Raw genomic sequence first — 144179 nt, forward strand, 5'->3', positions numbered from 1 at the left:
AAAGCCAAGCAAAATGACACCTTTTATTGGCTAACTAAAAAGATTACAATATGCAAGCTTTCGAGGCAACTCAGGCCCTCCTTGCCTGAAGAAGGGGCCTGAGTTGCCTCGAAAGCTTGCATATGTAATCTTTTTAGTTAGCCAATAAAAGGTGTCATTTTGCTTGGCTTTTCTCTTTGTTGATATTGAAACTGGAGATTGAGTTTATAAATTATGTAAAATTGAACTTACTGTCAAGAGGCAAAAGAACAGTCTGACAAATTTAAAAACAAAAAATGCAAAGGAGATTTATGTAATATGAGATGAGCACTGCACTCAGTATTAAGTAACAACAGCCAGAATCAAATTCCCTTAATCTCTATTGGTAACTACACGAGCAGTTATGAAGGCAAATGTAAACAAGCGAAAATCACATAACATTTTACCCATTTGACAGGCATGTTCCTTATTCTGTATTTAACTAGTAATGGCATAGTTAAGAGGGAAGACTTACTGTGTAAGTAATGTGAATAATACTAATAATTATTTTAATTGGGAATATCCGTATAAAAAAGATTATGACAGTCATACTAGTTTAAAAGCTAATTGGAGGTGACACTCGCCATGATTTAGTTACCTGGAATAAGTAAAAAATAACAATAAAACAATACAATTATAACTTTATGGTCATTGAAGCACTGATTTTATTGAGAGTGCCAGAAGTTAAGTAACCAGGTACCGATTTAAAATCCATCCATCCATCCATCCATCCCACTGAATCCGAACACAGGGTCACGGGGGTCTGCTGGAGCCAATCCCAGCCAACACTGGGCACAAGGCAGGGACCAATCCTGGGCAGGGTGCCAACCCACCACAGGACACACACAAACACACCCAGCGGCCAATTTAGAATCGCCAATCCACCTAACCTGCATGTCTTTGGATTGTGGGAGGAAACCCACGCAGACATGGGAAGAACATGCAAACTTCACGCAGGGAGGACCCAGGAAGCGAACCCGGGTCTCCTAACTGTGAGGCAGCAGCGCCACCGTGCCGCCCACCGATTTAAAATGTTAACGAAAATTCTATGGGACAGTTTGTTACTAGAAAGTCAACACAAATTTTGTCCTTTTGCACCTCACGGATCTCTGATCAGTTTCCCAGTGGTTAAATATCCACTGTTATACTTTGCAATACTTTATCTTTTTTCCAAAAAGTCAGACAAGTGTTTCCAAACTTCAGCAGAGGTCTTCCAATGCAAAAGGCAATATCCAACATACCTGATGTATTACCCAACTTCCTTACAAAAGAAGAAAAAATATGTAAAAATTATAATATGTATAATACATATGCTGGTCAAAATTCCCTACCTAAACTACATTTAGTGAGTTACAAATAGTTCAAAATAAATTGGAATTATTGGGAAGGCTGTATTTAGCTTTTTCTAGTAAGGCATGAAGGATCCAAATAACATCTCATTTAATCTCATCTTACTTTCTGAAACTGCTTGTCCTGCTCTCTGTTATAGCGGCAGCAAGCCAATAGGTCAGCCCACACTTCCCTGTTCCCAACTACAGATTCCAGCACTTCTTGGGGAATTCCCTGGTGTTCCCAAGCTTGCTGAGCAATACTGACCCACAGTAAGGATGATATCCTTATTATTCCTCTTTTATCTTAGGCTTAACCATCGAATTGAGTCTCCCCTCCAGCACCGTGGCATAGGCCTTACCTGGGAGGCAGAGAAATGTGATCCCTCTGTAATTGCAACACACCCTTTCATCACCTTTCTTAAATATAGGGACCGCCACACCAGTCTGCCATAGCATGGATACTTTACCTATGTTCCACATGATGTTGAAATGACATTGAAAAAAAGTGATTTTAATGTCTTCAGTCAGATCTCTTCTATCCCAGCTGCCTTACCGCTACAGAGTCCCCAGACCACCATAGTGACTTCTGCACAAGTGATGGAATCCCCCAAGCCAAATCCACTGCCCCCCACAACCAAACCACAATACGAACATATCCACTGGATTGAGCAGTTTCCCAGAACAGTCTTGAGGCCATCTTATAGTCTTTTTTCATGGCCTCTCAAAAATCCTCTGATGCTTGAGCTTTTCCTTCCACAACCACTTTTGATCCAGTCCACTTAGCCTGTTGAAACCTCTCAATGAAGTCAGGAGATCTCACAGAGAGCATTTCCCCGAAGGCCACCTTCTACAGTCTGACAGTCTCCCTTTTCTTTGGTGTCCACAACTGGTTCCTAAAGTTGTCGCCATGAGATGCTCAGGCCACAAGGTCCATTTGGAGTCAGTGTCTCTGACCTCACTCTCCACTTGGGAGAAGTTCTGTCAGGGCTAGTAGATGAACTCATCACAAATGGAAGCCTCGATCAAACTTTCCAAAGGCATCCTAACTGCATGTCTAAACTTCCCTTAGTTTTTCCAGCCTATGCTCCTTGTTTTTATTCCATCTCACTACCAAGTGGCGATCAGTTGACAGCACTTCCATCCATCCATTTTCTAACCCGCTGAATCCGAATACAGGGTCACGGGGGTCTGCTGGAGCCAATCCCAGCCAACACAGGGCACAAGGCAGGAACCAATCCTGGGCAGGGTGCCAACCCACCGCAGGACACACACAAACACACCAAGCACACACTAGGGCCAATTTAGAATTTGACAGCACTTTCTCTTTTTTAAAACAAATGGCCTTAGGTCAGATGACACAACTATAAATTCTATTATCAACTGTCAGCCAAAGGTGTTCTAGTAGCAGATACACTTATAGGCTTCCTTGTGTGTGAACATGATGTTTTTGACAATCCATGGCTAGCACAAAAATCTAATAACAACTCATTGTTCTAGTTCAGATCCAGAGAGTAACTATCCCTGATGAAGAAGTTTTGTTCCAGCACCAATGCTATGTGTGGAGATAATACTGACTATATCTGACTATATTTTCCACCTCCTGCACCTGGTCAGTGTCCATTCCCATTAAAGAGGTAATGTTCTAAGTTCCCAAAGCCAGGGCTTAGACCATGTATGTGTTCCTGCCCAACATAACACCCTGAGCTTAAACCATCACCTTACAGCAGCATACAAGATGGCTCCACATTACAGTTTTGGGCTGAACTGTGATGGGGTTCATTCAATAAATATTTAATGACAAAGGAAAATAAGGCATTAACAATCTATATTTTGTCTGTACATGCAGTCTATATAAAATATGATAACTTGAATTATAGTTTTCCATCCATCCATTCTCCAACCCGCTGAATCCGAACACAGGGTCACGGGGGTCTGCTGGAGCCAATTCCAGCCAACACAGGGCACAAGGCAGGAACCAATCCCGGGCAGGGTGCCAACCCACTCCAGATTATTGTTATCATTACAATTCATTTAATCAATTCAAAAACGTGTATAGTATATTATAAGATGTCCCGTAATTATCTCTTAGTTTGCATTTGTTCATCAAGACAATTGAATATAAAAATAACGAATAGGAGTGGAAGCTATAACTTCTTCCAAGAATGGGTAAAAGAGATAGCTGTAAAACTCTGTTCTTGATGAAGACAATAAGAAGGGTCAGCCTGAAACGGCTCACCTTGAATATTAGGGATGGCTTTTCATATCATACTACATCAGTGAGAAGAGCTCAAAAGTTTCAGAGGGTTTCTCTAAACCTGATATGCATGCAGAATTAAGTGTAGACAATTTTCAGTGGAACTTAGTGACAGAAAATGCCTGAAGCATCCAGCTACAAAAGATAATATTACAAAGACATGACAAATCATGAAAAACATTCCAAGCGTATTTTTGAGATTGAGTGACAAGGTATTGTTCAGAAAGTCATAAAAAGCTTCAAATTGCATTCTCTTACGCAACTTTCAAGTCTAAATAAAGTAAATGGACAAAATAAAATAGAACTTTGCACACTACAGAGAAGTGTCAATGCAAAATGCACCCCAGCTCTTTCCAAGGTATTCGTTTCAGAGTTTTTTTTTACCACTAGAATATCAGAATATACCAAAATGTAAAGTATACAATAAATGGCATATACAAAAATAATGTTATTAACAACACAAACCTTAAGATAATATGTTGTAGGGCATTTCATTTAAATTTGTACAGTTTATGGGTGTGTTAGTAGTAGTATTTTTTTTTTTAAATTCCTTAACTTCATTAATGGTTACTGTTTACATATGACGATAAATTACTGAACTAATACCTTCAATAAATGATGGTAACAATTTGTGAATACACAAAAATGCTCAACATGTTTCAGTGAATTAGGTGTTTCAATTATAAATTGGCACATACCTTTCCTTTAATATATTACTTTTTCTAAGGTGAAGAAGAATTTCACTGTCATATTGATTGGGCATCTATTGAAAAAATTCAAATGTTATCAATGCAGACCAATACAAAAATTCACAGAATACCCATAAAAATATCATTAAAGCATTACTGAAAAACTACTGGTGCATTTGCTAAGCCATGGGACCTATGATCGATAATTTCAAGTAGTAGTACTGAAGACTGTCTTTCACTCATATTATAACATATTGCAAGATAACATAGTCCTATGCACATGAGTTTCTACATTGTACCTGACTCTGCCATGATATATTATTGGTCTCTGAAACCTTGTAATGAAAAGGCAAGATTAGTAAAGCAGTTATGCATGAACAGCAACAGATTATACAGCAAATATTTGTTACAAGCACACATTTAATTAATTATTGAATTTATAGTCAATTAAATTAATTTTAGCAAAACAAATTAAATTGGTTGGCATGCTCAGAACCATGGGTATCTTTATTACTTTAGGAAAATAAATATTTATGTTATAGACTGATTGTAAAAAGCTGAACAAAAGTCAGAGATTTAGTTAAATACAAAAATATGTGTTTGAATAGACTGAAATAAATGTCAACAGAAACTGAGACTCTTAGGGGATTCTTGTAATAAAGTATTCTTGTGATTCGATGGGGTTTTGTCTTTTTTATATCAATACTTCACACATTGTAGTTTATATACACTGCTTGTAGTGTAGGCAGTATAAAATGACATTAGGATATCTCATTCTGTTATTCTGCCAATCCGTGGCTTTAATTATCATAAACAATTTACCAACTTGAAATATCTGTGACAGAGTTATGAGCTGATGCAGCACTTTATCAGGCTGTGTAATTTTTAGATTCCTCCAAGTCAATACTCAGAGAATTAACCTAAAGAGCACACTTGCCAGTTGTATTAATCTGAAGAATTTCATGACTCAGCTGCTTTTGAGTTAATGCTTGGCCTATGCATACTGTACATATGCTGTTTATTATATAATGACGAAAATATATTAAAATGCTATATAAACCAAGCAAGTAATACATTAACAAGGGAGAATAAATAAGAAAATAAAGAGAATCTTGAAGTTTATTATCATATAAAGAGGCACAGAGCTGTCACATTATACAGTATATGTAATTTATATACTGTAAATATAGATAACACTTCATCATACTTTTATATTATTTAAATCATTTTAGATTTTGTCACAATTTATCACTGTTTGATTTGGATGAGTACTGGGAAGGAAATTAAGATCTAGATGTCTCAGAGTGTGTTCATCTAAGGAAGGAGCCAACAGGAAACTCCACACAGACATGGGAGGAATGTGCAAACTGCTCACAGACTCTGACCAAAGACATTATAATAGTAAGAAGGTAGTGCTAGCCAATGTTCCACTCTAACATAAAATAAATTAGTCATATCAGAATGAGTCAAAAATATCTGTATTAAAAATTTACAACTGAGCCATTAAAAATAATAATGCCTTTTCCCATCAAAGCTTTTTCAGTATGATACATTGTAACTGTACTGGTACAGCTTGGGCTTTTGAGCTTTCAATTGATTTTCGAAGCATATAAAAAATAATTAATTGCTTTATTGCTTGCATTACATAATATAATTTCCTGACAAAGATGCTGTATTTTGGAAATTACAAGAATAAATAAATAAATAATATTTTTAAAGTTGTTTTACATACTGGACTAGCATAGCAAAATTGCCATTTTGATACAAGGGTAAGTCTATTGGTTTCGATCACAATGCGTGTTTAGGAACCTCTGTTCACTGTTACATCCCTGTTTCTTTGTGTGTTTTGTTGCCATTGTTCCTTGAACATTCTATCCCTTATGTCCTTGTTTCTTCGGCTTCTTGTAGCCTTTGTTCATTGTTAACCCCCTTGTGGACGCCAGACATTTTGTTGTTTTATACAAATAGTCTAGTTTTGCTACCCGTTTAAGGTGGAATGAAACTAAATAATCAACGTATACCTTAACCTATTAGAATGTGTTTTGTAATACATGCAGTGGCAAAATGTATTGCATTTGACATATATATAGCATTTGAATATATTATTACAAATGTTTGTGATGTGCCATTTGTAGGAATGACAAATGCAATGCATATATGTCACTGTTATATGCCATTTGGTATTGGATTCATGAAAGTTGCATTAATATTTGAGATGTGCTATCTATAGGAATGACAAATGCAATGCATTTTTTAATAATAAATAATAATACATTTTATTTATTTGTAGGCGCCTTTCTAAATGATCAAGGACACTGAACAATAGATAAAACACAGATTATAAACAAAACTAAAATACAAAAATTTAAATCAGACAGAGCAAATTGTATTCAAAGAGAAAAAGCAGTTTTAAACAAATGAGTTTTAAGTTTAGATTTGTAAAGAGAAAATGATTCAATATTTCTAAGCTCAGATGGTAGTGAGTTCCAGATTGGTAAGGCGGATGAAAGGGACAGTCAAGTGGATGGAGGAAGAGGACCTAAGGGTACGGTTGGGAATGGCAACATGGAGGAGATCAGACAGATATGGAGGGGCAAGGTTGTGGATAGCCTTAAAAGTTAGTAGGAGAATTCTGAATTGAATTCGGAACTGAACTGAAAGCCAATGAAGCTGCTGCAAAACGGGAGTGATATGGTGAATAGAGGGGGTTCTAGTAATGATGCGGGCAGCTGAATTCTGGACCAGATGAAGCTTATAAAGAGATTTGTGAGAAAGACCAAAGAAAAGAGAATTGCAATAATCCAGACGAGAAGTGACAAAGCTATGAACAAGGATAGCAGTGGTGTGAGGAGTGAGGGAGGGGTGAATACGATTAATGTTAGCAAGTGGAAATATGCAGACCGGGAGATGTTATTGATGTGGGACTGAAAGGATAAAGTACTGTCAAGGATGACACCCAGACTCTTAACCTGTGGGGAAGGGGAGACAGAGGAGTTATCAATAGCAAATGAAAACTGATCAGTTTTGGATAATGCTGATTTTGTACCAATGAGGAGAACCTCAGTTTTGTCAATATTTAATTTAAGAAAATTTGAGGAAAACCAGGATTTGATTTTTGCTATGCAATCAGTAAGTGAGGAGGGTGGAAAGGAAGCAGTAGGTTTGCTAGTGAGATAGAGCTGGGTGTCATCAGCATAACAGTGGAAGCTAATGTTATATTTACGAAAGATATTGCCAAGGGGAAGGAGGTAAATAATGAAAAGGAGGGGCACCAGGACAGACCCCTGATGCACACCTGAAGTAACAGTGGTGGGTTGGGATGTGAAAGTTTTAAGCTGAACAGACTGAGTGCAGCCTGAGAGGTTGGATCTGAACCAATCTAGTGGAGTGTGGGTAATGCCAATCGAAGATAATCTATTGAGAAGAGTAGTGTGACAAATAGTATCAAAGGCTGCACTCAAATCAAGGAGGATGAGAATAGTAATTAAACCAGAATCAGCTGCCATAAGGAGGTCATTAGTAATTTTTATAAGTGCCGTTTCTTTACAGTGGAGGGGACAAAAACCAGACTGGAACTGTTCATACAGATAATTTTGAGAGAAATGAGAATGAAATTGAATAGCCACTATTTTTTCATGGATTTTGGAAATGAAGGATAGATTAGAAATGAGATGAAAATTACTGAAATTAGTCGGATCGGCACCAGGTTTTTCCAGTATTGGGGTTATTGCAGAAGTTTTAAAAGATGAAGGAACAGTACCAGTAGTGAGAGAAGTGTGGATTATAGCAGAGATAAGGGGGACCAGACAGGGGAGGCAGGCTTTGACCAGAACTGTAGGGAGTGTGTCCAGTTGACAGGTGGATGGCTTAGACTTACAGACAAGATCTGAGATTTCTGAGAAAGTAGGAAGCTGAAAAGAGGAAAATGAATGAGTTGGTGGGTGAAATTCAAATGAAGTACTGGAGGAATCCGTACAGGGAGACTGATGAATCTTCTGGATTTTTTCATTAATAAAGGACATAAGGGAATTGCAAAAATCAGTTGAGTAAAGGTGAGAAGGTAAAGAATCTGGGGGTTATGTGATATTATTAAACAAGAAAACAATGACTTGGTGTTGCCTTCATTGGAAGAAATAATGTGAGTATAATAGTTAGATTTAGTTTGGGCAATACAGTCCTTGTAATAAAGTATATGGTTTTTGTACATCTCTTTGTGAACAAAGAGTCCGTTTTTTTATGCAACTGTTCAAGTTGCCGGCTTTTGGCTTTCAAAAGCCGAAGTTCAGGCATGAACCAGGTAGCAGAAGAGGAGAAAAAAACAGATCTAGTTTTTAATGGAGCAACAGAGTTAAGAATACCATTAAGTCCAGTGTTATAGTGTGAGACCAGTTCTTCAGGAGTGGATAAATTATCAATTTCTATTAGGGAATCAATACTAGAGGAAAGAGAGTCTAAGTTAATATTCTTAATATTACGGAAAGACATGAGATGAGAAAGCTTAGTATTGGAAAGTGCAAGTTTAACATTGAATGAAATAAGAAAATGATCAGTTATGGGGAATTCGTCCGCAGTACAATCAAGTGGGTGTCCTTTGGAATGAGTGGGAACATCAGTGAGCTTCTGGAATCCAAAACTCTCAAGGCAGGATGTAAAGTCTCTAGTAATAGGGACATTGATAGTATCCATATGTATATTGTAATCCCCCAGAAGTATTATGTTTGATGAAACAGTAGATATGTGTATAAGAAAAACAGCAAAGTCGTTCAGAAAGTCATTATTTGATTTAGAGGGCCAGTAAACAGTTGCAATAATAGCAGGAATAGGTCCAGTTAATTGACACACAAGAGATTCAAATGAACTGAAGGCAGGAACAGACAACGGCAGGACTTTCCACTTCTCATGATACATTAACGCAAGACCTCCTCCCCGGCCAAAGCCACGGGGATGAGAGATGTAAACAAACCCCGGAGGAGTGGATTCGTTAAGTTGGGAAAAGTCATGAGGTTGTTGCCATGTCTCGATAGAAAAAGTCAAACTTATGATCAGTTAAGAGATCGTGGATGCTCCTTGCTCGTAAGTGAGCAGATGTTTAACAGACTGAAGTTGTCAATGGCGTTATCGCATTTAGCAACGGTGTTAACCGACCGGGCTAGGCTGACTAACACATTGTGGTCAGCAACTCTGCCTAAGTTAAGTGTAGGACATCGAGAACTGGACCAGATAGAGTTTATTATTCTCGAACTGTCAGCTTAGATCCTCCGGTGGGACCCGTGGTGGATGTATCTCTGATGGGGGAGGAATACAATGTCCGGGTGGAGTTACAGCCCAGTCAGCGGAGTCTTGGACAGGTGGAAGCACAGTCGGAGGAGCTCGGCATTGGAGTACTGAAGCAGGCCTGTCACAGGTAGGATAGCGAGGTACCAAACAAACACGAACCAAATAAATATCCTACCGGTCCATATGCTAAGCGAAGACGCAGACAACTCAGATGTCCAGAGAACAAAGCCAGGTAGGTTTCGAAGAAGGGATAGGCTGAAAAATAGTCCATACACAGCCAAATCACCAGTCAAACTAGAAATCAGTCTAGCTTTAAATGACTGAAAAATAAAACTCAACGAATAAATCTGCCCAGAATGAAAATGAAAACAGTTGATTGGTCCATGTAAGTTAATCATAAAAAAGTTAAAAAGTTACCAGCGAGCAATCACACCAGCGTTCACTTAACCAGAAGTAAGGATCTTTTTACTGTAAATGTTTGTGGTGTGCCGTTTGTTGGACAGAGACATCGCACAAAGAGGTTTGTCCTTTTATTAAGGTGAATACCGTACTATAGAAAAATGATTTCATTGCTTTCCACATTGGATTAAAGCAAAAAAGATAGATAGCCTCACACAATATTTGAGACAATAATAATGTAGGTTTTTCATGCAGCCTTCCTCTGTTTTTTTTGTACATTTATTTAAAAAGACTGACATCACAATTTCTATTAGTGTGGGGTTTATCTTTATAAACAACATGAAAGAATGTTCATAGTTTATTTTCAATATCCATCCAGACAGTCAGCTATCTGTCCTTCATTCCATTTACCCTAATTTTAAGCTAAAGTGGAGCAAGAGCTTATCCCAACATGCAGGAAGTAACCCTGGATGGACCTCCAGTACAATTGCACTTATCCACACTCCCTCTCACCATCATCATTGTCATCAATTAGCTTTATGCATGTATCTTGGGGAGATGGGGACATCCCAATTGACACTAGGAGAATGTCTAAATTCAACCCAGACAATGACCACTGTCAAAATATTGTAACAGGGGGATTCCTCAAGACATCTGGCTGCATCAAAAACATCATCAATGAGACCAAGTAAACAAAAATTAAACTAATTAACAGAGAGAACATACAGCACAGCAGCACAACAAGAAGACCTTCTGTCTTCCTGGGCCTTGCCCAATGTCTTTCAAATGGGCGAGCTTGCTTTGTTATATCATCGTTGGTGGAAAGTGGAAGGCAACAGGAGAACTTGAGATTAACAACAGGTCAAAAAGCTGGGCCCTTAAAGTTATTTTGCAATTTGTTGTAAATCCATGTATGGATTATTAAGATAAATACAAACTTTTTTTTATCCTCCCATTTATTCCTGGACCCTCTGTACCCCAGTACATTTAATTTATTTTTATTTTGTATTGACAAAATTACATTTTTACATGGATATTGATTGGAAAGATCAGCATTGAAATGTCAGTAACATTTCCATAAATAGATAGTGTCAACAGAACGGGGCGCCACTGAGCCCGAGACTTCAAACACAATTCCACAAACACAGTCCTGGGTTCAAAGACAAACATTTATTTTATAACTAATTTTGACATGTTTCTCTCTCTCTCTCTCTCTGCATAATACAACACAATACCAGAATGCATCTTCTCTCTTCTCTCTCTTCTGCCTGATGAGTGTTATTCATCTCCTCTCCCAACTCCATAGTACTGCAGGAGAGCTGCTTGCTTTATTCAAGACCCCAGAGTACTTCCAGTGCAATGACACTGTCCCTCAAAAGCACTTCTGGGTTATGCCAAAGTCCCATAAAGTAGGGTCTATTAATCTCTTCATCACCCCTTGGCAGAACCCATGGAACCCAACCGGGCTGCCCCATGCTACTACAGTTCCTAACATATCCTGTGGGTATCCATAGAGGTATCATAACCCAGGGATGCTGCCATCCAGGATTTCAGGGGTGGGGGTAAATAACCTAAGTAAGTTGCCTCTCCATGTTCATCCATTGATCTTCTATCAGGTCCCTGTAGAATGCCAGCATACCCATTCCTGTCCAACTCCTAGCTATGACAAGGACCACCCTACATATATGGTGGGCTGGCCTTCCGTCCAGGTAAGGTATCATGAACCAGCCCATGCCTGTCACCCAATACAATATTTATTAATATGTCATAATAACATGATAAAGCCTATGTAATAACAACATAATAATAAGATTTAAAATTGAAGAATGGTACTTTTTAGGAAACCCAAGTTGATAAATCATTTTAGAATTTTATACTCAAATTAAGTCAGTTTCATGAGATTATTAATACATATATTATAAGCCAAGGTGAAAAAATGAAAGTGTTGTCCTAAAAAGGACAGATGAAAAGTTCCATAAAACTGAAGAGAGTAAAACTAACCAGCAAGCGTTACCAGAAAATCAAAGTACGTACTGTATTAAAGTAACCAAACCAGAATGTGAAACTGTCTATGGGTGCTGTATTGACAAATGACCACCAGATGGCAGATGATTTTTTTTTAGTATGCAAATTCTATCTATCTATCTACAGTATCTATGAGACACCAACTTTTAAAAAATATATATTTTGTCTAAGCATTTTGATTTTTTTTTCCTTTTATTTAGAGAAGTGGAGACACCGCAAAAAGACACTAATGATCTAAACTGCAAAAAGAATAATACATTCTGCCTGAGGAAAACCACAGTATCTGTAAAGTTGATCCGTATGACTCAGACAAAATTCTGCTTCAGAAGAAATAACATTTTGTCTGACCTAATCAAAGTGGCTCAGCCAGCCTGTTTTTTGAGGCTATCCTGGCTACATGTGTCGAAATTGTATTCAGAGCACGTATATATATGTACTGTACTTTGCTGACATATGTATTAATTGTTAATAAAAAGTGTTACAAGAGAGCAGGCTATGAGGCTAAAAGCCCAAAGCAACCATAAACATTTATCCCAGTCTCAAACCACACATTATCCAGATGCTTATTATTAAAATATGGGACCTCAACAATGTAAAATATGAAGAAATGTGTTTCCAAAAAATGCACCCTCAACTTTTAATTTTATTTAAAATGCAATAAAAGATCATTTTCAAGGTGTTTGAAGTCCTATTTAGTGTCAGAAATGAAAAGTGCAGGACTTGGGCTGCTGACAGTTATGTGGGGTGTTGTCCTCTAACAACTCCCAGGGATTCATGACATAAAATTGCATTCTTCCAGTGCACATCCAAGCTCCGCGCTCATTTCCTTTGGGCCTCCTGGTTCTCATTAACCTGATAACCTTTTGCTTGAGGAAACATAGCCATTCTGCTACTGCCAGGCACTCTCCGCTTGTACAGACACCTGTCTTATTTCCTAATGCTATAGGCATGGTAGTGTATAATCTCTTATCTCTCCTTTCTCTTTTATATAATGTTTTAATATATATGCATAACAATAAAAGAGTTATAACTAACCAGTCATATGAACAATGTCCACATTACTATACATCAAATATGGTCCAATCAGAAGTATAATTAAGACAATATTTCAGTGTTAAAGTACATTGAATCATAAACCTACCTTTACCTGATTCAGAGAGTTGTTTGAAAAAAAAATGTTGCTTCAATCTCATATAGATTGAAACATTGACGATAAAACAGAAACAAAGGCAGAAGCAAAACCAATTTATTTAAGAATAGCATTAATAGGTTATTGTCAGGTTCTCAAAAGACTGCACTGTTCCAAAAACTGAAGAGGTCACTTTCACATTGAATTATAGAGGGTGCATTAGAATTTTTCTTATGTAGTATAGGAAATGACTTTGAGTTTATTGCTACATAATCTAGTCCAATCTGATGTTACTCCAAACAATGTTGTTAGGGGATCAGGAATAGATAGATAGATAGATAGATAGATAGATAGATAGATAGATAGATAGATAGATAGATAGATAGATAGATAGATAGAACTTTATTAATTGTAAATACAACAGTATCTGATAGATAAGCAGGTATCATTGCTCACAGTGGCCTTAATTAAGAAGAATCATAAACCATATGTAGTATTTTAAGCCACTGCCAAATTATATATTTCATACTGTAATTCTCAACAGGTATGACAACTCCATGTAACTGGGATTGAAGGAATTTCCCCAGTTCAGAGTATTCCTCCATTAGCCTCACAAATGCTTCTACACCCTACTTTCCATTTTCATCACAAAGGTTCTGTGCATGTGATCCATTCTTTTTAGAATGACTCATGCCCTATAAATTTCTTTAGGTTTTGGCAGTCACGTAATAAGCCATTATAATAGGTTCAGCAAATGAAAGGCTGTGAGGTTCTTATTAAAAACTACCCTGCATGTAAAACAAAGTTACAGAATATATCCTGTAAGAGGTGATGGAGCAGGAAGACAACTAGAAAAAGGCAGGAAGGGTTGGGGTACCAACCTGGTGACCTTGTTTATTTACTCAAAAGAGAGCCAATAACAGCTCAAACAAAAATAAATTTGTTTGAAGGCAAATGTTGTGGTTGGCATTAGAAGTCCTCTTGTGTAGTCAACTTAGCATCTGACTCCATTTTCCAGGAATGAGCTGATTTTATATGCTGAAGGGGTAGAGTTTTCTTAGGGGGTGCTTCTGGGTCAGTTCTCTGTCTTGGGCATTTTTTCTTGGCTGCAAAGGAGGAAGGAGAGGATAATGTTAGTAGTGTGGTATTACTTACCTCATTAGAGCCAAGAAGGTGTTTCTCAGACACACATAAATGACAACACATTTAGAAAATAAATGAACAGACATAAATAAACAGGATAAATATGCAATTGGAAATCCTGAATAGCTCTGTGCAACAATGTGTTCCTTTCTGTTAGTTGGTGTCTAGGAGTAATTGACATGCTCATCACCATAGTAATTCAGCTCTATTGCTTTGTAAAGCACCTTAAAATACTGTCTTCATTGAACAAGAGTAGTAATAAAACTAAGACTGAGTGATTGTCAAAATGTAGGAGGGGTATATGCACAGATTTCACAAATCAAAACTGAACTTTATTTGTTCCAAGGGGCAAATATATAATATACACAGCTCACAAAAATTAAAGGAACACTTTAAAGAAACACATTAGATACATCAGATCTCAATATGAAGTTGGATATCTATACAAATAACGACAGGGCAATGTCTTAGGAACAAAAGGATGCCAAGTCTTTTAATGGAAATAAAAGTTTTCTGCCTACAGAGGGCTCAATTGTGTAGACACCCTAAAATCAGAGTGAAATGAAGATGTGGCAGGCTAGTCCATTTTTTCAAAAACTTAATTTCTGCTACTCAAAATGCTTTTCAGTATCTTGTGTGGCCCCCACGAGCTTGTATGCATGCTTGACAACATCGGGGCATGCTCCTTATGAGACGACGGATGGTGTCTTGTGGCATTTCCTCCCAGATCTGTATGAGGGCATCCCTGAGCTGTTGTACAGTCTGAGGAGCAACCTGGCGGCGCCTAATGGACCGAAACATAATGTCCCACAGATGTTCTATTGGGTTTAAGTCAGGGGATCGTGAAGGCCATTCAATTGTTTCAATTCCTTCATCCTCCAGGTACTGCCTGCATACTCTTGCCACATGAGGCCGGGCATTGTCGTGCATTAGGAGGAAACCAGGACCTACTGCACCAGCGTAGGGTCTGACAATGGGTTCAAGGATTTCATCTTGATACCTTATGGCAGTCAGAGCCATTTCCTACGCAGCAGATGTCTGTGCATCCCTCCATGGATATGCCTCCCCAGACCATCACTGACCCACCACCAAACCTGTCATGTTGAACGATGTTGCAGGCAGCATATCGTTCTCCTTGTCTTCTCCAGACTCTTTCACGTCTATCACAGCTGCTCAGGGTGAACCTGCTCTCGTCTGTAAAAAGTACAGGGCCAGTGGCGGACTTGCCAATTCTGGTGTTCTTGAGCAAATGCCAGTCGAGCTCCACGGTGCTGGGCAGTGAGCACAGGGCCCACTACAGAATGTCGGGCCCTCAGGCCATCTTCATGAAGTCTGTTCCTGATTGTTTGGGTTGAGACATTCACACCAGTGGCCCTCTGGAGGTCATTCTGTAGGGCACGAGCAGTGCTCAGCCTGTTCCGCCTTGCACAAAGGAGCAGGTATCGGTCCTGCTGATGGGTTGAGGACCTTCTACGGCCCTGTCCAGCTCTCCGAGAATAACAGCCAGTCTCCTGAAATCTCCTCCATGTTCTGGAGATTGTGCTGGGAGACACATTACACCTTCTTGCGGCAGCATGTATGGATGTGCCATCCTGGAGAAGTTGGACAACCTGTGCAACTTCTGTAGGGTTAAGGAATCGCCTCATACTACCAGTAGAGATAATTACTCAAGTCAAAACTAGCACGAGTGGAAAACCAGCCAAAAAAGATCAAGAGGGAGAAACTTGAAATGACCTCCACATGTAAAACCAGTCCTGTTTTGAGGGTTTTCTAATTGTTGCCACTTTAGTGCACCTGTCGTTAAGTCCATGAACACCAATACAGCTGAAAGTGATTAACAATGACCTCAGCTGCTTAACCAACCAGAAAATTATCAGACAGATTTAATTGATTTCATGCCAGGCCCAATAAAAAAAGTGTTTGTTTAATTTTTGTGTGAGCAGTATATATATATATATATATATATATATATATATATATATATATATATATATATATATATATATATATATATATATATATATATATATATATATACACAAACCTGTATATACATCTCTCTGTCTGTCCACTTTTCACGAGAGAACTACTTAACAGATTTAGAATGTTTTTTTTTTCTATAATTTGTGTGAACATTCCAACTGATTTTGCGACTTCTCTCATCACACTAAGTATCATAGTTCGCTTGCTGTACCGATTTATTTGTGCAAATCTGAGAGAGAGGTTGTGAGCCAACCTCACTCATATGCCAGTCTCCGTTCGATTCAGTCTACCTCTCACCACATGTTGCAGCATACCTTGCCTCTGCTTAGCTAGCTGTACCTGTTTGTTCAACAGACATTATCATCTACTGATTGTTAAGGAGTAACATTTTACATTTTTGAGAGAGAGATCAGAGCTTACATGTGTTTTAGATGGTAGCTGCTGATTGGCAGAGATATCATGGCCACATGCTTTTCTCCCCACATTGGAGGTTCTCTCCCATCAGAGCTGAACACGATCAGATACAGTGCCAAGGTTTGATGTTGGAGCGTACCTATCTTATGCTTGGCCAGAATAAAAAATTTTTACACATTTTTTTTTACTGATTTTTACAGTTTGTCCTGTTTCACTACTATATACACACACACCCAAACTATGATCTGAATACATCGACTACTGTAAGCACTACCACTCCAGGGCCAGAGGGACCACTGTTGCTAACAATATCCTTTCCTTTTTCCACAGCCCAGAGAAGATGCCCGGTACGTTCACATATATCCAGCTGTGACGTCTGGAACAGCTCACATCTCTTCCGGTCATTTTGCCATAAAAAGCAACAATTGTCTAGTAATGGTGCCATCTCAAAACTAACCAAGAGCCTAGTATGATACAACTGACAGAGTGAAAGACAGAGAGCTTGCATTTGAATGACTTGACATCAGTATCTTTTCTGCCTAACCTCAGGGCCGTCTTAACATATGGATGCTCTGGGAAGTTGCCCGGGGCATGGGGCTCCATGCTAATCTATGTTTGTTGTGACTAGCTGTCAATAAATAAATAAATACTATACTAAATTATAAATCTTTGGTATTGTGTTACAAGTGGACATTGTCATTTGCCTCTGATTTAGTACCGCGGTCACCTGTGCAACCTCACATGCATGTATGTGTACAGATCTCACACACTACATAACGTAAAAGCGTCACTTCAACTCAATTGTCTGCAAAGAAATTTCACAAACGTTTATGTTGAACACTTGATTAATAATAAATAATTCATAGTAATTTCATACTATGCCTTCTGTCTGTATGGTTTACCAATTGAGTATCATTTATATGTTGAAAGTTTTGTGTTTTTCAAGGTTCATGTTATATTTTTCAAACGATTTTGTTGATTAATCTTTGCTGTACAGAATGTTTTTTAATGTTTAAACACTGATTTTGTTGGAAGTACTAATACAATAAATATATGTTTAATTTTATTGACCATTTACAATTTTATTTCTGTGAGAGGTTGTGTAGGTAGTGGTCCCAGTGCACTGCTTTGCCCGGGGGCCTATAATGCTGTTAAGACAGCCCTGCTTAACCTCACCTCATTTTTACTTTATTTTTGATCATTACCCATGTTTTAATTAAATGAGATTTACCAAGGTGGTATCGCATTTCTCTCTGCTCCCAACTGCCTCCTTGCAGCAGGTCACACTGTAATAGTGCACAGAGCTCTGTTTAATGTGACAACATACATCCAGCACATTTAAAAGACATTTTAATTTCTATTAATACCTTTCAGTTTATTTTTAAGTTTTAAGTGAAATCATGATGTCATTGTTTCTGTCTTTGACTCAAATTCTACAGCTTTAAACAATAAATACGCTGCAGTCATCTCTCTGACGCCTCATGCAAAGACTGAGTTATTTATAGCCAGCAGTTTTATTTTTATCATTTGTGGAATGAAACACCAACACTGTGACAGATTGTCTTCCAACACTCTAGAAAAAATTAGACAAAGATTAAGAGGTCACGACTTTGAATGGCAGGTAGTATTTTCTTTTTTCCACAAAATGAGCTAATCTACAATACTCTTTGCTGATGCACTTCTTTACACATTTGGAGGTCAGTGAGATGCAGATTTTACATAATTCAAAAAGCTGACCACTGCATTTGTGATTAAAGTGAATAAACAGTTTTCGTTCTCGTGAAAGTCCAGTTAAGGAAATGGAAGATGAGTGAAATCTTTATGGCAAAAAATAAATATCAAATGGACATCTAAAATGGTTATGAAAGCTCTGCACACTCTTTAATGAAATCATTTTCTTAAAAGGTGAAATCAGAAAAAGTCATGTTAGAACTTTTTTTCACCTTTCTTTTAATCGAACGTTTAATAATATTACAAAAGACAAAAAAGAATCCAAGAAATGAGAAGAAGTTGTGCAAAACAAAACTTTCAACATGTGTATGCGGAACTAAAATTAACAACTCAAAAAACTATAAAAGACCCTCCACATCACTCCAACCATTCCTGTGGTTGGTCTTGAAAGATATATATTATATATACACTAGGGGACTTCGCCCCCTACTCGCTTTGGTTTAATGGATACACACTTTAAAGATTTTTTTTTTCTTTGAATTGTTGCTATTTCATTAGTTTCACTTTTATTTCAGAACTTCTGTAAAAACAATATTTGGAATCTTTCGAGCCCCAACATGCTGAATCTTTTAAATGAAGTCTGTGAGACTTGTGTTTAATGACTTTGTACCATAATTCAGGAAAGGTTTCTCTGTTTGGAATTTCAGCACAGACAAAACGATCTACATCATCAGCAGTTAATCATTTTTTTTACAAAGTAACCAATAAATACATATGAAGTAAACTCTGTTTTTGAAATTCTCTGACTTAAACTTCAAAGCCTTATAATATTTACATACTTCTGACATATCACCTACAGTATGTCCATATATTCAACCTCTATTCGCCTTTTCATTATTTCTCCAAGTAATAATTTCTATTTTTTTTGCGCTGATGTGATGTTTACTTTCTTTGTTTTGACACTGTCATTTTTTTCTGCTTTCATATTTTGTATTTTGCTCTGCATGTGTTTTGCACCTACATTTTTTTTTGAGTCTTTTGAATTCCAGTTTTCATTATCTCTAAACTGTTCTGCATGTGTTTGGCCCCCTTGTTTTTTAACGTGTTTATAACGTTTTACTTTGTTTTCTACTCTGTCTTTTATTTCTAACCTCACTTTGTTCTTTTTTTTTTCAATGACACCTGGTCCGTGGTGATTATTTTCCCTTTTTCGAGCAATAATTTGTTTGTTTGCGCTACTGCGATTTTTAATTTCTTTTTTTATACTTTCTAATTTTCCTACTTTCATATTCTTTAACTTTCTCCACATGTGTATCATGCCAATGTTTTTTTTGAGCCTTTCAAATTCCACTGCTTTCATAATCTCTAACCTGCTCTGCATATGTATAGCGCCAACGTCTGGATTGGATGTGCTTTTTTTTCAATTCCACTTGTTTCGGGTTGATAAATACTTTCCTTATTTTCTTAATTTGCACCTAGATTCTTTTTTTACTTTTTTTTCTCTCCAATGTTTTTGAGTCCCTTTTCTCTGTGCTGCTTTCTTCTTTTCTTAGTCATCTACGTTTCATTTATAATGTATTGTCCTTATACGCTTTATATGCGCTGAGAGCCCTGGATCTGTGTGTGTTCAAAGCCTCCTTTACATGACTGAGTGTTTTGCTGCCTCTGGGCTTATTTGATATTGATTGTAAGTAGGGCGTGTCTTGCAAGAATTTCATGTTCCACGTCTTCGTGAGACGGTTCTAGGTCAATCTCTTGGCACAAAGTGTCATGTTTAAGGTCCTCGCGAGACGCTCCATGGCCAATCTCTTTCATCTCGCAGTTTCTTTTAAGTGTCTTCCATGATCGTCACGGAGTGTTTCTCTCCAGGATTTTATTTTACAATATATATATATATATATATATTGTGGCGGAAGGCTGGAGGTGGTGCCTCCTCCAGACCACGAGGGGGCGACCGCCCTGGTTGCATTGGGGGCCATGGGAGCAAAGCTTGGAAGCTCAACCCTGTAGGGGCCCGTGGTCACCGCCAGGGGGCGCCCCGGTGCCTGAAGAGCCCTGGACCTCAGCACTTCCGCCACACCAGGAAGTGCTGGGGGGAAGAAGACTGGGGACACCCAGAGGGCTTCCGGGTGCACAGCCGGCACTTCCGCCACATGGGGGTGTCCACGGAGGACTGCCGGGAAGCAGCTGGAGCCCATCCGGGCTGGTATATAAGGGGCCGCCTCCCTTCATTCGAGAACAAGAGTCGGGTGGAAAAGGACTGGAGTCTGGAGAGAGGAGTGGAGGCGGCCAGAAGGAAGGCACTGAACTGTGAGGCCTGGACTTTGGGGGATCGGTGCTGGAGGCACTGGGTTGTGCACTAAATAATTGTAAATATTTTGTATAATAAATGTGTTTGTTGGTTGACATAACGATGTCCGTCTGTCTATGTCCGGGCCACGTTCCACAATATATATATATATATATGTAAAGATATCAGTTTTGGTAAGTTCAAGTCCTTTGAGTATCTCGCCGTTGTTATTCATGGAGATTCTCAAGTTCTAGTACTATCCGTGTATAGACCTCCTAAATATAACGCATCGTTTTTGAGGAATTCTCTGACTTAATGTCAATTTTAATTACTAACTATGACACACTCCTAATAGTTGGCGACTTTAATTTTCATATAGATAATCAGTGTGATCTAAAAGTAAAAGAATTTATGAACCTCCTGGATTCTTTTGATTTGAGACAACTCATAAATCAGCCTACACATAAAGCAGGTCATACATTAGACTTAGTGATTACTAAAGGACTGAAAGTTGATATAAAACAGATCATTGATATTGGTCTATCAGACCATTTTCTTCTACTTTTAATATAGAAATAATGATAAAAAACACTCATGAGAAGCATATTGTTAAAAAACGCTTCTTTGACTCGGCAGCAGCTTTAAAACTTACAAACATTTTAAGCAATCAGTCCGTTTATAGTGCCAGCTATAATAGCGAGGATAATGTAAATAGTAAGGTGGAAAGATTTAATTCTAAAGTGAGAGCTGCTGTTGACATAGTTGCACCTGAAAAGACAGTGAAAAAATCTTCTAGCATTGTTATACCATGGAAGACCCAAAGAGTGTCTGATTTAAAGAGAACATGCCGTAGAGCTGAGCGTCAATGGAGGAAGACTAAACTTACTATCCACCACGAAATATTAAAAGTCAAAATAACAGAATACAATAACACTGTCCGTCTTGAGAGACGCTGCTATTTCTCAAGATTATAAATAACAATGCTAGTAATCCCAGAGTCTTATTTTCTACAATTGATCGCCTACTAAACCCAGGTAGCTCAAAGGAATGCCTCCTAAGTGCTTCCAGTGAAACCTGTGAGGCTGTCGCTGTATTTTCAATCAAAAATTAATGATATTAGAAATAACATAGTATATCTCCCCAACACTAAGGATCCTCCTAAACCCCAGCATCCTGTTATAAACAAATTAAACTCTTTCACTAGGATAGATTTACCTGATTTAAAAAAATAATCTCTCAATTAAAACCCTCCACCTCGTCCTTGACCCGATACCAACAAGGTTTTTCAAAGAAGTATCAGGCGTGCTAATTGATAATGTTCTTGACATAGTAAATTCGTCACTAGATACTGGGGTCTTCCCAGACTGTCTTAAGACTGCTGTAGTTAAACCCCTACTTAAGAAACATAATCTTGACCCTCAGCTCTTGAAAATTTTAGACCCATCTCTAACCTGCCTTCTTAAGTAAAGTTCTGGAGAAGGCAGTCATTATGCAGTTAAATGACCACCTAAATAAACATGCTATTCTTGATAAATTTCAGTCGGGTTTTAGAACAAATCACAGCACAGAAACTGCACTCGTTAAAGTAGTAAATGACTTGCGGGTAAATGCAGACAGAGGCCATTTATCTGTTCTCATCCTCTTAGATCTGAGTGCTGCATTTGACACCATTGATCACAACATTCTTAGAAATCGCCTTAGTCAATGGGTGGGCCTCTCTGGCAGTGTCTTAAATTGGTTTGAATCCTACCTGACAGGGAGAAAATTTTTGTTAGTTGTGGGAATTACAACTCAAGACACATGATATCCAATATGGTGTTCCACAAGGCTCTATCCTGGGTCCGCTGTTATTCTCAATCTACATGCTTCCGTTAGGTCAGATTATCTCAGGGCACAACGTGAGCTACCACAGCTATGCTGATGACACACAGCTGTACTTATCAATAGCACCTGATGACCCTGATTCTATTGATTCACTAACACAATGTCTGACTAGTATCTCAGAATGGATGAATAGTAATTTTCTCAAGTTAAATAAAGAAAACTGAAATTTTAGTGATCAGCAATAATGGATACAATGAGGCTATTAGAAATAAACTGGATACATTAGGATTAAAAGTCAAGACGGAGGTAAAAAGCTTAGGGGTGATTGTTGACTGTAATCTGAATTTTAAATCACATATTAATCAGATCATTAGGACAGCATTTTTCACTTAAGAAACATAAGTAAAGTTAGACCTCTTATATCACTGAAAGATGCTGAGAAATTAGTTCACGTTTGTTTTCAGTCGACTAGATTACTGTAACGCACTCCTCTCAGGACTACCCAAAAAGATATAAATCGTTTGCAACTAGTGCAGAATGCAGCTGCTAGAATCCTAACTAGGAAAAGAAAATCAACACATTTCTCCAGTTTTAATGTCACTACACTGGTTACCTGTGTCATTCAGAATTGACTTTAAAATTCTGCTTATGGTTTATAAAGCCTTAAATAATCTCGCCCCATCTTATATATCGGAATGTCTGACACCTTATATTCCAAATCGTAACCTCAGATCCTCAAATGAGTGTCTCCTTAGAATTCCAAGAACAAAACTTAAAAGAAGTGGTGCTGCTTTGCACCTAAAATCTGGAATAGCCTGCCAATAGGAATTCGCCAGGCTGATACAGTAGAGCACTTTAAAACACTGCTGAAAACACATTACTTTAACATGGCCTTTTTATAACTTCATTTTAATCTTAATTTAACTTAATCCTGATACTCTATATGTTCAATTCATCAAAATAACTATTCATGGTGGCTCTAAAATCGGTACTGACCCCTACTCTCTTTTCTGTTTCTTTTTCCGGTTTCTTTGTGGTGGTGGCCTGCGCCACCACCACCTACTCAAAGCTTCATGATGCTCCAACAATGATGGACGGATTAAAAGGAAGAAGTCTACGTGACCATCATCATCATCAAGCCCTTCCGTGAGAATCCTAAATCCAAAGAGGACTGTTTCATTTATGTTAGGTAGAATGCCCAGAGGGGACTGGGCGGTCTCATGATCTGGAATCCCTACAGATTTTATTTTTCTCCAGCCGTCTGGAGTTTTTGTTTTTCTGTCCCCTGGCCATTGAACCTTACTCTTATTCGATGTTAATTAATGTTGATTTATTTTGTTTTATAATTGTGTCTTTTATTTTTCTATTCTTTATTATGTAAAGCACTTTGAGCTACTGTTTGTATGAAAATGTGCTATATAAATAAATAAATGTTGTTGTTGTTATATATATATATATATATATATATATATATATATATATATATATATATATATATATATATATATATATATATATATATATATATATATATATACTGTATATTACATGTCTTTAATAGAAGGATTAAGGGAAGTGCCAACCAGCTGCCATTTTAGAGTAAGATGAGGGAGACTTTGTTAATTTTAGATAGATAGATAGATAGATAGATTTAAAATGTAGCTTTTATATGAAACTCAATAAGTAACTAAATAATTAAATGTTATAGCAAACAACAACAACCCCTGTCAATAACCTGACGGAAGTGCTAAAATTAACAAAAAATCTCTGACTTAAGATAAAATGAGCAGTCAAGCTGAAGCATTGTAGAATTGTATTGCTGTAGGTATAATGGAGCCCCAGTAGCATTTCTTGATGCACATCTACTGAATAATTCATTGTACAAAAAGCACTGAATTTTAGTGTGTCAGAGAGAAGATATGAGCACTGTTCCTAACAGCCATCAGTTTTGTCTTTGTTCTATCCTTCGCTATTAATTCCAGTCGGAGTGCATCCCAGCAAAGAGATCCAGTAATCCATATAATATTTTTCTGTCTGAAAATGTTACGGGAACAAACATCATTCATCCTTGCAGCAGATGTTGTATAGGCTTGTGTGGAAATTCCCGAACAAATTGGCTGAAAAAGCATAAAAGAAAACATTTATACAAATTTTGTTAACGAAATTCAAAAGAAAGGTGACACCATGAAAAAACAAAAGTTTTAAAAAGAAATTAAGTACAAAACAAGCCCCAAATATAGACTGATGGGTCACTAACCAATTGCGGATCCATTATCATTTGCCCATCTTTTAGAACATTCCCAAATCCTTGCTGCACTACCTCTTAGTTAGAAGCCTTGATGCCAGTTTGGATCCTGACTTCAGACTGGCATGGAGTAATTATTTAATATCTTAGATAAACTGGGAATCCCTTCTGCAGTAAGTATCCCATGTAATAATAATAATAATAATAATAATAATAATAATAATAATAATAATAATAATAATAATAATAATAATAATAATAATAATAATTATACATTTTAATTATATATTATCCTACAGCCAACTCAAATAAAAAATCCTCTTACTGCTTCAGTATTTCAGCAATGACTAAATAAATGCATATGCATTAAACTTGCAATATACTTGATGGGTTTAATAGCTGTTAAAATTTTTAATGACAATAGAGAAAGAAAACATTAATTTGCATGAAAATATTCAAAAGGCTATGATAAATGGAACTGAAACAAAATATTACTGGAATAGTTTCAGTGTAAAAATCAATTTTATTTTGACTTTTTACACATTAAGAGGCTCTGCTTTCCAAATATATTCACAGAAGCACACCAGTCTCATTAATGGTCATTGAAGGAAGCTGTTAAACATTGGCAAAGCATCCTTCAGCCTTAATTATTAACAATTCAGAAGGTTTTTCATTTGTGTTGTACTGCTATACGTGTAGAAGCAGATATTTTTTCATAGATATTTCAATTTTTTTATAGAAAATTTTGTCTTAATTTTATCAATCATTTCTAAAAAATAAAAAAAGTAATCTGACATTCTCAAGACTGTTCAATCCTTTCTGAATTTGAGTAAGCTTGTTTGAGAATGTTATATGATGCAAATAAGTCCTTTTTACTCTTTTTCCTATAAGGGGCTACTTACTGCCATCTTCGACTATATGCTCAGTTTTTCAGGTTCCATTTCTGACTTTTAGTCCTCTTTCTATATTTCCAGGAGAAGGGTTTTCTGCCAAAATGCAGTGGCGTCTCAAAAATATCACCTTCTGACCACCCCTGTGTTTCCAAGTATATTCTCTGTATTAATTACATTAACTATATTATCTTTCAATGTACCAAAGAGCCCAGTTACTATTTAGGATGTAGAGCTGGTGCACAGTATTTGGGGGTCCACATTAATGACAGGCTGGACTGGTCTTTATAAGACACAGAAACTATAGAAGGAAGGTTTAAGAGATTGGGTAGAGATGTCCTTTACATTTTCTATAACTTTGTGATGACCACTTTGATTTTTTACAATGTAGTCTGCTGGGCCAGTAATATAACTTCAAGAGAGGTCCACTGAAACAACAAGCTGATTAAGAAATCAGGCTCAGTAATGGGGAAAATTTGACCCACTGGAGGAAAAGAATGAAGACAAAACTGATGAACATTACGATCAATGCTGCAGATCCTCAAGAGTTTTTAAGATGCCCACTCTATACAATAAATGTTGCTTGTCTTCTCCTCCACATTCTAAAATAATCTTCTTTTGTTGAACTCTACAGAAATCTTGGTGAACAAGCCAAACCTGCTATTCAAATGGTGGCTTTATAGGCAGAAGATAATTTCTCCTGAGTCATCAACACCTAATTGGAATGCTGGCATCACATTTTGCTCATGAACTCAAGCTATTTAATCCCAGAAAATTCCCAGTGGAATAACTTAATGAAACAGAAAAAACAAAACTGTACTGATCTTCATCTTAACTAAAGACAACATTTTGTACACCTTCATTGAAATGTTGGAAAGACTGCCTTGACCTCTTGTGACCCAGTAATTGAATAAAGGAGGTTTGAAATTGAATGGTGGACAATTACTCCTGGAAAAATTGTAAATTATGGTCAAAGCTGTCTTATGTAATAATGTACTGTCTTAAATGAAGATTACAAAATGTCAACAAAAATTTTGAAGCAATGTCTCCATGACCAAACAGTTAAATTTGAAAGCTGGAATGTTAAAATTACAATTCACAAATTAAAGAGAAAGAAAGTGTTCTCTCAACTAACAGTTCTAAATGCTAAAATAGTAGTTTGACAGGAGACCCACTCATTAATCTTTGATCAGTTTAGGCTGCACAGAGACTGAACTGGCCAAATATTCCATTCCAGCTTTACAAAGAAAACTAGAGGTATGGGAATTATTATGACTAGAACACTATGATTTGTAGTTGCAGACGTAGTATATGATCCTGAAGGGTGATATGTGATCGTCATGGGTAATTTATTTAAATCCAGACTTAGATATGTCTCCTACCACAGGGGTGATGACATCTAACACTGCAAAAACAATTACACAACTTATCAGACCTCTGGAGTTTTCTAAACCCAAACTAAAGAGCATATTCCTTCTACTCACCAGTGCGTCACTGTCACTCAAGAATTGATTATTTCTTTATCCATCCATCCATCTATCCATCCATCCTCTTCCGCTTGTCCGAGGTCGGGTCGCGGGGGCAGCAGCTTAAGCAGAGAGGCCCAGACTTCCCTCTCCCCGGCCACTTCTTCCAGCTCTTCCGGGAGAATCCCAAGGCGTTCCCAGGCCAGCCGGGAGACATAGTCCCTCCAGCGTGTCCTGGGTCTTCCCCGGGGCCTCCTCCCAGTTGGACTTGCCCGGAACACCTCACCAGGGAGGCGTCCAGGAGGCATCCTGATCAGATGCCCGAGCCACCTCATCTGACTCCTCTCGATGCGGAGGAGCAGCGGCTCTACTCTGAGCCCCTCCCGGATGACTGAGCTTCTCACCCTATCTTTAAGGGAAAGCCCAGACACCCCTGCGGAGGAAACTCATTTCAGCCACTTGTATTCGCGATCTCGTTCTTTCGGTCACTACCCATAGCTCATGACCATAGGTGAGGGTAGGAGCGTAGATCGACTGGTAAATTGAGAGCTTTGCCTTACGGCTCAGCTCCTTTTTCACCACGACAGACCGATGCAGAGCCTGCATCAATGAGGATGCCGCACCGATCCGCCTGTCAATCTCACGCTTCATTCTTCCCTCACTCGTGAACAAGACCCCGAGATACTTGAACTCCTCCACTTGGGGCAGGATCTCTCCCCCAACCCTGAGAGGGTAATCCACCCTTTTCCAGCTGAGGACCATGCTCTCGGAGTTTCTGTAGCCGAGGATTAGACCGCCAAGGTCCCCGCCTTCGGCCACCACCCAACTCACACTGCACCCAACCTCCTTGGCCCCTCCCATAGGTGGTGAGCCCATGGGGAGGAGGACCCATGTTACCTCTTCGGGCTGTGCCCGGCCGAGCCCCGTGGGTGCAGGCCCGGCCACCAGGTGCTCGCCATCGAGGCCCACCTCCAGGCCTGGCTCCAGAGGGGGACCCCGGTGACCCGCGTCCGGACAAGGGAAAACGTCGTCCAAGGTTTTTATTCTTCATCAGAGGTTTGTTGAACCGCTCTTTGTCTCATCCCTCACCTAGGACCAGTTTGCCTTGAGTAGCCCTACCAGGGGCATAAAGCCCCGGACAACATAGCTCCTAGGATCATTGGGACACGCAAACCCCTCCACCACGATAAGGTGACGGTTCAAGGAGGGGGATTATTTCTTTATAGATAACAATTTCTTGCCTATGATTAAATCTTGTAAGTATGACGCTATTATTATCTCCGACCACTATAAGTGCTATAAACTCACTTCAAAGTGGGAAAGCAGCAGGCCCTGATGGCTGCCCTGCTGTATTTTATAAAAAAATTGTCAATGAAGTTAGCTCCCCTTTTATTAGCAACATTTACAGAAGCTACAGACAATAAAATTGTTCCTCAAACTTTTCTCCAAGCATTAATTACCATCTTTCCTAAGCAAAATAAGGAATTATTAGAATGTGCATCATACAGAACAATCTCACTTCTGAATAATGATAAGAAACTCTCCAAGGTCCTAGCTAGAAGGATTGAGAAAGTGCTTCCTTCAGTAGTATCACAAAACCAATCTGGATTTATTAAAGGCAGACATTTATCTTCCAATCTTCGATGCCTGTTTAATGTAATATATTCACCCACAAAGTCTAACACCTTGGAGATATTATTATCATTGAATGAAGAAAAAGGATTTCATATGGTTAAATGGAACTACCTTTTAAGTACATTGGAGAAATTTGGGTTTGGCCCGAACATATGTGTATGGATCAAACTACTGTGTACAATACAATACAATACAATACAATACAATCTATTTTTGTATAGCCCAAAATCACACAAGAAGTGCCGCAATAGGTTTTAACAGGCTCTGCCTCTTGACAGCCCCTCAGCCTTGACTCTTTAAGAAGACAAGAAAAACTCCCAAAAAAAAAACCCTTGTATAGAAAAAATAGAAGAAACCTTAGGAAAGGCAGTTCAAAGAGAGACCCCTTTCCAGGTATGTTGGACATGCAGTGGGTGTCAAAAACAAGGGGGTCAATACAATACAATACAATACACAGAACAGAACAAATTCTCAATATAGTATAAAAATAAAAATTTTAGAAGTACGGAGTAGAATTTAACAGTAGATGATATCACATAATATGATTTGGATTTGTTTAGAGTCCTGGAGACCTTATTCATCAAGCTGCTTCCCCCATTTGGCCATTCCACAGCTTAAATAGCGCTAATCCGATGAAAGGACCCCTCTTTCCCCTGATACCTGCGATCCTCCATCAGGGATGATTTTGCCAATTTGAGTACCGAGAAGAGAAACAGAATAGGTGAGGGTTAGTATCAAATTATTACTATCATGTTACTTATGTTTTAGTGCTAATGACTAACAACAGAGATGCAGTCTGTACAGTTAATCAGCAGCTCTAGTCAGGATATACTAAACTGAAGTAGTGAGTCTTCAGCCGGGATTTAAAAGCTGAGACTGATGGGGAACCTCTTATAGTAGCAGGCAGACCATTCCACAGTTTAGGGGCCCTGTAACTAAAAGCTTGACCTCCCACTGTTATTTTATTAATTCTTGGAATCAGTCCAGAAGCTTCAGTTTGTATTAACATTATTTCAGACTACTTCAAACTAGAATGTGGATAAGGATGCCCCTTTGTCACCACTGCTTCTTGCAATTGCCATTGAGCCACTGGCAGTTCACTGTCAAAATACATTGAGCCACTGGCAGTTCACTGTCAAAATACTTATGAGATGAAGGGGATTATCACAGAAGGACTTGAACAGAAAATTTCACTATATACAGATGATATGGTACTATATATATTAGATCTACAAAATACTGTTTTTGCAGTCCTAAAAGCACTAACAGAATTTTAAGAGATTTCTGGTCTAAGAATTTGAATAAAAGTGTGCTCTTTCCAGTGAACTCTCTTGCATACAATATTAGATTTCCAGTAACACATTTCTTTCACTATCTCCAAATTAAAAACTTTGCTACACCTTCCCTTTGCTTCTATCATTGCAGATCAGTTTAAATACCTAGGGGAAAATAAACATCACAAGTAAACATAAAGCTATTTATCAACAGAATGTTGCCTCTTGGGCCATATGTTTTGGGCCTGCACCAAATTAACATGGAAAAATCTTTAACTGCCTTTCAGACAGCCTTGGGGTCACAATCCCTCCTAATCCACTAACAGCTGTGTTTGGTGGACTCCCAGATGGGCTTAAAGTGGAGAAGGACATACAAATTGTAATTGCCTTACTTCACTATTAGCACGTAGACTTATCTTGCTCAACTGGAAGAATCCTAACTCACCTCCTTTAAGTCAATGGGTAACTGATGTTATATATTATGTATATTATATTATTATATTATATTATACATTATATATATATTATTATAGATTTTGTTTTTTATTTTCTCCAGCCCATTGTAGTTTTTCTTTCTTTCCTCTTCACCATTGGACTTTAATTTATTCTTTGTTACTTAGTAATGCCTAATTTTATTTTATATTTTTCTTTTTTCTTTCTTCATCTTGTAAAGAAGTTTTAGCTACATAATTTGTATGAAAACATGCTATATAAATACAAGTTGTTGTTGTTATTTGAAATTGGACAAAATCTAATTCTCATGTATAGCATCTGTGTAAAACTTAACCAATAACCAACTTAATCAATAACATTTTAGAATAAGCATTTAAAATGAGGAAGCAGATTCTGTTCCCTTTTTTATTCTGTATATTTATTTATTTATTTACTTATTTTTCCTACTATTAAAGTTCTACTCTGTTGGCCTAGCTCTCTTTCTCATTGGTGGGGGTTAATTTGATTTGAAACCTAGTTTTTTAAAATTTTACTTGCTTGTATGGAATGTTATTTGATTTTATGAAATTCAAAAAAATGTTACAAAAAAGAAATTCAATGGTGGATACAGCAAACTAAAGAATGGTTAGGTACAGCTAGAGATGAATAGTGCATATAGTGGCAAATAGCATAGCTTAACATTTCAATCTCAAGCCCAACCCAATTCTAAGTCGTGGAGAGTATAGAAAGAAGACAGCAACAGATCGTAAAGATCAGGTGACCCTGTATAACTGGTGGAAAAGACCAAAAAAAAAAATAGCACACCAGTTTGTGGAGCGTCTTTGCAGTCAGATACCTGATGGTAGTGGTGCTGGGTATGAGGCTGGGCAGGTGGATGCCGTGTATCCAGGAAGATTTTTCCTGTCAATCTGCAGTTAGGAGTATAATTACCATCCTTTGAACCTGAAGTTATCCCCCCAAGATCATATGTGTGACAAGAGCAAGACCCTATTCCAGCTATACAAAGGGTAAAATGCTGGAAACAGCCAAGGGCAGGTAACCAGTCCATCACAGAGCAAATCTGGTGCTACCATTAAATCTAACATATATGTGTTTGCAGATAAAGTCAATGTGAAACCTCCACACAGACATGATGAAGTGTGACATTTACAGGTAAATCCAGAATGCCAGATCTGTGAAGCAGAGCAACAGTTAGTGTGACGCTACACACAATAAACAGAGGCAAGCGGTTAAAAAATGCCACATCAAGAGTGCTATTTTTCACTATTTGTTTCATTTTCTAATTATTGCTTTTTAGTGCCTATTGATTTTCTTCTGTTTGGTTTGCCTAGTGAAGCACAATTTTGAAGTCAGATAATTTGTGGATGCCATTTGTTACATCATGCAGTTTCATCATTCAGGAAGTCTGAAAAATGTGTGCAAAACTGCATGAATGTAATTAAGTAATTATACATGTTATGATACTAATGTATGTATAATGTATACCCTTCCATATAAACCTTTGCTAGGCTACTTTTGTAGATATGTATTTCACAAAATTGTTCACTAATGTAAAAACATTAAAAAAGTAAATTGTGCTCCTGAAATCATCATATAAAACTAGGAAAAACAATATTTAAAGAAAGAAATTCTGGATATTATTTAGTACAGAAAAGATATAAAGTATTGAATATTTTCATCTCCAGTTTGGCAGAAACCTTTCACTTGAACAAACAGATGAAGGGAACAATATGATGATAAGTCGGCTGTCCTGATTCCCCGCTCTGTGAGGAGAATGTTCCTACAAAGGGCTTAAAGGGAGGGATATGTGTGTCTGTATGCTTGTGTGTGTGCGTGTGCAGGTTTGTGTGTTTCAAAAACTTAAACTAAACACACAGAGTATGACCTGGCTTTAAATAGCTATTTGTTTGGATAAGCTTAAATGATTGATTGAATGAATGAAGAAGAGTTGTCCTCCACTTGAACCTTCTGTTAAGAAAGACCAATATATCTCAGAGCAATTTAAATGTTATTTGTCAGCCATCAGCATTTTTCCAGTGAAATGAATGTGATCTCATTTATTACCAAATATTACCCCCAAAGAGTAGCCTTTAAAAAGAATGCTTTGCTTTGTGTTCTCATTTTGAAGAGGTTATCTAATAGGTTTTGTGTCACAATGAAAGAGAATGCTTACAGTTAGAAAATCTGCATAATTTTGCCAGTAATTCAATTTAATTCCATGATATGCTTACAATTCCAATATTTCTTAATTAGCTTGGTTAATAACATTTTTCAGAAAATATGCTGCAAATTAGAAACATTTTTATGATTTATTTACATATAGTCATAAATATATTTCGCAGGCATAATGTAAACAGTGGTCCATAGTGAAATAAAAAAAAATTATACTATAGCTCAGAATATCTCTTGTAAAAAGTATTTAATGATAATAAAATACTATAGCTCATCATATGTCTAGTAAAAAGCATTTAATGATAATAAAATGTCAAAAAAAGATAAACTGTGGCACAACCTCAGTGTATATGGTCTACCCCATTAAACTCAAATGAGACACTTTATATTCCTAGGTAATTTCCTAAGTTCAGGTAAGTTTGCTGGGAGGCACAATGTTGACACACAGCTCTAGAAGAATGTCACCAGCAGTGACATATTTCTGTGAATCTTCCATAGATTCTGTAGTTTTCTTCATACATTCCCAAAATGTGCATGATAATCTGACTGACAGATTTAAATTAATCCTTTATCAGTGAATATGAATGTACTGTATTTAATCCGCAGTCAATTGATGTCCCCAGTTCATGGTTAGTTCATAATAACCACTCAGTGCTTTTTGGATAGGCTCGTTTCCCCACCGCCTAACATTTGTAATCAGCAAGTTCTGAAAAAGGATAGGTGGAGACAGTTGTACCTTGGTATACACGGTACAGTCATGCGATGCAATAGGGCATGTCATTCTATGGTCCTATTTATGAAACATAATTTCCTGTGGTACATACAACAGTGATATTGTATTATAATGCACTGTTTACCAAGGTACAGCACAAAATGCTATTGTATTTGACCCTATGAATCTATCTCTGATGAAAACTTTACTGAAATAATGCTGCACATTACTTGCTTCAAAATCTAGTGGTACCATGGGATGTGTAAGGGATGTAATTGCAGATACATATGTCTCTCTATTATAAAAAGAAATCCTGTCCTGGAAAGCAAAAGCAAGGCTACGATACGTGATCTTCTCGGAAGACATTTAAAAGACTCGTGAGACCAAAGAGACTTGCCACGGTGTGTCTCGCGGGACTGTAAACATGAGACATTGTGCCAAGAGATTGACTCAGGACCGTCTCGCAATGACGTAGAACATGAGATTCTTGCAAGACACGCCCTACTTACAATTTATCAAATAGGACAATGGGGCAGCAAAACATTCAGTCTTGTGAAGGATCTGAGCACATACAGATCCAGGGTCTCAGCGCATATAAAGCGTATAAGGACATACGTTATAAATGAAACATCGACGAATAAGCGAAGAAGAAATCAGTGCAGAGAAAAGAGACTCAAAAGCGTTGGAAAGGAAAAAGAAAAAATAATCTAAGTGTAAATTAAGAAAATAAGGCAAGTAATTATCAGCCCGTAACAAGTGGAAATTAAACAAAGGACGTCCAATCGGGCTCAGAATTAAAAGACAGAGTTAAAGACAAAATAGAACTTCATAAGACATTCACAAACGTTTGCGCTATACAAATGCAGAGCAGATTATGAAAGCAGAGCATTCGAAAGGCTCAAAAAAAAAAAAGTATGCATGATTCAAATGTGGAGAAAGTTAAAGAATATAAAAGTAGGAAAATTAGAAAGTATAAAAAAAGAAAGTAAAGATCGCAGTAGCGCAAACAAATGGAAATTAATACTCGAGAAAGGGAAGATAATCACCACAGACCAGGTGTCATTGAAAAAAAAGCAGGACAAAGCGAGGTCAGAGATAAAAGACAGAGTAGAAAACAAAATGAAAAGTCAGAGGTTAAAAAACAAAAGTGCCAAACACCAGCAGAGCAGGTTATAGATAATTCAGGATAGGTTTCTCTGTTTGGAATTTCAGCACAGACAAAGCGATCTACATCATCAGCAGTTAATCATTTTTTTTGCAAAGTAACCAAAAAATGCATGTGAGGTAAAACACGTTTTTGAAATTCTCTGACTTAAACTTCAAAGCCTTACAATATTTACATACTTCTGACATATCACCTATGTCCATATATTCGATCTCTATTCGCCTTTTCATTATTTCTCTGAGTAATAATTTCTGTTTTTTTGCGCTAATGTGAAGTTTAGTTTTTTTTTGGACACTTTTTACTTTACACTGTTTACTTTCTTTGTTTTGACACTGTCATTTTTTTCTTCTTTCATATTTTGTATCTTGCTCTTCATGTGTTTCACGCCTACGTTTTTTTGGGTTCTTTTGAATTCCCGTTTTCATTATCTCTAACTTGACAAATTCACTGACCTCATTTAAAAAATTCAGCATATTTGGACTCGAAAGATTCCAAATATTGTTTTTACAGAAGTTCTGAAATAAAAGTGAAACTAATGAAATAGCAATAATTCAAAGAAAAAAAAATCTTAAAAGTGTGTCCAGAAAACCAAACACGGGGGTTGGCGAGCAAAGTGAGCAGGGGACGAAGCACCCTAGTATAGTAAAATGTAATTATTTAAAATGCATGTTAACCTGGGCATATTATAGCCACTTTCCTTCTTCCCATTTTTAATGGTAACTGACAGTTTAAGATCTTAGTGTGTCATTGAACATAGGTTCCATGTAGTAAATATTTTTCCTAGTACAGTATACATGTGTAAAATTTTATTTCATAAAAGATTCTATTTTGTGCCTTTTTTTCAAAATAAACATTCTGAGTTACTATTATGTGGTGCATCTGTAATGTAGCTGAAATGGATATCAAAAATGACAGAATAGCTAATTTTAAGAATGATTTCTAAATCTGACCCTCACAAACCTATAATAATTAGCCTTGCTGTTGTTTTACATTTCAATTGCACTAACAGTAATTCATTACATTTAGTTCTTTTTTACACAAGTCAACGTAGTGGTCAGAGATGTCTAGCACAGTTGATCACTTGTGCAAGCATTTGGAGCTCTGGCAAATTAATCAACTTGTTGAAGGTCATTGGTGTCGATTGAACCAAAAGCCTTCTGGATTAAGAGGTGATGATTAAGGCAAGTTTGGCAGGAGCTTCAATGTCAAAAACTGCCTACTTAATTGATGTGTCATGAGGAAGAATGTCTAAGGTGATATTGGTATTGGACCCAAAGGGAAGGACATCATTAAAGGTCAACTGTAGGCAGAAGTGCATTATCCTCAATTGTGATGTCTATATATTTATTTAAGGTGCGAAGTTAGATACACTAACAGTACAAAATCAACTGACTACACATTTTAATCCCGAACTTGAGCATGTAGTTTAATGAAGAACTTTACACAATTGGATATGGATGCCTTAATTTTCCTACTGTTTGCTTTAAATTATTACAGATATTTATTATAAAAACACAAAGATCCCAATTGGTATTTTACTGCCTCATTAAAACTGATTAGCATTGTTTTCTATTTCTGCTTAAGAATTCTCATCTTATACTCACCAGTCTTCATTCTTCAAAATAATATTGTAATAATTAGATACACTAGATACACATTCTTTATTAAAAGCTTTTCAAATGTCGAAGATAACAATGTCATATACTCTACATTTATCAAATATGTATCTGCTTCACAAATACCTTACTAACTGGATTTTGCTCTTCTTAAGTAAGGGTGACTGTTCTCTCAGACGCCACTATCTGTCATACATTTTGTAGCATGTCTTTTACAATTGGTTATCTAATTTTGTACACTGGATTGTATTTAGTAATCTGCCTAATTTGGTCTGTAAATGTCAGAATTTAAAATATTATTATTAAGACTAAAAATGATTTACTTCAAATGACAAAATAGTTATTTAAAATATATTTTTAACATCGGTGGCTCACTTCCTGGGAATAAAGCGTATATAACATTACTAGCCAACCCGCGGCATACCATAAGCCGCATAATTAGGCCAGTTTTTTAGTGATTTTTAAGCACAGGGAGAAAATTAACATTTGAAAAATCGGTAATGTAATAAATCAGCAAGAAAAGCAACATTGTAACAATGCACAGAACGAACCAATACACAATCGTCCGTGACTGAAAACTGGCGGACCGTCATTGCGCCTTCTCCTGCCAGACGGAGGGATAGTGGTGCACGACGCTCAGTGTGGAACGGGAGGAGAGGACAACGACATCCATTCAGCTCCTCCGTCATACTAGTCTTCTGATTTCTCGTTCAGTATGCACTGCCCGCTCATGTGCCCACCTCCAACTCGTCACTTGAGTCGTTGTCGTCTTTGCACAGTCCAGATGCACCTGTGACTCACGTAGACTTTTCATTGCTCTGTGCGGTTTTGGCTGCTTTTCTATATATAATCTACCAAGACACCCAACCACGGTAGTAGCGAGGTGGGAGGGGATGTGCACAAAGGGTAGGGACGCAACCAGTGGGAGCATATGAGTCGCACTTAGTGGGAATTCCACGGTTTGCAGCCCGAATGGGGTTCAACGGCTTACCCACGAAGCTCTGCGCCGGGTAGACACACGCTCAATCTCATGCATAATTACTTATTGAATGCTAAACACTTCTGGAAAGACACGGTTGTCTAAAATGGGTTGGTGTGAGAATACAACAGTAAGTGAATGAAAAGATGGAACTCTGTAGAGAGCAAAATACAACACAATAGTGAACCCACGGCATAACAAACGGCGCATAATTTTTTATTGATGGTTGAACACTTCTGGAAAGACACAGTTGTCTAAAAAGGGAGGATCTAAGGATACAACAGAAAGTGAATGAAAAGATGGAACTCTGGAGAGAGCAACATATAATTGTCCGTGAGTGAAGAAGACGCATGTTTGTCGCGGATGCGATTTGCTGTATGTAGCGTGTAAAACAGTTTGCTATGGTGCACTCGGTCGTGCATCGTAACCGAAAACTCGGTTTTTAAAGACTGCTTACTTCATTATGTTTTAACCTCAGTTGTAAAGGATTGTTTTAAGGATCCCATGGGATACCCCTCGCAAACCATTTTACACGATGCATATGGCGACTCACCTCCGCGAGAAACATGCCTCTATGAACAGTCACGGTGGCTCGGAGGAAAATGAGGCCTCTACGACAAACGAATATAAATGACGGCGTTCTTTCTGAGTCGTCGCATCCGAGTTGGTGGGCGTGGCTCTGCGAGTTGTCATCGTATCCAATGGTCTTGGAGTTGGTGGGCGTGGCTCCCCGCGCGCCATAGGTGTCTTACTTGTCGGCGGCTTAGTGAATCCACGCCCCTTCCGGCGTGCTTTACATGGGTAGCTTGCCTTAGTATATATATAGATTCTGAAGTACTTGAATTAGCAACATTCTTAAGGATGTTACAGCTACCGAATTATAAAATGCCTGAAATTAAAAGTAAAATAAGAGAGATCTAGGTGCTAATTCCATCAAATAAATATAGTAAAACAAGTTACTGTTTGAGCAAGATGGGGAACTTCTCCTAAACAGAGCACACTTTTAATAAAATGATTTTTGGTCCAGTTTTACTGTGAACTTAATTTATTGTGAAATATTCTCATCAATTATGTCTCTAATCTTCAAAACATTTTTTTCACACTTTCTCCATTGATTTTCTTTAGTGTTTCATTGTTCTTCAGAGACACGGATAAACTGCCTCACTAGTGCTGGTCAGACAGACCTAACCTACAATACTTGACACACAAAATGCACATTATTACTTTCATACTTCAGAAAAAAAACTAAATGAAAATTAGTAAATACTGTGACTTTTTAAAACTATATCTGTCAACTAATGCTTTAAAACACACTTCTTTATAACCATGAGGGTAAACCTTGAGACCAGTAGGGGGCATAACAGCACCTCAGACTCTAAACACAATCTCACAAACACGGTTCCATGTTCAAACACGAACATATATTTTATAAATGACCCTTGACAGGTCTCTCTCTTTGTATAATATAACACAATACTACAATGTATCTTCTTTTCTCTTTTTCGCTTCTCCACTTCTCCCTTGCAAGTGTAGACCAACTCCTCTCCCAACTCCAAATCTCTCAGCTGAAGCAGAGCTGCTTTCTTTATCCTGGACACAGGAATACTTCTGGTGCCATGACACTGTACCTTAGAAGCACTTTTGGGTTAGGCAGAGCTCCCATAAAGCATGGACTATTGGTCCTTGCAGCACCCTGTTAAGGATCCTTTATCAAGTCCTTCTGGGATACAAACATATCCTTTCCTGTCCATCTCCTGCCTGTGGCAGAAACTACTCTGCCTATTTGGTGTGCCGGCCTCCCATCCAGGTAAGGAATCTTCAGCCAGCCTAGCTGGGATGCCAGCCTATGCCTGTCATCCATTACAATATACAGAAGTGTGAAGTCACACTTGATGAATATCAATGAAATTCAGACCATCTACACTGCATGCTGCCACAGAAAGGTAAACAATATCATGAAGGACTCAAACCAAATTGCAGTGGACCTTCACATTAAGGTTCAGACATTGTTATTGTCCCCAGGCAATGCAACTGCTGAACACGCATTGATTGGCAGCATTGACACTATTAGCCAATAATGTACACTTACAAATTCTAGATTTTCCTCCATTGTGCCAATTATCTAACTCTATAGCGAGCTTTATATTTATGTGTCATTATTTTGCACTGTAATATTGTCAGAATTTGTCATTTATTGCTTAATCTGTGATCCACATCCTGTATTTTGCACTGCACTATCTTGCAATGTCACTTACTGTACTGCCAAGTCCAAGAGCTGTCAATTATCGATGAACCATTTACTGTGGTCGCCATCCTGTACACATGGTTTTAGTTTATCTGCACTGCAATTGTTATACTGCACTTTATTATTATTACTGAATCTCAGAACTGTCATTTTAGTCCTTAATTCCTATTCTGCTATGGTGATTACAACTCCTCATTTAACGGTTTTCATTTTATTCTACTGACTTGTTCACCCTCATTTTTACTACTCCAGGCTATATGTTATTAGCTATTTCATAGTAATTTGTACTCTATAGTTTAGTGTTTATTGTTCTGTATTGTTGTATTACTGTACTGATAATTATACCATTAATTGTTAGTTGATGGTTATATTCTGCAAGGTAGCCACTCAAATATGAATTTCATTATACTTGTTCAAAGTACTTGGCTTATATGACAATTAAGATTTTATTTATTTCTTTTATTTTTCACTCATTACAATTATTAATACATTAATTATTTGTTTTTTACTACTGTCTCACCATAGCTTCTCCTTAGCCTTTTTTCCTGTAAACGTTTTCCACTGGGCAGACATAACTGCTTGAAATAAACCGTATAATATAATTATTGATATATTAGTTTTAAGTGCAAGCACAAGGATCCATCATCATAAGTTACTGAAAATGCAGCCTTGGGTATTTCAGTTTCATAAAGGCACTTCTAAAAATAGCTTAAGAACTGCTTTTAGAATTACTACAAGAAAATGCTTTCTTTCTTTCTTTCTTTCTTTCTTTCTTTCTTTCTTTCTTTCTGTTAGTAGCTGAGATGTATTTTCTCCAGTCTACTGTTATTCTTTGATTTGAATGCCAGTTTCACTCTTTAGAAAATACAGTACATGTCATTCATCTTAGTAAGTAAAGGAATGAAAAAATGTAAAAAGCTACATTGTTATTCTCCAAGAAGGAACTGTATTTATCAGAAGCCATTAAAAACTTGAACACCACACTCTTTCATAATTCATTTGTTGGGACGTTGCCCTTTTTCCACTTTCTCAGTGAGACCAAGTGTCTTTTATCTTTCCATCTGAATAAAAATATAACAATGTTTACAAAAAAGATAAAACCACTCTGTCCATCTCGAATGTCTGGAAGGCTAATAGCTGCATGATTCATGCATGGGTTGCATTCATACTTGACAACTAGTGGATCCCATTCAGTCACAAACTGGCTGCCTTCTACATGGATGTTGTTTATTCTTCCAATGTTAAAGTGAGGCAGATCATTACATTTTTTTTACATTTAAATGATCAAAAACTAGATAAAAATCTGGATATTTCTGAGTAGGGAGTGTGATGATCCCAATTCTCTGCCTTGCAACTTTTACCCTATGACATTTGATTTTTTAAGTGTAAAAATGGACAAATCTCTTCTAGCCAAGTCTTAAAAGACAAAAAAGTGACTGCTTTCATGGCATAAGGACAGCAGAATGGCTTGAACATCATTATGTAATGTAACTATGTACAGATGTAGAAAAAGCAAAAAAATAAAATCATGTTGCATTAAGTGAATAGCTGCCCACTTTTCATGAAATACTTAAGCATCTACTCAGTACAATCGGTTATAAATGCAAGCTCATTGTGAACTCTGACTTGCCCCTAACGGCCTGAGAGTGGTAAGGTCATCATATGTTTAATCCTTTGCTGCTAGTTCAAAGAATTTAGCTAATCCTACAAATAAATACTTAAATTAACTACATAAATTAACTGAGAAAAGTCAATAGGAAATTGCCTAAAATGGATGGTAGCCCTTTTCTAAATAAAAAAGTTAAATTGCAGTAAGAGAAATCTTATCCACTACATAAAGATTAACTAACTACAAGGAGAGAACAGTGGCTATGAATCATTCCCATTTAATTAGAATGCAGGAAACTAACTCTTAGAAGAGACTTAGTTTAACCTGGTATCTCTCATAGTGAGATTTTTCTGTGTGAAGCTTTATAAAATAGTTAACAATTATTATAGTGTAAGTTACCACATATATTCTACAAAAATCCGAGGATGTTTACATTTTCATATTGTGATGTTCTGCTTGCAGTGGTTAAAATGAAATATTGAAACACTTATTTGTATTCCCCAAAACAAACAATCACCAATTTCCTGATTTTCAAACAACAAGAAGGCATTAACTGAATAAATGAAATGCCAATTAATGTCTAAGTGACCCCTTCAGACACTTAAATGCAGAAACATTTGCAATTGGCTTACAAATTAACTTGTTTGTTCTAGCACATGTAAAGTTCAATACTGACAGTGGGGTATTCACTTGATTGCACAATTAAATACTTCAGGGACACATGGCGGTTGATGGGAATATTAAGAGGTGAATTAACCCCCTTTTGGGAGTCACTTGGTTTGTATTTTTACAAATAACCATTGTTAAGCATATACTGTATCTCTGTAATGTAGAAGGCACTCCATCTGATGTTAAATCCTAATTTTTAAATTACCACAAGTGCACATTGCATTATCTTAATGTCTTATAGGCTTTCTGAAAACAACAAACGTTTATTCATACGAGTCAAAGAAAAGATTAAATTGTAACCTTGGCATGTTCTGTTTTAAGCCAGATCAGGCTACAAAAGAACTGCAGAGTAATTTGCATATTGTACAATGGAGTATTACTGTATGTAGTAATTACTGGGCTTCTCTTCTTTCATATCACTTACAAGACTTATTTTGACATTTTCATTTTGGTATCATGTCTGCTTGGATGGGGTAACAAGGGTAATAAACAGTTTGTGGGGTCGTCTAGAGGATTACACAGACTGACGGTTCTAACTTAGCTGGGGCAAAGCAAGTGATTAAACCTTATGGGAGATGGCAGTTTGTATTTTTTGAGAAACTCGATGCCTTATTTACTTCTCATAATCCAGTCTGTACCTATTTAGTTCAGCATACTTTGTCAAATCTTATTAATCTGTTTTCAAAAGGATTTCATACTGAGATTTAAAGGAGTATGTGATGCCAAAATTATTGACACTATTAATTAGTAAATTTGTTCTGCATATCTTCAATCCTCTATGTGAAAAAATATTTTTTAGATTTGTGCAGAAATGACCCTTAACCATTTTCCATACAGTATGTGCTCATATAGACCTTACAGTAAATCGAAATTTGGCATTAAATTAGTTATTTTTCTTGAAAATTTTAAATATTACTTTATCTACTGTTACTGTTCATTTGCATAGCTCCTTTCGTCTTTCCTCAAAACACATAACTCACAGATCTGGAAGTGGATTATTAGGTCTTTTTGCAGTTTATCTAATGTAAGAAAAGTGTATTGTAACGTAAAAAAAACAATATTGCACACAGTTTTTAAGATGTGGCCTACATTGTGTATTTTATTTTTGAAAACTGTTTGGTTATAGAGGAGGACAATTTTTCAATAAAGAATAAATCAAAGTGAACTATTCACACCATGCAGCTTTATATGTTATATCAGGTTATCTCCCATACACATGAACTATACTTCTTTTCGCATCATTCACTAGGGCATACCTGTGTCACAAAATGTGTTGATGGCTCCCCACATTAACCCTTCCTAGTTTCACATCTTTCTTTGAAAAAGTTGGGTTACAATGTGGGTTGAGATGCTAGTATTAAAGGTACTTAAGATAAAACTGTTACTAACTCTTTTGCAAGTCATTAAGCACCCTGGCAGGTCTTCCTCACTTGTATTATTCAATGATGTGGTATCATTTAAGGCTGTTTTATTATTTCCTCCACACACAAAGAATAGGGTGTCCAGATATGATAGTAAAGAGTCTATTTCCCAGTAAATATTTTAATTTGGTGTCTGTCTCTAATTCTTTGTTATTAATTGAATTTATTATTGAGTTATACTACTTATGTAGTATATTTCTGCTTTTTCAGAAACTAACACTGTGAATGTAAAACTTTCTTTGTAATTGAGTCAGATGTGTATTCCAGCCATCCATCAATCTATCCATCTATTTTCTGAACCTGTTTTATCCCGAGCAGGATCATTGGAAGTTGGAGTCTATACCAGCAAGCATAGGGCACAAGACAAAAACACAGCATTGAATGACCAGGAGTCCTACTAATATCTAGTCCCCAAAAGCATTTTGTTAATTTTCACTGAAGTATAAAAGTAAAATATAAGCTTGTAATTACTAATCATGCAAAATATTGGAATAAAATGCACATTGTCTAATTAAACAGCATCGACCATAAGAGTTAGTTTCTTCTTAAAAAACTGATTGAAATGAAATCTGTAGCCACTCTGACCTTCTATGACAAGGATTTGACACTCCTTCTCTAAGTGTTAACTTCATTTGTGATATTAATCAGATGATCTTTGCTTGTTTTTCCATTTCTCTTCAATACATTGGTTTACAGTGTTTTACCAAAGGGGGTGTACAGTGATAGAAGTGTGTGTTTGTACCCCGGGTCCTCCCAGCGTGCAGTTTACATGTTCTCCCCATGTCTGCATGGGTTTGCTCCAGGTGCTCCCACAGTCCAGAAACATGCAGGTTAGGTGGTGTGATGGACGGCCAGCAGCTCAACCCGGCCAGGATGCCCAAAGAATGGAAGGATGGGGGGAGGCTGCTACTCTGGAACACTGCCTCCCCCAAGACGCTAGATGGCAATTTCCCTGCAGCATAGCGGTGTCCCGGATTTCCACAGGGCAGCATTGGACCTGGAGTTTGGCCTCACAGCCCTGCTTGGTACCTTGGTACCATGCTGCCAGGAGACACTACAGGAGAACCTTATAAGCCCCAAAGTACTGCCAGGCTGAAGAATATACAACTTCTCCATCTGACCCGGCAAGTCACGTGGACGGAAGGACAGAAGCACTTCTGAGTCAAGGACTATTTAAAGGATTGCTGTGAACCCAGCAAGCGAGCCAGCGTCGGGATTAGGTGGACAACACATGCTGGGAGGTGTGGAGGAGAAACAGAAAAGTATTGTCCTTGTTATTTGCCTGTTAATTCATGACAGTGGGGCTTAGGACTTCTTGGTGCTTTCAGCCTGTGTCCCCAGTGTATGTTGGGTATAAAAGGAAAACAGCAACCTCTAGCGTCTACAGTGGATTGGCGGCACCAAATTGGTCCCAGTATGTGGTTGTGGTGTATGTGTGTGTGTTCCTCCTGTGATGGACTGGCGCCCTCTCCAGGGTTTGTTCCTGCCTTGTACTCTATGCTAGCCTGGATAGGCTCCAGCAACCCCCACACCCCTGTTCTGGACTAAGCAGCTTAGACAATGACTAACATCGTTCTTCCTTTTCTTTTTTCTTTTTTGCAGAGTGCCAAAATTTTCAACATCTTAAATCATAAGAAATGTAATTGCATTCTTTACCATGTGGTGGCAAATGCCATTTTTCCTCAACAAATACGACTTTTTTCTGCTTTATTACATGTTTTAACTAATACAAACCTAGTAACTGCTGGATGAGAGTGACAGACTAGATATGGTGGCCAGATGAATGATCCAATGTCAGTTCCCTCGCCTGCATGCATAACTGGACAGTAGTAGATTAAGCTATGAGATTTTTGTCTGCTTTTGATTTGTTGGTATTAACAAGGAGCACTGATCATTATATAAAAGTTAATAAGCAAAGTTAAATTAAAAAGTCGAGGTTGAGTATGCTTTTAGGGTCTACGGACACGCTGAAGACAGTATATTGATTCCCTGTCTGTCTAGAGAATATGTCCCTCGAGAACGTCTCTCCGTTGTGTGACCACGCCCATACGACACGCCCCCATGTCAGCACTGTCACGGTTACAGTAATCACAACAGTTACTACTTAAATAGTTCATGGTAAGGGAGTTTGCAAACATTTCCGTTCCCTCACAATGGCATCTCCAATCTATTTTTTATCGTTTCTTTTTCAGACTTACCTGCATTTTGCATTATACTAGTTTGTTCCTCCTCACGTGTGACAGTAATTCAGTTGCTGGAGGTATATCCAAATTACTTTAAACAGCTGTGTGAAAGCAATGCTTTAATGCATGAGCATTTCTGAATAACTGAAAAGTAGCACATTTTACCAGGAATTTTAAAAGTCATTACATTAATCTGAAAACTGCCGTAATAAAATTAACAAAAATTAATTAAGAAATAAATATGAAAACGTTATAAATGTAAATGGTAACGAATAGCATTAAATAAATATTTTCAGTATCATTCTAATACGATCCAACATAATTTCAAACAAAATGCACATGCGCTTACAAGCTTACCATAAAAGCGAGATTTTATCAGTCCTTCTCTGGTCACATACAATATAACTCACCAATACACTGGCTGGCTCGGTCACATGCACGCGTGACCCACGGAGCAGCGTGGTCATTAGCTCGCTCGATCACAATGCGTGACTGCGCGTGCCCGTCCCGTCTCTCTGCGTGCATTTCAAAGGGATGGGTGGCGAAGAGCTCACGCAGTCAGCCTGGTCCCCTGAGTCTGCAAGTTGGATGCAAGAGTGCAGGAAACGTGCGCAAATACTGAAGTGACAGGAAACCAATCGACATTGTATACAGCTTCAACACGGTAACGTCTGAACAGTCTGACCGTCTCACTTTCTCCTCATTTTTTGAGAAAGAACAGGCGTTTATTATTTTTGTTTTTGTTTACGTCATCTAAAGGAATGATGCCTAAGAGAGGATGTGTACCAGCAGGAAGATCATCTTCTGTCTGCTTGTGCTTTCCATCCTGGAGATAGGGCTGGGGGTATCCAGCATTGCCTTGGGAGCGGTGGGGATCAGCTGGGTCAGCGGCGAGCAGAGCCCACAGCTGGGAGACTCCTCTCCGGTATGGAGCGGTGTGTGCGTACGTTACACATTTCACTTTCTTTCTCATCCGCCCTTCTGTCGTCTCCAGGTGCATGCTTGTTAATAATGTATAATCTCTTTGAAGTGTTTCGTAAGAACAGAGTTGCTAAAAGTGCTACATGCAGAAGAGTTGTGTAGGCTTTCATTGTGTAAACAGGTGAATATAAAGATGACTTTGTTGCATACAGACTGTGGTTTGTTCCAGAATCATATTCAATCGTATATTTCTTCTTCTGGAATTTAATCAAGGATATTTCTTTTATGAAAAATGTTTATGTTAATTAAAGTGATGCTAATAACAGTACCTGCATAACATAAAAATGCACGTTTAGTCAAAAGTCGGTGAACTACAATTGTATGGTTATTATCAGAATAGAGCACGCTCCACACATCTCTGCCTTTTGTTGCTTTTGGCATGAATTGTAGCATCAGACATTGATGTGGTATTGCACAATTCAGTAATGGCAAGGAATGTCAGAGGGAGGATGGAAAGATATTTTAACATTTTAAGTAAAATAAAAGTTACTGAAAATACAACTTTGGGTGCAGTGTTAAGAACTTTAAATACTCTATGGGCAGATCTGCAATAGTTTGAAATGTGCTCATCTGCCACATCTCTCATAGTCCCAGGTGAGGAAGAGGTTGAGCATGAGGGAATTCTGTAATGTGAGAAGTTTATTCTTCATTGGCTGAAGAGGTATTAATGAATACCTCTTGAAATACCTCTGAAAATCTACTTAACATACAGTTATGTGTTGTCATCTTTGAACAGAATAATATTTGTGTATTTTTGATTAAGGTTTTTGTTTCCTTGCACTGTGGAATAAAACATTTAACTAAACCGAGGGCAAGTCGAAAGCATGTATGTTTTAAATCTAGTGGGAAATAAACTGAATTCTTAGTGCCACAGCATGAAATAAAATTTCACATATTAACACATTCTCTATAGTGTATAACTTAAAAATGTGTTTAAAAACAGTTATTAATGAGTATTAGCATTTATATTTCAATAGCATTATAAATATATGGTGGCAAAGAGCTCATGCAGTCAGCAAACAGTAGTCCCACTTCATTGATAAAGTATGTCGAATCCTAGTGCAAGCACTTCAATGATACAAACGGATAAGAGCTTGCAAATTCTTTTTTTACTTCATTAATTGGTTGTTTTCACACAGTCATATGAAGGATGTATTGTAAATATTTATTGGTCTTTGCATTCCTCCTCTTCTTAGTAAGCCTAATTATTAACTTAAACTTTACATAACAGTTCATTGCAATGTTTATAATGAATTAATATGTTGAATGAATTTTATAACATCAGGAAATCTTTATTAAGAAGAACATGGTCAATATTACATAATTGTCCCCATGAGAACTAGTTATTAAAGATTGGGATACTCTGCAACAAAATAGTCCTTCCATGCAGAATACCAGGCTTCAAGTTAAAATAGCAGAAATTTGTATAGTTTTATACATTTTTTTCTTAAGGTTTCTAAAACTTAAATTAATTAATTTACTTAATCATTCATACATATGGTGTTTTTAATTGAGTGTTTGTTGTATTTTAACTCTTGCATCCTTTTAATTAAAATGAGGGGATTCAAAATATGGAAATATGGCTGAAAGGATATTCTTTATCAGGATTATAATCTGATTTTTTTATATATACACAGAGAATATATAATAGTACATTAACAAAAAGTCCTTCACCTTTTATCCCTCAACTCCCATAATTTTAAAACAGTTTTCAATAAACCCCTTACTTTGCATAAAAGCCATTCGGCATGATTTTGTATGTTGTATGAAAGAATGCAAAATCATTTATGAAGCGCATTATATCAAAATTACAAAGGGATCTGAAAATGATTCTACCTCACATGCAAATAAATATAGAAATGTGATGTTATTTTAAGTACACGTATAATGGTCTACTTAAGATAATAATAATATTCCACGTTCTTTGGTAATTCAGTTAAAGAATTGTGGTTTGCAAGCTTAAATGATGAACATAGTCCAGCAGCTTAACTTTTAATGTAATACCAGCGTGCTTGTTCTAGATAATTATAGATTAATGCTGTTGCATTGCATAATGTATTTATTCCTTTTATCTGCAGTTTCTTATATGTGGTTTGTGTGGTGTGTTATGTGCCAAAAAGAAATCTGGACTTATTGTAAGTATATATTTACTTGTATTGAGTTTGTAGAAATGATTAATAATAAAGACTAGTTTTTAGACTAGTGTTTAGTTTATGTAGCTGTTATTTTTTAGGATAAACCTTTTGATTTTAATTGTCAAATGTACATGTTTGTGGTAAAGAAGTGCATATTCTTGTCATGATCTTATTAGTTTTTCTGTCATTAAGTTCAGAAATAGACAATAATTTAATTTGTATTCTCATTATGGCTGATATACATAAACACTAATTTTCCTTAGTTCATTTTCATTTAGGTGTTTATTAGAAATGTGTATTTTGCAAGAATGTGATGTATGCATACAGTACTTAATGTACAGCAGTTTAATCATCAATGTTTAATTATACTGATGTGGTAATGTGTTGTAAAACTGTCAGGAGCAGAACATTTTTATCCCTTAGTTACTAGATATTTTGCATTAGATTCCTCTTAGCTTACAATACTTCTGGACACTAGCTGGTCACATTTCGAGCTAGTAGAATGATTAAGGGTGAGGCACTCACCATCATTAGCTTTTGCTCAATTTATATTGCAGTTGCTCATTCAGTAAGTACTTGTGCTGTAACTTTATGGACTATGGGTTGGCAGAAGAGTCTGTTCTGATGTCTCACAGCTCCAGGGAGCAGTGTTTAAACTGGCCTGATTTGGTTTTATGTCAGATTTGCTCCTAGAGCTGCAGGCTTCCCTATGTTCATTGTGCTAATTGTAAAATTATAGTTTCATTCATAGTTTTTTTTTTGATGTGACTCTAAGTATCATGGTGGATAAAGGAGTTGTAGGCATTGCTGATTCCTACAAGAACCTTGGCTCCATTTCCATTCCCAGCTCTCCCTTTATCTATGTGGATTTGCCACATTCTCCCATTGTCTTGATTGCTGTTATTATGGGAACATTGTTAATTTCCATGTGCCAAAGAAACTCTGAACTGAGTTTAGGTGTTTATGCAAGTATACCTTATGTTGGAAAGCTCTTGTATCCAGAGTTGTGTCTTGCTTTATACCTGATGCTGTCAGGACAGGCACTGAATCTGTGTGGCCCTATAATGGAAAAGAGGATATTAACATTTTACTGTCACTCGTGTTTTTGGACGGGCTAACACTTTGTGTAGACATAGCTAAAGTCTGTTTTCTTACTGTGTTCTACTTTTTTTTAATCCCTCTAAGTCCTGTACTTTGTAGTAGATAAATTCTTGGAAGCTGAACTTAGTTCAATTTGTATTGAACTTTGTAATAAAGAATACACTCTTACACACAACTATGGCTTCAATAGCTGAATTTTTTAAGCGACTGTGTATATTTCTGTCTCTAATCTACTGGAATGAGACAAAAAGAACCTTAGTGTTCACCCAATTCAAACATTTCAGCAATATTCAACAAATGTTCAACAAATGCCTGTCAGATTTTACTAGTTTAACCACCTTTCATAGAGTGCCAGAAAGAGTTTTAAGTTTATTTGTGCAAATCTGCAAGCAATTTTGGTCATGATACATTAAAATTTAATATAATTAGACCTTAAGCAGTATGTCATGAAAATAATGCTGGGTACATCAAATGATGGTGTCAAATGCCACTGTCATGCCTGTTTAAAAGAATGTTTCCAGATATAAAGCAGAGGAGTGATATTTAAAATGAATAAAGTCTTGTGATTCACTTATTAACGAATAAGTAAATAACCGTAGACTGTTTTATCTGTTTATGTACTTTAGTTCACATAAAACCAAATCTTAGCCAATAATTCATAATGTTCACTTTAAAACAACACCAGTAAATTCCACTTCAAAAAATATAGCTGGGTATCTTAGTTTAAACTTTTTTCCTCTTTTATTTGCGAAACATGTGTATATTACTAAACCTCAGACTGAATGAAAGTGTGTATGTTTTAATATCAAATGGTGTGCTAGTGTGCTAGGTCATGAATGCAGAAAGTATAATAAAACATTCTAGAAAGCCTAACAAGGTCTAGTCAAACTTATAAATGCAGAAATAAAAATGATTTATTTAATTCAAGAGTAACACAATGAACACGTGGACCCCTTTAATTTCAGTGTTTACTGATTTAATTCTTTTTCTTGTTATTATTCTTTTCAGTCATGCTTATATCAAAATGGAAGATGAGTTCAGTTAAGTCAGACAAAAAAATAAAATATGAGTTACAATGTCTTTTAAATTTGTAATTTTTTCGTGATTGATTACAGACTGTTTAGTTTTGTTTGGAAGTCACTTTTAGAAGAAAATGTGGCACAGTCTGATAAGGTACATTACTGTATTTACCAGCAAATATTTTTTATACAGTAGCAGTGCACACGGTGTAACTATCCATGTCCAAAAGCCTATTCATGATTTTCTTTTTTTTTAAGTCCTTTTCCAGCTCTTGAGTAGTGTAGTGAACTGGAAAACACACGTGTGACTAAGGTGTAAGAAGCTCAAAGTGTTTTCATCCAAATGTTGTATGACCCTTTTGAGGTGGTATTGCTTTTTACCTGCATCAGCTACACTCTGGGTCTTTGATTCTGAGTACATGGGAAGTTCTTGATGCACTTAAGTCACATCCATAGTATCCAGCCATGTCCAAACACTCATTATGCTGTCTTAAAGCTGCTTATTGTCATGCAAGGATCCATGCTATAGCAATGCTACTTAACGTCATTCAAATATCGTTGGAATATGTTCTAGGAATTCTGCTCTGTACTTGTAATATTTCTATTGCACTGTTATATTGTATTGAGGATTGCTTGTGTTCTGTTCTGTGTATTGTATTGTATGTACCCCTTTTTTTTGACACCCACTGCACACCCAACCTACCCGGAAAGAGGGCTCTCTTTGAACTGCCTTTCCCAAGGTTTCTTCCATTTTTTTCCCTACAAGGGTTTTTTGTAGTTTTTCCTTGTCTTTTCAGAGAGTCAAGGCTCGGGGGCTGTCAAAAGGCAGGGCCTGTTAAAGCCCATTGTGGCATTCCTTGTGTGATTTTGGTCTATATAAAAATAAATTGTATTGTAGGTAGTAGATGAATAAGGCCTTAATCAAAATGGAGTAGGAAATAATAAAATGAATATTGCAAATATGTTCAATGCTGAAACAAGACTCAAAAAAGTCTTCACCTCATAAATCTATGCCTCAGAGATCCTGTGTAACCTAGAAACATAATGTAGTCCTGGCCCATATACTCAAGAAGCAGGCCTATGCCCTGCACATGAAAATGGGGCTAAAACATATTAATCTCAAAAGATAGAGGAACAACATAAAAGCCCTGGTGGAAATATGTAAGTACAAAGTCATTGTAATAATATTAAGGTTTATTTTTAAAATATATTAAAAAAGTTAAATGTACTACCAAGTGATGAATATGCGGCAGGCTACAAGAGCAAGGAAAGGAGATCAGGAGATAATGGTTTATCAGAAGATATGCAAGGCTCTAAACTAGAAATCAGAAGTCAAGAAAAACCAAGGTATAAGGCAAAACCAGAATAAGTAATAGTAACACAAGCCAAAGTATTTTTTAGACGTGATCCATTATTTTGGACAAAGCCTACAGCTCAACCCTGGACTATATACCCTCTCCAAGATGCCATCATCATGGACTCAATTCGTGGGACAGGCCCGGTAGCATCTCGCTATTGTATCATGAAATCCTAGCCATAAAATGGTATCCCCCCCTAAAAATGAAAATGCCATTTGTTGTAAATACAAAACATAACATAAACAAAAAGTAACATTATTCTAAGGACCATTTATAAGAAAGTGAATATTTATTTTGGATTCTCCACTATCAAAAATATCCAAAAAAGCACATTTAGTTGCCATAAAAAAAATTGAACAAATATAATAATTTTTTAAAAAATGTACAAAAGCTAAATGTTAAACAAGAACAATTTGAAATGAAAAGGAGAATACAGACTATTGCCTCAAAGAGGCTGTTACAATCTTATTCCTCAAAATACGAAATTGAGACTTTGCCCCACCTGACCTGACGTAGGTCTGGACTTCAATGAGGCTTCTGTCCAGACTAAGCAAGCACACAAATGGTAAAACCCACCTGCATGGTCTATTGTAAGTGGGATAATCAAAGATAAAGTCAGACACAGTCACTGTCCACCCACCCACTCCTGGACATTCTATAGTAGAGTCTGTGCTGCTGAGCCATATATTTTGATGACTAGGGGGCTCTGCCCCCTGATCGCTTCGTTCGCCCACCCCTGGGTTTGGTTTACCGGATTTACAATTTAAAGAGATTGTTATTTTCATGGGAATTGTTACATGTGCATTATTTTCACCTTTACTTTAAAACTTGTATAAAAACAATACTTGTCCTTTATTTCCAGCCCCAGATATGGTTAAATATTTCTCGAAGGATGTATAACGCTGCTCGTGTTGTGAAGTGTGGGTGACTGAACGCACGCCAAGGAGATGCTGTCGAATCATCTGCTGTCTTTCTGCTGCTGATGCTTGCAAGCTATGTGTTCTTTTTGTCGCGCTGCACATCCATCATTTAAAAGCCTGTACAGCAGCTGTTCTTTTGCCACTCCGTGTCTCTGCCGCTCCCATTGTGAAGGGAGGCTGAATGCACGCTAAGGAGTTGTAATCGGATCATCTGTTGGCTTCTTGCTGCTGGCGAGCTGCATTTTCTGCTTGTCACACTTTGCATCGATCATTTCAAAGACTGTACAGCAGCTGTCCATTTGCCACTTCGCGTCTCTGCCACTCACGTTGTGAAAGGGGGGTGGGGGGTTTAGGCTGAATGCACACTAAGGAGAAGCGGTCGGCTCATCTGCTGCTGCTTGGTTAGATGTCCGTAAACTTGTTTTAAATGTTGTCTTACTGCCTTGTTTCGTGTGACGTTAAAATGTCTCTCATGGGACGTCAAATTGTCTTCTGAGAAGATCACGTCTCTTCCCCCTAGTCCCCCTCCCAGGATTTTTTTTTATAATAGAGAGACATAATCTTTACATCCATTGATTTCAAAGCTCCCAGTATCTCAGTTGTCTTTTCCAAGAGCAGGTAAACAGTTTGACAGTAGAGCAGCTGCACTAAGTGTCACAGCAAAGACTGAAAAGGGAAACAGAATATAGGAAGGTTAGTAACAGTTCCTAATTACTGTAATGCTTATATTTTAGTACAAATGACTAACAAACAGAGGTGCATATGCACAGTTCATTAGCAGCTCTAGTATGTATACGTTACTGACAGTGTGTCTTCAACCTGGATTTAAAAGCTGAGACTGAAGAGGCATCTCTTATAATAACATGCAGGTCATTCCATAGCTTCAGTGTACTGTAACTAAAAACTCAACCTCCACTGTAATTTTATTAATCCTTGGAATCTTTAATTGACTGGCATCTTAAGATCTTAATTCACACTCTGGGCCATTTAAGGCTTTCTTATGTAAGAAGGAGGTACTGAATCCAGACTTGAGGATTAGAGTTATGTGCTTGTACTTTCTAGCTCTTGTAAAGATTTTTGCACCAACATCTTGAATTAAATAGAAGCTGCATACAAATTTATCTGAGCAGCCTGTAAATAGTCCTGGAAAATACAATACAAAAGAAAAGAAAAGGCAATTTTGGCAATGGGAACGTGACTTGATTTTCTTAAATTTTGTTTAACTTTTTAAGGAAGTGTGCATTGCGCTGCAGGCACGATGTCCCTGCCAATCTCAGGTTAAGTGAATAATTACTGTGGGATGGAAGCAGGTGAGCCACAATTATTAGCCTTGGAGTTGTTTTGGCTGGCTGTTACTCTTTGCTTGTTTTTGGACTCTCTTTTTTTAGTGATTTTAGTAAATTTACCAGATTTGTGTGCTTTCCTCCTTTTGTTTAGCATATTCCTCTTTGGACTTGCCTATTGTGTTATGGAAATAAATAAAATATTCTTCGTTATGCCAGTTTGCAGTGGGTTCTGTTCTGCCTGCTTGTTCAAATTTACTCCCCATCTTTGGCTCAAATGGATTATTACGCATTATAGGGCAATATGCCTTGCTGCAATCCTGTGTTTCAGCTTTTTCAGCAGGTGGCCAGGGGGTTGCAATATGTACACGGCAGCTTTTGTGGGCACATCTGGGCAGCATGTGCCTAACAGAATACTAAAGGCTGTTACAAAGCAATGTGTAACACAGCTTGATTTAACCAGCTATTAGCCATGTTATCATTTCTGCTCACCAAGGGATCACAAGAACTGCAGTAGGCAATAGGCAGAGCTGTGTTTTTCTTGTTCTAGAGGAAAACCATACTGTGTTTTTGATCAATTAGTGTTTGCATCTTCCAGTGTGTAAAAGAAAACTTTCCCATCTGAAATCATACACTTGGTCTTTATAGTTAAACCAATATGGTTCAAAGTAAATGTGGATTTTATAGAGGACTTGAATGCTAGATTATGATTTTAAATCAGGTATGCTTTATATTTATAGCTTTTTGTGGATTCTGTGCTGTCTACTCATCTAGATCTGTCCCCCAACCTTGGTTTATGCCTTCAATCTAAGTTTACAGGATGGCATGCCCTGATATAATCATATGGTTTGTATTTTGCAACACAGTAGCTTGTGCCAGGGACTGTGCTGCATGGGCTCCTCCTTCTGTGGGTGTGACTGGCAGTTGCATTGTCATAAATATACATACTCCCCAATCTGTGATGTTTAAATAAAGTTTCTAAGGCAACACAAACAGATTTTCAAGTTCAGGGAAAGTTAGTAAATGCCAGCTCATAGAAGTAGTGAAAAGATGTGTAGTTCATAGCAGCTTGTGCTGGAAATAGAATCAGGTCCACTCCACTGCAAAAGTAATAAATTGTAATTTAACTAACCTCTTGACGCCTTCATTGTATTAAGCGGTCTGCTGTTGGAAAAGTGCAGATGTTGCATATGAGTGCTATCTTTAAACAACTTTTTACTTGCACTGTTCATACCTCAGATATGTGTGCATTATAAAGAATAGTGTATATAGACTGTTTGTAAAGTAGGAGCTTTCATACTGTGAGCATCTAACCAGCAGACTGTTTCTTATGCTCCCTTGAATTGTAGGAGAGAGTCATTAATTAACACTAAGTCTGAAACAGATTCTTTCTTATTTACTTTTTCAATAAGGTTTAGAAAATGTAAAAGCTCTACACAGGCAAATTCATGTGTCAACAGACCAAATAAAAAAACCTGCAAATATTGCGTTTTTCTTACTCGAGCTAACTGGTCTTCATATAGAATTTCAAAGCTATTATATATTCAGCAGTATAGATGAAAGTCAAAATAAAAAAAAATAAAGATCAGCTCTTTTTTAACGTTTGTGGTGTGGTGATAGGCGGGAGGACATTTGCATCACCTCTGATATGTTGAGTGATGCAGGAAACTTTGGTTGTCAAAATGGAATCAAAATCATCTCATCAGCTCCTTTTGCAGCCATTAGTGTCTTATTTAATTTGTCAACATTCACAAGTTGCTTCACTGCTTTTTCTCTTTTTTCTTTCCTGGCCATATACCCACATAGTACATGGCACATTAACGACAAATTTCAATGAATATGAATTACTTTAAAATCTCCGAACTCCCATATTATTTTTTAAATATATTTTATACACCTCTTATAAGAAGTAATTATCATATCCATATTCAAAATGTAGAATATAGTCAATAAACCACATTATACATTCTAACAGCAGATTAATTACTTCAGGCTTGCTTGACAGCATCAGGCACAAGGCAGGACAAAGCTCCAATTTAAAGACCAATTTAAAATCATCTGATATTAAAATATGCACATCTTTGGAAGCGTGCAAGAAAACTGGAGTACCCAAGAAAAGGCAACAAGGAGAACATAGAAACTCACACAGAAAAAGATCTGAACTCAAGAATATAGATGTGGGAGACAACAGCACTAACCACTTCTGAATTAAGTTTGCTCTGAAAATTTTAAACCTACTTCATTCACCTCATGTGAAATTACTTAGCATATAATTATAATATGCATATTTATATTTTCTGCTTAGTTTTTTCTATTATCTAAACCCACAAAAGCCCATAAAATTCCAAATGTGTTAATGATTTGAGGCAAGGAATCAAAATGTTACGTTAATCTAGAAATTACAAAATCAGTATGTGAAAGAACATCACAAAACAAGATGAAGATTTGAGGTACCTCATGACAACCCCCATTTAATGCGTTGCCAGCAGGCTGGGAAAAAAGCCAAAGTAAATGAAAACAATGGGGTGACTCTTGTGGTCAATCCTCCCGTTTCCAAGCTCCACCATTCACAGACATGAACTCAAACCTCCGGCTTTGTGGGATCTTACTGTATATATCATCCATGGCGGAAGGGGTGGGACATCATTTATTTTGCCAGATGTCCTTATTTTTATGGGCAAAAAAGGTTACAATGTTACCATGAGTGCCACTTTGTGTACTGGAGTTGTACTTCACTCTGATTTAGAGAGTTGTAGATCTCCCCTGCACATATTTGTCTGACGTGACCGCCACCCCCCTTCCTCTGCTCAGACCCATCGAAAAGTTCAATTCCAAACTTTTTTGTGTGTGACTTCTTGGCTTTCACCTCTGTTTGTTTCATCTACATTTGAACCTTAAACTTAGATAACACCAAGAAAGCTAAAGGTTTATTTAACAAAACATCTGGATGACTGCTCCTTGTAGTGCCAAGATCTCGGCTGAAGTCTAAGGGAAACAGGGCTTTTTCAGTTGTTGCTCCTAGGCGTTGGAATGACTTACCTCTGCACATCAGGTCTTCATCCTCGATTGAGGTTTTTAAAAGTTGGCTTAAGACCTGCTTGTTTTCTTCTGTCTTTCATTGTGTATGAAGGGATTGTGGTGGATGTTACAGTTGGTTGTTTTATTAATCTGCTTTTGCATGATTGTTTGTACTGTATTGTGTTTATTTTAATGCTTTTTTGTATAGCACTTTGGCGCAACCTCTGTTGTTTTAAATGTGCTTTTATAAATAAATAATCTAATCTAATCTAAAACAATAATAAAAAAGGGGTTGATTTTTTTTTAAAACACAAGATATAAAAAAGTAAACTGAGCTAACAAAATCCTGTAGATTTACCAAACATATGTTTTATGTCCTGTCTACCAGATGCAATGGCTGGTTCAGCTAGTTACCCACTTATATGTATCTCAGGTTTCTTGCAGCTCTCACCTCCCGTTGTTTCTTTCTTGCACTGCTTTATTCTCTTTCTGCCAGTTGAGCTGTTGTCCAAAGCTGTCCTCCCAACTCTCCACCACTGATCACCAAGTTCACTAGTGATCTAGCAAGATGGAGCTTTAGGCAGCAGTCATGGATCGCTTTTCCGGATCATCCCTATAATCACTTCTGGAGTCAGGCACACCCTCTCAAAGTTTTGAGGTCCCTAGAACTTCATCTGGTTTCTCCCATTGCACCTTAAACCCCAAATCCCCACCATAACAGGCAGTAGAGGGTCATACATAGCGTAACAGGCCTGTCTGCTGTTATCTGCTTGACTAAAGAACTCCTATAAAACTGTTCTTATTCGCTCATTGCCATTACGCTGGTTCTTGTTGCTGGAGTAATTATTCCCTAGGCGCTTTCTATAAGTAAATGACTTACTGCCCTAGGTGGAAGGCCTTCCATTTCACTCTAATGACAATTTATGATTTTCTGTTCAGATGTCTCTTTAGTATCAAGGCTTTGTAGGGCTCTGCTTTTTCTTTGCAGCAATCCCTGATGTTTACCTTCAAGCCCTAAACAAGCACTCTTCAAATTCCAACTTGAAAAAGGACTATCGAGAAAAGAAGGTTGTTCACTGATATTAATTCAGCAGAGTCATCATTCTTCTGAAACTAGTTACAAAGTTCATGGTCATCCTGTGCAGCTGGATCCAGGACATATTGACTGGTATACTTTATAAGTTCAGGCTCCAAAAGAATCTGTTCTAAAATTCTCACTCTGAATACAGGTACACCCTACAGATATGAGCTCAGCACATTGATTTTCTCCCCATTACCTCATGAAACTATTTCCAAGCATGATACAAACTCTGTCATTAGTTTTGCTAAGGACACACATCTTTTGGGACTTTTTACCAGCATTGATGAACCAGCCTTTGGGGAGAATGCTAAACTCCGCTGCAATAACCACAAACTGCTCTTCAGTATAAGCAAAGCAAATGACCTAATTGCTGACTTAAGTAGATGTGGTTATGCTTTTGCTGCCTTTAATGGGAATGCTGGGAAAAGGATGAGTAGCTTTACATTTATAAGAGGTCCGCATCAGTGAGTTCTCAAAAATACCTATCTCATTAAAAAAAATAGCATCAATATGAATCTGTAGTCCAGATTCCCACTTGTACAGCTGGGAGCATACAGAGTGTCTTATGGGACAAATGTGCTCTGGTAGACCACAAGAGTCACCAATGGGTGGTTAGAAGGGCTCAGTGGGACTACAACACAGCTCATACATGACAGTTATAACAAGAAATATCAAAGTGAAGCACTCTTCTTCAATGCCAGATCCCACAAACCAATAATGAAGTTTCTGGTCCATCTAGCCAATGATATTTTAACATTTCATTCCATAACAATGGGCCTACAATACAAACTGTTTTTACCTTTGGGTCATTAATTTGCTAACTCATGGCACTTTGCTTGGTCTGATCTGTGGCTAAGATCCACTGTGAACTATTTGTATACCATCAGCCTATTTGTGTTGGTGTTTGGTGGAATTCTGCATCTCAGTTTGTGTGGTATAACTGGTTGTTACCTATTCTGTCTGGTATGCATTCCATGTTTGAATCTTATAGTTTTCTTTTTAATCCAGTACTGCATACTTAATTTTTAATCAAATGTTGCATATTTATAGGTGTTTTTCTATGTTTACTGCCCATGTCACTGCATGTTCATTGTTTCTGAGCCAGTGGTATCAGAAGTAAATGCATGTCATTGTACTGTGTGATTGGCAGTAACTTGAAGTTATTTATTGCCTGCCATAATAGTGTCATTATCTTATGTTTGCCTAATATCGAAACTAAAATCAAGTTTTCCATATGTTCTGTTATTTTAAAAGTAATTGTCTTTCCTTTCTTTTTTTATGAAATAATGAAATGTAATGAATCATTACTCAGTGAAAACATACATTTGTCAGTTTTCTTTATGTACTATACTGTGAGAGGATTTTCCTCTTCGTTCCTGACTGGCGCCCAATGATAGCTAGGAGAGATTCCAGCAGAACTTTGCGACCCTGTTCAGTACTAAGTGGGTTTGAAAATGACTGACTGTTACTGATTTTGGTTTAATCCACGTTCCCTTCTGTAACACCCTTTAAATCTCTGTTAATCAATAAATAAGTCAATTTTAACTTTTAGTTTAGCTACTTATAATCTCAGCAGCTGAAACCAGGGCAATGAAGAATCTTTTTTCTGTTAAGAATATTATTTTCAGAATTTGTATGGTTAAGTACTTCTGTTCATAGCTTATTTAAGATTGAAAAGTCCAATGAAGACTATGATAATGTAGATTTGCTTGCTAACCCTTTCATTTTTGCCAAGTTAAACATATAACTACAAAATGTTAGCTGTTTATTTATGAAAGTAGTTATTTATATAGTAAAGGTATTAATGAAATTTACCATGTGTTTTGAGCGGCACAGTGGCGCAGTGGTAGCACTGTGACCTCGCAGTAAGGAGACCTGGGTTCACTTCCTGGGTCCTCCCAGCATGGAGTTTGCATGTTCTCCCCGTGCCTGCATGGGTTTCCCCCTACAGTCCAAAGACATGCTGCTTAGGTGCATTTGTGATCCTAAATTGTCCCTAGTGTGTGCTTGGTGTGTGTGCCCTGTGGTGGGCTGGCACCCTGCCCAGGGTTTGTTCCTGCCTTGTGCCCTGGGATTGGCTCCAGCAGACCCCTAGTGTTAGGATATAGCAGGTTGGACAGTGACTGACTGACTGACCATGTGTTTCACTTTTTTGCTCATTTGAAAACAGTTTCCAATAAGAATCACTTAATATTTTAATTGTTAGGAGAAGCAGAACTAATAACATTGACAACTCACTCAGTAAGGACACATTCCAGCTTTTGACAATAAAATAAATTATATAGTAATGTGAGAAAACAGTACATCCTTTAAAAAGTGTTAACATAAGGAAGTATGTTCTTTATTTAATGTCATTAGTAGATTAAATTAACCTAATCTATCAAATACAATGGAAAGATTGCATTTTTGCAATGATTCAATCAGCAAAAAACAGAAAAAATGTCTGCATTGACACCAAACCTAGAACTTTACATGAAGTAACTTGTAACTTTATATAAAGATGAATTTACACATACAGGTAATATTTAACACATCATTCTAACATCATTTCAGTTTTACTAGATCATCAGAAGAAAACTGATAATTACCACATGTCTAGGAGAAGTTAAAAAGCAATCTCGAAGGAATGTAAAATAATTTATTACACAAGACAATTGATTATTATGTTGAAGATTGAAGTTTACCAGCAGTCTAGAAATAGTAAGGTCTTCCCACTGAATTTACCATCCATCCATTTTCTAACCCGCTGAATCTGAATACAGGGTCACGGGGGTCTGCTGGAGCCAATCCCAGCCAACACAGGGCACAAGGCAGGAACCAATCCTGGGCAGGTTGCCAACCCACCGCAGGACACACACAAATACACCCACACACCAAGCACACACTAGGGCCAATTTAGAATTGCCAATCCACCTAACCTGCATGTCTTTGGATTGTGGGAGGAAACCGGAGCGCCCGGAGGAAACCCACGCAGACACGGGTAGAACATGCAAACTCCACGCAGGGAGGACCTGGGAAGCGAACCCGGGTCTCCTAACTGCGAGGCAGCAGCGCTACCACTGCGCCACCGTGCTGCCCCTGAATTTACCTCACATAGTAAATGAAGGATTTACAAAGACATCTTATGGAACCTTAGGTGAACATCAAATGATCCAAAGGCATCTCTTCACAGTCAAGCAGAAGGTACTTGAATCAACTGTGAGGTAGAGGTTCAGCATAAATAGTTTATAACAGATCATCTTAGTGGAAAATAAGACCTTTGGAGCAATATATTCTTAACAAATGTGTGAACATTGAGTAATCTGTGTGCAGTGCCTGGTGTCATGTCTGTTACTAAAAAAATCTTTGAAAAAAAGAACTTTACACCACCTGTAACCAAATTTAATAGAAGCATTATGGCGTGGGGCTATTGTCCTGAGCACCATATTGACATTGAGTCAACAATGAATTACACAATTTACCAGAAAACACATAAACAAAACAGGAACCCATCTACCAGAAAGCAGAAGCTAAACCAAAGACGGTTCTTCTTGTGACAGAAAGAAGCCCTAAAGCACACTCAAATTTACAGTGGAGCGACTTAGAAAAACAGAATTGTAGATTATGTAGGCATAAAGGTGACTGCAACATGCATGAAAGCTTTCACACACCGCACTGTGATGGAGTGAGAGTGTGGTGGGACTAAGATTCATCCCAATCCCTGCTTTTTTTAGATATGACTTTCACACAATTGAAAGAGAACCATGAAATTCTTTCCACCAAAGTAGTCAATTAGTAAGTTTTTACCCCAGAAAACTGCATGTATGTCAATTTGTTTTTGCTGAACTTGTAATTCTGTGACCTGTGGTTAGAATAATGTCTCCTAAACCTCTTGTGTGTCATGAAAGGTGATGTAGGTTAGTGTTTGGAAAGACATGTGACCACAAAATTTTATATTCCTACACCTACTCTAACGAGAGAAATCGGTCAACCTGGGTGAACTCAGAAAATGGCCATTAAACCAGATCTGTGTGGAAGAAATTACATTTAGAGAATATTAAAGAAAGAAATGTTGTCCTTAATGAGGACCTTTTGATAAAATGTCTTTGAGTCAGAAGCCAGGCAGGATGAAACCTGTTCATTGCATCTTTAATGATCTCTTCGGCAAATGCTGAACAGGGAGCATTAATCAAAGAAGTCAGAATGGTCAGTTTTGGGCAGCGGTCCATTTTATAAACAATTGCATTCGCAAAATAGTGATAAATTAATGCTTACATATCATGCTCTGATTGGTAAAAAGACATGATGTGCTTCAATATAGTGCATAACCAGCCTAAAATAAAAGTATTTCTTAATTATATCCTTGTTCTTCAATATCTCTTGAATTTAACTTTTATTCTGTTATGAAAACTGTATACGTGGCAACTAGCAAGTCTTACTAGGTGCACGAAATAACATTACATCAAAAAGTTTCTTGAACCATCCCCCTGGAACATTCTGCTTGTTTACTTGACCATTTCAGCAGTCTTCTCATGACATTTGTAAAACAAATGCTTATATATTTCAATGTGCACTGCAAACTAAAATACTTAACTATTGTTACCTTCAAATTATTCTCTCACATCTGCTTTGGGTCTGAGACCATGTTTGGGAAACAATAAATGTCCTTGACCAATGGTTGGCTCTGGTATTTTTTGTGATGTGAAATTCTCTACCAAGACAAAACAGTATTATTATGATTATTAATGTTACTGCTCCAACAAACATTAGAGTATAGATAAATACACTTTTTTGATAACATAAATTAGTAGATCCTCAATACTGGAAGTGGTAGTAAAAGGCAATAACAAGAGTGTGACTACAAGTATACCTTTTCTGAGAAGTGTTTTGCTCCTTTATAGCACCATTTCATTGATGTTAAACACTTTCACAGATGCTTGGCCCACACTGCAACCAAATGACTAACTGGAAAATATTTCAGGTTTTTTTTTACATTCTATAGGAACTCTCATCCCCAAAGATTATAATGACAGACAAATGCATTAATATTTATGACTGTAAAATTATTTAAGTAAGAATGAAGAATCAGGTGATTAGCATAAAGTTAATCAAAAATACCAGTCACACTGCCTTTCTGGTTACTTAACTTAACTCAATTTAGGTTTCCAACTTTCACATTCATTGTAAGGATTATGAGATTTTACTCGTTGTTATTCAAACATCATTTCTTTAAATACCAAATGTAATGAATTTCAGTGTTCTGTGAGAGCATAAATGAGATAATATATATTACTGGCACAGAAGTCATTCACTAATGTCTTACATGATTTATTAAAAAAACTGCAAACATCTCTTAGATTATTTTTATAATAATAACATTCATAGTACCTTTTCAAACATAATCATTTTCTTAATTGTCAAACTAACATTTACTAGCACAACTTAAAATATATTGTAATTATACCTTTGTCAACATAAAACAAACCTTTCATCTAAACCGAATGGGAATGTACACAATATGATACAATTTTAAAAACTGCACCTAACACTAACAGCTGTATTTTTCTTCTTTTTTTACATTCTTTATTCTTTCTCCAGAGATGGAACTTAGCTAATTTTTTTATTGATTCAAGATATTTTAGTGTTGAACGGTAACTCTAAGACACTTTCATGATAAGTACCTATAAGTCCCATCACTGGTGACAATGCAGCAGAAAAGTGTCACCCATGGCTGCCATTGACAACATTTGCAGACCATGTAGAACATTAGATTTATTATTTCATTATGTTGCACATTGTAATATAAAATGCTATGTGGTGAAGTTGTATTCTATGTTTAATTAAAAAATATGGTGTTTTTATAATGAAGATTATCAGATCTACTTATTATAAAGATAGAATTATATTTCTATGGCCCTTTAATGTAATGTGTTTAGGAAATGGATGGAATGATTATAATAAAGAAGATTATAGTAAAGAAATTGCAAATGTATGCATTCTTAAATCAGCTTAATGCATTTCAGGATTATGGGGTGATGGAGCCTACTGTACACTGTCAAAACTGGACACCACAAAGTAACTCTGAACAGGTTGCCAGTCAATTGTAAGGCAGTGACTCACACTTGGGTGGGTTAAGACTTACTGATTTTCCTGATCTGCATATTTTTGGGGATGCATGAGAAAAAAGATTATCAAGTGGGGAAACCCATGCAGACATAGGGTGACTGAGGAAATTCCATAGAGACAACAACTTGGTACAAGATTCAAACCCAGGGTGATTAACTTGTGAGGCAGCAAAGCTAAGCACCACACTTATGTGGTATATACCATTTTTGATTTAGGAAGAGTTGTGATCTTGACAAGCTAGACATGTTATGATACATACATACATACATTATATTACATATGATATGTGACATATTTATCTGACCAGTATACTCATGAAGTCATGCACAGTGGCAGCCATGATATGCGTATATGTCATTGCCTATATGCCTCATGACGTTAAAAACGAATCAATAAATTTCACCCTTTTGGATCTAGTAATGTGGCATCTTTGAACTTTTAGATCTTTCTGAACCCACTTCCAACATAAACCCCAGGTCATCAATTTTCCTTGCTCACCATCTGATCCCTTCTTTCTTTCCTTCCAATGCAAATAAAATAAATGTATAATGGCCAGAAAAAATAAATAAACATAGGCATAAGAACATAAAAATAATGATTTTCTTGTCTATAAAAGACATGACCTAGTAAAAATATTTATTACTTTTGGCTGTCCAAAGTTTTAAGTGCAAAAACAAAAAAGAAAAAAGGCAACTATATTAAATGTACTAGGCGTTTCACAAAGTATATTCTTAAACTGTTTTAGGCAGATGTAAAGAAGATTTTGTTTATTTGTGTGAGATAACAGGAGGTATAAGGAGTTGTGAGTTATAGAACAGGTGGATGGACCACAGGTAGTAGAATGTTAGAAGGAGAGAGAACACCACCAGCACCATACACTGTATGTGAAAAAATGGCCAGAGTAGCCCATAAAGCTATAGAAGAGGCATAAAGCATAAAGAAGAAAACTTTGTGGTGGTGCAAACAGGCAGTGTGTGGAGCAGCTAAGGCCCTGAACTTAAAGGATAACTTTTTTAGGACAAACTTTTCTTGTTTGTGCTCTAGTTGTAAACAAGTTTATTGTACTGTAAGCTTATAAGTCACCTTGGATAAAGGCTCGAGTCAAATATAAATTAGTAATAACAATAATAACATATTAGGAGTGTCCTATAGTGTTATCTTAAGAGAAGTGTATATTGAACACCATTGTGTGCTGTTGTAATAAAATATAATCCTTTTGTGAATATAATTTCATTTTTTTCTACTTCTTTGCATACAGATGATATTATTTTCTGCTTTTTGTATTTGTGGACTGATTGGAGGAATACTAAACTTTCAGTTTGTCAGAGCACTGGTGAAACAATCATCCGCACTCTACTCGCTGCATCTTGCTGCAATGTCCCTTGCATGCTTGGGTATAGCTGTGTGCACAATCTCTGCTTGGCTCACCTGTCGTCTTGCTAGCAATGAACAGCAAAGGATGTTTTTGGAAAGAGAGCACTCTCTCCACCATTCTCATGAAATGACTGAAAAGGTAAGAAAATATGAATAGCTAGTGCTTCTCAAATCAAAGACTGCAATTTAACTGACAATCATTTATTCTTAAAACCTTGATGCAGAATCTTCAGTGTCTAACTTGCTATTTTATGCTTTTAGAATAATAAGAATATTACAATATATAAGAATTCAATATTTTCCAGTCTATGGATAGGTTTATTAAGTCTTTTGTGGTTTTATTTTCTCCTGACTGACTAGTATGTCACACAGCAACTGAAAGATCACACAACACTAAAAAAATATTTTTGTGTTATTTTTGGACAATATTATTTTATCCAGCAGTTAATTTATATGCTTATATATGTAATAAAGGAAATATAATATTGACATATCACCTTAATTTGTGCAAATCTGTCATAACCTCAAGTGGAACATTTTATGTAATAGAAACAGTTAATGATAATAGAGATAATAGAATAATAATAATATATTACAAAAAAAAACATCTGCATAAACAAGTAAATCAGTCAAATACTTCAGAAGACACAATATGTAATAATAAACAACATTTTAAAAATAAGTATTGTCAATTTACTGAATATTATATTCATGTACTAAAGAATCCTCTTTCTGGAGCAACTTAGTTCATTACCAGTAATTTCCTGAACTGATGCTGCAAATGTCTGAAAATCTTTTTCTTCTTCTTCTTTCGGCTGCTCCTAACACTACTAAAAAGATTGTGAAGTAATGTATAATTTCACATTTTGTTCAATGAATGTGCAGTATAAAAGCAGCTAACTCTCACCTAACTTATCAGGCATTTTAAATTGCTTGCCACTGTAGATTTTTTAATGTATTTATTTAAAAAAGGAGCTTACAGTATTATAGTTAAAAACAAATTCTGGGCTTGTTTCAGAATTGTATTGTTTCTCTGACTGCCCTCTAGTGGAAACAAGTCAGATCAAATATAATTATCTGTAAATTGTTTAAATATTAAGCATTTACCAATGTTGTCTGCTTGCTTGTTCCACTACAGTGCTAAATTCTAGATTTTGGAAAGGTCACATAATTAACTTGGAAACAGTAAACAGTCAATTGTTCAGTATGGGATCATTAATATCTGTACATCCTGCTGATTGATATACTGCAATTGTACTACTTTTTACAATTTGTTCAAAGCTTTTTAGCTATTTTGAGGATCAGTTAAAGTTTAGTGCATGGTTATTGTAATGGTTGTTCAGGGCTATTTAAAAATAATTAGATATGCATTGCAGATACTATATTTGGCTACAATTCTTGTTAATAGCAGCATTGTTATATTGTTAATTAACTCTTCCCACTGCCTGACTGTCTATTTGTCTATCAATGTTTATATTTTAACAGGAGCTCCCAGATAACATGAGCAATGGGATTCCACAGATTATGCACAATGGAAAGCCAGCAATACAATTATGACATACTTGATTTGGTTCTTCTTTAAATATAGCATCCTGAAACAAGATGACATACCAAGTCATGCCATTTTTTGCATACTGGATACAATGCAAATAATTGCTTTTCTTCCAATGGAAGTAGGTATTAACAGTGTCTCTGAAAGCAGAAAATGCTCTCTTGTATAAATATCAGCCGTTTATCTGCTTGTTGATTGTCAGCTTTTTATGCTGATTTGTCCTTATGATCAATTTAAACACAGGAATACTTTAAAATGGAAGCAGTGCTGTAAAAATTAATTATGATGAGCACTTGCTAGTGGTTTGTTTAACCTTAACAGGTTTTTATTTGTTTCTTAAATTTTAAGACTATGAACTGTTCAAGTAGAAATGGTGACGTACTGCAAGGAAAGTGTAAAAATGCATACTCATGGGATTTTTAAGCAGAGAATGAAATATTTTTATATATACAAAATATAATAAAGAAGCATATATTATGATTGTGAGGCTTAATTCTGTCTACTACTTTTATATATATGATAGCTGTTTACTACAAAAATCATCTCTGATGGAAGGCTAGTTCTGGTAGTAGAATGTTCTAATAATTTTTGTAAATTTGCAAATATTATAGCAAAAATGTAAGTAACTTAAATGATAAATTGGAGGTTTCAGTACCTTGGCAATACTCTACTGTAAGTCACCATGGACAGCAGCATGCAAAAAGAGGCTGTCTTTAACAGTTTGCTGAGCTATACTAGAAAGACCTTGCTCTCTTCAAAGTGTCTACTGTTAGCAGTTTTCTGACGATCATTATTTCCCTCAGTTAACCGCACTGAATGCACCCAGAGGGCATTCAGGACTTGAGTAAGCTTCTAGACCTTAAGATTTACAAACTGCAGATAGGCTACTATGTTTACCAACTGTAAAGAAAGCTAATCAATTCATCTCAAAATATAGCCGAGTTCTCAGCCCTTTGCAATGTTGATGGATTTTTTTTTTGATAGTTACTTTTGTCTGGTCACTCAGGCTTTTCCTAGTATTTAGAACTGAAATAATATCTTATTTCAAAACTGGCACTAATATAGGATTGTTGCATTGTGAAATGACTCATAGCATGTGTTGTAGGCCTTTATTGTAATTATCTACAGTTATGAGTTTAAACCTTACATATAAAAATGATGTCAATGTAAAAAATTAGAATTGGAAAATCCTCATTATGTAGAACTGTTTCCCTTGGAAAAATTGAGTTTTATTACCTATCCAAATGAACCTTACTTCTTCACAATGGGTTTATTAAAATGTTTTTATTTTAATACCTGAACACTTTGTTATGCTAAATTTATTTTATTTTTTCACATTAATAATGTTCCCAATTTCTATCAAATATTACACTATATATATTCATAAAGTGTATATACTGGTAATCATAATGTAAAATTCTTTCTGTAGAAAAACTTATTGATTGCTTGATTGATTCAAATTTATTTGAAAAAATAAACATTCTTAAAAGGTATTTTTTTTTAATTATTATTAATGTTCCATATAAGACTTCCTTTTAATGTTTGTGTATAAAGTAAAATCAGGTTTTATTTTCTATGGGAGCTAGTAAAGAATAAAAAGTAATAACAAGCAAATGCTTAGTCTGTAAAATTTCATTTCAAACTGATGGTATTTTTTATACTTCTTGCTATATACATCCCTTCCATCCAACCATCCTTTCTCTAACCCTCTTATCTTGTTTAGGGTTGTAGGGTTACTACTTCTTATCCAGCAGCGCTGAGCACAAACCTAAATAGGGGGTCACTTTATTGTCGGACACACTTGCACTCATTTACTCCCAACCTCATCCATACCGCATTAGTTTAGAGTCACTAATTAACCTACAACATGTTTTTGGCATGTGGAAAGAAAACAACAGATATTATTATTAGCGGCCTTCAGATTGATCCTGAGCGATGGCGACTTGATGGATGATGGATGTTCTGTAGGAAAATTGATCATGTGAATGTCTAGCTAGGTCCACCAGGGTCTTCTCCACCATTATTGTAATTGTGCCCAGCCATCAAGTTGCTGGTCTTCCTCATCACCTTGTTCCTTGTGTTTTTCTGACCATGATATCCTTCTCCAGTGATCACTATCTTCGTATAATATGTCCAAAGTAGGCAAGTCGTAGCTTGGTGATCCTTGATACGATAGACATGTCCAGCTCGATTTGTTCCAAAATTGATTTGTTTGTTCTTCTGGCCGTCCATGGTATTGATAACATCCTTCTTCAGCACCACATTTCGAAGGCGTCAATTCTTCTTCTATCTTGTTTTTTTTATTGTCCAAGTTTCACATCCGTATGTTACCATACAAAAAGACCAAACTATGTACAAGTCGTGTCTTTGTCAATTGTGAAATGTTTCTTGATTTAAGGACATTGTCCAGTGACTTCATTGATGATTTGCCCATTATTCTCCTTTTGACTTACGGTGTTGTTGTTGCATCTTGAGTAATCATTGATCCAAGTTGGTTGAAGTCCTTTACAACTTCCAATTCATTGCTGTCCATCTCAAATGTGTCCCAGTCGTATCTAGCAGTAGTCAATACCTTTTTCTGCTTTGTGTTAAGTAGCAGTCCCATGTTCGAGCTTTCCAGCTTGATGCTTCATAATAATTCCTTCATTCTGTCTGCACTAGTTGTTATCAATGTTGTATCGTCTACTTATCTAAGATTGTTGATGATTCGTCCAGCAATTTTGATTCCTTCTTCTTTTTTGGCAAAACTATAATACTAAGAAAAAAGCTTGCCTAGCAGGGAGAACCTGCCATCTCCATACAGATATTGTCCAGGCTGGATTTGATTTGGGGCTGGTGTTTGGAGGTAACGGCACTATCTGCTACATCCCCACAACACTCTGTTGGAAGGAACAAGTTTAAGAAATGGATGGATTCCTTGATTAAATTGCATCCAAAAACATTCTGAATGGATGCCTTTGTACTTTCTGCTTATTACTTATTCAGTATCCATTACACTGGCAATTAATGAGGCTTAAAACATTAGTGATTTTTAGTCTAAACATTGGCATAAATTGAGTGTTCTTAAGTGTTACTTTTACAAAAGTGCTTTTATAGGATTTTGCAGCAAGTCTTGCAGCAGCCAATCAATATATCTTTAATTAACAAATTTAAAAAATTTTGCTTTCAGTTTTTAATTACCCATTTTAATTGTAAATAAACAACTCTGTAAGAATTTCATTTTGCATTTTCATATATCCATTGGGATAATGTAGCACACTTCAGCTCAGCTAGGTGAATTTTGCTTTTGCCTGAGGGGCTGTGGTTGGTGTCATTTATAATAAACTCATTCTCTGCCCTATTACATTCGACCTCACTGAACCTTCCCTCAATTGAGAGGGGCTACCTGCCAGTCAGCTTATGCTGATATTCTGAATCACAGCTCTAAATGTAATGGTTGTAAGCCACCATTGTGTCTTGAGTCTTTACCCTGTGGGAATTAAACTCATATTTAATGACTAATATGGGAGATGGGTCCTTGTTGTCTATTCCTAGCCCTTTTTGGGTTGCTATATTGTATTAAGTGCCCTTTGATGTGATTTTAAAAAATATATACGTATTTGCATTATTTGAATTGTATACAATTACTGTAATTCCCTTTAGTAAGTTAAATTTCTCATTCACAGCCTGTGAGCTGGCCCTGACAATAAGATTGGCATTTGTTAACGCTGAGGATGTCCATAAATGTGTGCTTCTGTGACACTAATGAAGCGAATTGAGGCTCCAGGTTCCTCTTACATGAAAGTAAATGCTTCCATAATCCTAGCTTGGTCAAAAATAATGAATCAAAACTGTCAGTACTTTTTTTTTTAACATTCAAAGTCAATTATTGATGCACAGTTCTGAAATTTAAACCATGGAGAGTTTTCCCATTAAAATTAACCACAGCTACAGTTACCTAAACAAGTTTGTGGACTAAGATGGAGACACGTGTTACATTTCTTCTTTGAACTGTGAATTTTAGACTCTGAAAACTTCTGAATCTCCCAAATTAAGTACTTTAGGATCTCAATACTTTGCTTTGAAATTATTTTGCAACAGGGGTTTGTATTGTATTTGTATTTTCTCTTCTTGTCGTTCACTTGAATGGGCACTTCAGCTTCCTGGATGAATGTTGCTGTACAGTGTAGATTCTCTACACTGCAATACAGCATTCTTATCATTGATGCTTCCTCTATTCAGAACTGGCATCTCACGTCATCATTCAGCAGATAGTCTTGCAGTGGAAGCTCAGTTGTCCGGCTGCCCATTTTTCATGGGGATTGGTCTGACTGGTCAGTCAAGAACTTGGTGCAGTGGTGGTGGCCTGTCTGGAGTCTGAAGATAGCCACCCGCTCAGGTCTTGTAAGTAGGTGGAATGGATCATTCCTAATATAGGGTGGGTGCTGATGCAACCACTTGTGTTGATAGGCCTTGATGATGGTTCTATCTTTGTCGTAAGTGATATACCTGTCTCTCTGTTATTTTATAGATCCTTCCTTTACCTACTTGTTAGCTAATTTCAGAAGAAACTTATTATACTGTATTTTATATTAAACATGTTAGTCATATAAGATATGTTATAATAAAAAGATAAATGTTAGAAGTTAAAATGTCAGCCATTTTTGTTTCATTTATTTTATTTGTACCCCACAGTAAGACTGTCTTACAAATTTTCTTCACATCTTAATGATGCTTATTATCAAAAGATAAATGGCATGCTGTGTTTAAAGCAATAAGACTTCACATCAAAAATTTACCTGAAACAAAGGGTAATAATTTTAAATGTGGAAATTATATATATGCCTACACCTTGAACTGAACAAGCAATTTCAATAATGGGTTAAGGAATGAACAGAATTTAAATAAAAAATTATATGGTGGATTTTTGATTAAAGAAATCCTTTATACTTATGTAAGAGCCAAACTTATTAAGTTAATGGTAATGGTAAATTCATGTAATTATTTGCTCAACATGGCTACACTGATAGTGGAAGATTCTGTTTCCCTCCTCTAAGCTAACATGTTAATAATGGAATATTCTTAATGCTCTGCTATATTCCTGTATTTAGACAACAGAACAATCTCAGATTGTAGATAGATAGACAGATATAATAAACATGAACTTTTAGACAGAAAAATATAAAGGAATTTAGTTTTTTGACCATATATACTGTACATATGTCAAAACGTTAAGTCATAGTTTATGAGGTAACATATAAAATACACTTAAGCCTTAAACAAAACATCATAAAAATAAATTTTTCCATTTTATATGCATTATCAACTTTCTTCATTTTTATTATGTTAACTGTTTGTTTTGAATGCCACTAAAACTTTTAAATAGAACACACTTAGACTTTGGATTGTTTTTTTTATACACAAATTGCAATAATTACTTGAGCCTTCATTTTGAACTTTTTTGCAGCTACTGTAACAATAATGGGGTGTCCATACTTTTTTAATAAAAAATTAGCCATAGAGCCATATTTAATTTCTGTCTTACTTATTTAAGTATTGATTTGCTCAAAAAATAATAAGAGTATCATTATTATTATTATAGAAATAAGTGTATACATATTTTTTTATGTTTTTAATGCAGTATTCGAGGCATATACTATATAAGCTAGCAATGACAAGAGGGGGCCTGCTGCAACCAAAGAAGATTTAATTTTTCTAATTACAAATTATCAGAGAACAAGGTAAACATAAAGGAAAAGTTAAAAATAAATAGACATTTCAGAGTAAAAGCTAGACTAAAATCAACGCACAACTAAAATATCATTGCTATCAGTGCCCTCCATGGCCTGCTCTTTGACTATGCTAATTTGTTAAATCAAGCATTTGCAAAAGCCATAGGGTATTGCAATAGTAATTTCTCACAGACTGTACCATTTCTTGACCTGGTCATTAAATTTTGCATTTATTTTTGCTTTTCTTAGTTAGTTGCTTTATGACTGTCACAAAGATAATTAAAGAAGGAAAACATATACTATACTGTATATAATACATTTCACAACATATATTTCAGAAAAAAAAGTGACTTGGTACATGCAGTGGTATCCTCAATGTTACTGTCATGCAAGGACAAAGAGCAGAGCACAGGCTGACATACAATAGCTCAGCTGTCATGCCTCATCTGACTGGGGAGACTCAATCAGGATTTCTTGGCAGTTAAAACTGTCACAGTATTCATAAAGAATAATTAAGTACCTGTGTTTATGCTACCAGCCAAATTGACCAGAAATGTAAGGCAATGGAGGTAGGCAAACCAAAAGCATTCTGATTCTGGATCAGTTCACGAGTAGACCAGTATACATTCATTGCCACTGCTGCAGATGAAAAACAGCTGGCAGAGGCAGTAGCAGAGCACTCGGTGCCTGTTGGGTTCATCTCTATATAACTGACTGGCATAAGCTTAGAAGAACTCCTCAATAGAAAATGTCTCCTGTGAATAAAAATGTACATGAAAAGACAGAATAAAGTCCTCAAAAATGTTACATAAGAATGTACAGTATATAGGAAACTAAATACAATTTTCAGAAAGTGAAACTTGGAAAAATACACTTAATCCATAGTGGATCATGACAGTTTCCATCAAGGTATGTAAAACCCCACAAAACATCCATCTTCACTAATTTCATATTAAGGTGCGTATCTGAGTCCACCCCAATGTCTACAATAATCCCTTTACTTATTGATGTTTGCAGCCAAACTGGGTGTGGCAAAGAGACCCCCATGTAGATCCAAGAACCTACATTCACCATAAGCACAAATAAGGCAAATCAATCATGAACATCAGTTCTTTTCAATATGTCATTCACAAAGGGTTCCTGGAAAGTGAAATGAGGTCCACATTCTGCACAGCACGTGACTTATCAGGCTGAGCCAGAAGAGAACATCAGTAGCTCAAGTGAGAGCATCTGACTGCAAGAGTGTGTCTTCATTGAAGCCCCCACTACAATTACTGCCATTGCATCAAAAACTGAGCAGTACGTACATTATAGTCATAAAAGTAGACAAAATGCTATATAAAAAATAAAACGAAAGCAAACAATACTGAAGATGCAAGATGTGAGCTGTCACCACCCTGAACCAACACTATTTTTAATCTCCAGGAAGGCACATTAGAACACCAACTGTGTTGCAAGAGAGGTCAGAAATTTAAAAAGGAATGAATGGAAGGTAAAGAGAACACTGAGGCAGATGCAAGAAGAGTAAATTAAGAAATGTATGGAGTTACTGGAGAAATTAGCAGACATCTTTACCAATTTACCTTGCAATATCAGGAAACTTTACACATCTTTTTTAAAATTTGAGGAGAGTCAGGTTAAGTGATTTGCACAAGGTTCTAATAGTGAGCTGAATACATGTATTAAACCAGCAGTTTTGCAGTTTAAGTCTGGGATGAGTGGCAAAAGAGAGATTTAAGAGACTATATATAGTAGCATCAGGAGATGCTGAACAGAACATACTGTAGAGGGCGGTGGGAGCAGAGTAGACAGGGAAGTAGAAGAGTACAGTATATAAAGTTGATTGTGCAGAAATATGTAATCAATGCAACAAGTGTTCATTGCATCAATAATGGAGGCCATTACATTGAGTTCTGTATCCCTCACACATTTAATATATCCAAAAAGACACAAAATATGTCATTTTAGAAGTCCTGATCTCTCTGTTTTTTAATTTTTATAATTACTTCACACCTCTACTATATTTCAAACAATTAATATCATGACCACATACTGTAATATAACAAAACAGTCTAAAACCACTTAAGCCAATTCAAAGTCACGGGGTTAAAGATTATCCTCATTATTTTACATGCAAGCCTGGAACCACCATGGTGAACCAGTCCAACACAGGGCCAGCTCATACACACTTATGAGCCAATTTAGAATCACCAACTAATCTAATCTACACATATTTAGGATCCTGAAGAGAAAAATAGGAATACTCAAGAAAAATCCACATTAATTCCGCAGAAAGAATAATCCAGAAAGAGATATGACCATTCATCATAGTAAGAATATTCTGTTGTGCTTTAGTGATATGATAATGGAATGATGGTGGCAAAATGGTAAAAGAAAGCCCTTTTACTCAGTAGGGATTGATCCAGAAAGCCTGGAGAAGCAACCTCATGATATGAAAGGCTATTACACTCTCACTTGCTCAGTTTTTTTTCTTTAGTCTTAAAAGACTCAAGTTTGTACTTTTGTTAATATATTTTAGTTGTCATTTATGGTTCACAACATTTTTGTGATTTGTCATCCACCCATTTTGTTTTCACATTCAGTTGCAATTGCAGTCATTTTGTACCCTTTTCTTTCAAGAGTAGTATCTGTTCAGTTCTAAGTTGTTTTTGCATTCCTAGTCCATTTGCTTTGTGCTGTAAATGGAAACTATTACTTTGTCTTAGTCTTTAGTTAGTTCAGCTGTGTTTTACATAGCAAACTTCGAATCAAACCAGAAGTACCAGTAAATGCTTTGTGTGTGTGTCGTGTACTTTGTTCAATAGGCAGAAACAGATTTTCCCTGGAAAAATCATCATATAGATTCAACAAGATCTTATACACCAGTATATTTGAAATTATTATGTAGCTTGTTTACGAAGCAGAGCTCTGTGAGTGACAATTTTGCACGCCTCAGAAAGACACAGTTCATTTAGGCAGCTCTATGGCAAGCTCTGCTGAGGGCATACAGTGATGTTACTTAATTACATTTAGACACTAGACGTATTGGGTGAACTTAATTTCTCTGTATGATGTTTATTCTATAATAGCCTAAATGTCAAATCTATTTAGATTAACTCAAATGTGTGATATCTTTAGGCCTGCAAATATTAATTAATATTGTTGAGCTGGAAAGTATTTCACTCACATTTACTACATAGTAGCAAAATGAATGCCCCTCCAGTGTCTGCATCTTGCTACACATATGATTGCATTAAAGAACACACCACCTGTGCATATCGCTCTTTCAGTGTAAGATCAGGGTGTTCGATTGTCTGTTGCAATGGGCATTAGTTTCCCATCAACTCTGCATGTCATCAGTTTGATCTACCCAATCATAAGTGAATCTACACCTTTATTTATGCGGTCAATTGCTATCCGATCTGACCATCCGATCTGAGAAAAAGAGGCTTTGAGGCTGAATCAGGTGGTAGAATTGATGTGATTGACTTGTACTTGTTCCAGTTGTTTTATGCTAACACGTTTGCATGTGTGGATTTACTTTTATAAGAGACTAGGGGGATTAGCCCCCCCTGGCGCCTTTGGCGCCCAACCCCCCGTAGCGGCCAGAATATTAGCAAAATCAGTAAATGTACAAAAGAAAAATGATTATTTATTGGAGTCAAAATCATGAAATTATATAAATATGTAAAAGAAAACTTAATTATTATTTAACGGTGTAAAAATCATGAAATGACAAAATAAAATATTTACTCTCTTACCAATTGGAGTATTCCCGTTAGGCCCACTATGCTCGATAAGTATTTATAGGAGACTAAATAAATGATCCATTCATTTTAACTGACAGTCTTAAAAATAAAAAAAAACTTTTTTAAAAAAATGATTAATTTAAATAACAGGAACAATCACGTGAAAACTAAAGTGGTATGCAATGGGTCATCGTACCTCGACCTTCAGCTAACTAAATCACCTAAATACAAACATTGGTGTTATGAATAGATATATTTTTTTTAATAGTTTTTCCTGTGAAAGAAAGTTTACTCAATCAAAAATAATGTAATTTATTGAATTAAATTATTGAAGTAAATTATTGAAATAATAATGATTTATTGAAATTAAAAGCCACAACTTTCTTGATATTTTAGTTTATAATTTAAAATTGGAATAAGAATCTAAAAATCTAACAACATCACATTAACATTCGATAAATTCTGAAAAAAAAAATGATACCAAACATATATGTAGGTTCTAAAATAAGCCAATTTAAAGTGTGACAAAAAAGTGACATAAAAAGTGACATAAAATCATTGCATAAAATCTTTATATGTATACGATTGATATATAGAGACTAGATTACCAGTAGAAATGTTTCCCCTAATGCATAATATATCCTGTAGTTATACTGTTCTTATGTCAGTTCACATTCATACCTCACACAAACCGCACCAAGACCACTGTTTCCAAAGGGTCTTGGTATACTTAATCTGCACCACAGTGCAAATGGCATATTCTCCCTAAATGAACATGATTATGGGGGCAATTGCTTCAGAGCTTGAAAACAATGCTCTAAATGAACTTGATGTGAAAATGCCTTAATATGTGTGTGTTTGGTTATTTTGGTCTTTTTTTTTTGTACATGGGAAATTTATTTTAAAATTTAGTTTTCACTTTTGGTTTTTATTAATGGGTGTGGTTTTTCATTACCATTATATATTTTTTTTATTTACTTGATGTCACATTGTTCGCACATCATGTCATTCGCTTTTTCATGAATTCTGGAATTAATGATTTCACTGGGTGTTTGAGCATAAATATAGAGGTGAGTGGCAGCTTCAGTATCTCTTGGTGGAATATGCATTCTGTCTCTCCGTCCTTAGTGTTAGCTTTTTTTCAAGTAGGCCTAGGGTCAGGTAGATTTAACTGGTTTTAACTTTCTTTTCATGTTTGCCTTGTTCCTAGAACTTGACACATTGGCTGCTTCTTTTCTACTATTTTTGACCTTGGCTCAACCCTGACATTTTCTCAGTCTTTTGTAATCACCTTCTTGTTATTTTGTACCTTCTCACAATAATCACAAAGCACCCTGTATCCATCCTTAGCATCAAGGGTATGGGCATTTTATTTACAATTGCAATGCCTGTTGCCAGTCACGTGACCTGCATTACAGGACATATTTAATTATCCTGCTCTACTTATTTAAGTTAGTGCTGTGCAGCTTTAGAAATCCTTACATTGAGATATTTCTAAAAAAGATGTTTTGTGTAAGCTTTGCCTTTGTTTTTAAAAATCAATGGTTAACGCTATTTTTCTCTCCTATTTTGGTTTATACCTTTTGTAATGAATTTTGACTTTCTGTTTTTCTAACCTTTGCCTATATTTTTGACTGAAATTTGTTAGTCCATTTGGCCCTTTTCATCTCTTGGTTATAAAAATCTCTTCTCTGTTTTCTGCACAGCTTTGTTTCAAAGTGTTTGATAACACCATCAACTGCTAAGTTCCCTTCCTCATACCATTTTGGGAGTGCATTCTGTTCTCCTATCTAGGCTGCTTGTCTCTCTGCCCCTTCCTCTTTTACTCATGGTGGTCCCCCTGCCTGACGTCCTTCTGTGGCAGGGAGCACTCATCTAGGGCTCCTAGCAACACCTGGGGTTATACTCTGGGTGCCAACATAACTCTCTCTCTAGGAACTCAGCCTGCTCTGTGCCAATGGCAACCTCTTGTTAGCCAGGAAGCTCCACAGACTATTCTCACAAGTCTTTTAGTTTTATTTGAATCAAGTCATTGCATTAAAATAGAAACTGAAATAATAAAGTTCACCTTTTTTACTTTGTGCAGCTTACCCCATGTTGAGTCTACAAAAATAATTGTTTACTACAAGATATTTTGTTTTATTCCTCCATAACATTCATAACATGTATTATCAAAAAACAAATGCTTGATTGAAAACTGACCTCCTCATGCTTTTGTGTTATATTCAGAGCATTTTGGACTAAATTATTCAATCACTTCCTGGGATGCTTCATGTGTTGCAGAAATATGAACTCTGCGGCACTGTTACTATTCAGATATTCATTTTTATTTTAGTCACAGAAGCAAAGCATGTTCATAATCAAATGATCATCCCTAGCATCACGCTCCACTAAATTAAATAATTCACACCAGCAAAATAAAATAAAGTAAATGTTTGCAATGCTACCAAGTGATCAGTACATATAATTACATTTCTTTCACACAGCACTCAAAGCATTCAATAGTCTTCCATATTATTCATACCAGGCATGCCCTAAATGAGATCAAAAATAGTAACAACAAATAATATGGCACTGACCAAATTAAATTGATATTTAATTATTTAGGAGAAGTGTAGCTTTAGTTCACAGAAAAAATTTAAAAAAATGTAAAACTCCAGGGGCAAGATGCCAGAGAATAAAAAAGGGTTCCAAGGCCAAAAACTCCCCCAGCCCCCATCAAACCTTCTATCTATTATAAATGTTATTACATACTTCCAATTATTTTTTAAGCTTCATCCTAGAAGATTCAATGAAGTTGGTCTCAGATGGTTTTAGTTGGAGTATCCACTTTAATTTGAATGTGGCATGCGGTCGCACAATACTTTGATCGGGTGGGGGTCACTTTACAACTATCTCAAGTCATCACTTCATCACACTAGCTGAAGTACTCGGTGTTGCCCAGATATATTTGTATAATCAGTTAAGGTAAGAAAGCAAATATTTTAACTCTTAAATGTTGAATCTTTTCTCATTGTTGGCTTAAATCCATGTGTCCCACCTTTCATCTACACACCTTGTCTGCTAACTTTCTCTTTCTTTGCTCTTATGAGTTGAGTATTTGTTTTTTTGTGTAAGGTTGGATAGCATAATTGCAGTAACTACTGGCTCGGTGGGAACAATGAACAGTAATTCTTTGCATTTGCTGGTTTGCTGTGGTTTAATGAATAGAGGTTTAATCTCACATAATTAAAGTGGATGACATGTTGAATAATCAAATCATTTATATGGCATTTAATATGGGCAAAATTACGATTGATTTTGTTGTTGCCTTTATTGAACTCCTATCCATGTTAAAAGTTTTGCAGCTCCATAAATTGTACACATTAAGTTGATTAACTGTAATATAATGTGCATCCAAATTTTATGAAAATCTACTCAGCTATTTTGGAGTAGTGTATGGTGTTTGTGGTGAAATGCCATTTTTTGTGTAGGTCCCTCATTATGTCACAACCACCCATCACTATTATCATTTTACCACTGATGTGGAATGTAGTCTTCACTATAAATAGGACCAAATCTAAACAATATGCCAAATTCATTAATTCTTCTGCTGAACAGTTTTGGCCTGATGACACAGTTTTGGTTTTGTTGCCCCACTACAACCCCATCTCTTGGCTGAACTCTTGAAAGACCTTAAACTCTAGAGTTTAAGGAGCACCAGCAGTAATATGCGCACACATTTTCATGCACTTCAACTCAGCATTTTGGAGTAACGATTTTTTTATCCCCCAAATAATAACAACCACCCTTCCTAAAAAAAAGTTTTGACATGCCATGTAGCCTGGATTTTACTTTGTACCAATGGTGACCTACACAAAATTTCATGAAAATTGTTTTAACCATTTTTGTGATATATGCTCTAAATGATAATAACTGAACTTATAGGCGAAGGCTTTGTCACTAAAAATATCCAGACTTTAACTGCATTGTACCATGTTTAACACCCTTTCAAAATATGACATATTGTTTTATTTCAATAAACATTACAGTTCGATGTACAGTAAGTAATTTGTAATGTTTAGTTATGTTGCATATCAGACAAAGATTCAGATGCAAAAAGAAGAAAAATGAAGACCTTCATTTAGAACTTAATTTATCCCTGAATATGAAGAGATTGCAAATTTATAAAAATTTAAAAATGTGAACAGTACAAATGAAAATAGCAATGAACTTATCAATAAAGATAATGAAAATTACTCACCACTTCTCTGGTGATGAAGAAGCTAAAACTTGTACCATCTTGATATAGCTTGACTCATCTATACACTCTTCATTGGATCTGAATCCTCACTTTTAGCTCAGAGAAGGGGTCTTTCTGCTGTTCTTGAATTGCTCCACAGGACAACACCTGGGCATCACTGGAGAAACCCACAAACAGAAAGCATCCAGCTGGGTGTCATAAATTGAAGTATATACTGCTAGATGAAAAATTTAAGAATTCTTTATGCTCATGTGTCTAAGAAGTACTCAAGAACATTTAGCCTTTTAATAAACTATGGCTATGAGCTCAAAATGTTAATGCCTCTGATTTTGTAGTCTTAGTGAGAAACTTTTCTGCAGATTAAAGGAACAGGATATATGTTTGAATGTTTCTGATAATGGATTGTCAAAAAAGCTTTAGTGGCTTAGGTGTACAAGTAACATTCACCCAGAGTGCATTAACCAGAAACCAAATGGATTGAGCCAAGACAGTCTAAAAGAAACTGACATTAGTTAATTGGAAAATAATCAGCCTGACAATTCAAAAGCAACAGAGATCAGGATGTTTTGGGTCACACTGCCAAACAAAGCCACAATGATGTTAAACTAACTTGCTGCACTTATTTACTATAGCTGGCAATTTCTGCTTGATATTTAAATTATCCTTTATTCAAGTTAATTAATTTCTTTGGAAAACCAGCATTTCAAATGATAATGGTGCACTTACACTAATAATCTAAAAGGTGCACCATGTGTGAAACCTTTAATCAACATTTCTGAAGAAGAACCAACAGAAATAAGATGAAAGTACTATTTTGATAAATATAGACATTAGATTAGATTAGATTAGATTAGATTAGATTAGATTAGATTAGATGCTTTATTAATCCCAAGGGGAAATTCACATACTCCAGCAGCAGCATACTGATAAAAAACAATATTAAATTGTTTAATATGTGTGCCAAAAATGCAGGTAAAACAGACAATAACTTTGTATAATGTTAACGTTTACCCAACCGGGTGGAACTGAAGAGTAAGCATAGTGTGGGGGACGAACAATCTCCTCAGTCTGTCAGTGGAGCAGGGCAGTGACAGCAGTCTGTCGCTGAAGCTGCTCCTCTGTCTGGAGAAGACACTGTTCAGTGGATGCAGCGGATTCTCCATGATTGACAGGAGCCTGCTCAGCGTCTGTCGCTCTGCCACGGATGTCAAACTGTCCAGCTCCATGCCTACAATAGAGCCTGCCTTCCTCACCAATTTGTCCAGGCGTGACGCGTCCATTATAGTATAATTCTTTTTCTGTAGGTGATCTTTCAATCCATTGGATCTAATTTTCATTCCACAATATTGTTGATTCTTAAATTTAATTATGGTATTGTGACATTGCTAATTATTCAAAAATTTTATATATGAACTACAAATGTTATAGAAATTCTGTTTTTAGGGGAAATCATGACTTGATGTAATAATTTTGTTAGCTTTCTAAATAAAGTGTTAGAGTAAAAGTATATTTAGTAATATACTTCCTGCAGGTGTTGGCCCAGATTTCGTTATCTAGTTTATTATGAATTTGTATATCTTTCAATCCACATATTGTAATTTCTGTACCTAGGATGCAGGGTGCTATAGCCTAACATAACACCACCAGGCCTAGGAAAGGAGCTAGCTTTTGGTGCTAGCTTAATTAAAGTGACAGGACATTCTCTTTTTCCCAGACACATCCTGTTTTTTGGGACCTAAAAATGCATCTGGCCCTGAATTCCAAATGGCTTAAAATTACTGGGATTTGAAGATGCTTTCATGTTGACATTTACTTTGTGGTATTTGGCCGGCTTGTCATCCCGGCCAATACCCCCAGGCCGCCAGATGGAGCCCTAACTGCAGTATGGAGGTGCCCTGAAGACCAGCAGGGAGTCATGGACTTCGTAGTTTTTATCCTCAGCCCTGCTGGGTACCACAGGGGCCGCAAGAGTGAGCTGCAGGGAGAACCGAAGACTTCTTTGTGCCCTATAACCCAGAAGTGCTTCAAAGGAAGAGCGACGTGCTTCCTGGGTGAAGAAGAAGGACTTGTACCTGACCCGGAAGTGATATTGAATCACATGGCCTGGGGATTGGGAACACTTCCGGGTCAGGGAGAATAAAAGGACTATGGGAGCTCCCAGACGGCAAGCTGAGCTGGGTGGAAGGGTGGCAACGCGTCTGGGAGTTGGAGGATTGTATTATTGTTATTGTGATTTATTTATGAGTATAGAGGAGGAGAGGGTGCTTTGTGCACTGTGGCAATTAAATAAAGTCGATTATTGGACTTTTACCTGGTGTCTGGAGTCTTGGACAGGGATTCAAGGGAGCGATACAGCCCCAATCTGTCACAACTTTCCATAGTGAATGTGCATCCTGTGTGTATTTGCATTGCTTTGAACATACTTCAACTTCACACATGGCACACTTGCACAATTGCGCTGTTATGCCCCACATACTGTACATCCAATAGTCAACCAGGCTATAGAAGAGCTGCATGCATCAATCCATTTATTGAACCTTGGATGACTTGTAGATGTTTAAAACTTGCATGCAGCAAAACTGGGTAATGCTAATAGTGCATAGTAGTCGTTGATAGAAGAAAATGGAGTAATCTGTACACAACAATGAGCAGTGCTGGTCAAAGTCCATGTGCAGGCTTAAGCAAGGTTTGCCCCTTGAAACCCTCCCCCCTCACAAAATGGTGGTAAAACACAGATGCCTTTGTTTAATACAATTGACCAAAGTAACATAACATAAACTTATGCACAGTGCACACAAAGTAACAATTATATTAACAATAATCTTAAACAGGTGATTTGAGGAAAATGCACACAATTAAAAATATATGAATGTAAGAATAAATAAAAGAACACAATTATTTCTGGAACTACTGTACAGTATGTACATTCTATCACTTAAAAATGGCACTATTCTGTTTTCGCAACTGACTTAAATTACAATGAGAACTTTTCTATTTACTATTTTAATTCATGGACTTACTAGCTGCAAAGAACTCTTTGACGTTGTCATATGAAAAATGACCAGCAACCTCATGGTTGATGCTCAATACAGCCTGCTTTGGAAGTTGGATTAATTAGATAATTATTATGACACTAAGGTAACTTCATGCAGAATGTCTGATCTTTTCTTTAAAACCTTTCAGACCACTACAAAACTTTGTGATATCTATGTCCAGATAATACTTTTATGAAGCAGACCTATGAGTGAGGGAGGCCCCAGACTTGAACCATTCTTCCAATATCTGCAGCCCAGGGCCTCCACTCTGGAGCTCCAAGTAGGTAGAGCTGACTCCAATGGGCACCAGTAGACTAGCTGCAGACCTCCAATGCACTGCCCAGTTACACTGTGGTTAATATTAGGATTGTAAGAGGCTTATGTGACTCAACAAATGATGACTGTCTATGAAATAATTCCAGGTATGTGGAACTCCAAGATGGAGGCTCTGGGCTGCATTGATATTCCTATCCAGTGTTTGGGGCTCCCCATAGGAGAACCACAAAAAAATATTGTCTAAGGTCAAAGCTTATGAGCTGCCTAAATCTGAGTTGGCACAACACTAGAACAGCAAGTACATTGTAATTATTTAATAAATATAGGATTGGTTTCTGTGCACATCTCTTTAACTCAAACACAGCTAACCGCCTTACACAGGAGATCAGCTCTACAACTTGCCCAGTTTTGTTACAGCTCAGTCAGAAGTGGCATCACAGTTAACCGTTTATGCAATTTCATCCCCTTAGTATGACTTACTATCACTAGAACTGTAACATATGATGCTGTCAGTATTATAACACAAAAAAAAACTTTTATATTCTGATTGTTCATTTCCCCTTTACTGCTTCTGCAAATGCTCTCCAGCAGCCTTCCTCTACCACTACTGTACATGCTGTGACATGTGAGTCCCTGTCTTGCACCCGAAAACATGAGGCTGAGGCGCAGTACTTTAGCAAAACCAGCTTTATTCAGCTTGAAGCAGGAAAAGCACGGTTATTTATTGTAGCAGGATCTACCACCCTCCTATACAAAGACTCAGCAATCAGACAGGGTCGTGGCCAAGTAATACTGTTCTCAGCATTTAAAATGTTCCTTGCATCACCCATCTACGACAGGCACTTATAGCGTGAACATGATCGACTCGGATTTGCTTTTGCTGCAAGCCACTGCAGTGCTGGGAGCCTGTGGTTTCCCCGGAAACTGAGAAGCTGTCTTCCACAGACGCAGCGATTTTGCTTTGGGACGCTCTTTGGCACGTCATCTCATTGGGGGGAGTCCCAGAAGAGTTTAGAAACCTTACATTGCATTTCACTGTCCGAGACAAAGCGTAATTGGCTTGTTAAATTGGTGCCCAACAGAGGATGGCGTCCTAGTCAGCTGCCTATGTCACCTAATGGGTTGACTGTTGCTGGCTATGAGGACAGAGTAAAGCTGCGCTATGATTAAACACCAAATCATAAGTACAAAACATTCCCATAATGAATGTGCAAGTATATAGACAAGTTAAAAATAAATACCTGTGTTTCTGCAATAAATATACAGCAATGCTGGCTAATTTCTGCCAGAGGGGGGTGAGCCAATACATCACACCAGGGCCCAGGATCCAAAGGGGGCCTGAGTCTCCATAATAATCTTTTATCACTCATTTCATAAATATTTGCACTTTTTTTTTTTTATGAAATATTAACATTGGGGAATTATAAGAAAGTAAGACAGCAATTCTGAACTGAAAATGTAATATCTTGCCCTGATAAATGTATGGTAACTAGCAATGGCTTTTAAAATATCAGAAACAATATGAGGAAAATTAAGCTCAAAGACTAATCCTCTCTGTTAAAAACTGTAACTTCAGCTGATATTTTTGTATTTCATTATAGTTACACAAAACTGAAAAGCCTAGTGGATAAAAAGGGTTTACAGTATGTATAGGGCATGGAAGATAATGTTTATTTGCTTCATTGGGTTTCAAAATGCATCATTAAATCTGACCATTTTTTGCAATCAATGATGACTTCTCCAGTTTTATGACATACTGTATGTAACTGCCTTAGCACCAGATGTTAATAATTTTTCTGTTTAATAAATAAATGAATACATACTGTAAATAAGACTTTGTTTTTGTTACGTTGTTGCTATTGTAAAAGAGAAGCAGCAAGCATGCCAGTGTTTTCAAAGCTTCATAAGAAGTTGAACTTCATCAAATTTTATTTAGAAAAAGTAATAAAGATTCATCACTTGTGAGGCACGTTTTCAATGCTGATTACAAAACTGTTTTTTAAAAAATATGGTCACCCTAGCATAATGCTGGACACATTCAAACACACACTCACACAATGTCAAGTTAAGCTTGATGATATGAAATATAAAAGCCATTGGAGTTTATTCCATATAGGACTTAGAAGATGTGCCACCCAACAGTGAGCATCCATTAACATCTCAAAGGCACAAATAAAATCTCTAAAAAATGTCTGACGTTCCACTGTGATTTCCCATTCACAAATGAGCATAAGACATTTAAAAAACGGAGTATACGCAACTTTTCCTAACAGATGGATGGAGAGAAACACATGACGCATCAGAAACTCCTTATATCTATCCCTTGCAAAGAGTTTAATACCATTATTTTCTCCAGGCTTGGTGGCTTATGGTTGTAATACGTGGCAGTATACTATACAGTAATTAACTGGCATTTGGCTGGCGGAGGCAAAGGCCCTCGTCTCCGACAATATCAACTTCAAACTTTAGTTCATAAAATGCCTTTCGGCAGTCCCCAACCCCCAAAAAGTACAGAAGTGTAATATTTTGTTTGCATTGACAAATCGACTGATACATTCCAAACAGGTGGCAGAAACAGTATAGATTACCATAAAAAGCTTACTAGAAAGCAAAATCCAGAACAATAAAGTAAACATTCCACATGAAAAGATATCAGTTTTCAACGACTGAGCACCAAGAAATGGTATAAAATGGCTGCAAATAGAAATATTACAAAATGAACAAAAATAATGTCGTAACACATTTTTATTTTGATTGCAATATTCAATCATTCCCTTCTGCGACAGCAATAACTTCGCAAACAGACCCGCTTTACGGTACAACAATGCGCTGTACGGCACAAGGCCACTTTCTTTACGACAGTAGGGAGCATGGCGAAAAAGAAGCATGAGGGAAAACTGCAAGATGAGAAGCAGTCAGCTAATGAGTGTGCTTCGGAACAGACTGCTTCCGAAGAAGTTACTTCTAAAGTAAAAGAACATGCACCCTTGACTTGTCTTATTCCTTCGTTTGCCGAAGCTTGTAATTTCATCGACAAGCCTTATTCCTGTTTAGTGGTGGACACTCACAGAAGGCATATTGTGTTATCTCCTATCTACATTAAGAAGAAGAAGACAGGCATTCAGGAGCAACTCAGTGCGGAACTGCTGAAATATTCTGAAAGGTAGGCTAGTCGCTGAACGTGTTCTCCAGTTTCCCCTTCTAATCTTAGCATTTCCTGTGAGTTATTTCTGTTCTAACCTGAAGTAAACTTAAAAAAGTTTTCAACAATTGTATTCCGAAAACGCTTAAGTAATGCAGTCCCACATTATTCTTTTTCCTAGACGTATTATGTATATATTAAGTATTTAATGTTTGTTTGCCGTCCAAAAAGATAAAGTGAGCGTTTTCAAGTAATTTGATTTTCTGACAACTTGAAACGCACACAAGTATACTTTTTTTTAACTAGTTTTGTTTAGTAACTAATGATTTAGTATGGATCGTTTGCCTTTGTGTGTGGTGTGTTAACAGTTGTCTTTTTAAAGTTTAAAAGGTGTACCTGTTGCATATGACAACATACGAATACTGGGAGATTTGGGGGATATCCACGATGATCAAGGCTACATTCACATCAATATAGAAGCAGACTTTGTAATCTTCAGACCCGGCAAAGGACGGAAACTAGTGGTATGTATCGGGCCTGTTTTACGTGCTTACTTATGCCAAAGTGAGCGAAAAGAAAAGCATCTGCAATAATCAGTCAAACAATTTCACATTTAAACTCTTTGAGAAGGTTGTTATAAGGATTACTGTACTGATAATGGGTACTGGCGGTTTTTGCTTTCAGAACAGACTAAAGTCTTTATAAAGTGGATTCCACGAGGTGATAGAAACATTTCTTTGAGATTCTTGTCCTTTTTGACTTGTTTGCATCACGCAATTTCTGTAGATTTGTCTACTGCACATTCAAACTGTGAATCTCCCGTTCTACAGCAGCCCAAAAGTATTCTACTGGATTCAGATCTGGAGACTGGGAAGGTCACTGAAGAATACTGAACTAATTAGCATGTACTGTATCTGAAACCAGTTTGAGATTACAGTACATTGCTTTGTGGCATGCTGCCATTAGAAGATGTGTGGCCATGAAGGGATACTCATAATCAGCAAAAATTTTTAAATAGGCTGTGCCATTCAAGTGCTAATTCATATTAATAGGCCCAAAGTGTGCCAAGAAAACATTCCCCACACCATTACACCACCATTACCGGTCTAGACTGTTGACTGGACACATGGATTAATGTTGTTGGTACCAAATTCTAATCTTGCCATCTGTGCAGAAATTGAGATTCATCAGACCAGAGTACGTTCTTCAGCTTTTCAGTTTTGGTGAGCCTGTGCCCACAGCAGCCTCAAATTTCTGTTCTTAGCTGACCGGAGTATAATCCAATGTGATATTTTGCTGTTGTAGCCCATCCACTTCTGAGATGTGTTTTTGCCCACCCCAGTTGTACAGAATTGTTATCTGAATTACCGTAGCCTTTCTGTTAGCTGAGAGCAGTCCAGCCATTAGGCATTTCAGGTGTGCCTATTTATTTATTTACTTGTTATTGTTAATATTATTATTTTTTTTGGCATTGCACTACTGCCTCATGATATACCAGTAGATGCAATTATCTAATCAGCCTTCCTAATATTTGGCTCGGGGAGTGTATGTGCATGTATAGAGCAACATTTAACTTTTCATCCATACTTTGAACTTATTTAATCCAGTTTTATTTGTATTACCTGTATTATGATTGGGTTCGCTTCCCGGGTCCTCCCTGCGTGGAGTTTGCATGTTCTCCCCGTGTCTGCGTGGGTTTCCTCCCACAGTCCAAAGACATGCAGGTTAGGTGGATTGGCGATTCTAAATTGACCCTAGTGTGTGTGCTTGGTGTGTGGGTGTGTTTGTGTGTGTCCTGCGGTGGGTTGCCACCCTGCCCAGGATTGGTTCCTGCCTTGTGCCCTGTGTTGGCTGGGATTGGCTCCAGCAGACCCCCGTGACCCTGTATTCGGATTCAGCGGGTTAGAAAATGGATGGATGGATGTATTATGATTATTATTATTAGGTCTAGTATATAGTGATAATGTTTTTGAAGAAGGGAGTACTAGCAGAATCATTTGACACTCCTAGAGTTATAATATCTATTGACTTGTGAATGGTTTTTATTTGTATAGACAGACCCCCGTGACCCTGTGTTCGGATTCAGCGGGTTGGAAAATGGATGGATAGACAGACATTTCTTTGTTGATGAAATATGTTAATTACTTTAACACTTGTAAACAGTTATCAGAGTTATCTTAATGTGTTTATAGAAATTGTGATTTTTTTTTTTATATTTGTACAGTCAAATAGTAATTCATTCCCTAATCATGAAACTTTCTGTACCTGGGGTTCACACAAGATAAACATTCTAGATTGAAGAATAGCTGGTAGTTTTTATCTGAATGAATTGTACAGTAGGAGGAAAGAAACTTATAAGATCTTACTCTAACACTTTCAAAGGATTTTATTGGTAAATCGGGCCATTTTTATATTTTTGTAATTTTTGTTTTGACTTGAAATGGTTTTAAAAAAGCAGTTTGCTGTTTTATCAGAAAGGTGTTAGCAAAACATAAACAAGTACACAGGCTGCTCCTTTCCACATTATATATTTTTTCATAATTTTGTGAGTCTTTAAGGAGGGAAAATAAAGATTGGTGAAATGCAGCCACTTCCTGATTACATTTCGGTGAAATCATGCATTGTAAATATTAGAAAATGCAAAAAAAATCTTGAGGAAATCTTGAGCTACTGAAATTATGGCAGAAATTATATAGAGTGAATCAATGGGAATGCCATGGGAAGGATGCTGTAATAATTAAAATGGATTGCATTTCTTTGAGGAACTAGGAGAAGCTTAAATTGATTAAAGCATATGTTATTGTAAAGGCAAAAGTTATAAAAAAAAATGTTGGGAATTGCTGTGGATTTTGTTATAATTAACCTGTTTTTCAAATAATTAATACTTCCACTTTAAATCTGTTTTCTTTTTTTTTCTTTTCAACCATAGAGCAGTCCAAGAAAAATTAGTGATTGATAAGATATCAAAAATAGAATATATGGTTAATTTATCCCCAGTAAATACATAAATATAGTGATTAAACAATTAGGCCATCCCTCCATTTTCTAATCTACTTAATCCAGTTTAAGGTTTTGGTTTGGAACCTCCGGACTAACCTTAGGTAAGGTGTCATGCACACTTATGCATACATATATACACAAACTCCTACCAGGCTAACTTAAAATCAGCAGTTAATATTATGTTTATATGTGTGTCTTCCTATTCTTATTGTAGCAGTACAATTTCAGAGCCTGTAACTCAAAAATGGCGTCTTATCATTTACATAAATAAGCATCCATCCATCCATCCATTCTCTTCCGTTTATCCGAGGTCGGGTCGCGGGGGCAGCAGCTTAAGCAGAGAGGCCCAGACTTCCCTCTCCCCGGCCACTTCTTCCAGCTCTTCCGGGAGAATCCCAAGGCGTTCCCAGGCCAGCCGGGAGACATAGTCCCTCCAGCGTGTCCTGGGTCTTCCCCGGGGCCTCCTCCCGGTTGGACGTGCCGGAACACCTCACCAGGGAGGCGTCCAGGAGGCATCCTGATCAGATGCCCGAGCCACCTCATCTGACTCCTCTCGATGCGGAGGAGCAGCGGCTCTACTCTGAGCCCCTCCCGGATGACTGAGCTTCTCACCTTATCTTTAAGGGAAAGCCCAGACACCCTGCGGAGGAAACTCATTTCAGCCGCTTGTATTCGCGAATAAGCATATCGGTAATAATTTATTGTTAATCAAGTTGAGATAAGATGCTTTGAACAATTTAGCTCAGCTTTGATTATTATTTCTAGTTTTGTATTGTGTTTATGCAAATAACACACCAGGTTAAATATTATGTAATTAAAATGTGTTTTTTTTTCTTCTTCTTAATAGGGAATAGTAAACAAAGTAAGTCCAACACACATAGGATGTCTCGTGCATGGATGTTTCAACGCATCTATACCAAAGCCTTGGCAAATGCCTGTAGTTACTTGGCAAGAATTTGGATGGAAATTGGGGGATAGCTTGGAGTTTGAAGTCCTGCAATTAGATGCTGATGCTGTGGGAGTTGTTCTTATTAGAGGAAGGTTATATATAAACAGGTACGTAAAGTTATTTCTAGTCATTTACTCTGCAAAATTAATTTAACTTCTTGGTATGTAAAACTTGAATAGTATTTCCCTAACTTAATCAATGCCCTTTTATTACATAGTCCGGCATAAAATATCTAAAACACTAAGTTGTAAACCATCTAGAATAAATAAATACATGCATTATTACAACAGCTATTATAGTAGCACCGTTCCTCTGGCATATGTTTAGTTTAACACCACATTTTAACAAAGTGATTCTCTTAAGGAGATAAGCAGGGAGAAAATACTTTTTTTAAGCCACTTTCAGTAAGTTCATACCTTCCAAATATCTGAAATAACTGGTCCAAGTTTCTCTGAAGGCAGTGTTAGTGGTGTTATTAATTTACTTTTGTTGAGTTTTTTATTTAATAATGATTGCACTTGGTTGGCACTTGCCTACTTTGGAGTCATGCCTTCTGCATGGTTTGTGTGTAAGCGCTGTTAACTTGTGCACACAGCTGAACTGAAGTACTTGCTATTAATGCTTAAAGGTTGCAGTTGGAGACTGTCATATTTTTGTGATTTATTTCTGATTAAAACTGCTTGATGCCCTCTTCATGATATTTTTTTGCGGAGTACCTCTGAAGGTATATTACCTCTTGGTTCTTCATCACCCTTGTCTTTCCCTTTTTGGTTACCCAATGTTTCTGTTTTAATCTGTTCCGATTTATTAATTGTGTTCATTGTTTATGTGGGCATGGAAAATTCTTTTTTTGAAAGTTTTTTCTTAGATATTGCATTTTCCTGGAAAATACTAATTTTTATATCGATATAACCAAAGATTTAAAATTTGTTAGTATTCTTTATTGAAGGTGATTACAATAGAAAAGGATTTTTTTTTAATTGACAAAAATGGATATAATATATATTTTGTAATATATATCTTCAATTACTTTGTAATTAAAAAAAAAAAAACTTTTAATACAGAGCCTTTCAAATCTCAAATGTTAAATTGTTTCAGTGATGAAAACTTGTCTAGCTTCTGATCAGAAAAGCTTCTTCCAAGTAGAAACTCTCACCACCATGCTTAAGAGTTGATGTGGGCATCTTACTGTAGAATGCAGCAATAGCATTTTCCAATACTGTACATAACTAACACATCACAGTTAGGAACAACTAAATTTTTGACTTGTATACATGGTTATTTTTTTTTCTTACTGTGTATTTTGTTGTTTCTTTTAATGCAAAATAATTATTCAGCATGAAAAATAATATAGTAAATTTAATTCCATTATGTTTAAGCCAACACAATACAATAACACATTAAACTCGGCTTGCTTCGAAAAGAGGCATTTTTTTTTTTTTTTTGCTAAAATAAAAATGAATTTCAGCAAGTCCTAAACAAATTAATATACTAAAGGAGTCAGTATTACTAGTAATTACTAGTTTAACTGCACTAATTTTTTGAGACATTCAGTGACATGGTTATTCAAAATAAAAGTGCACAATGACAATTATGATAAGAGTCTACTTTACAAATTTTGGCCCCATTTTAAATCCTTTCATTATCATATGTTTCCTATGTGGAATGTGTCTGGGTATAATTTAGTCAGAATACATGTACACATTAAAATAGGTGTCCAGTATCTACATTTGTGCTTGGTGAGAGAACACATTGTAAGTACACCCTACTAGTGCACAAATTTTTTTTTTTTGTGCTGTATAACATTAGGGGGTTTTATTGTCTGAAGCATTTATCGGGAGTGAGGGTGGTGTCTGTGTTGAAGACTGAGTTTATCTCCATATCATATTCCAGCAAGCCCCAGTTTCTATTATTTCCACCCTTTGCACACCAGTATGTAGGGCTGAAAGATTGATTTCAAATCAAAATCGTGATTGGAATCAATGCATTTAGCAAATCGCAAATGCTATGATTTAGAATATACATTATGCAGTGTGTCTGGCCAATAGGGCTGTTTGATTGTTGCTATTCAATTGTAACTTGAATTTATTTAAAAAAAAAAAATTCAAATGCAAAGCTGACATTCTATTGTTAAAGAACAGTTGTTTAATTTTATTCACACTGCTTTTGGCATTGGCATCCCAGATGTGCATGCATAGCTGTGATATTTTGTAAATCTGTTTTTTCACTTCCATGATCGTCCTTTTCAGAATTTTGAATGGTTAGCTTGTTTTCTTCATTAGTAAAACTTGCAGTTTCTGTCCCACTGCTGTGCTGTTTGATCCAAAAGTCTGAGCCATTGCTTTGGGCCTCAGGGCGCCTTGCCCCTCCAAACAGACCGCAAGAGCCGACCATTAATGTTTTTTTTTTCTTTGAGCAAAAAAGCGCATCAATTAAAAAAATAAATAAATAAATAAATAACCATAGGTATTAGAAAATGCTGGAAATTTGCCCCACTCCTTAATTACATGACTACCTGATATTTCACTGGAAGATCCTCATATTGGCAACAGAATTCAGCTATGAAATGGTATGAGTGAAAGTCGGACAGAATAAATGTGCCAAGTTCGTTGATGATCTGGCAAAGACAATCCTAACTAAGTTGTTCTGAGGGAGCTGCATATGGTGCTGGGTTTTATTTTGATTTCTTTTTGTGTTTAGCTGCCTGTGGGTGCATGGTTGCGCAACTGCTGCTTTATCTCTTTTGACTTATTACATATGCTCTGCCTGGCTTGGTGATGCACTATTCTCATGTGCAGTTGGTTATTAGTACAGTCTGTAGCAATGGATTAACATTCTAAAGACTGCAGAGCATTTATTGGCTGCTTTTATGATTATTTTGTATGCCTTCGCTTAATGCTGTTCTTCAGTTAACTCTGTTGATTGGCATCTGTGCGAGAGGTCTGCTGTATTGATGTGAGCTTGTCTACTTTTGAAATTGATGCCAACCTCTCGTTACAAATCATCTTTTTAAACTTGCGCTTCATTGATTAGCATGTTAGCATCTTTTCTGTTCATTAATTTTGAAATTGGTGCTTTGTTTAAAAAAAGTTTCATTATATTTAAAATTCGAAATTTGTATTGACTAGTTTCTGCCCACAGAAATGCAAACTCTCGCTTTAAGATTTGGTGTGGGTGACAGGTCTGGCACAAGTATCTTCCTCTTCTTCTTTCGGCTGCTTCCATTAGGGGTTGACACAGCGGATCATCTTATTCCATATCTTTCTGTCCTCTGCATCTTGTTCTGTTACATCCATCACCTGCATGTCCTCTCTCACCACATCCATAAACCTTTGCTTAGGCTTTCCTCTTTTCCTCGTCCGTGGCAGCTATATCCTTAGCATCCTTCTCCCAATATACCCAGCATCTCTCCTCTGCACATGTCAAAACCAATTCAATATCGCCTCTCTGACTTTGTCTCCCAACCGTCCAACTTGAGCTGACCCTCTAGTGTACTCATTTGTAATCCTATTCATCCTCGTCACACCCAATGCAAATTTTAGCATCTTTAATTCTGCTACCCCCAGCTGTGTTTCCTGTTTTCGGGTCAGTGCCACCGTCTCCAACCCATATAACATAGCTGGTCTCACTACCCTCCTGTAGACCTTCCCTTTCACTCTTGCTGAAACCCGCCTGTCACAAATTACTCCTGACACTCTTCTCCACCCATTCCACCCTGCCTGCACTCTTTTTCACCTCTCTTCCACACTCCCTGTTACTCTGTACTGTTGAATTTAAACTCATCCACTTTCGCCAACTCTACTACCTGCATCCTCACCATTCCACTGACCTCCCTCTCATTTACACACATGTATTCTGTCTTGTTCCTACTGACATTCATTCCTTTCCCCTGTAGAGCATATCTCCACCTCTCCAGTGTCTTCTCAACCTGCTCCCTCCTATCGCTACAGATCACAATGTCATCAGCAAACATCATAGTCCATGGGGTCTCCTGTCTAATCTCGTCTGTCAACCTGTCCATCATCATTGGAAATCAGAAAGAGCTCAGAGCCGATACCTGATGTAATCCCACCTCCAGCTTGAATGCATCCGTTACTCCTACCGCAGACCTCACCACTGTCACACTTCCCTCGTACATATCCTGTACAACTGTTACGTACTTCTCTGCCACTCCCGATTTCCTCATACAATACCACAGCTCCCCTCGAGGCACCCTGTCATATGCTTTCTCCAGGTCTACAAAGATGCAATGCAACTCCTGGCCTTCTCTAAACTTTTCCATCAAAATCCTTAGAGCAAACATTGTATCAGTGGTGCTCTTTCTTGGCATGAAACCATACTACTGCTCACTAATCATCACCTCACTTCTCAACCTAGCTTCCACTACTCTTTCCCATAACTTCATACTGTGGCTCATCAATTTTATTCTCCTGTAGTTACTGCAGTCCTGCACATCCCCCTTATTCTTAAATATTGGCAACAGTACACATCTTCTCCACTCTTCAGGCATCCTCTCATTTTCCAAGATTCCATTAAACAATCTGGTTAAAAACGCCACTGTCATCTCTCCTAAACACCTCCATGCTTCCATAGGTATGTCATCTGGACCAACGGCCTTTTCATTTTTCATCTTCTTCATAACTGTCTGTACTTCCTCCTTGCTAATCCGTTGCACTTCCTGATTCACTATCTCCATATCATCCAACCTCTTCTCTCTCTTCACTTCATTCGGTAGCCTCTCAAAGTACTCTTTCCATCTGCTCAACACACTCTCCTCGCTTGTGAGTACATTTCTTTCTTTATCCTTTATCACCCTAACCTGCTGCACATCTTTCTCTACTCGGTCCCTCTGTCTAGCCAATTGGTACAGGTCCTTTTCTCCCTCCTTAGTGTCCAACCTGTCATACAACTCATCATACGCCTTTTCTTTAGACTTCGCCACCTCTCTCTTCACCTTGGCCCTTATCTCCTTGTACTCTTGTCTACTTTCTGCATCTCTTTGACTATCCCACTTCATCTTTGCAATCCTCTTCCTCTGTATACTCTCCTTTATTTCCTCATTCCACCACTAGGTTTCCTTTTCCTGCTTCCTCTTTCCAGATGTCACGCCAAGCACACTTCTTCCTGTCACCCTTACTACAGGGTGGGCCACATTTATATGGATACACCTTAATAAAATGGGAATGGTTGGTGATATTACTTTCCTGTTTGTGGCACATTAGTATATGTGAGGGGGAAAACTTTTAGATGGGAGGTGACCATGGTGGCCATTTTGAAGTCAGCCATTTTGGATCCAACTTTTGTTTTTTCTTTAGGAAGAGGGTCATGTGACACATACTTATTGGGAATTTCACAAGAAAAACAATGGTGTGCTTGGTTTTAATGTAACTTTATTCTTTCATGAGTTATTTACAAGTTTCTGACCACTTATAAAATGTGTTCAATGTGCTGCCCATTGTGTTGGATTGTCAATGCAACCCTCTTCTCCCACTCTTCACACACTGATAGCAACACAAGGGAGAAATGCTAGCACAGGCTTCCAGTATCCGTAGTTTCAGGTGCTGCACATTTCGTATCTTCACAGCATAAACAATTGCCTTCAGATGACCCCAAAGATAAAAGTCTAAGGAGGTCAGATCGGGAGACCTTGGGGGCCATTCAACTGGCCCACGACAACCAATCTACTTTCCAGGAAACTGTTCATCTAGGAATGCTTGGACCTGACACCCATAATGTGGTGGTGCACCATCTTGCTGGAAAAACTCCGGGAACGTGCCAGCTTCAGTGCATAAAGAGGGAAACACATCAACATGTAGCAATTTCGCATATCCAGTGGCCTTGAGGTTTCCATTGATGAAGAATGGCCCCACTATCTTTGTACCCCATATACCACACCATACCATTAGTTTTTTTGTTCCAACAGTCTTGGAGGGATCTATCCAATGTGGGTTAGTGTCAGACCAATAGCGGTGGTTTTGTTTGTTAACTTCACCATTCACATAAAAGTTTGCCTCATCACTGAACAGTTTAACATCTGTGGCAGAGCGACGGGCACTAAGCAAACTCCTGTCAATCATGAAGAATCCACTGCATCCACTTAAAAGTGTCATCTCCAGGCAGAGGAGTAGCTTCAGTGACAGACTTTTGTCACTGTCCTGTTCCACTGACAGACTAAAGAGATCGTTCCTCCCCCACACTATGCGACTCTTCAATTCCACCCGGGGGAGTAAATGCGAACATTAATTTTATTTTAATTGTTTTCATTTTATTACTATTTAATTTAATATTGTTTCTTTGTATCAGTATACTGCTGCTGGATTATGTGAATTTCCCCTTGGGATTAATAAAGTATCTATCTATCTATCTATCTATCTGAACAAAATCTTCTGCGTAAACTGAGGGTCCTGTTCCAATTTTTGTTTTGCCCATTCTGCAAATTCAGTGCGCCGATCTGGGTCATCCTCGTTGAGATGCTGCAGTAGCTGGAGTTTGTAAGGGTGCCATTTGTGAGTAGCTAATATCCGCCGAAGGGATGTTCGACTAATGCCACTCTCCAGTGACATGCGGCGAGTGCTACGCTGTGGGCTCTTGCTAAATGAAGCTAGGACAGCCACTGATGTTTCTTCATTAGTGACAGTTTTCATGCGTCCACATTTTGGCAAATCCAACACTGAACCAGTTTCAAGAAACTTAGCAAGCAGTTTGCTAACTGAAGCATGGGGGATGGGTGGTCTCGTAGGGTGTCTTGCATTGATATCTGCTGCAATGACCCGGTTACTGCGTTCACCAGACATCAACACAATTTCTATCCGCTCACGTGTTAACCTCTGCGACATGTCAATGGCTGTAAACAAAGAGAAACTTGTAAATAACTCATGAAAGAATAAAGTTACGTTAAAACCAAGCACACCATTGTTTTTCTTGTGAAATTCCCAATAAGTTTGATGTGTCACATGACCCTCTTCCTATTGAAAAAACAAAAGTTGGATCCAAAATGGCCGACTTCATAATGGGCACCATGGTCACCACCCATCTTGAAAAGTTTTCCCCCTCACATATACTAATGTGCCTCAAACAGGAAGTTAATATCGCCAACCATTCCCATTTTATTAAGGTGTATCCATATAAATGGCCCACCCTGTACATTCTCAGTAGTTTACCAGCTGTCTGGTAACTGTTCACTGCCATCCAATGCCTGTCTTACCTCCTCCCTAAACTCAACCTTGCAGTCTTACATTTTCAACTTCCACCATTTGATCCTTGGCTCTGCCCTCACTCTCTTCCTCTTCTTGATCTCCAACATCATCCTACAGACCACCATCCTATGCTGCTTAACTACACTTTCCCCTGTCACCACTTTGCAGTCTTCAATCTCCTTCAGATCAACTCTTCTGTAAAGAATGTAATCTACCTGTGTGCATCTTCCTCCACTCTTGTACATAACCCTATGTTCCTCCCTCTTCTTAAAATACGTATTCACCACAGCCATGACCATCCTTTTGGCAAAATCCACTATCCTCTGACCTTCTTCATTCCTCTCCTTGACACCATACCTACCCATCACCTCCTCATCTTCACTGTTCCCTTCACCAACATGCCCATTGAAATCTGCTCCAATCACCACTTTCTGTCCCTTGGGTACACTGTTAATCACTTCATCCAACTCACTCCAAAAATCATCTTTCTCATCCATATGCACTAACAACATTCATCATCACACCTCCAATTTCCAGCTTCGTAATCATTACTCTGCCTAACACTCTTTTCACCTCCAAAACAATCTTGACATACTGTTCCTTCCGAATAACCCCTACTCCATTTCTCCTCCCATCCATACCATGATAGAACAATTTGAATCCACCTCCAATCCTCCTAGCCTTACTCCCCTTCTATTTAGTCTCTTGCACGCACAATATATTAACTTTCCTTCTCTCCATCATATCTGCTAACTCTCTCCCCTTACCAGTCATACTGCCAACATTCAAAGTTCCTACCCTCAGTTCCACTCTCTTTACTTTCCTCATCTCCTCCTGCCTCCGGACACGTCTCTTCCCCATCCCCTTCTTCTTCTTTTTCGGCCAACAGTAGCCCAATTTCCGACAGCACCCTGTTGGCTAACGTTACTGGTGGTGGTTGTTGTTAACCCGGGGCTCGACCGATCCAGTATGGAAATTTGTATTTGGCAAAATTTTACACCAGATGCCCTTCCTGACGTTACCCTCCCCATTTATCCGGGCTTGGGACCGGCACAAAGAAACACACTGGTTTGTGCATCCCCTGTGGCTGGGTTTCTGACACAAGTATGGTTTAAGACATGAATGCCGACACGTAACTACACTGTCACCGGCACTAAACTCACCCCAGTGTGTATGCCTTGTAAGGATGTAGGCTCTTCTTCCTGACTGCTTTTATGGTTTGCTGTCCTAACCAGGATCAAGACAAATAATGGCCAGTCAGATAGTAAGACTACAACAGGCTGAGTATACTGAACGAAGTAGAACAGCATGCAGATGAAAAAAAATATTTGTTTTATTATTTTAGGGGTGACCACTGCAGAGTGGGCAGTGGCAAGGTACATTTAATATCATGGCATTCAGTAAAAAAAAAAAAAAGCCAGTTGGCACCTTTGGACTTAGAAATGTGCGATCATCATGGTGTCAAGTCAGGTTCATACAATCTACTTTTTCTCCTTTAGTCTATTAAGACACAATTTATACTTTTACATCACTAGAGAAGCGTTTAGAAAAATTGCCCCAAGTATACTTGTGCCAGAGTTTCTAAACATTTTTTTTTTACTGAATGCCATATTAAATGTATCTTAAAAGTATAGGGAAAGTATTGGAATCCTCCAAAAATTCCATTTTGAGATTTTGATGAATCTCGACATTTTATAAAATACCATTTTTTTTTAATTATGTCTGTGTGTGTGTGTGTATGTAAACACAATAACTTGAGTACGCTTTCACTTTGGTCAACCAAATTTTGCATACAACTATTAGGTACAAAACTTAGATTTTTACATTTTATTCATGTTGCTGCAAAGTCCAATTTATTCAAAATTACTTTTGTAATAATTGATCAGTATATTATTAAATTGATTTATTGTTGATGGTTCTTAAATGTGTATATAATATAAATAAATAATCATTGTCTTGCCGTTTTACTCCTCAAATATCCATCCCCATATCTGAATATACGAGAATGTCTAAGGGAGACTGCTCCTGGTTTGGTTTTTTTTTTTTTTGTGTGTTTTTTTTATTAAATACAGTTTATTCCAGTATATTTAATTTATTGAAGCCTTTCTGGTGCAGTTCACTTTTGTAACTGCAGATGGAAGCAAAATAAAGCCAGGAAAGGTGACTGAAAACTGAAGCTCTCAGTTTTTTAGACTGAACTACTGAATTTCAGTGTTAGTATGGCTGCTGCTAATAATACAATAAATTAACTGAGCAGGGTAAATAGTCATATCAGTAGGTAAGCACACCCTTTATACTTCTGAAATTTCGTTATTGAGACTTAAATTGCAATCACCTAGTTCTTGTCAAGCTCTACAGTTAGATATATTTAACTTCAGGTGACAGCAAATCACAGTCAGAAGCCACGTGTGACAAAGTAAACACTTCAACTCAAAAGCTCTATCCTGTTTGAATTTGCTCCTCAGCCATTCAGAAGAGTATTTCCTGTAAATGCTTTATTTAGTGATATTTAGCAAAAACATAAATTTTTATCTGATGTGAATAAAATTTTCTGTGTATTTTTGATATTGTTTGCTGTTTGTTCAGCATTGCTGCCCATAGAAACTTGCTGTGTTTAGAACTTTATCTATGTTCTTGAAAAAATTTGAGATGACATTTTTTTCTAGGCATTACTACAAACAACACAGTAACAGATAAAATATATTTTTCGTATTGAAGCAGAGTGCTCCTTTAATTCTGAATTAGTTTGTATTATAAAATTACAGCTCTTTGACAAAGAGTTTTAAACTAAAATCTGCAGATAAAATTCTCACTGACCCAGTCTTAACCAGTTCTTATATTAGTTAGAGCAAGACATTTTTCAGTATCTGATGAAGATATTGTTAGGAAGGGTAAAAAAAAAGAAATATGTATAAGGTTCCTTGAAAAAAGCTCAGCTTTGACAACTTTACAGAAATCTCTTCATCTTGATTTGAAATCTTTTTCTGTTGATTAGTGTCAATAAAGTCAAATAAAATTTACTATTTTCTAACATTTAAAATGTGAAACTTTCAAGTGATATGTCCCACAACACTTTTTTTTGTATCAACATACCCCCACCCTCCAGTCAATGCAATACATTTATCTGCCCATTCTTCTGCTGTTTTTCTTTGTTACAAGGGTTAGTTTTATGGTGCTATAGCATCTGTACTGTTGCCATTTTCGTATGTAGTTTTGCCTAACCGATTGCCTCATGTCTTGGAGGGCAATCCAGAGTTATTCTAGCTCTTGTAGTCAGAAATAAGTCAGTTATGAACTATCAGTCAGTACTATTGATTAGTGATGAGCAAACCCAACTGAATTTGATTGAGTTCGGAAATAATCATGCAGTGGTCTTTTAAATGTTCCTATCTGCCATCTGTGCTGGACTGATTATTGTGGCCAAAAATGTGACCTGAGTTGTGAGGCAACAGTGTAATCACTGTACCTTCCTGAGATAAAATTAAGAGAATTACACTCACCTAAAGGATTATTAGGAACACCTGTTCAATTTCTCATTAATGCAATTATCTAATCAACCAATCACATGGCAGTTGCTTCAATGCGTTTAGGGGTGTGGTCCTGGTCAAGACAATCTCCTGAACTCCAAACAGAATGGGAAAGAGAGGACGATTTAAGCAATTTTGAGCGTGGCATGGTTGTTGGTGCCAGACGAGCCATTCTGAGTATTTCACAATCTGCTCAGTTACTGGGATTTTCACGCACAACCATTTCTAGGGTTTACAAAGAATGGTGTGAAAAGGGAAAAACATCCAGTATGCGGCAGTCCTGTGGGTGAAAATGCCTTGTTGATGCTAGAGGTCAGAGGAGAATGGGCCGACTGATTCAAGCTGATAGAAGAGCAACTTTGACTGAAATAACCACTCGTTACAACCGAGGTATGCAGCAAAGCATTTGTGAAACCACAACACGCACAACCTTGAGGCGGATGGGCTACAACAGCAGAAGACCCCACCGGGTACCACTCATCTCCACTTCAAATAGGAAAAAGAGGCTACAATTTGCACAAGCTCACCAAAATTGGACAGTTGAAGACTGGAAAAATGTTGCCTGGTCTGATGAGTCTCGATTTCTGTTGAGACATTTAAATGGTAGAGTCAGAATTTGGCGTAAACAGAATGAGAACATGGATCCATCATGCCTTGTTACCACTGTGCAGGGTGGTGGTGGTATAATTGTGTGGGGGATGTTTTCTTGTCACACTTTAGGCCCCTTCGTGCCAATTGGGCATCATTTAACACTAGAATTACCAGAGCCTACAAAAAACTCGTAATTCCGTCCCACCTTAAACTGCTTCTTAAATCCCTTCACACCTCTCCGCCAGCGTCCTTTGTCTTCTAAATGTGCTGATAAAGAGAAGCTCGGAGCAGCCGGCTATTCCATCCCCCCACCAATTTAGAACGTGCACGAACTTCTCTCAGCTCATGCCTTGATTGAGTATCTGGGAGTGAAGTGGAGTTTTAGAGTGGAAATAATAGATCGTTGTTTGGAACACACGCATTTCATGTCTGTTCCGTTTCTACAGTAATCTGTGTCAACACATTGTTAAAACAGAAGCGTTTTTTTATATTCTAGTAGTAGATGACAAAATGTAGGCATAAACTATATAATGTATGAAGCCTGAAGTCCAAATAGCAAAGAAACATTTTCACAAGAATAACACAATTGCGCTTTTATTCAAAAATATAACTGCAGAAACAAAAAGCCGCCTAAACATGTGACATTGACACCACTTTATTGTAACTCCTCCGTGGCTCAATAGACTCAGCCTCCGCTTGGGAATCAAAAGGTCACGAGTTCGATCCCGCGCCCCTCCGTTTTGAGAAGTAAACTGCTCTTAGTCTTACTGTTTTAAAATAAAAGCATACATTTGATTTCAGTATGTAACAGCCGGTGCAATTTATGATCCTTGTAAAGGCTAGCTTTTTTTTTTTAATTCACTTTTCATTCTCTCAGTCGCGTTCAGAATCAATCCATACAACCCCATCTGACACGGCTGTTTTCACTAAAGACGCGCTATAGCTCTGCAGTGTACCACGATGCATACTAACGCCAAACACCCTCAACCTAAAGTCCCCGGGTTCTGACACACAAACGCTGGCTAAGCTGCTTTCTTCCTATCTCACCGTCACTTGCTTTTCTTTTTATTCAGTTTTATTGAGTGTTCCTGCCAGTCCCCGCATGTTGCTGTATGCTTTTTCTTTTGTACTACAGGACATGCAGAGGAAAGAATGGTAAAGACCAGTAACCGGCTATATGCAATCATCAGACACTCCCCATCTGCCCGTGTCGTTCAAACACAGGAACATATATTGGTGTAAAAGTATAACAAAAGTGCACTTTTTCCATCGCCTTTTCCTGTAAGAAGCAATGTACACACTTCTCTATGCTGTGGTTTCTATTACACACCTGAAAGAAAGAGACAATACATGTGAAAATATCCAGCATACAGCAACATGCGGGGACTAGCAGGAACACTCAATAAAACTGAATAAAAAGAAAATCAAGTGACAGTGAGATAAGAAGAAGGCAGCTTCGCCAGCGTCTGTGTGTCAGAACCGGTTGGGGTGGGGGGGCGAAATGAAGTGTCTGCGTGCACTTTTCGTGGCATTACACGTGTATTTTTTGAGCATGCCCGTTTGAGCAGTATAAAAAGTATTGAAAAGTATAACAAAACAACGGGCAGATGGGGAGTGTCTGATGATTGCATATAGCGCCGAACTTACTGCTCTTTACTATTCTCTCCTCTGCGTGCCCTGGAGTACAAAAGAAACAGAATACAGGCGCTATAGCTCTGCGTTGTACCACGATGCATACTAACGCCCCCCCACCCCAACCGGTTCTGACACACAGACGCTGGCGAAGCTGCCTTCTTCTTCTTATCTCACCGTCACTTGATTTTCTTTTTATTCAGTTTTATTGAGTGTTCCTGCTAGTCCCCGCATGTTGCTGTATGCTGGATATTTTCACATGTATTGTCTCTTTCTTTCAGGTGTGTAATAGAAACCACAGCATAGAGAGAAGTGTGTACATTGCTTCTTACAGGAAAAGGCGATGGAAAAAGTGCACTTTTGTTATACTTTTACACCAATATATGTTCCTGTGTTTGAACGACACGGGCAGATGGGGAGTGTCTGATGATTGCATATAGCGCCGAAGTTACTGGTCTTTACCATTCTTTCCTCTGCATGTCCTGTAGTACAAAAGAAAAAGCATACAGCAACATGCGGGGACTGGCAGGAACACTCAATAAAACTGAATAAAAAGAAAAGCAAGTGACGGTGAGATAGGAAGAAAGCAGCTTCGCCAGCGTTTGTGTGTCAGAACCCGAGGACTTTAGGTTGAGGGTGTTTGGCGTTAGTATGCATCGTGGTACACTGCAGAGCTATAGCGCGTCTTTAGTGAAAACAGCCGTGTCAGATGGGGTTGTATGGATTGATTCTGAACGCGACTGAGAGAATGAAAAGTGAATTAAAAAAAAGCTAGCCTTTACAAGGATCATAAATTGCACCGGCTGTTACATACTGAAATCAAATGTATGCTTTTATTTTAAAACAGTAAGACTAAGAGCAGTTTACTTCTCAAAGCGGAGGGGCGCAGGATCGAACTCGTGACCTTTTGATTCCCAAGCGGAGGCTGAGTCTATTGAGCCACGGAGGAGTTACAATAAAGTGGTGTCAATGTCACATGTTTAGGCGGCTTTTGTTTCTGCAGTTATATTTTTGAATAAAAGCGCAATTGTGTTATTCTTGTGAAAATGTTTCTTTGCTATTTGGACTTCAGGCTTCATACATTATATAGTTTATGCCTACATTTTGTCATCTACTACTAGAATATAAAAAACGTTTCTGTTTTAACAATGTGTTGACACAGATTACTGTAGAAACGGAACAGACATGAAATGCGTGTGTTCCAAACAACGATCTATTATTTCCACTCTAAAACTCCACTTCACTCCCAGATACTCAATCAAGGCATGAGCTGAGAGAAGTTCGTGCACGTTCTAAATTGGTGGGGGGATGGAATAGCCGGCTGCTCCGAGCTTCTCTTTATCAGCACATTTAGAAGACAAAGGGCGCTGGCGGAGAGGTGTGAAGGGATTTAAGAAGCAGTTTAAGGTGGGACGGAATTACGAGTTTTTTCGTAGGCTCTGGTAATTCTAGTGTTAAATGCCACAGGCTACCTGAGCATTGTTTCTGACCATGTCCATCCCTTCATGACCACTATGTACCCATCCTCTGATGGCTACTTCCAGCAGGATAATGCACCATGTCACAAAGCTCATTTCAAATTGTTTTTTTGAACATGACAATGAGTTCACTGTACTGAAATGGCCCCCACAGTCACCAGATCTTAACCCAATAGAGCATCTTTGGGATGTGGTGGAACGGGAGCTTCGTGCCCTGGATGTGCATCCCACAAATCTCCAACTGCAAGATGCTATCCTATCAGTATGGGCCAACATTTCTAAAGAATGCTTTCAGCACCTTGTTGAATCAATGCCACGTAGAATTAAGGCAGTTCTGAAGGCGAAAGGAGGTTAAACACCGTATTCGCATGGTGTTCCTAATAATCCTTTAGGTGAGTGTATAAGGACAGTTAAAAGTTCTTATAGACAGTATCAGGAAGCATGATTTCACTGAGGCTTACCCCACCAAAGATTTGATAATAGGCACTCGCCTCTCATATTGAAACATTCAGGTTCCCTCACCCCCACCACCTACTGCAATTGCTTGGTCACTACAGCTGCTGTGAAATAAGCAGAACGCTAAAGCACATTTCTTCTTCATACCTTCCTGTTTGCATCTCCTGCACTGCAATCTGGGCAATACTGTTAAAGGGGTGGGATCATGTATTACCCATAGGACTCATACAGTCCATACAAAGAGACATTTCCTTTAAGAAACGAATACACAGGCACATTTTCAGTTTCCTTCTACATGTTTTATGTTTAAATGTATTCACATGTTTTCAACTAATTTTTATCACATTAGTAAAACAGTTCTTATTAAATCCATAGCAGAATAAGGTTTTCATCTGATATACTAGTTAATCCGGCATACCGCCAACTGCTAGGATCAGCATTATGCTCTGGTTTTTGTCCTGTCAAGCATTGGCTGCTACAGATCTATGGTGTCATGTTCGCCTAATAAAGCATCATGAGGTGCCGGGAAAAAAGTTTGTCTAAGCCTACCACATGGTGCATTATAAGGGTAAAATTTGCAGAACAAGATTAGCTAACAAAATCTGAATTTTGCCAATCAACACTATTATAGATATTTAGTAGTTACATTTGCCAAATTTTATTATCAAGTTGGTATTAGTTTTTATCTGTTATCCTGGACCTGCTTTGTTCTAGACAGGGTTACAATGAGGTAGTGCCTCTCCTGGCAGCACGGAGTACAAAGCAGAAATTAACTCTGGATGGACTTCTAGCATTTACTGTTGTTGTCTTTTATGTGGCTGTTTAACCTTTATGCGTTTTGGCCTATGGGAAGTAACCAGTATTTAGATAGATAGATAGATACTTTATTAATCCCAAGGGGAAATTCACATAATCCACGTAATGTATACATAATTTACAGTATACTCATACACACAAAACATTCAAGTCGCACAGTGGGACAAAGAATTGAACCCAGGACTCTTTAGCTCTGAGACAACAATGCTAACAATTGCCTCACCATCCATCCAGGTCTAAAACGAAGACATGCAGTTTATAATGGAAATAGTCATATATTGTCAGTTGCAGTAAAATCACCTCTTATGCCAGTCTCAACTAAATACTGACTTTATAAAGGACATACAGAAGCATAAGAGGCTAATGGGTCTCAATGCTGTTCATGAAGCTGTAGGTTAAGACCTCTGTTTTGTTTTAATGTAATCTAAATATGGGAGTGCAACTGAATATATGCCTAGATTATGACATTCTGCATGGCAGACATGCTGATTACATGCAACCCTTATGGAATGAACATGTAGCATGCAAACCTAGATAGAATTAGAGCCCAGACAGAAAGTTAAGTCGTAGTTAGTGAAGGAAGGTTGGATTTATTTTTTTGGAAGCTTTCATAAAGGAAGAGAGACCTGAGGGCCCGTAAAAAGATTCAGTACATGTAAAAGTACAGTAGAATCAGCCAGAGTTGCACTTAGGTTCCAGAATGTGAGTAACAATGAGAGGATGGCTCTTAATGAAACACTGAAAATCTGTGGAGGGTAAAGCTGATACAACGAATCATACTTTGAGAGGTTCAGTTTAAAGTATTACTTACTTTAAATAGTAGCAAAAGGTTGTTTTTTTTTTGGCCAGATTTTATACAGTTGATGGTGAGATCCAGTCGTAATTTTCCACTTTTGAACAAATGACATATGTAAGAGTAAGCTGCCAGTCTTTCATACCAGATTTAAGGAGTTATGTACTAAGCTGCGTATCTTGTAAGATGGTCTTCCCCAATAAACCATTATAACCCTTAAAACTGTAGGTCTTTCCTTTAGAGAAATTGCAAAGAAAGTTTAGAAGTCAGTGAGTGTAGTTTCCTACGCCATTTAAAGGTGCATCCAGAATCTTTAAGATACAGTGAAACTTTTACTTATTTTTTTATCTGAATATTCAAGCCTGAATGTTTGGCTAATTTGACAGTCCTTAACTGTACATAGTTTAAACTGGATAATTTGTGGCAAATTAAATAATTGTAAGCAAACAATATTATATCTCTCTATTATAAAAAAAAAAAAAAATCTTGGAAGGAGGTGAGACATTATTTTCTCAGAGAGACACTTTCACGTCCCGCGAGATGAGGCTTTGTGCCAAGAGATTTAAGCACGCCCGAGGCTGGAAATAAAAGACAAAGAGCAGATGACAAAGTAGAACGTCGTAAAGAATTCAAAACCATTGGTGCGGTACACATGCAGAGCAGATTAGAGATAATGGAAGTACGAAAATCTGAAGTCTCAAAAAAATGATAGTAAAGATCGCATTAGCGCAAAAAAATGGAAATTATCACTCTGTGACATAACAGAAAAACGAAAAGAGATCAAAAATATTGTTCGGATTTAAACTTTAAATCGGAGACTTGTAGATCGTCTAATTTGTGTTGCCAGCGAGAATTAAAAGATTCCAAAAACATTGGCGCGGCATTTATTCCCATGAGTCGGAGACTTTTAACATAAGATTCTTTCAAGTCACAACCTACTTACAACTATTTTCAAACAAGATCACGGTCATCTAACCTCAGTTGTGTGAATGCTTTTGTCAGACACACTTCCTGCACTCTCAGCTGTTATAAATTTTATCAGGACAATAATTTTATACGTTCCAGATGACACATCAATGACAAAGCGAAGAAGAAATAGCATGGACAAACATTTGAGAAAGGCGTTTAATTTATTAGAGAGAAAGAAACGATATTCACACACATACGTCGTGTTGTCACGATATAAGTCCAAACATGGAATCAAAATTCAGTGCGATCTTGAAGAAAAGTTAATTCCAAATATTGTTTTTACTAAAGTTTTAAAGAAAAAATGAAAATAATGCATATGTAACAATCCCCATGAAAATAACAGTCTCTTTAAATTGTATATCCGGTAAACCAAACCCGGGGGATGGGTGAGCAAAGCAAGCAGGGGGCAGAGCCCCCTATTTGTATGTATAAAAAAAAAAAAAGATTTTAGGGGAATACACAATGGATGGTTTTAAATTCTTCATCCAGGCAAGGCACAGTGTACAGAAGCAATTAAAAAGGCTAATTGGAAGTAAAGGAAGGTTTGGGTTAAGCTATATAATATGTCAGTGGGCACCATTTGAAATACTATTTGCAGTTTTGGTCTTGATATTACAAAAAACAAAATAGTAGAGTAGAGAAAGTCCAGAGAAGAGCAACTAGACTGTTTTAAGGACTGGCAGGTATGAGCTGTGAAGAACACCTGTAAGAGGTGAACTTTTTTTGTTTAACCAAGTAGAAATTAAATCATGAACAATTGAATATTGGGGATCCAACCTTTTATTTTAAAATGAGCTCTTCATGTACAACACAAGGACACAGACTGAAACTTGAGGATAAAAAAGTTATTCTTCACACGAAGAATTACAGCCACATGATATAAAATACCAAATTGTGTGGTAGACAGTAGAACTTTAGGGGCTTTCAAAACTTTGCAGAGATTAGCGGAATAGGATTAAAGAACTTTCTGGTCTGAATAAACTGTTTTTTTCCATATTTTCTTACACGTTCGTTATTTATTCAGTGGTAGTTTTTCTGCTTCTCCACTGTTATCTTTACATTAGAAGATTGTTTGGTATTGCTTGAACTACTTGTCTGTCCTTTGTTCATGTAAATGATAGTAAACCTTTGATTTCTTAAGTAGCAGAATTCATTGCGAACATTTTATTTTCAATATCTAACACGGCTTCTAAAATAAATTGGACTGTATTTAATGCATTTTAGAGCTGTGATTTAGTCATAATGTACCAATTTACTACAACAACTGTAACACGATTCATTTATTTAAAACTTTAAAGGAAATGAAAGTATAGGCCCAGTTTGTGTTCAGATAAATGTTATGACGCTCTTCACCAGTAAATTCAGTTATATGATGGAGGGGCTGGATTGTTTCTCCTTTTCTATACCTATTTCAAAATACCATCCTGCCAGTAGATGGGGCCTGAGAGTCATAAAACCAAAAAAGCTGTGTGTTTGGGCTGGTTGACTTTAGCCAATAATAGCACCTTTACATGATGTATTTGAATTTAAACTGATTAATGATACAAGGCATTACAGAGAATATTTATAGGGTGAAAATAGTTCATTCACAGCCTAGTATACAAATTAACAATACCTACATTTGAGTCAGATAAGATGTTTTGTGGAATTTTGTTTTCATCAGGTAAAAGGATAACATTTTTGATTGCATTGTTTCTTTCTTGGAGATCCCTGACTTTTTACACACAAAGATTAAAAACTCTTTAGGTAGTACCGTTGCAAGCAAAGATATAAACTAAGTTGTTTTATTCAAAAAGCACTATAAACTGAACCATGGAGCCTGTGACTAAGTACAGTTATTAAGGCAAGGAATAAATCTTTACTAAATGCTGCACAACTCTGTGTGATGGGGAAACCACTCGGATGCCTTAATAGAAAAGAGGACACAGAATTAAACACTTTTGCTAACTCCATGTATATATTTATTTCTTTGTGAAAATGTAGAAATTTGTTGTAGCTTATCTTATGCAAAAATACCAGTGTTCATTTGGACATTTTAACTTACTCTGTTTTCAGTATGTCAAATTATGGTTGTTTCTTGCAGTCCTATGGTTATTTTTTTGTCCATTGATGTAAACTGAATGTTGTACTTGTTTATGGCTGTATACCCTGTAATGAGTGGAATGGTATAAATGGTCCATCTCTTGCACCTGCTTTGTAACCAATTGTTTAAGGATACATTTGTTATCTTAGTTCCAGAAGTTGCATAAAATTGAGTGTATTTGCATGTTGGTAAAATTAATGAAAACACTGAATTTTATGTCTTTTTTTAATATATAAAAGTAGCACATGTGAAGAATCGGCATCAGACGTTGTTGAAGATCATGAAGCCAGTCAACACCAAGATTCTGTAGACAATACACCAAATAAAAAGAAAAAAAAGAAAAGGCAAAAAGCTGAAAAGGAGAGAGAAACTGAGGACTTAACACATACTGATGATTTTGTCTGTGAAATCACTGGGCAAGAGGAGGAGTGTGATCTGAGCCAAAATGATACCAGTGAATATGTACATAATAAAAAGAAGAAAAAAAAGAAAAAACATGAAGAAGTGGAATTAAATATAATTCCTGAAATTACTGGCAGTGACTCTAGTGGTTATCAAAGTGACAAAAAGAAATCAAAGAAGAAAAGGAAGCTCTCTGAAGGAGATGCTGAAGAGTTTATCATGGCCCCATGTCCTAAAAAAAAGAGAAGAGAATAAAATTTTGCAGTACTGCATTTTTCTAAAACAGATGCATTGTGTCCAGAGTTTGACACCAGTAACAAACTCAGTGTTTATACTCTGGCAAAAATGCATTGCTAGACTGAAAATGAATGGATTAAAATAATAAATATATATTTTTTCTCTTTTTGTTTGTGGTTCTTTGTTTTTAAAATGTTTCTGAAGAGGGGAACCATTTACCATTGCCTTACCGTAGTTTTTTTTAAGAGGTGGCTTTCTAAATTTTAGACAACCACTTTTAAAGTCTTAAGTAGTTCTCTGAGGTTTTTTTCGAGTTATTTGATCATTCAGTGGTTAAGTATCATTTTTATATCTCTGTGAACTTTTTTTTTTTTTTTTTTTAAACAGTTCATCCATCACCCAAACAGTCTTGCTTCTAGGATGTGCTAATATACCAATGTGATGACCAGCAACCTTGACATCCTCCAACATGCTTAATCCAATTCAGGTTCATGACAGACTGGAGCTGAAACCTGAGACCACAGTGTGCAATGTAGGAACCAACCTGGGATAGTTGGTCATTTTAACATTTCAAAAACAGACAGCAGTAAAAAATTGGTTTACATCTAGAAGCCCGGAGTCCATCTGCTGATGATAATATGGAAGGAGGTTTCACATAAAAAGAAACTACAGTCAGTCAGGACAGCAGTGTTTTGTTTAGCTTTTTATGGGGTGGCCATAAAGGTTTCTTCGAACCACTTGGCAACATGTAAAGAGTACAGAAAGGGGAGAGTGGGCACAGAGTCCTGCTTGTCTCAGTTTCATTTTACTTGGGGCTCATTTCTTCTTTTATATTGCCTGTGTTTCCGAGCACCTACTTATTAATGGCATCCTTAAATATTTACATTCATGTGAAAAGTAAGTACACCCCATGAAATGTTTTTTTTTTTTTTCCTTTTTTAACAATGGTGGAGTTACCAATGTTTGATCTTTTGATGAAGGTGATGTAATTGGGAGTAAAAAATGAAAATTTGACTTTGTTTGAAATCTCCATTTGTAGATGATCTTCCAGATAGTGGAATGGTTGGTTTCCTGTTGGTTGGCAATCTTTTTAAATTCTCTCCCAGATTCATAAGATCGAAAGAGCTCTTTTGATCTAACCATGGTGATATCACACTTTTGGAAACAAAGAACAAATTAAACTATCTGCCCGAGCTTGGAGTAATGTGGGTTCCTCCATGATCCTCTCTAATGATGTTCTAATTTGCACCTGATCTGATGCACCAGATTTTAATTTTTATTGAGATACTAATAAATGCAGGGTGTATTTACTTTTTATCCCAAATGCGTAATTTTACATTTATTTTGGCTTAAATTATCCTCTGGACTACAAAATGTAAATGTGGCATTTGTTATATCATCGTATAGATACTCTTTTTAAATGAAGATCAAATATTGATTTGTCAAAAAAAAAAAAAGTTACCTGTCTTCCATTCTGTTAAAGCTTTGTACCAGATGCAGATGTTTCAGTGACAAGATTTTATATATATATATATATATATATATATATATATATATATATATATATATATATATATATATATATATATATATATAAGCTTTGTATAGGGTCAGGTCCATGACTTGAGCTCATACAGGACACCTTTGAGAACATAGTTGTTGAACATGAGAGCTAGGGTCTGCTCCATCACTAAAGTGTAGTAGGAAGTCATAGATTAAGTGTTGTGCTTTTCCAGTCAGGAACGGTGAGGGTATTGTCCTCATCATTGTGGTCATAGCACATCACCCAGGCTTTACTGGTTGCATGCAAAGATTGTGCAATCTTTCAGTTGTGAAGTCTCGGACCCTGTTAAGGTGTTAGTCTGGTCTGGATTAATTTGTTAGGTAATTAGTCTGACCAACAATTGTCATTAGGAATTGTCCTCAGATGCCAGTTCCAGAACCTAAAAATGATTGGACTCTTTAAACTTTGCAAGCAACTGGCCATGGAGCTAAAAGTTAAACTTTTTTATGCCTACAAAGCAGGCAGATATAAAAATATCAAAGTATTTCCATCTACCAACTGCTACAGTCTAAAAAGTCATTAAGAAATGGTTATTAAGGAGAACCATGGAGGTCAAGACATGATCTGGAAGACCAAAAAACTAAGAGAATATAAATTGTGTACTGTGAAGAATGGCAAAGCAAAACCCCCTTCTGACTGCAAGGGACATTCATGCAGGTTTAGCTGAGAAAGGAATGCTGGTTCATTACTCTACTGTGCAGTGCTCCTTGCATGGACATGGACATGGCCTTCACGAAAGAACCATCAGTAGGAAAATTTAACTGCAATCACAAAAGCAATGCCCTAAGCATGCAAAACACCTGCATAAAGGCATTTTAAAATCAACTGCTGTGGACAGATGTAGATTTAAATTGAAATCTGGTCACGGCCACAAAAGGTTGGTTTGAAGAAAAAAATAAACTTTTGAAGAATAGAATGCCTTGCCATATGTTAAGGACAGGGTGGATCTATTATGTTTTGGGGTTGTGTGGTAATTAGTGGCACAGGAAATATGCAATTACAGAGAAGAATGGATACCACTAAATATCGGCAGTTCCTTAAGGAGAATTTTAGTCATGAAAGTGAAGCTGAAAAATAATTGTCTTGTACAACAAGCCAACAATCTAAAACTCATGAAATCTCCTATTAATAACCTCAAGAAACACACAGTGTTGGTTTTAGAATGGCCCGTGCAGGCCCCAGCACTGAAAATCTGCAGGTAGATCTTAAGCATGCAAAACTAACCAATAGCATCTCACAGCTGGAAGTGATCTGCAAGGACAGATTGGGGTAAAATTCTAAGACAAGACTTCAAAGGCAGATGGGTGGGTTACAAGAAAACCTTTACAAGCTTTGATTTTTGTCAATCAGGATTTTACCAAGTACTGATTTGTTACAAGGGTGCCCAATCTTTTGCAAATGCCTCATTTACTCTTTTTTAAATGTTTTTTAGATAAATTGAAACTTAACTATACATTAACATTTATATAAAAGATGGCATGGTTTTATTTATTTATTTATTTTTTGCTGTTTAAGTTTTATTTACAACTAGCAAAATACCTGCGCTTCGCAGCGGAGAAGTAATGAAAAATTAAAGGAAACATTTTGAAAATACCGTAACATGATCATCAATGTAATTGTTTTGTCACTGTTATGAGTGTTGCTGTCATATATATATATATATATATATATATTATATCTATCTATATATATATATATATATATATATATATATATATAGCAAAATACCAGCTTACAAGGCGAAATACTGCCTTAAAAGTTTTATTAAGAACAAAATTAAACCTTTTTAAACTGAGGGAAAATATACCAATAATTATTTGTTAAGGATCTCTTTGTATACCACATTGTCAGTTCGGCCCTCCGGTCGTAATATGACCAAGCTGTGCGCTGAGCTTACTCTTAAGCATGCAACGTACAGTTGGCCATGTGAACAGTAATCTTGTTTCAAATCTTACAGCTTGGATTGCTGCTGTCATCATCGGTTTGAGTTTCATGGTTTGTTTCAATTACGACAGTATTTGTAGGACTTGTGTTGAAGTGACATTTGGCATCTGTCAAGCGTTTTAAGTATACAACCAGTTTCATCGATAACTTTACATCCAGCTTTTCAGAGTTTAACCATTCATAAACATCAAAGTGAAATTGAAATTGTCACCTGTGAAGCTAAGATATTTAAGAGGCATTGGCGGTTGTCCAAAAGTGTGAAATATTAGGCCATTTTGGTACACTTGAAAGCGACAACCGAACAATTCAGTGGCAGCCATCAACTCACATGCAGAACCATAGGTGAAGGGCTTAAGCATTTCACTCTTCTAGTGCTCCTGTGTAGTATAATTATCTCCTGTACCATCATCAGTCCACACCTTGAACCTGTCCTAGTCATTCAATACATAAGACACAATGTTTCTCCAGATATCAAGAGTGAGCCTGATATGGCCGTGCAATATGTAACACAGAGAATGGAAAAGATAGGTGCCATCTCCGGGCATGGAAACCACTCAGTAAGTGACAGTTCTTTGATCGATGGTGACCACCTCGATAGACATGTTAATGCGGGTACGGTTGGAATGATAAAGGAAATGGGTACCTGAACAATGTAAAGTAAGTCTAAAATACCGACACAATAACTATAATCGTAATAAATGAACAATAAAACAGCGAAGAAGCCGTGGATTAAATAAAAAGGCTGTAGTTATCAGCAGGGAGACGTGAATCCCGTGGCGAAGCAAGGAAGGGAATGAAGAGACTGGAGCGATGGACGGCCTTATATAGGCAGGCAGCCAACAACGTGGGAGTCGTTGGGATGGGGGACCCAACGCCGCCTCACACGGTGACTGAGCTGCAGGCTATGGACATGTATATGTACGTAAGTAGGATTCAGTTAGCGTTGGGAACCCGCGTACCAAATTTCTTGAAGATGGGCCCATAACTAACAAAGACTGTTGGAAAGTTCAATATGGCGGCTGACTGGTGTCTTACCACCGAAATAAGTACGTACATTGGTTTCGGTTAGCGCAGGGAAGCCGCCTACCAAATTTCGTGAGTGAGTGAGTCAGTCAGTCAGTGAGGGCTTTGCCTTTTATTAGCATAGATAGCAAAATACCCGTGCTTCGCAGCGGCAAAGTACTGCCTTAAAATTTTTATTAAGAAGAAAATTAAACCTTTTTAAACTGAGGGAAAATATACTAATAATTATTTGTTAAGGATCTCTTTGTATACCACATTGTGAGTTTGGCCCTCCGGTTGTAATATGACCAAGCTGTGCGCTGAGCTTACTCTTGAGCATGCAACGTACAGTTGGCCATGTGAACAGTAATCTTGTTTCAAATCTCACAGCTTGGATTGCTGCTGTCATAATCGGTTTGAGTTTCATGGTTTGTTTCAATTACGACAGTATTTGTAGGACTTGTGTTGAAGAGACATTCGGCATCTGTTAAGCGTTGTAAGTATACAACCGGTTTCATCGATAACTTTACATCCAGCTTTTGAGAGTTTAAACATTCATAAACATCAAAGTGTCCACTACTGAAATCGTCACCTGTCAATCTAAGATATTTAAGAGGCATTGGCGGTTGTCAGAAGGCGTCAAATATTTGTCCATTTCGGTACACTTGAAAGCAACAACCGAAAAATTCACCGGCAGCCATCAACTCACATGCAGATGCATAGGTGAAGGGCTTAAGCATTTCACTCTTCTAGTGCTCCTGTGTAGAATAATTATTTCCTGTACCGTCATCAGTCCACACCTTGAACCTGTCCCAGTCATTCAATACATAAGACATAATGTTCCTCCGGATATCAAGAGTGAGACTGATATGGCCGTGCAATATGTAACACAGTTCTTTGATCGATGGTGATCACCTTGATAGACATGTTAATGGGTGTACGTTTGGAATGATAAAGGAAATGGGTACCTGAACAATGTAAAGTAAGTCTAAAATACCTAAACAATAACTATAATCGTAATAAAGAAACAATAAAACAGCGGAGAAGCCGTGGATTAAATAAAAAGGCTGTAGTTATCAGCAGGGAGACGTGAATCTCGTTGCGAAGCAAGGAAGGGAATGTAGAGACTGGAGCAACGGACGGCCTTATATAGGCAGGCAGCCAACAATGTGGGAGGCGTTGGGATGGGGGACCTAACGCTGCCTCATACGGTGACCGAGCTGCAAGCTATGGACGTATATATGTACGTAAGTAGGATTCAGTTAGCGTTGGGAACCCGCGTACCAAATTTCTTGAAGATGGGACCATAAGTAACAGACGGTTGAAAAGTTCAATATGGTGGCCGACAGTGGTGTCATACCACCGAAATAAGCACGTACATTGGTTTCGGTTAGAGCGGGGAAGCTGCCTACCAAATTTCGTGAAGATGGGGCCATGAATAATAAAGTTCAACATGGCGGACGTTGTTGACCGTTATGACCGTAATGCGTAGAATTTCGAAATGAAACCTGCTTAACTTTTGTAAGTAAGCTGTAAGGAATGAGCCTGCCAAATTTCAGCCTTCTACCTACACGGGAAGTTTGAGAATTAGTGACATTGGAAAGTTTAAAATGGCGGCCGACAGTGGCGCCATACCACCGAAATAAGTACATACATTGGTTTTGGTTAGCGCAGGGAAGCCACCTACCAAATTTTGTGAATATGGGGTCAGCCTTCTACCTACACGGTACGTTGGAAAATTAGTGACGTTGGAAAGTTCAATATGGTGGCCGACAGTGGTGTCATACCATCGAAATAAGTACGTACATCGGTTTCGGTTAGCGCAGGGAAACCGCCTACCAAATTTTGTGAAGATGGGGCCATAAATAAGAAAGTTCAACATGGCGGACGTTGTCGACCGTTATGACCGTTACGCGTAGAATTTCAAAATAAACCGTACTTAACTTTTGTAAGTAAGCTGTAAGGAATAAGCCTGCCAAATTTCAGCCTTCTACCTACACGGGAAGTTGGAGAATTAGTAATGAGTCAATCAGTCATTCAGTCGGTCAGTCAGTCAGTGAGGGCTTTGCCTTTTATTAGTATAGATTTCAAATGTCAACAAAGTGGAACTGAAGGGTCATTGGAAGCACTCATGTCACGTAGCATGTCTTTGGCATTGACAGTATCTCATGGCTGAGGAGCTCTGAAATATGTTCCATGGAGAATGGACTGAACATATTGTTGGGTATTCATCCTAGGAACAAAATGGGATTGAACCTGCAACCAAATGTAAGTAAATCAATGTTTACAATTCTTAAAAATGAACATGACTCATTTTATTGTAACCTCAAAAACACTGAACTTTAATATTCATCTTTGCAAATGTTTTACCAGAGGGAAATACAGTAAGTATATGCCAGGAATAAAATTTAACCAGATATTGAGAGCTTTTTTGAAAAACAAGCTCCTCCTTTTGAAAATAAAAAAAAAGGTTTTATTTTTTAAAAAAGTACTGCAGCATACTTTAAATGTTTAATTTCTCAGGTGGAACTGGAAAATTCATTACTGTAAACATCTACTTTTCTTTGTCACTTTGTTTATTTGAGTTTCTAGCAGCTGCCGCCTCATTTAAGGTCGAGAGTGGTGAGGCTGGGTTACCTGGTGCTGGATCTGTTGGCCAGCTAGGGTGGGCAACACCGGGATGCAAGTCAGTTGGTGTGGTTTTGCTTATGGTATGCATTTACTAGTTGTTAGTTCAGGACTTCTAGAAAGTAAAATTATTTTTTTTAACATATGTGGACTTAACAAGATTTGATCTTCAATTAAACGGTATCTTTAGATGAAGGTGATGTAATTGGGGAAAAAATAAAAATTTGACTTTGCAGTAATATATTCAACTAGCAAAATACCTGCGCTTCACAGTGGAGAAGTAGTGTGTTAAAGAAGTAATAAAAAAGAAAAGGAAACATTTTGAAAATATTGTAACATGATTGTCAATGTAATTGTTTTGTCACTGTTATGAGTGTTGCTGTCATATATATATATATATATATATATATATACACACAAACACATAAACATATATATACATATACACACATATATGTATACACATACAGTACATATATATATATATATATATATATATACACACATACATATATATACATACACACATATAAACATATATATACTTATACACATATAAACATATATATACTTATACACATATACATATACATACATATCTACATATATACATATATATACACATACATATATATATATATATATATATATATATATTGTGAACTGGGACCCGGACACAGGCAGACGGACAACATAGTTCACCCAAGACACTTTTATCTACAATATTTACAGTTTTAAATCAGTGCACTTCCCAGTGCCTCCAGCACCGTTCCCCCAACTGTCCAGGCCTCACAGTCTCTATGTCTTTCTCTTGACCGCCTCCCGTCCTCTCTCCAGCTCTGTCCTCTTCCATCCAACATGCACTATCGACTGAAGGGAGGCGGCCCCCTTATATAGGAACCTGGATGGGCTCCAGCTGCTTCCTGGCACTCCCTCTTGGACACACCCCTGTGTAGCGGAAGTGTCGGCTGTGCACCCGGAAGCCATCCGGGTGTCTACTGTCTTCTTCTCCCCAGCACTTCCTGGTGTGGCGGAAGTGCTGGGCTCCAGGGCTCCTCAGGCACCGGGGCGCCGCCTGGCGGAGGCCACGGGTCCCTACAGGGCTGGGCTTCCAAACCCTGTACCCGAGGCCCCCAACATAACCAGGACGGATGCCCCCTCGCGTTCTGGAGGAGGCACAAGCCCTCCTCTGGTCCTCCGGCCGGGGACCACAATATATATACACATACATCCACATATATACATATATATATATGCTCAAAAAAATTAAAGGAACACTTTGAAAACGCATCAGATCTGAATGGGAAAAAGAAATCCTCCTGGATATCTATACTGATATAGACTGGGTAATGTGTTAGGAACGAAAGGATGCCACATCGTTTGATGGAAATGAAAATGATCAACCTACAGAGCCCTGAATTCAAAGACGCCCCAAAAATCAGAGTGAAAAAATTATGTGGCAGGCTAGTCCATTTTGCCAAAATTTAATTGCAGCAACTCAAAGTTGTATGCAGCACTTTGTATGGCCCCTGTGTTCTTGTATACATGCCTGACAACATCGGTGCATGCTTCTAATGAGGTGACAGATGGTGTTGTGGGGGATCTACTCCCAGATCTGGACCAGGGCATCACTGAGCTCCTGGACAGTCTGAGGTGCAACCTGGTGGCATTGGATGGACCAAAACATAATGTCCCAGAGGTGTTCTATTGGATTTAGGTCAGGAAAGTGTGGTGGCCAGTCAATGGTATCAATTCCTTCATCCTCCAGGAACTGCCTGCATACTCTCGCACACATGAGGCCAGGAATTGTCGTGCACCAGGAGCCACTGTACCAGCATAGGGTCTGACAATGGGTCCAAGGATTTCATCCTGATACCTAATGGCAGCCAAGGTGCCTTTGTCAAGCCTGTAGCGGTCTGTTTGACCCTCCATGGATATGCCTCCCCAGACAATCATTAACCCACCACCAAACTGCTCATGCTGAATGATGTTACAGGCAGCATAATGTTCTCCATGGCTTCTCCAGACCCTTTCACTTCTGTCACGTGCTCAGGGTGAACCTGCTCTCATCTGTAAAAGCACAGGGCACCAGTGGTGCATCTGCCAATTCTGGTATTCTATGGCGAATGCCAATCGAGCTGCATGCTGCTGGGCAGTGAACTCAGGGCCCATTAGAGGACATGGGGCCCTTGGGTCACCCTCATGAAGTCTTTCTGGTTGTTTGGTCAGAGACATTCACACCAGTGGCCTGCTGGAGGTCATTTTGTAGGGCTCTGGCAGTGCTCATCCTGTTCCTCCTTGCCCAAAGGAGCAGATACTGGTCCTGCTGATGGGTTATGGACCTTCTATGGCCCTCTCCAGCTCTCCTAGAGTAACTGCTTGTCTCCTAGAATCTCCTCCATGCCCTTGAGACTGTGCAGGGAGACACAGCAAACCTTCTGGCAATGACACGTGTTGATGTGCCATCCTGGAGAAGTTGGACTACCTGTGCAACCTCTGTAGGGTCCAGGTATCGCCTCATGCTACCAGTAGTGACACTGACTGTAGCCAAATGCAAAACTAGTGAAGAAACAGTCAGAAAAGATGAGGAGGGAAAATGTCAGTGGCCTCCACCTGTTAAACCATTCCTGTTTTGGGGGTCATCTCATTGTTGCCCCTCTAGTGCGTCTGTTGTTAATTTCATTAACACCACAGCAGCTGAAACTGATTAACAACCCCCTCTGCTACTTAACTGACCAGATTAATATCCCATACGTTTCATTGACTTTATGCTATACTCTGATTAAAAAGTGGGGTGCGAGCAGCTGTGGCTGGGTGTGCCAGAATCCATCAAGGAAGAAAAATGAAAAACATTATTTGTACGAAATCTTAATTTATCTATCCATTCCTAAATAATTAAATGGGCAGGCTATTTCGTATCAGTGCAATACGCTGCTTGTGAAAACGGATGACTTCCGCTCTTACGTGCACGTAGTGCTGCGTGGGCATTATGAACTATCATATCTGTTCAAGTTCTATTTAAATTTTAAATATAAGTAATTTTTATTTAGTCGACAGAAATATCTTTGGTAGGAATGTAAGTTAAATTTAGTCATCATTGCATAATTTTTTTCATAATTGCATAAATTTATCTTCACCATAGAAATGTAAAGACTAAATTCAACTTACATTCCTACCAAAGATATTTCTGTCGACTAAATAAAAATTACTTATATTCAAATATAACTTGAAAAGATATATTTTTTCGAATCTGAGCGCGCATTTTAGATCAACTTAACGCACACTACATCGAGCCCCGTGCTATTGTGCTCTCGCCTGCCTACCTCAATAAGTCACCGTCGCTTCGCTCTTACTTTTTTACCGTTCATTTAATCATGGGCCACTCTACAGTTTTGTTTATTTTCGGGTGGTAATGTTCATTAAATTTATGTATCATCTGGCCCATTGGCGGACCGTGCATCTCACACCTAGGCCTTCAGTACTGCTCCATCTGAATCACCCCGCCACACAAAAACTATTTTATGGTTATAAAAACCATCTTAATATGCAGAAATAAAGTATAAAGAGCCGCTGCATCGCAGATAGATAACTCCTGTAGCCACAATAAATGCCTTTATTGAATAGATAAACCGGAGTGAACAAGTTCCTTTCTACTGCAGCCACAGCCGCGACACACATAAAAAACATTAATAATAACTCATAAACTTGCAATATTATTTAGGAAAATCGCAACATTTTACTCACCAAAAATTTGGATTATTTGTAAACAAAATCCATCCTGCTCTCTTTCCTCAAAAACAGTTCAATCACTCTGTCGTACGGATTATCCGTGTGCCTCAGTTCCATCAAAAAGTCCCTTTCCCATGCTCAAAGTTGAACCTGCAGCATCTATCCAATCAGTGGGTCTGAATACGGTGACGTTGCCGTACGCCTGCTAGAGGGCCGTACTGACACCAACTCAAAATCTGATTGGTTGAAGCAACAGGTTAATCAACATTTATTTTGTGTTAGAGTGCCTGAACAACGGATTGTAAAGGCCTCTCTGCCTGGCAACAAATGATGGCTGAAATGTGATTGGTTAAATGCTTTAATACGAAAATACATGCCTGGAAGCAGCACAACCATGGAAAAGCTATGAAAGGAAGTGGACAGACAATTTGGAATTATTTAATAAGTATTCATGGACAAAATATAATTAACATCAGTTTGTGATTCAGATATTTTTACTTATGAATATGCTAAGCACAGTCCTTCACCCGTGAATATTTACCTTATATGGGCAGGCACTCAATTACGTGGGAGGCGTGATGATGCGAGACGCAACTCCGCCTCACACGGCCATCGAGCTGCAGTCTATCTATCTATCTATCTATCTATCTATCTATCTATCTATCTATCTATTACAGTATATGGATGAAAAAATAGGTTCCATTTATGACCATTACAAGTAGAATTTCGAAATGAAACCTGCCCAACTTTTGTAAGTAAGCTGTAAGGAATGAGCCTGCCAAATTTCAGCCTTCTACCTACACTGGAATTTGGAGAATTAGTGATGAGTGAGTGAGTGAGTCAGTCAGTCAGTCAGTCAGTGAGGGATTTGCCTTTTATTAGTATAGATTAAAAATTAATATGTATTCCATTTTCATCTGCAAAGGGTAAGTACACCCTTAGCTAGAATAACAGGTATTGTTCCCTTAACCCTGCATTTCCAGTAACTGTCTACAAGTCTTTGACATTCACTGGCACAGAAATTTTCCCAGACCTCGGTGTCTTGCATGCACAAATAACAAATATCCATAAAACATACCTGTCTTCTTTATTTAAAAAATGCATCACCTGTTCAGGTCTAACTGCTTAAATTAAAGAGAAAAAAATCTTTCAGTCTTTCCTCATCACTCCACAGTACTGGAGGTAACCTAGTAACTTGCCTTTGGACGTTTTGTAGTGTTACACCCTTTTTTGGGTTATGGAAGCCAGAATTGAACACAGTATTCTGGATCATACAAGCAAATTATACACTACAAAAAATGAAATCTAAGCCAGTGCAAAGTATTTATATCATAACATTAAATCTTGTTTTACTTATTAGAAAATGTGTATTTAGGATTATTTAGCTTAGTTCATAAAATCTTGTCAAGTAAATTTTGTTTACCCCATTGGCAGACTTTTTTCTAAATAAAAGCGAAGCAATGCCAACTTAAAGGGTTTTTTTTCTCATATGGAAAGTATAGGGAAAGTATTGTAATTGTCCAAAAATTCAGTTTCGAGATTTTGATGAATCTCTATGTTTTAAACTTCCCTGAGTTCGAAAATACCATTTTTGGAATTATGTCTGTCTGTCTGTCTGTCTCAGTGTGTGTGTGTGTGTGTGTATGTGTATGTAAACACGATAACTTGAGTATGCTTTCAGTTAGGTCAACCAAATTTTGCATACAAGTATTAGGTACATAACATAAATTTCTGTCAACTTTTGAGCTATTTCCAATAGCCAGAAGTGGTACTTTTTCATTCATGTCACTGCAGAGTCCGATTTATTCAACTTTGCTTTTATATATTTGTTCAGTATAGTATTAATTTGATTTGATTGGTTGTTGATGGTTCTTTAATGTACACAATATAAAAATAATCATTGTCTTGTGGTTTACTCCTCAAATATCCATTCCCATATCTGAGTATACAAGAAAGTCTAGGGGAGACCACTCCTGATTTTTTTTGCCTAGTTTTTGCATATGCATTTTTTGCAGTGTACAACCTGTCTTGCCACTGTATACCATGTAACCCAGTATTTTATATGTCTTTTTAATCATTTCTATACACTGTGTGGTTTTAGGTAGCGACAACAATTCATTAGGAGTCCCACGGCTTTCCCATTAGGAGTAGTTTTGCTTCATAACCTCTGTTGGGTACTTATTTATTTTATTTTGTTTAAATAAGATTTTAAATTAAAAAATCAAGTAGCTGTAATTCACCTTTATTTCACATGCTGTTGTATATTCCTGACAAATCATCTGATGCTGAACAAAATTCATAGTTCCATGTGTTATGGTAGATAGTCAATGTGCTGCACCAATACAGCTTCACTAGAGCATGGCACTATTGTCATCATGCTTGCTCACAGATCAGAGGTTATTGTTGTAGAAAGCACTATTAAAAGATTTTGGTAATTTGTGGATCAATTTGGAAGAAAGCCCTTTAGACTCCTCTCTGCACAGAATTATGTTCCTAATCTACCAAGTCGTTTGCACTATGGTAAGCCTGAAGGTGTGGTGCTGCGTGTTAGTTAGGGTTCCATGGTAGTGCAGGATTTTAAATGAAAAAACATTGAGCCTGAGGCTCGGTAGGTGTGGGAATGGAGTGTTCAATGGGGAATTAAGCTCAGCTATTCCTTATTGATGCTCCTTGGGTTGTTACGTAAAGCTCCTGCACCCACAGAATATAAAGAAACCTGAGCAGGATAAAGAGGACAATTGAAAGAGAAAGAAAAAAGAGTAAGGGGAGAGAAAATGAATAAAGAGAGTGAGAGCTAGTGCTGTTAACAGGAGGCAAGTTGATCAGGAAGAAAACCTGCAGGTAGTGAACAGAATGGTGCTCCAGAGACGGGCCACTTCTGCTGAGCATCCAGGGAGCAGGAGAAGCAGAAGTGCTTTGAGGGCCATCCTACATTTTCAAAAATATAGATTCCAGGGTGGATCTTGATAGTGATGCCATAGGGAAACTATTTTTGGTTCCCAAAAGCCCACATGAAGGTTCCAGAGAGAACTGTTATTTGTTTAAATCTAAAATAACCATGAGTAGAAATACCAAAGTGTTCCTGATTTTAAAAGGACTCTTAAGCCATTTCTTATAGCTTTGGCTTTGTACTTGGGATCTTGTAGTTTTGTAGACTGCATCAGGTTTTCCTCCAGGATTTCCCTGTACTTTGCTGTATTTCTTTTATCCTGTACCCTCACAAGCCTTCCAATTCTAGCTGCAGAGAAGCATCCCCGCAACATTATTCTGCGGAGATGGTGTGTGTTTGATATGGCATTTAGTCTGATGGTCAAAAAGCTCATTGTTGGTCACATCAGTCTATAGAGGCTTCTTCCATCTGACTTCAGTCTCCCATGTGTCTTCTAGCAAACTCCACCAGACGTATCTTTTTAACAGTGACTTTTTCTTCGACTGTCTCCCATAAAGCTGCAAGTGGTGAGGCACCCATGCAACAGTTGTTGTCTGCACAGCATTTGCAATCTCTGTGACTGTAGCATGTAAATATTTCAAAGTTCTCATAGGTGTTTTGGTGGGCACTGTAACACAGTTTTTTTTCTCGATGGCCTGTTTCATGCACATTTAGAGCCATATTCTTTCCATTTATGAATGTCTGATTTAACAGAACAGAAGGGATATTCAGTGACTTGGATATTTTATCATCTCCATCCCCTGACCTGTCCCTTTCAGTCTATTTTTCAAGGAGTTGCATGGAATGTTCTTTTGTCTTCATTATGCACATTCATCCACAATACTGACTCACCACCAGTTGGGGCCTTCCAGATTAGGTGCATTTATATGACAATCAACTGAAACCACTTGACTACAGACCGGTGATATCCATTGAACTAATTCTGTAACTTCTAAAAACAACTGACTGCACCAGTGATGATTTAGGTGTATTGTATTAAAAGGGGGAAATACTTATGTGATCAATTATTTTGTGAATTATGTTTGTAATTCATTTGACGCCACTTTGCAGAGATTTGCTTTTGCTTCAAAAGTGAAAAATTAATTTACTGCTGATTAGTGACAAAAAAGCAAAATTAAATCCACTGTGAGTGAACCTTGTATAACAATAAAATAAAAACTTCCCCTGTAAGCCTAATTGCCACGCAGCACACAGTTTATTTACAGGAAACACAGTCCATACAGCACAGTCCCTTCTCTTAGCCAGTGCTTTTGCCTCAAATCCTGACGAGCTTCGTCCACTTCCTCCTGACTCAGGCCATTAAATGGTGGTAAATGGCTCCTTTTATAGGGCACCTAGAAGGAGTCCAGGTGCCCAACAAGCTTCTTCCGGCAGCACCTCCGATTGTGGCGGAAGTGCTGCCAAATAGGGCCTTGCAAACGTCCAGGTACCCCCTGGCAGTGGCCTTGCTGGAAGCCAGGGGGGCTGCCCTCTGTCATTACAGGAAGAAACGATCTTGAAAATACTCTCCCCACAGGTCCTTCGGGGTGTCCCGGCTGGGAAAGGGCCCTGGCCCCCCACCACAATATATTATATATAAAAGAGAAGGTCTGTGATACGGTTTGCATATTTGTAGCTTGCAATCCACAAAGGGAGAAAATGAATCACATATTTTAAAATAGTTCTTTATTCCTAAGCTTCTGACAGCCTGCAGGGAGTAATCATCAGAGAAAAATGATTGGACATACAGGAATCAAAGGCAATATGTGGCATATGGGGAGGTGATGGTGGATCAATAAGGAGGGGTTCAGAGAGTGTTGGTTATAAAGTCTTAATTATTATGTAGACCTTCTTCTTTTTAAGCCAGCATATGCCGTGTGCATGTCCAAATGTCTGTCAATGGCATTTTCATCTGAGAGACACAATTCCACCAGCTCTCTGCCACTTTTAGTATTAGCCCTGAATTTTGCTTGCACCTTGACCCAGTTAAACGCGTGTCTGGTTGAGCCTGTTGGAAATCAACACATTGTCCTCCTCAATATAGCACTCATGATTTCATCCTGTTGTCACAGTGTGATTACAATCTCCAAAAACTCCAAAACCTCCAGTTGGAACACTTGTCAGGTTTATGCAACTGCCCTTAAGGCCTGAACTGCTAACTCATCACTATACAAAGAAGTAACATTTAGACAGAGATGTAAAACTATGCTGATGCTCCATATCTTCAATATTCCGTTATACAACAGTTGTGTAAGTAGGCATATTATGTTTGGCATCTCTGTATCAATCAGACACAACATATGTCAGTTTTAATCTATAGAGAATGCTATTGAACTGAACTCAAATGTTGCAGGTGAAGCAAAAATAAATGAAAAGAAAAATCTGTTTACAATACAGTTTTATTGGGTAGGTAACTAAGTATGTCTGGCACCTCTGTATAAATCAGACACCACACATATTCTATGTATTAGCTTACTTCTGCTTGATGTGCATTATTCACATTACAGCTTACATTTTGCATCATGCCTCAATGTGAGTATTCATGTGGCGCAAACTGTGTACTAGTGAATGCATTACACCTGTGTGAATCAGACCAAATGTCAGCATGGAAGAATTCATTTACATTAAGTCAGCTTGGCTTGCCACTGGCAATGAGCACAGTTCACAGCAGGCAGGCAGTTGGTCAGTACTGATTACACTACAGCAATAAATTCTGGAAGAAGGCACGGTTTTTCCAAAATAACACCTTCGCAGCTTTGGACCCACAAACCTTGCCCCTGGCGATTCTTTGGAACTACCTGATACCTCTGAAATATATGACTCTAGAATCAGCATGTTTCATGCATGCTAGGGGTTTAAGTAATATACAGTATATGGCAGTGCTACAGTATTATCTTCCTCCTAAAGCATATTTCATACTCTTTAATAACCTTGTTCCCTTGATAGACAATGACATTTTTTTCTGGAATTTTTGTGACTATAGAATAATTCATCTCTATTATCTCACTAATTTGATAAGCGACAAATTTTGATCCATATTGGCCTGGACTAATTACCACAGTATGTTGTATTTAGCTAACAGAAATATTCCACCAATCCAGTTAAATTAAGAACAAGGAGTTTAATGTTTTCATATTTCACAATGGATTACCTTGGACCAACCATTATGAAGGAAATACCAGATAGTGCCATTTGTTTTTATAAACCTCAAATTCTTCTCTATATACTGTAATCTGTTTTTCTGTAAGAATCTCAAATTCTGCCTCTCCTAAGGCAGGGAAAAATACAACTGGGTTATTCTTCACTTTTCTTTTTCATAGCAACTGTAACTGCATCCAACAATAACTACAAAAGCTTTTTCTTCCCTACTTCCAATGAAACTCCTTTTTTCTATTGCACTTTCTCTCAGCAAAAGGTCCTTGCAGAAAAAAATCCCATTTCACAAACTGAAATTATGTAAGGAACCTCATTGTAAGAAACAATCTCAGAAAGTTAATTTTAATGTTAAATTCACATAAGTGTGCTTAATTTCAATAGAATATCAGTTTTTCATAGTTACTTAGATTATGGTATGATCTTTTATCCCTAGGAATATGAAATAGAACTCTATTAGCTATACCTATAAAACAATGTTAATTAAGGCAGTTTTGGAAATAGTCTTACTTCTAGAAGCATGGTCTGTTAGATTAGTTTGCAAATAGAACATTGGGATACCGTTTTCTGACTATGCTGACTGTCTTTTGATCATTTTGATATGAATGTTTGAAACTATGACTGTATGACCAAACACAGTGAGAGAAGAAGCAAGATAAGTTAGCCTTAAACAGCCTTTAAACAAGAACTCTTCTTTTCTGTTTAATATCAATTTTTTTCTACTTTTGTGTGAAATGTTTTGCTTTGAATTTTACAAAAATGTGAAACAGAGATATTTGGATTATAAAATGTTTCGAAAATGCATCACAATATTGCCCTCACTCCCTACAACATCACTGAGATAAAATGATGCACTAATGGCTGTGTGAGGGTTCCTATTTGTATTTTCTTCTCTGAAAGTCTTTCCTCTAAAGGCTCATCAAAGATTGTGCTGCTCTTCCCTGCCAGACAGTTTGCTGAGATTCATATATCTAATACTGCCCAGCCTGTGAAGAGCTGTCTTCTGGCTGCTACAATAATTTCTTGCAGCCTCAGTAGTTGGTACATAATGATTTATAATACCACTAGCTACTTTTAATTGAATAAACTTAAAAATGTTTGATATCTTTTGCCTTAAACGTGTACCATCAGCATTAATCCTATCTATCTGTTCAGTATCCTCTTGTGTTTCAATCTGTCTTGGTCAGTGCATCTTTTTCTTGATCATGTTCCCATAAAGGCTGCTTCTCAGACTGCCATTTTGAGGCGCTTTTTTGAGGCGCTTCTTCTGTCTGCTTTATACTTTCCATCTTTGGAGGCGACTCGTGTTATGACTTTTTAGTATTTAGCAATCCCACGTCACTTGGTATATTATTCGCTTTTTTACTTTCTCATATATGAAGTATAGAGAAAGTATTCTAATCGTCCAGAAATTGGATGTCGAGATTTCCATGAGTCCGAAAATACCTGTGTGTGTGTGTGTGTGTAAACACGATAACTTGAGTATGCTTTCACTTAGGTGAACCAAATTTAGCATATAAGTATTAGGTACAAAACATAGATTTCTATAAATTTCTACTAACTGGAAGTGGTACTTTACCTTTGTATTATCATTTAAATGCTCCATATTAACTCATTTTTTTGAAAAAACAAAACTAAAAATATTATCCTCAGGAGTGGAACTTCACACACCTTCTTGGTATCCTCGTGTGTGTCAACCTCTTTTGCCCAATATTTCCTGTCTCAATCAGACCAAAGTGAAACAATCATATTACACTGAGGGACCTAACAGCATGTATTAGATATAGATAGATAGATAGATATTGTTGAGCCGACCCGGACACAGACAGGCGGACATGTTGTTTGTCACCACCACACGTTTATTATATTTATAAAATTTACAAATATTAAGTCCAGTGTACACTCACAAACCCCAATACAGTGTCCTGGCCACACAAATGCCTTTTCTTCAGGCCGCCTCCACACTCCTCTCGTGCCTTATCCTTCTTCCACCCGACTCCAGCCCTGAATGAAGGGAGACGGCCCCTTTTATATTCTCCCGGATGAGCTCCAGGTGATTCCCGACACTCCTTCATTGGCCACGCCCCAGTGTGGCGGAAGTGCCGGCTGTTCTCCCGGCAGCTCTCCGGGCGCCCTTTTAATTCTTCCCCCCAGCACTTCCTGGTGTGGCGGAAGTGCTGAGGTAACAGGTCCCCAAGGCATTGGGGCGCCTCCTGGCGGTGACCACTGGCCCCTACAGCAACCAGGAAGGCGGCCCCCACGTGATCCAGGGTGGGCGTAGACCCACATCTGGTCCCTCACGGGGTCCCGGCCGGGTCGTTGCCCCTGGCATCCCTGACAATATATATATATATATAGAGATATATATATAGATATATACATACAGTTAGGTCCATAAATATTTGGACAGAGACAACTTTTTTCTAATTTTGGTTCTGTACATTACCACAATGAATTTTAAATGAAACAACTCAGATGCAGTTGAAGTGCAGACTTTCAGCTTTAATTCAGTGGGTTGAACAAAACGATTGCATAAAAATGTGAGGCAACTAAAGTATTTTTTAACACAATCCCTTAATTTCAGGGGCACAAAAGTAATTGGACAAATTAAATAACTGGAAATAAAATGTGTGTACATATTTACATACATATATATATATATATATATATAAATATTTATATTGTGGACTTGAACCTGGACACAGACAGGCGGACATTGTAAGTTTACCCAACACACGTTTATTTTCAATTAGTTACAGTGCACTCCCCAGTGCCTCTTGCACCGTTCCCCCAATGTCCAGGCCTCATACTCAAAATGCCTCTCTCTCCTGGCCGCCTCCAGCTCCGTCTCTCTTCCACCCGACTTCCACCAATGACTGGAGGGAGGCAGCCCCTTAAATAGGAACCCGGATGGGCTCCAGCTGCTTCCCGGCATTCCTCCGTAGCCACGCCCCAGTGTGGCGGAAGTGCCAGCTGCGCACCCGGAAGCCGTCCGGATGTCCCTTGTCGTCTTCCCCCCAGCACTTCCTGGTGTGGCGGAAGTGCTGGGCTCCAGGGATATCCAGGCACCGGGGCGCCACCTGGCGGTGGCCACGGGTCCCTACAGGGCTGGGCTTCCAAGCCCTTTACCCGAGGCCCCCAACATAACCAGGGCGGACGCCCCCTCACGGTCTGGAGGAGGCACAAGCCCTCCTCTGGTCCTCCTGAGCGTCCCGGCTGGGCTCCAGCCTCGGCCAGATGCCACAATATATATACACAATATATATTCCCTTGACCCCCTGTCCACGACTCCAGACACTAGGTAAAAGTCCTCAGATTGACTTTATTAAATTTCTACAGTGCACAAAGCACACTCTCCACCACTATACTCATAAACTCACAATAATAAATTACAATAAACAATCCTCCAGCTCCCAGACACGTTGCCACCCTTTCACCCAGCTCAGCTCGCCACAGTCCTTTTATATTCCCTGACCCGGAAGTGTTCTCAATCCCCAGTCCATGTGATCCTCAATCACTTCCGGGTCAGGTAAAAGTTCTTTTCTTCACCCCGGAAGCCCGTCGCTCTTCCTATGACGAGCTTCCGGGTCATAGGGCCCAAATGAGTCCTCGGTCCTCCCTGCAGAACCCTCTTGCGGCCCCTGAGGTATCCAGTGTCGCATTTTCCTTACTAATAAACACAAATGGATCAGAGGTGAATCTATGCTAATTAACATTTTTATGCAGTTTATGTAATTTTTCAGAAAACAGATGAGTTTAGTTAAAAGGAAAAATCTTCACAATTATTTAATTTCTTTTTTTAGCCATAATCTATACAATTATATTCATGAAACATTAACGTAGGAAGATCACTATGTCTTTCTTCTGCCCTTGCCAAGTATACTTTTTTGTGAATCATCTCCATTTAAATACCAGCTGTGCTTTATGGTTGACTGGGTATGTCTTGTCAGACTGCCCAGGTACTTTCCTAGGGAAACAGAGATTTAGCTTGGTAAATTGTTAGCTAAGCCGAAGTTTATTCAAGGAGAAGTTTAGTTTAAAATGTCAGCAAAGGACAGATGTATCCATTGCCATAGGTGATTCGGAAAGTACTATAGAAGCTGTAACCTGACGTTTGTATTATGCCAGTTTCTCATGAATGTTGTTTGTTGTTGCACTAATCTTTGTGTATAAACTTCATGATATTTTTAGAGAATAATGTAATGCACGTGTGCATGACACGCTATCAGGATTATAGTGGGATTTTTTCTTTCTCACATTTTTCTTATGCGTCATATTTTCATTAACTACATGTGGGTTTTTTAAGACGTGAATCCCAAACTGAATGGTTAGAATGTTAAAACTTTACTGATATAAAATATATATCCCATTCATCAAGTTTATAATTTGCTTATCCATTTCTTGGTAGCTGGGAGCTGGAGCCTAGCCCAAATAATTATGAATAAGATAATAAGCAGTCCTGAATGGATCATTCATTCATCAAAATGCACACTCACACAGACACCCAACCACATTCACTCATATTAGGACACTTTAGGGTCAGACATACAGAGAACATGCATAATGTGCACCTACTGTTCCCAAGCTTTGGTCAGTAAAACAGTGTAGTTGCTGTAGTCTTTTGATGTTGCCATTGTAGTTGATACACATCTAACTCCAGGAGTGTGTGTTAAGCTATCAAATAGGCTTTATTTAATATCAGTATTGTCATACTGAAGTTTTCAGTTGTGTTGGTAGCTGTTTGAAATATTACATCCCACATGTGTTTCTTCACAGAATTTCTTGATCTATATTTATGCCAAATGCTTATCTAACATAGATAAAGAGCTGCCTTCCAAATTATTTGGAACAGAGAACACAAAATTAAGATTTTTTTTCTGTATATGTTTGCAACTCAGATTTCATCCACACAAAAATACAACACATATGTACTGTATATAATATTATAGCTGCCTATCTGTGTTTTAACATTTTAGAGTAATATTACTTTTTATTTGGTTGCAGTCTCTTTGCTTTATGTATCTTTATCAAGCCCACTTCCCACTGAGATCATGAGTTGCTTGTTCTTTTAGGATGTTTTCTCAAGGATTTACTTTAGCCATTTACTGTGCTGCTCTGGCTACATTTTCATCCTCCAGAGAGCTCTTTTTAACTAACACCTAAATCTATCCCTGGCAGGAAATGACATTTTTTTCCTCTGTGGTCTGCTTTGTGGTCTTCTGCTTCCTGGTAGCCTACTCTCTTAACTCTAAGCCCTAACCTAGCCTAAACATCTAGACATCTTGAAAATCACTTGAGCTTCTTTTCCTCTGTGACTATGTTCCCTGCTCTTCTCTATTTTACAAGTGAAATTTTACAGGACAGCTCTAGAAAAGGTGCAGGAATACTCAGACCCGGGGATATGCATCTCTCTTATTTCTTCTCACTCGGCCAGCATACAGACTTCATGGCAAAACTCCATTTGCTGTCTCTGTCTTGGGTTGCCGGCAGAACATTCTGATTAGATATCATGTTGGTTAACCAGCAGAAGAGTACAGGTAAGAGGAGAATGTTACACGTGGAGAGAGGTCATCAGTGGAGTCCCTCAGGGGGTCTGTCCTTTACTGTTCATTTTTATGATTTGCTGTAAAGACATTGATTCCAACATAGTAAACTTATGAAATTTGCAAATGATAGTAAAACTGGAGCAGACACTGACTAGGCATCAAAAACAATTCAGAAAAACTTGAATAAGCTTCAGAACAGGATGAACACTTGGAGAATGCAGTTTAATGTAGAAAAGCTCAAAGTGCTACACATGGGCAAAGGGAACTTCAATTATTAATACAATATGGGAGACACTGTCCTATAGGAATCGACCCCTGAAAAAAAATTCAGAATGGACTTGACATTGGTGTTAAATATTCTGAGCTTGGTGTGATGGGTAAGGTTTTTGTTTATCCACACTGGCTTCAGGGTAATGAAGGCTTGATGTGCTTTGCTGAATCTGAACCACACATCTTTGTCTGATCCTCCTGTCTTGTTGATGACACTTCCCTTGGCATGTGATATGGTCAACATCTTCTAAGGCCTGGTTATTTATGCTTCTAGGAGCATGCTGGGTTGTGGTTATTTGCAGGCTGTTGGTCTTGGTGATGCTGATCTGTAACCTAATGGTCATAGAAATTCTATGGAGATTCACAATACTGTGACAGCAGCCAAATGTCACCCTCAAAATCTAAGTCTTCCAGTTTCTGAGTGAGCAGCCACTGTGTACTTCATGGTTGGTCTAACATTGTTCTCATTATTCAGTCAATTACAAGAGACAAAAATGATCAGGGACAGCAGACATCCCTGTCTAACTCCAGTATTAACATTCAAGAATGCTAACAAGTCAGCATTGTGGGTGATTCTGCAGGTGGTGTCTTTGTGCAAGCTTTGAATCATGTTACAATCTTCTGGGGATGCCATAATGTCTTCAGGTTTTTCAGATCGCTGCCCTGTTCACCATGTTCAACACCTTGCTAAAGTGAACAAACCAGACATGTAACAAAGACCGTCACTCCTGAGACTGTCATTGATAATGCAGAGGGTCATTGTTTGGTCCAAGCTCAATCTCCATGCACAGAATCCTACTTGCCCCCCACTCAGTTGAGCATCAACAGCTGTTCTATGTCTCTCCAGAATCATCCTGGTTAATACTTTGCTTGGAAGAGACAAATGTTGTATTCCTCTCCAGTTTTCACAGTGGCTGAGGTCTCTTTCTTGGCAAATTAGACAATGCAGCCAGTCATATATTCTTTTGATACTTGTACTTCCTTTCAAGCCTCCCATAGAGAACCAAATATGATATCATGATATCTGGGTAGCAGGCTGTGTTGCATAGTGGTGAAAGCTTTGGATTTCAAACCCTGCAGTTGTGGGTTCAAATTCTGCTACTGACACTATGTGACCATGATCAAGTCACTTGACTTGGCTGTGCCCCAATTGGAAAACCAAAAGAAATGTAACCACTTGTATCATAAATGTTTTGAGTTGCCTTAGATAAAGGTGTCAGTCAAATAAATGTAATTATCTGCTGCAATTCCTAGCTGTACTGTCACAGAGTCTGAAGAGATGGTGGTGGGTCCTTTTGGCTTCTCATTTTTGATTTTCAGGATGACTTTCATCACTTATTCTCTTGCTATCTGACCAACATTCATGATCTTCTCACTCTTCTGTTGTTAGCGGGTTCACCATAGGTTCCCCATTCAGCAAGCTGCCAAAATGATCTCTCCATCTGTTTAACTGGTGTGCAGGTTTTCTAAATATGTTCCCATTATTTCCTCTGACAGGTCTATTCGTGTTGATCTTCTTGCCTGACAATTGCTATGTGATGTTGCACAAAGTCTTCATATCATGTCTGTCTGACAGGTCACAAAAAAGGGCACAGTGGCACATAACCCAAACAAGCACACATCTAGTTACCCAGAATACCACTCTTTAAAAATTCTAGCAGCAATTCAACTGTTGAATAGCAGCGTGCTAGCTGTCCAAAGATGTCCAAATTACATACTTCACATGTGTAGCAAAAAGCAGCAAGGCTGAAAATTCTGAAAGAGACCAGCGTAATATGTTACTCTTGTAGTCACAGTTTAGAAGTCAGTAGGCCTGTTGTTCAGCAGAGGGATTTCCCTTTAACTCAACTGCGTAAAGCCAGCTTTACATTACATGACTTGTAGTTGGAGGGATAGTAAAACGTAATGACTGCAATTGTTGATCTCGTCACCTAAGGATGTCAGAATACATATCTAGAATTGACAGGGCATGATAAATTCTATGACTCTGTGCCAACTTTCCAGCACAGTTTCACATTTACAAAATATCACCACCTCACCACTTTTTTATTGGCAGAGCCAATGCTGTACACATGTTTTCTACGCACAACAATGTTAAGATGTAATCTTGGCCTTTTTTTCATATTCTGTTGTAATATGGAAAACACGAGACATCAATCCTCTCTTCTATAAAAAAAAAACTGTATTCTTTATTTCTCATAGCTGCCTTATAAGCATTGTACTTCTTGCCGAAAACTCATTGGTTGCCAGCTTTTGCAGTAACAGAACCCATCTCTATGACCTAAGACAAAATCAGATCTGTTTAACTTTGTCGGGGCAGGTCACAAACTGTTTGGAATAAGTAGCTATGGATCTCAGACTATTTCAATAACACGGGAATGTGCCATGACTGCCCCAAAATCACTGGAAAAATTGTAATGAGACAGGACCTTAAATAAGTGCTTTCTTATTCTGGGGACCAAAGTTTGTGGTCAGTCTATCCATGTGAGGATATCTAACAGAGAGGGGTGCAGCCCAGAGTGCTTTCTTGCCACTGACAGCATGTTTCCCTATTCTCTAGCTTCAGGACCTTTTCTTCTGTGGTACATGAAGGATGTCTTATGTAGGGCTAAGTATGTCTTTCAAATGATTTTATCACAGTATATCATACATGCTGTATTCCTCTGCTATTGCCAATGGATCCCTCTGCTTTACAGTTTGTAATACCACCTAGTTTCTTCACTCAACAGTCAATAAAGATTGCAATTGATGTTTCAGACATTTCAGATCAGGATGTTAGTCCAACATTGCTTTTATAAAGGACTTTTGTCTGGCTCAATTTGAAGTGATTGCTTGTGGTCCATTTCAAGGTTCCTGGTTGGGGTTGACGTAAGATAGGAAGGTAAATGTATGATAAAGATAGATTGAAAAATATAAAAAAATAAATTGTGGTTAGTGTTTAGTGACAATCCTGAGATACTGTCACACAATGTAAACAAGGTTGTCCCAGACAGTAAGAGAAAGGATCAATAAAAGTTTGTTCCATATTAAACCTTAATCATGCCTGCGTCTACATTATTAAATCCCTTTTTAATTGACATTTAAAGCTTGCCATAATTCATTAAGGGTATTTTCCAGGAATTTAATAATTAAAAGCACATGTAAAAGAAAAGTAGAGAAAATGTTTCAAAAATGTTTGTGATATTTTAAAGCCCTTGACTGTCTAATGTTTAGAGGAAGGATGTGACAAATATTCAGTTACACAGAGAACAAATATCTGTATATGCAAATCGCCAAAGAGTGATTTTTTTTTTACCAAATGACCTAATGCTATTTTTGTTTCTACCCATAAGATTATATATGTTTTATTTGGAATGCATTCTAAAATTAAGTGGAAAAACCTCTAATTATTATTTGTCTTGTGGAATTGTAGGTGGCTGTTATAACACCCCTCCTAGACTGAGGTCCAGACATCATGTAACTCTAAAATATTTCATTAAACAAATCTGAGTCAATATACACCAACTGACGAATACAGGAATGATTTCATACAAAGAGCAATACAATTACCAAGCACTCTAGTTTTCTTTTAAGCCCTGTGTTTTGTTATTTGTCCTTACAAGGCAGTTTGTTCAATTTCTAAAAAAGATTAAATATGCTATTCTTACATAATAAAAGTATTATTTAAATAATAAATTAATCAAATATTGCAAATTACATTCATTGCATACTCAACAACAAAAAAGATTGCCTCCAGGACAGAAAAAACATGTACAAACAGTATACACAGTTCAAACACTACAGCGGTACAGGATATGCAAACATGGAGCAAAGCAGAGGCAGACATAAATGAAAACTCCAATTGTGTGCAGCTCCCTCACTATGTCCTCAGCATAACTTGTTGGAATTGTCTTGCCAATGCCATCAACAATGAACAAACTTGGCACTTGTGAATTAGTCTGACTTAATACTAGCCAAGGCCCATTCTTACCACTTGTTAACTGCATTCTGCTCTCATCAATTGGGGGGTCTGCTGCTATAACAACACATTTGGAAGAAGAGACTTTCCAATCTTCTCTTGTCATAAAAGTACTGGGGGTGATTTTATGCACTTTGTAACATTAATACTGTGATTTTTGGAAAATGATGGACTATGCTGTCTAATTATTAACTATGTTTAATAACTAATAATAATGTCTAATTATTAACTATGTACATTGATGACTTTGCTTGTATGCAAACCTACTGTGAAATGCTGAATTAACACCACTACCAAATAACCAGTCTGGGCAAGAAACGTAATGTGTAATCCATCAAAAAATGTTTTTTGTTTTATTAAATATTATTTTTAACTATGATTAAAAAATCATTAATGGATGGCCTCGTCAGTCTGTTACAGCAGGCAGAGCCCACTGAGGCCTGCTTATCATGAGGAGCCTGCTTTCAGTGCACCTATTGGTTTTACTGTTCTGCTACCAGTTAAGACAGTAACACTCTATATGACTTCTAGTTAGACGGGATGTCAGACGTCATGACTGCATTAGAGGATCTTATCATTTTGAAAATGTCATATTAGACAACTACCAATAGCAGGCGATAACAAATTAAATACTTCTGGTTCTTTAATTTGCCTTTTTTGAATTCTGTTCTTTGCAGATATCAGACAAACAAGCCTCACAGCTGTTTGTGCACTCTAAAACACCTGTGTTACTTCTTTTCTCATGTCTGCATCTTATGTGTTGTACTTCCAGGTGAGTGCTCATTGGTTGTCAGCTCTCACACACACACAAACTCATCCCTATGACTTAAGTCAAGGGAAGATACAGATCGGTTTGACTGAGTCTGTAGGGATGTCTCATTGTTTGAATGAAGGTCACGGGAGCACATTTCGGAGATTATATAACAGAAGTCTACACCTGAAAATCACTGGAAAGATTATGGAAAGATCTAGTGTGAAAGAAGCTTTATTGAGTTTTGTCAGCCTACTTTTTCAGTAGGCATTCTCGTCTAACCTTTGTATCTCATCATGTATTCAGTCCTACACCAACCTTTACATTTCCTATATTTTATCTTCATACCTCATCCATGTCTGAAACTAATGTGCTACAATCCAAATCCGTTTCCAGTTTACAATTTTTTGAGTTTGTCCTGTCGAGGTGCAAATTAGCACTACCTGACGTGTGTAAATTATAAGTTATGACTTGTTTGTTTATAGATAAGACTGTTTAACATCTCCAAGCAATGGAAATCAAAAGAATGGAAAAATTCACCAGATCTATGTGATTGTCAAAGAGATTTGTTTAAGTTATGCTGTATGGAAACTAGATTGGAAATTTATATCACGAAGGGCGAAAGTTTTGCTTCCACAGAAAGGTTAAAAAAATCCATTTGTTGTGAAAGGAATGCTGATTTTGGCACTTACACGAGCTCTATCCATCTACTGTTTCCTGCCCTTCCCTTTGGTAACTGAAATTTGCTTTCTTGGGCTTGAATCTCTGATAATTTTTCCATCCAAGATTTGCTCTAAAGATGTCATTTTTTTCAGTATTAGTTGCATTTGGAGTTAGAACTGAAGAATGACAAAACCAAGTCAGTCTATGATAACAACAGCTCAGGGAAGCTTAAAGGTGATTCATACAGCACTTAGTAGAAATTGATTTACCATCATTATAAAGGGGGATTTGTATTTCAGGGTTGCAAGATACAGAGAAACATGACTTATTAATGTCATTATCAACTTAGAAAGCAGAACGCTCTGCTTTTGCTCAGCTTTTAAAGGTCTAGGATATACAATTAATGTTTTTACATGTACAGGACATTTACAGGCTGATCCAAACCCTAGAAATGTAGCATGAATCAACCTAAATTTCTTACAAAAATAGACTGCTTTATGACTTTACACATTTTAATTATCAGACTTAAAATGTATATTTCATATATTAAAAATAGTAATCTGTGTTTTGCTTCATTTTTTCTTGCAACTTCAAAACATTGTGTTGTTAATTATGTATGAAACATTCTAGCAATTCTGGATGGAGACTGGCATGCAGTCTGCTTTTCTCATGGATACCACCATTTTCTGATTTATATTCAGAGTCGGAGCCACTGAAAGTCAAATGACATGAAAGTTATGTGATGGATAATATCATCCCACCTCACCTATTTAAGATGGTGGCACATCCAAGCTTCTGGATTAAACCTAAACCTTGTAGCAGTAAGCAATACATTTTCATCAAATTAGTTAGTAAAAGAATTAAAAGGTTTAGAATGTTCTGGCTTTGATTTTATTGACTTGCTGTGTTTTCTTTGGTTATTGACTCCAGCCTGAACTTTGAATTCTCTCTTAACTTTTACCAAAAACATAACTTTTTGTCTTTGGATTTCCCATTTTTAAATCTTGACCCTAACAGTGTGTGAAAGAGGTCTGCAAAGGATTGCTGACCCCTTTGGCACTAGCACAAGAAAATGAAGACAAGAGTTAATAAATATATGAATGCTCTGTGTATGCCACCATGCAGTTAAATCAATCATGTCACTATGGTCTCTGTATTTATTAACCACTGCAGTAATATACATAACCTGTTTATGAAATATTCTATCTATCTCAAGACAAAACTAATTTAAAAAGCAACATTTTCCTCCTCTGTCATGGAATGTGAATTCTTAAATAGAAAGAATTGATAGTACTGATCATTACTTCTTGTAAGTTGGAATGGTAAAGGTGTTAATTATGAAATTAAAGGAAAAATGTAGCATTACAGCTTGGTACACTGAATTCAAAATCAGACTTCCTGCAGGAAATTCATTTAAATAACAGAGATCAATTTAGTCTGAAAAGAGATGGAAATGGCTAGATATTTCATCTAAGTATAACAAAAAATGAGAAGAGTTGAAATATTGATTCATAATGTAACTCTGTTTGTAGTAACTGATGTAATCTCTGATTTATTAGGGTAGTACTTATTTTGGCTAACATATATGTGCCAGTTGTGATGACATATAGTTCTTAGTTCTGGTTCTTTCTTTAGTCCCTGATATTAAAACTCACAAGTTTATAATAGTGGAAGATTTTAACTGTGTATTAAATTCTGCCTTAGAGAGACAATCTCCAATAATTTCCTATTTGGACCCATGGGGATTCCTTTACCAGTATTCAAGACAGTATTATTTATCTTTCCTTCCTGCAGAATATCACACCTATTTACTAATTAGCATTTTTTTTTGTTGTTGTTAATAAAATGTATTTCTACAGAAATTGAGCTTCTCCTTAGATAATAGCCAGAAAACTTGGAGAAACATTTAAATTATATATAGAGAAAATAATGTCTTATGGTTAACTCAAAAACAAATTGCAAGCCATTTAAAGACTGATATATCACTATAATCGATGATGAAAAATGATTAGTATTGAAAACATAATTTTAATTATTGACCACAAGAAAAACAGAGCAACTAATGTTTAACTCAAAAGAGCTCTTATGATGATCTTGGGGAAAATGCCAACAAAATTTTAGGCCAGCAACTACATAGAAGGGGAGTCTGGAATGCAGTCACAAAAATCAATAATACAGATGAAGTTCAAATAACCAAACATAAAAAATAGTAATATATTTTAGAAATACTTTAAGACAGTCTTTCTTAGACTATGTCGGTGATGGATCACCACATGATTATGTAGTAAATTTAGTAGAATGTGTCCAAACACAAATTCTGTGATGTGTTACGCATCACATTCTGTTTAGCTTATTATTTATTGTGGTAGCATGGGATCTGAAATGTAGCCTATAAATAACACCTTTGATGCATCACAGAGACCTCAGTTTCTATTGTGTAAAAATATAATAAATATTTCCCACAACACCACCATCCCTCTCACAGTCTGTGAAACAGTAAAACTGAGATGAATGACAGTAAAGATCCATCCATCCATTTTCCAACCCGCTGAATCCAAACACAGGGTCACGGGGGTCTGCTGCGGCCAATCCCAGCCAACACAGGGCACAAGGCAGGAACCAATCCCGGGCAGGGTGCCAACCCACCGCAGGACACACACAAACTAGGGCCAATTTAGAATCACCAATCCACCTAACCTGCATGTCTTTGGGAGGAAACCCACGCAGACATGGAGAGAGTATGCAAACTCCACACAGGGAGGACCCGGGAAGTGAACCCAGGTCCTCTTAACTGCGAGGCAGCAGTGCTACCACTGCGCCACCGTGCCGCCCGACAGTAAAGATAAGACTAATAAATAAACATAAGACAGAGAAAGTAGGGAATGACACAAACAGGTCTGTGAGGTAAAGGGATTATGCTGGTCGTTTGGAAAGTCACAATTAAAGCAACGGATGCAGCACATGGATGTAATGATTTTTAGGGTATTGTGGGGATGAGTGAATACAGTTGGGCATAAATTTAATGTCGCGCTATTTTACAGTGGTTCAATTAATTTTAATCTACTGGTTGAAACTTATTCTACTGAGACCGGCTGTATGGTAGAACCCTCTGCATTCAGCACAATGTGGGAGAGTATTACACACCTCAGACTAGACTGATCCCCAAATCCTTCATCGAGATTTATCTTATAACTCGTATAAAATACAAATAGTACATAAAATATTTCCAAATAATTTAGCTACACAACTCATACTATTCATTCAAAAATCATCAGATCCTCACAGTACAAAAAACTAAGCTTACACTAAACATTTACAGTGGCAGCTATATACTGTACTCAGAAATCTATTTTCTATTTTAAATGGTAAATACTGTTTTATTAACAATATGATTTCTTTTTACTTTTAGTAATGTTAATATGACAAATGTAAGGCATGGAAAAAACTATACAATTTATTATATGACTGTTGTTGTTTGCATATGTATGGTTCTGTAGTCATTATGGTAATAATGTTCTTCTTGGGTCCCAATGTGGTATTCTTAGGTGAGTTTACAGATTAAAAAGTTTAAGAACCTCTATTATAAAATGTTATGAACATCTGAATTTATTGAAAGTGAGACTCTCATAAAATGATTTTTTGATAAATTTAAAACACCATTGTTTGACAAACACAGCCTAGATGAGCTGACTAGATTTCACAGCTCTTCTGAGATTCAAGACGCTCTATTACATTTTTACAGAGAAGGACAACCAGAGACACAGATGGATACCCTGCTAAACTTTAAAAGTGACTATCTGATCGGTAAAGATAGTTAATGCTAACTATGTTAAGAGGAAGCAAAAGAAGAGTGTCTTCTTCTTAAAACATTACAAAAGATTACAATCAAAGTCTTTCTAAAAATATAGATATAAAAACCTGTTAGAATTAACACCCTACAAACCAGTAAAGTCCACAACAACAAATTTTAATGTATAGCAAACACCACTATCAAAAGACTGGAAAATGTCTGTTCATTGATACCTTTGTAATGTAAAACCAGTTTGTTTAAAGATGGTAAATATTAGCTGTCAAGAACATGAAAACAATGCTTAATTTTTGTTTTATCATTTATTTTATAATTTTACTGTTATCAACATTATCAAATCTGCACGATTTTGTAAGATTATTTTTCCATAGGTACTGCTGTTTTGCATATTTGTTTGTATGTGTTACATTTGTAGAATGGGTTAAGGAAAAAAACAAAGGTCTGTGTATTTTTAAAATGGTGACCCTATTGTGTTTGCTAGCAGGCTTATCCATCACCCACATTGCCTTTCTATCAATGTCTCCATTCTTGGGAGACGAGAATTATTACTTTTTGGGTGCTGGATTCCAGAATTGTGGATTGTAACCATAAATGCTGTCATGTCTGACTTGTCCTCTTAGTTCAAGGTGAACAGTTCATAGTGCTTACATTATGAAGAAAAGCAGACAAAGCAGTAGTTAAACAACATCCCTTTGATTCTCCTTTGTGCTGTGCTGCACCTCCATTCTCGATCAAGCCACACCCAAAAGCTGTGGATATTTTGTCTACTAGTCTGGCTTCAGTCCATTTGGATGTTTCACTTGTTCTGAGCAAGCAGGTGGCACTTGTGTACAAACTGTAG

General features: G+C 37.4%; 2 protein-coding genes across 4 annotated transcripts; both read left to right on the top strand.

Moving 5' to 3' along the window:
• Window positions 1-45713: 45713 nt before the first annotated feature.
• On the top strand, window positions 45714-68409 carry LOC120515695 (transmembrane protein 196-like). 2 transcript variants are annotated; one of them, XM_039736938.1, is made up of 5 exons: window positions 45714-45845; window positions 45941-46124; window positions 48241-48297; window positions 65441-65695; window positions 67042-68409. In XM_039736938.1, exons 2-5 carry the CDS (start codon window positions 45960-45962, stop codon window positions 67111-67113), a joined length of 549 nt encoding a protein of 182 aa, XP_039592872.1. In that variant the 5' UTR covers window positions 45714-45845; window positions 45941-45959; the 3' UTR covers window positions 67114-68409. The 2 variants fall into 2 exon arrangements, with proteins under 2 accessions (XP_039592872.1, XP_039592873.1); XM_039736939.1 differs by having other exon boundaries at window positions 45941-46106.
• An 18542-nt stretch (window positions 68410-86951) lies between these two features.
• On the top strand, window positions 86952-111561 carry polr1f (RNA polymerase I subunit F). Of its 2 annotated transcripts, none has more exons than XM_039736936.1 (4): window positions 86952-87285; window positions 87647-87788; window positions 91112-91320; window positions 110994-111561. In XM_039736936.1, exons 1-4 carry the CDS (start codon window positions 86993-86995, stop codon window positions 111409-111411), a joined length of 1062 nt encoding a protein of 353 aa, XP_039592870.1. In that variant the 5' UTR covers window positions 86952-86992; the 3' UTR covers window positions 111412-111561. The 2 variants fall into 2 exon arrangements, with proteins under 2 accessions (XP_039592870.1, XP_039592871.1); XM_039736937.1 differs by having other exon boundaries at window positions 110997-111561.
• Window positions 111562-144179: the final 32618 nt, after the last annotated feature.

The sequence above is a fragment of the Polypterus senegalus genome, chromosome 15 (assembly GCF_016835505.1).
Source record: "Polypterus senegalus isolate Bchr_013 chromosome 15, ASM1683550v1, whole genome shotgun sequence".
Taxonomy (NCBI): Eukaryota; Metazoa; Chordata; class Cladistia; order Polypteriformes; family Polypteridae; genus Polypterus; species Polypterus senegalus.

Excerpts from the sequence above, each read along its gene's own strand:
- LOC120515695 (XM_039736938.1), top strand. The coding sequence starts at position 45,960 with ATGTGTACCAGCAGGAAGATCATCTTCTGTCTGCTTGTGCTTTCCATC. Across the intron at positions 48,298-65,440 it reads AAAAGAAATCTGGACTTATT|ATGATATTATTTTCTGCTTT; the intron begins GTAAGTATATAT and ends CTTTGCATACAG. Across the intron at positions 65,696-67,041 it reads CTCATGAAATGACTGAAAAG|GAGCTCCCAGATAACATGAG; the intron begins GTAAGAAAATAT and ends ATATTTTAACAG.
- polr1f (XM_039736936.1), top strand. The coding sequence starts at position 86,993 with ATGGCGAAAAAGAAGCATGAGGGAAAACTGCAAGATGAGAAGCAGTCA. Across the intron at positions 87,789-91,111 it reads GCAAAGGACGGAAACTAGTG|GGAATAGTAAACAAAGTAAG; the intron begins GTATGTATCGGG and ends TCTTCTTAATAG. Across the intron at positions 91,321-110,993 it reads GGAAGGTTATATATAAACAG|TAGCACATGTGAAGAATCGG; the intron begins GTACGTAAAGTT and ends AATATATAAAAG.